Source organism: Lathyrus oleraceus, chromosome 6 (assembly GCF_024323335.1).
Source record: "Lathyrus oleraceus cultivar Zhongwan6 chromosome 6, CAAS_Psat_ZW6_1.0, whole genome shotgun sequence".
NCBI classification, from domain to species: Eukaryota; Viridiplantae; Streptophyta; class Magnoliopsida; order Fabales; family Fabaceae; genus Lathyrus; species Lathyrus oleraceus.
The window spans coordinates 155,711,614-155,855,792 of NC_066584.1; the positions used below are offsets into that span (position 1 = coordinate 155,711,614).

Sequence of the window (144,179 nt, forward strand, 5' to 3'; positions counted from 1 at the left end):
GAGATGGTACATGGGTTTGGATAGTGCGAGTGTACGCACGTTCAATGATTTGGGTGAGGCTTTCGGGAAGCAGTACAAGTATAATGTGGATATGGCGTTGGATAGGGACCAATTGAGGTCATTGTCTCAGAAGGATAAGGAAACTTTCAAAGAATACGCTCATCGATGGAGAGAGCTTGCCGCTCAGATTACCCCTCCTTTGGAAGAAAAGGAGATGACCAAGATTTTTCTCAAGACCTTGAGCTCGTTTTACTATGAGCGCATGATTTCCAGTTCCCCTAGTGATTTTACCGAAATGGTAAACATGGGGATGAGGTGAGAAGAAGGTGTCTGAGAGGGACGATTGTCTAAAGAGGAGGTTTCATCTAGAAAGAAGTATGGCAGTGGGTTTTCCAGAAAGAAAGAAGGCGAAACTAATGCAGTATCGGTTGGGAGGCAGAGGAGGTTGTAAGAACAACGTTGGTTCTACAATGTATCTCTAAGAATTTGATGATAACAAAGGATGAAACAAAAATGTACTCTAATGAAAATTTTCTTAAGTGTGCAGGACTCTGATCAAACAATCAGATAGATCACAACTTCAGATACATAATTCAACTATCAGATGCTACTCAGAGAAAGCGCGTCCAGAAGGTTCTGACTCTGATCAACACAGTTATCAGCACAACAGAAAGAAGTCAGAAACTCTGGTAAAGAAGACCGAATTCAGACTCTGAATCTGAAGAAGTCAAGAGCATAGAGAAACTCTGACGTGGTCAGATATTATCAACCTCTAACGTTAAACTCTAATTTACGAAGACTCTGATACAGATTCACCAGTTCAGAACATGTAACCGAAAAGAAATCTGGTTTTGGAAAGAAATTATTTCTAGAAGGAAATAATGAGGGGCACAAAACTGTTTTAGAAAGAAACAAGGAGAGTAGTGATAATAAACATTCTTCAATGACCAAGATCCTGTCATCATTCCAACGGTCCTTCTCAACGCCTATATAAGGGATTGAATACTGCACAAGAAGAGACACCTGAGACACACAAGAATACGAACACTCTCAATCATTCTTTCTTATCTTTCACGAGTTGTTGCTCTTAAGTGAAAAGCTATTATTCTTATAATTTTGTAATTATTGCTTGTTTGTTAGAAGCACATTACATTACAATTCATACTTTTTCTTAAAATACTTCCTCAAGTGACTCTGTGTAGTCTGTATACTTGAGAGGGCTAAGGGATTATTCTCTTAGACGATTGGTTGTGTAATCTTTCAAGATTAGTGAATTAAGTCCTTTTTGAAGGCGAAATCACCTTGGCCGGGTGGACTGGAGTAACTTTGAATTTCAAGGGAACCAGTATAAAATTTTGTATCATTTCCCTTTTTATTCTGTGTGTGTCTGTTTTCTTAAAAAGTTTTTATTTCTAAAACAATTCAAACGCCCTTTCTTGTTTTTCTCTACCTTCAATTGGTATCAGAGCTTCGGCTTTGTTATTGATTTTCTAATCAAACACTTAACAATATAGAGAGATCCAACGTGAGAAAAACTATGGCCAACACCAATGAAAGAGATAGTTAAAATGCTAAACCTCCAATCTTTGATGGAGAAAAATTTGATTATTGGAAAGACAAAATTGAAAGTTTCTTTCTGGGCTACGATGCTGATCTATGGGATATTGTCACAATTGGCTACACACCACCTGTGACAGACGCTGGCGTTGCTATTCCGAGAAGCAGAATGACAGATGATCAAAAGCGTGAATTCAAAAACCATCACAAAGCCAGAACGATACTGCTCAATGCCATTTCCTATAATGAATATGAAAAGATCACCAACAGGGAAACATCTAAAGAAATACTTGACTCCCTGAGGATGGCTCACGAAGGAAATTCTCAAGTCAAAGAAACAAAGGCTTTGGATCTAATTCATAAATATGAAGCCTTTAAAATGGAGGACGATGAAGATGTAGAGGTAATCTTTTCTAGATTTCAAACTTTAATTGCAGGACTCAAAGTGTTGGACAAGGGCTATACAATCACGGATCATGTCAAAAAGATTGTTAGAAGCTTGCCAAAGAAATGGAGACCCATGGTCACAACTTTAAAGTTATCAAAAGATCTGAACAATATCAGCCTTGAGGAACTCGTCAGTTCACTCAGAAGCCACGAGATAGAACTGGATGAAGATGAGCCTCAAAAGAAGATCAAGTATGTAGCACTAAATTCCATATCTGAAAGACGCAAACCAGATAGAAACAAGGCCTTCCAGGCTGAAGAGGAAGACAATGATGACTCTGAGAAGGAATACTCTGACGACAAAGAAGAATTATCCCTTTTAACCAGAAGACAAAAACAACTTTGGAGAAAAAGGAATAATAACTTCAGAAGACCAAGACCCAGGGGGGATCGCTCATAATCAACTTCCAGAGGTAAGTCAAACAAAGATATAACATGTTATGAATGTAAGGAAACAGGTCATTACAAAAATGAATGTCCCAAGTTGAAGAAAGAAAGCTCTAGTAGAGAGAATTTCAAGAAAATTTCATTCAGAACTAAAAAGGGATTGATGGCCATCTGGGACGACAATGGATCTGACTCATCTGAATCAGACTCTGAAGAACAGGAAAATGTTGCACTCATGGCTATCACCTCCAGAAATACATCAGATGAAGAATCTGACTCTGAAGAGGTATTTTCTGATCTTTCTCGCTCTGACCTTGAATCATGCCTTTCTGAAACTCTAACCTCATATCAGAAACTTAAACAAAAATTTAAGGCCTTAAAAGGAGTTCTTGAAAGAACAATCAAAGAATAGCTTGAGATAACTGCTTCAGAACTAAAAGATGAAAATCAAAATTTGATAAAAGAAAGAGACTCCACAAATAAACAATGTTTAAAACTTGAAGAAGCACTATCTCAAGCCCCACAAACTTCTAACATAATGATATATGAATATGAAAAATCTTTTCAAAAGTTTTTGAAAAATAGGATAGAAAGGAGCAGAATGGCATCCATGATTTACGGAGTAAGTCAGAATAATAAAAGAGGAATAGGGTATGTCCCCAGTGAAGATAAATCTTCCACAGATGACAAACCTAAATCTCCTTTTTCTTATCACTACACACATACACAAGCACAACGTATTGGTAATGCTAGAAAACCCAAAGTTCTAAGAAAGTCTGGGGACATATCCGAAAGACGCAAACCAGATAGAAACAAGGCCTTCCAGGCTGAAGAGGAAGACAATGACGACTCTAAGAAGGAATACTCTGACGACGAAGAAGAATTATCCCTTTTAACCCGAAGACTAAAATAAATTTGGAGAAAAAGGAATAATAACTTCAGAAGACCAAGACCCAAGGAGGATCACTCAGAATCAACTTCCAGAGGTAAGTCAAACAAAGATATAACATGCTATGAATGTAAGGAAACAGGTCATTACAGAAATGAATGTCCCAAGTTGAAGAAAGAAAACTCTAGAAGAGAGAATTTCAAGAAAAGTTCATTCAGAACTAAAAAGGGACTGATGGCCACCTGGGACGATAGTGGATCTGACTCATCCGAATCAGACTCTGAAGAATAGGCAAATGTTGCACTCATGGCTATCAGCTCCAGAAATACATCAGATGGAGAATCTGACTCTAAAGAGGTATTTTCTGATCTTTCTCGCTCCGACCTTGAATCATGCCTTTCTGAAACTCTAACTTCATATCAGAAACTTAAACAAAAATTTAAGGCCTTAAAAGGAGTTCTTGAAAGAACAATCAAAGAATGTGATAAGCTTGAGATAACTGCTTCAGAACTAAAAGATGAAAATCAAAATTTGATAAAAGAAAGAGACTCCACAAATAAATAATGTTTAAAACTTGAAGAAGCACTATCTCAAGCCCCATAAACTTCTAACACAATGATAAATGAATATGAAAAATCTTTTCAAAAGTTTCTGAAAAATGGGATAGAAAGGAGCAGAATGGCATCCATGATTTATGGAGTAAGTCAGAATAATAAAAGAGGAATAGGGTATGTCCCCAGTGAAGATAAATTTTCCACAGATGACAAACCTAAATCTCCTTTTTTTTATCACTACACACATACACAAGCACAACGTTTTGATAATTCTAGAAAACCCAAAGTTCTAAGAAACTCTGGGGACATATCCGAAAGACGCAAACCAGATAGAAACAAGGCCTTCCAGGCTGAAGAGGAAGACAATGACGACTCTGAGAAGGAATACTCTGACGACGAAGAAGAATTATCCCTTTTAACTACAAGACTAAAACAACTTTGGAGAAAAAGGAATAATAACTTTAGAAGACCAAGACCCAAGGAGGATCACTCAGAATCAACTTCCAGAGGTAAGTCAAACAAAGATATAACATGCTATGAATGTAAGGAAACAGGTCATTACAAAAATGAATGTCCCAAGTTGAAGAAAGAAAGCTCTAGAAGAGAGAATTTCAAGAAAAGTTCATTCAGAATTAAAAAGGGACTGATGTCCACCTGGGACGACAGTGGATCTGACTCATCCGAATCGGACTCTGAAGAACAGGCAAATGTTGCACTCATGGCTATCACCTCCAGAAATACATTAGATGAAGAATCTGACTCTAAAGAGGTATTTTTTGATCTTTCTCGCTCTGACCTTGAATCATGCCTTTCTGAAACTCTAACCTCATATCAGAAACTTAAACAAAAATTTAAGGCCTTAAAAGGAGTTCTTGAAAGAACAATAAAAGAATGTGATAAGCTTGAGATAACTGCTTCAGAACTAAAAGATGAAAATCAAAATTTGATAAAAGAAAGAGACTCCACAAATAAACAATGTTTAAAACTTGAAGAAGCACTATCTCAATCCCCACAAACTTCTAACACAATGATATATGAATATGAAAAATCTTTTCAAAAGTTTCTGAAAAATGGGATAGAAAGGAGCAGAATGGCATCCATGATTTATGGAGTAAGTCAGAATAATAAAAGAGGAATATGGTATATCCCTAGTGAAGATAAATCTTCCATAGATGACAAACCTAAATCTCCTTTTTCTGATCACTACACACATACACAAGCATAACTTTTTGATAATGCTAGAAAACCCAAAGTTCTAAGAAACTCTGGGAAAACTAATCATAAAGGACCCAAAAGATTCTGGGTACCAAAGGATAAGATTGTTTATGTTACAAATATCTTATGCAGCAGAGTTAAGACACCAATCATGGTACCTGGACTCTGGATGCTCGCGACACATGACGGGAAGAAAGCATATGTTCAAAAGCCTGGAACTTAAAGATGCTAGCTTTGTAGGTTTCGGAGGAAATCAGAAAGGAAGGATCAGAGGCTCCAGAACTATTGGTAATGAAACTCTTCCCTCTATATCTGATGTTCTCCATGTAGAAGGATTAATGCATAAACTATTATCAATAAGTCAATTAAGTGATAATGGTTATGACGTAATCTTCAATCAAAAACATGTAAAGCAATTAATCAGAATAATGGAACAATCCTATTCACTGGCAAGAGGAAAAATAATATTTACAAGAAAAATCTTTCAGACCTAAAAGAACAAAATGTAAAATGCCTGATGTCTCTTTATGAAGAGCAATGGGTATGACATAGATGCTTGGGCCACATTAGCATGAGAAAACTCTCTCAGCTAAATAAACTCGAGTTAGTCAGAGGCCTACCTAAACTGAAGTACTCTTCATAAGCTCTATGTGAGGCATGTCAGAAAGGTAAACTTTAAAACACATCTTTCAAAAAGAAAAATATTGTTTCTACCTCTAAGCCTCTGGAACTTCTTCACATTGACCTGTTCGGGCCTGTTAAGACAACATTAGTCAATGGAAAGAAATATGGACTAGTTATTGTTGATGACTTTAGTCGCTGGACATGGGTAAAATTCCTAAAGCACAAGAGTGAGTGTCACTATGTATTCACTAGCCTCTGTTCCAAAGTGCAAAACGAATTTGACTCTAAAATCATCAGAGTCAGAAGTGATCATGGTGGAGAATTTGAAAATAAATTTTTTGAGGAACTATTTAATTCTAATGGAATATCCCATGATTTCTCCTATCCTAGAACTCCACAACAAAACAGAGTTGTAGAAAGGAAGAATAGGACACTCTAAGAGATGGCCAGGACCATGATCAATGAAACAAATGTGGCTAAGCACTTTTGGGATGAAGCAATAAGTACAGCGTGTTATATTCAAAATAGAATCTCTATAAGACCTATTCTGGAGAAGACTCCCTATGAACCGTGTAAAAGAAGAAAACCCAACATTTCTTCTTTTTATCTTTTTGGATGCTCTTGCTTTATTCTCAATACTAAAGAACATCTAAACAAGTTTGATTCAAAAGCACAAAAAGGTCTTATGTTAGGATACTCAGAACGCTCTAAAGGATACAGAGTATACAACACAAAAACCAAAATTGTGGAAGAGTCAATCCATTTTATATTTAATGATAAGCTTGACCCTGAAAAGTCAAAGCTAGTTGAGAAACTTGCAGATCCGGAGATTACTTTTGCAGGCTCTGACGAAAAGACTAAAGCACCAGAAGTATCTGATAAACAAAGTTCAGATGTAACTGAAGCCTCAACTATCCAGAAGAAATCAAGAAGTCGCCCCAACATCTCTGAAGATTTGATTCTGGGAAACAAGGATGAACCTGTCAAAACTAGGTCAACATTCAAAGTATCTGAAGAAATTCCTCTAGGACTAGTATCTCTAATCGAACCTACTTCCTGTGATGAGGCACTTCAAGACAGCGACTGGGTTCAAGCTATGAAAGAAGAGCTAGATCAATTCTCAAAGAATGACGTCTGGGATCTTGTTTCAAAGCCTAAAGGAACTCATATTATTGGAACCAGATGGGTGTTCAGAAACAAACTAAACGAAAAAGGAGAAGTAGTCATAAACAAAGCACGACTGGTGGCACAAGGGTACAGTCAACAAGAAGGTATTGACTACAACGAAACCTTTGCTCCAGTCGCCAGGTTAGAATCTATTCGCTTACTTGTTTCATTTGCTGTAAATCATTCTATCAAACTATATCAAATGGATGTCAAGAGTGCATTTCTTAATGGTTATATATCAGAAGAAGTTTATGTCAATCAACCTCCAGGTTTTGAAAAATTTAAATGTCCAGAACACGTTTTTAAACTCAAGAAATCACTGTACGGTTTAAAATAAGCTCCTAGAGCTTGGTATGATAGATTAAGTAACTTCCTTCTGGAACATGACTTTATTAGAGGAAAGGTTGACTCTACACTCTTCTGTAAAAACATTAGAAATGATCTCATGATATGCCAGATATATGTTGATGACATTATTTTTGGTTCAGCTAACCCTTCTGTATGTCAATAATTCTCTGAGCTAATGCAGGTAGAATTTGAAATGAGCTTAATGCAAGAACTAAAGTTATTTCTAGGGATTAAAATCAATCAAGCTTCAGAAGCTACCTACGTTTATCAAAGTAAATACATAAAAGACATTCTGAAGAAATTTGAAGTGGCTGAATGCAAACCTGCTAAGACACCTATGCATCCAACCTGCATTCTGGAAAAAGGAGAAATTAGCCAGAAGGTTTGTCAAAAGCTTTATCGTGGTATGATATGCTCTCTTCTTTATCTGACTGCTACACGTCCTGATATTCTGTTTAGTGTATGTCTTTGTGCCAAATTCCAATTAGATCCTAGAGAATCTCATTTAAAAATTGTTAAAAGAATACTCAGGTATCTGAAAGGAACCCATAACCTGGGCCTGATGTATGAGAAAACATCAGAGTATAGACTTTCTAGTTATTGTGATGCAGATTACGCAGGGGATAGAATAGAACGTAAAACTACATCTGGAAACTGTCAGTTCTTAGGAAAGAATCTGATATCATGGGCCAGCAAAAGGCAATCAACCATAGCTCTGTCCACTGCAGAAGCAAAATATATATTAGCATCACTATGCACTACTCAGATGCTCTGGATGAAGAATCAACTTGAAGACCTTCTGATTTTTTAGAGTAAGTTCCTATTTTCTGTGACAATACTGCTGCCATCTATTTAAGTAAGAATCCTATTTTGCATTCCAGAGCTTAGCACATAGAAATAAAACATCATTTCATTAGAGGCTATGTTCAGAAAGGGGTAATCACTTTAAAATTTATTGATACAAACCATCAATGGGCTGACATTTTTACCAAACCCCTGGCTGAAGATAGATTCCTTTTTATCTTGAAAATTTTAAATATTCAAAATTGTCCAGAATAAAATGTGCCTCTGAAATAGCAAAATAAGACTCTGGAGTAAACACCTGGAACCTGTATCTGACTCTAATGCTACTATCGGTTAGAAGTCATCTGAGTCATAAATCCTCAGGATCCAGCCCTTTGGTATTCCTGAAGATCAGATAAAGTAACACGTGGTACATCTTGCGTCTGACCTTGGAACTTCTAGATAGCTGTCTAGTAGAAATCAAGAGATAAACTCTTGATATCTCCTCGAGTAGTATGCTGATTTGGGGATTAGACCTCCATCATGGGCTATAATCATTCTCCTCCAAACGTGCTTACTTGGTTAACGTGCTGCATTAAATTTCTTAACAGTTAAACTCTCATCTTGTTGTCGTTTTGCATGCATCCTATTGTGTATAAATTCATTTCACATACTCCACTAGCACACTTTACACTCTCGACCTCACAAAACCATCCTTCTCCCAGTTCTTCATCTCCTTCAAAGATTTCTGCAGTTTTCTTCAAGCTCTTCAATCCTTTAACATCATCTTCAACTGTTCTTCATGGATTCTCAGTAATAATCCGTTTATAACTTCTCCTAACAAATGAACTCAACGGAGCAAACACCTATTTCAAGTCAACAAACTACAACAACCACCAGCGTCGTCTCAACCCCAATCTACAGGGAACCCCATATCCTCGATTGTGAGCCCCACATCCATCTAGCAGCTCCCTTTGAGAAGCTTGAAGTTCTCTGTGAATCGTTAGTTGATTTCAAAAACATGAAGAGAAATGGCGTAGACCTTACTGAAGAATTGAGAATGCAAGGGCGGGAAACCTACTTTCAACGCCTTTATGGTCCTGTGTACACAAATCTGGTGAAGGAGTTCTGGCGTTTCGCAGACTCGGATGATCACTACATTGTCTCCTACGTTCTGGGAGTCAAGATAGTCATCACTGAGAAATCCATTTCCTCCCTTCTGAACATGGAGAAGACAGGAGGTAGACACATCTATAACATAAACCCTAGGGAAAAATACTTGTCCCAGGAAATCAACCCTACCATCTTCCAACAGAATGTTGAAGACAAGTATTCCAAGAATAATGAGCTACATCAGAACCTCCGGGTCTGGTTGAAGATCATCTTAGGCACCATTCATCATCGCCCTGCTTCAAACTCTTCTGACTACATCAACACAGATCAGAAGTGTATCTTGTACTGCATTCACAAGGGTCTGAAACTGTGTCTACCCGCACTTCTCTTCAAGTACCTCAGAGACTCAATCAAAGACACCAGAAACAATATGAAGACAAGGAACTACATCCCTCTGGGGAGACTCATATCAGATGTATTGATTGAGAGTGGCTTAGTGGATCACCTGATTCAGCTCAGACTCATGGATGATGTCACCATTGACACTGGAAGACCGCTGAATGCTCGGAATCTAAAGAGCATGGGAATCATTGATCAAGTCAGAGCCAAACCAACACTTGATACCTCCTGGGAAACACTTAGGGATCAGAGGGAGGTTCCCAACGGACTCTACCTATTCTCCAAAATTGACCCTCCAGAGGTAGTGGCCTACTATCTACAGGACCTTTCCAATCAAGGGGTGGAAGAGCCCTCTGAGAAGTCCAAGAAGGCGAAGTAAACAAGGTTGGGATAATCCTCTAGGTCAAGAGCTCAAGTTCCTCTGGATGTCTCTCCAAGTAAGTCTGTACCTCTCTCTTGCTCTGTTAAAATAAAACCTCTTGCTTCTTCTCTTACCCAAACCACCCCTATATACATCACCTCTGACACTCCTCCCTCAACCACTAGAACGTCTCACCCACCCTCACTAAAATTTAACCTTGCTACCACCACACTACCCGTTTCAGAAGCAGAAATGCTGAATGAAACCACTTCCCCATCATCATCACCATATCCACAATCCCCACCATACTACGAACTCTCCTCCGACACCGAACCATCTGACCCCCAATCCCCCACTCTGGCTCAGTTATAAGCCTATGCTCTGGCCTATCCACAACTATCACACTCTGAACCTGAACCATAAATCACTTCCCCACCTCCTGAACATCCAAATCCCATGACACCTGAACAAACACCACCACCTGCATAACAACCAATCCACTATGAACCACAACCAACCCACCCATCATCTGAACCACACCCAGAACCTGAACAAACAACACAGTCACCCTCTGACATTCCACCACCCATCACTTCCGTTGCCTCCATCACTCCCACACTCAATCTCAGTGCCTCAAACTCACCCTCTCCACCCTCCCCAGCCTCTGCGACTGAACCAGAAACTACCATTCCTACCCTTGAAGAAGCAATACAAGTTTTTGCAGAGTCTTCAATCGAGAAGGTCAAGTCTCTGGCCATTAATTCTGGCATCAGTGATGATCCCTCTGCTGTAAGGATCCACTGGAACATAGTAATTAGTTGGATGACCTCTGAAGCCTTCGAACTGAAAGGCCTCTCTAAACAAGTCAGCAATGACTTCATCAGAGGCGCTAGTATTAGACTTCAAGAGCGCTTAGCCAGAGAAGCTGAGGAACGAGCAAGGAAGGAAGCCGAAGAGAAAGCATGCCAAGAAGAACTACAGAGAATCAGAGAACCTGAAGCCAAGGTTGTCGCTGATGCTGTTGTTGCTGCGGCTACTGCTGAGGCTGAGGCAAAAGCTAAAGCCGATGCTGAAGAAGGAACTCGTATTACTAAAGAAGCAGCTGCCAAAGCCAACGCTGATGCACTGACTCAGGGGGAGCACTCCAACTCTGGGTTCGTCCCTCTAGTCTTGAAAACTCTAGAGGAACTACAGAAAGAACAACAGGTAGTTCAGGCAAGGCTGGATCAACAGGATTCTGTCAACATCAACATTCAGAACATGTTGTCCCAGCTGCTCCAACGGATGCCTCCGCCTCTAAACCTTTAGGAACCTAGGCTATTTGCTTGTTGCTTTCTCTGTTTTGATGTTTTCTTTTTGCTTTCTGCTATCTGCTCTATATGCTGCTTATCTGTAACTGCTCTCTTTATTAATATCATATTTTTGCTATGTCTTTTTGATTCTGACAAAAAGGGGGAGAACTAAAACAGCTCTGATGGAAACATAACTAAATCCTCTCAAAGCACTGCAAACATTACTTAAAATTATTACTAAATTAATGACTTAAGATATGCAAGAAAGTAGCTAAAGCACTAAACCAAGGAAGGTCCGGTAAGAACTTCTGATTAATCCAAGGCTCTAACTCAAGGGGAGTTCCCCTTCTATCTAATATGAAATATTTCTGTAGTGTTCCACCTCTTCTCTGTATTATTTTGTCATCATCAAAAAGGGGGAGATTGTCAGAACAAAGTTGGTTATACAATGTATCTCTAAGATTTTGATGATAACAAAGGATGAAACAAAAATGGTACTCTAACGAAATTTTTCTTAAGTGTGCATGACTCTGATCAAACAATCAGATAGATCAACATATCAGATACAAAATTCAACTATCAGATGCTACTTAGAGAAAACGCGTCCAGAAGGTTTTGACTCTGATCAACGCAGTTACCAGCGCAACATAAAGAAGTCAGAAACTCTGGTAAAGAAGACTGAATCCAGACTCTAAATCTGAAGAAGTCAAGAGCATAGAGAAACTATGATGTGGTTAGATATTATCAACCTTTAACGTTAAACTCTGATTTACGAAGACTCTAATACAGATTCACCAGTTCAGAACACGTAACCGAAAAGAAATATGGTTTTGGAAAGAAATTATTTCTAGAAGGAAATAATGAGGCGCATAAAATTGTTTTAGAAAGAAGCAAGGAGAGTAATGACAATAAACATTCTTCAATAACCAAAATCTTGTCATCACTCCGACAGTCCTTCTCAACGCCTATATAAAGGATTGAATACTTCACAAGAAGAGACACCTAAGACATACAAGAATACGAAAACTCTCAATCATTCTTTCTTATCTTTCACGAGTTGCTGCTCTTACGTGAAAAGCTACTGTTCTTAGAATTCTGTAATTCTTGCTTGTTTGTTAGAAGCACATTACATTACAATTCACACTTTTGCTTAAAGTACTTCCTCAAGTGACTCTGTGTAGTTTGTATACTTGAGAGGGCTAAGGGATTATTCTCTTAGACGATTGGTTGTGTAATCTTTCAAGATTAGTGGATTAAGTCCTTTTTGAAGGTGAAATCACCTTGGCCGGGTGGACTGGAGTAGCTTTGAATTTCAAGCGAACCAGTATAAAATTCTGTATCATTTCCCTTTTTATTCTGTGTGTGTTTGTTTTCTTAAAAAGTTTTTATTTCCAAAACAATTCAAACCCCATTTCTTGTTTTTCTCTACCTTCAGAGGCCTCATGTTAGAAGAAGTCCACAACCCCATCAACAACATCATCAAGTATCATCTGTTATTCTTGTACTTTCAAACAATCAATCAATGCCCATTCAACAACAACAACAACAACCATCGCAAAGAACAAACAACTACAACACCAACAATCATCAACAACAACAAAATTTCGAGAGGAAGAAGGTCTCTTTTGACCCAATTCCTATGACTTATGCCGAGTTGTATCCGTCTTTGGTTCTCAAGAAGCTTTTACAACCAAGAAATCCTCCACAGATTCCAGAACCACTTCCATGGTGGTACAAGCCAAAGCTTCACTATGCCTTTCACCAAGGGGCACCTGGCTATGATATCGAGAACTGTTACCCCCTGAAGTACAAAGTCCAGAAGTTGGTTACAAGTGGGATGGTGTCCTTTGAAGACTGTGCGCCTAATGTCAAAGCTAACCCACTACCTGCTCATGGTAACCCTTTTGTTAATATGGTAGATGGTTTTCCTGGAGAGTTCAAAGTATATGATGTACGTTTCATTAGAAGATCCTTGGTGACGATGCACAAAGATATCTATATGGTAAGTGATTGTGAGCATGACCATGATGGTTGTGCAATCTGCAGTGTTAATCCCCGAGGTTGTGTGGTTGTGAAGAGAGACATCCAGAGGTTTATGGATGAGGGTATGATCCAGATTCTTCAGTCCCGTCACTTGGGTGACGATGTGAATGTTATAATTGTTGTGTTCAAGACACCAGAGAGAGTGGTGATTCAATTTGACAGCAACAACAGTAACAGTGTCAAAAATAAATCAGTATCGCCGTTGGTAATATGGTTAACGGGTCCAGTCCCGTATGCATCCGATAAGGTTGTTCTGTACCAGTATAATGCAACTATGTTGGATAATGGTCAAGATGTTCCTTTTCCTACAACCAGTTTTATTGTGAGCATTGCTGATGTTACGAAGGTGACCCGTAGCGGTCGAGTTTTTGGGTCGGTGTTCCCAAAGAGTGTAGAAGACGTATCTGCCAGTAAGAAGGTTGAAGTGCCTGTAGTTGATCTGGTTAGCGCTCCAAAATGTCAGTCTGGTGAATCCAACGACCTAAAGCCTAATGATGATGATGAGGTACTCCGGTTGATTAAGAAGAGTGAGTTCAATATGATGGAGCAGTTGCTCCAAACTTCTTCCAAGATTTCAATGTTGTCTCTGCTTATGAACTCTGAAGCACACAGAGAAGCATTGCAAAAAGTATTGGAGCAAGCTTACGTTGAGCATGATATTACGGTGGATCAATTTGATCATATTGTGGCTAACATCACCTCCTGTAACAATTTGAGCTTCTGTGATGAGGAACTTCCTAAGAAGGGTAGAAATCACAATTTAGCATTGCACATTTCAATGAATTGCAAGGAGGATGCTCTGTCAAACATATTGGTTGATACCAGTTCTTCATTGAATGTTCTACCCAAATTAACTCTTTCTAGATTTTCGTATCAAGAAGCTCCGATGAGATATAGTGGCGTGATCGTCAAGAACCAGAGCAGAGCCGGTTTGGGATTCCAACAAGGTTCATCTGAGATTCGAGCTGAAGATGTGCAACCCAGTTTCCGTAGCGGAGGGTTCATTCATGGTAATGAACAACACTTAGCTGCCGTGATCGAGGGTGATGAAGATGAAGGCTGCACCAATTTTGTGATGCATGGAAAAGCTTGCAACAATTGGACCGTTGTTGATGTTCCTGTTATTATGCATCATTCTAAGTAATTGCTTTTATTATTTTTGAAAATCCTTCTCCTATGCCTAAGGGAGAAGTGAACATTGTTAGGCATTTTCAAATTTGATCATTAATAAAATTCAATTCTATTCATCCACATCTATGATGTTTTATTTTTACTTTTTGCTTTTTCTGGAAAATGGTAAAACAAAAAAATATGAATAAATAAATATAATTGTCCATCTGCATAATATTTGGTCACCAAATCACTTCTCTAAAATCAAAATATCAAATCATTATGCAGGTCGGTTGCTAAATCCATTGAATACAATGATCCTACTCCTTCGCCAAACTTTGAATTCCCTATGTTTGAGGCTGAGGAAGGAAGTGATGAAGAAGTATCTGATGAATTGTCTCGTCTACTTGAGCATGAGGGAAAATCCATTCAGTTGTTCGAATATCATATTGAGTTAGTCAACTTAGGTTCCGAGGATGATATGAAGGAAGTCAAGGTTGGGTCTCGACTGTGTCCAGAGGTTAAGAAAGGGTTGATTGATCTTCTCCGAGAGTATTCAAATGTGTGTTCCTGGTCCTATCAAGACATGCCTAGTTTGGATTCTGAGATTGTGGAGCATAGATTGCCATTGAAGCCAGAATGCCCTCCAGTCAAGCAGAAGTTGAGGAGGACTCATCCTGATATGGCAGTGAAGATCAAAGAAGAAGTGCAAAAGCATATTGATGACGGTTTCCTTGTTACCATTGAGTATCCACAGTGGATGGCCAACATTGTGCCTGTTCCTAAGAAGGATGGAAAAGTCCGTATGTGTGTTGATTATAGAGATTTGAATAAAGCTAGTCCGAAAGATGATTTCCCTCTGCAACACATTGATATGTTGGTAGACAACACAATTAAATTCAAATACTTTTCATTTATGGACGGATTTTCCGGATATAATCAGATCAAGATGGCACCCGGGGATATGGAGAAGACCATATTCATTACACCCTGGGGAACATTCTGTTATAGAGTGATGCCTTTCGGTTTAAAGAATGTTGGTGCAACTTACCAGAGAGCAATGACTACTATTTTTTATGATATGATGCATAAAGAGATTGAAGTCTATGTTGATGATATGATTGCTAAATCCATTGATGAAGAGGGACATGTTGAGCATTTGTGGAAGCTATTCCAACGTCTAAGGAAGTACAAACTCCGCTTGAATTCCAATAAGTGTACATTTGGTGTTCGTTCTCGTAAGTTGTTGGGCTTTATTGTCAGCGAGAAGGGTATTGAAGTTGATCCTGCCAAGGTCAAAGAAATACAAGAGATGCTCGCACCCAAAACTGAGAAGCAAGTCAGAGGTTTTCTCGGCCTCTTGAATTATATCTCAAGATTCATTTCACATATGAGTGCCACATGTGCGCCTATATTCAAGCTTCTTCGGAAAGATCAGTCTTGTGATTGGGCCGAAGACTGCCAAAAAGCTTTTGATAGTATCAAAGAGTATCTGCTTGAGCCTCCATTTCTGTCTCCGCCTGTGGAAGGAAGACCTTTGATCATGTATTTGATTGTGCTTGAAGAGAGTATGGGTTGTGTTTTAGGTTAGCAAGATGAGACTGGAAAGAAGGAATATGTTGTTTACTACCTCAGTAAGAAGTTCACCGATTGTGAGACTCGGTATTCTATACTTGAGAAGACTTGTTGCATATTGGCTTAGGCTGCTAAGCGTCTGCGTCAATATATGCTAAATCATACTACTTGGTTGATATCCAAATTGGATCCAATCAAGTATATTTTTGAGAAGCCTGCTTTAACTGGAAGGATTGCATGTTGGCAGATGTTGTTATCAGAGTATGATATTGAATACCGATCTCAGAAGGCAACCAAAGGTAGTGTCTTGGCTGACCATTTGGCTCACCAACCGATTGAAGATTATCAGTCAGTGCAGTATGATTTTCTTGATGAAGAGATTTTGTACTTGAAAATGAAAGATTGTGATGAACCATTGCTGGAAGAAGGGCCAAAACTTGGTTCCCATTGGGGCATGGTATTTGATAGAGCTGTTAATCAATATGGTAATCGCATTGGGGAAGTAATCATTACTCCTCAAGGCACTCATTTTCCGTTTACAGCTAGATTGACTTTCAAGTGTACAAATAATATGGCTGAGTATGAAGCTTGAATTATGGGGCTAGAAGAGGCCATTGATCTCAGAATCAAGTATTTAGATGTCTATGGAGATTCATCTTTGGTTGTGAATCAAATCAAAGGTGAATGGGAGACGAATCAACCCGGTTTGATACCATATAGAGGCTATGCGAGGAGGATTTCAACTTTCTTTACTAAGGTTAAGTTTCATCGTATCCCTCGAGATGAATTCCGGATGGCAGATGCTCTTGCAACGTTGGCTTCGATGATTGTGGTAAAGTATTGGAATGACCAATCTGACTGTGATGCGTCTTGATAGGCCAGCTCATGTGTTTGTTGTTGAAGACGTCAAAGATGAGAAGTCGTGGTATTATGATGTCAAATGTTTCCTCCAAAGTCAGATTTACCCACCCGGGGCATCCTTGAAAGATAAGAAGACTTTGAGAAGATTAGCCGACAATTTCTACCTGAATGGTAACGTACTGTACAAGAGAAACTTCGATATGGTTCTGCTCAGATGTGTGGATAGACACGAGGCAGACCTATTGATGACTGAAGTACATGAAGGTTCCTTTGGTACTCATTCCAGTGGATATGCTATGGAAAAGAAGATGTTGAGAGCAAGTTACTATTGGCTGACAATGGAATCTAACTGTTGCAAGTTTGTGAAGAAATGCCACAAGTGTCAAATTTATGCAAATAAGATTCATGTTCCTCCGACACAGTTGAATATTATTTCCTCTCCATGGCCTTTCTCCATGTGGGGAATTGATATGATTGGCATGATTGAGCCTAAAGCTTCGAATGGACATCGTTTCATTCTGGTGGCAATTGACTACTTCACAAAGTGAGTTGAAGCGGTATCGAATGCAAATGCAACCAAGCAAGTTGTTGTGAGGTTTATCAAGAATCAGATTATATGCCGATATGGTGTGCCAAGTAAGATCGTTACTGATAATGGATCTAACTTGAATAATAATATGGTGGAAGCTCTTTGCAAAGATTTCAAGATTGCACATTATAATTCTTCTCCCTACAAACCTAAGATGAATGGGGCTTTTGAAGTTGCAAATAAGAACATCAAGAAGATTATCCAGAAGATGGTTGTGACATACAAGGATTGGCATGAGATTCTCCCATTTGCCTTGCATGGGTATCATACATCCATCCGCACTTCAACAAGCGCAACCCCTTTCTCACTTGTTTATGGCATGGAAGTTGTGCTCCCAGTAGAGGTGAAGATCCCATCATTGCGTGTCTTGATGGAAGCCAAGTTGACTGAAGCTGAATGGTGTCGAACCAGGTATGACCTACTGAATTTGATTGAAGAGAAGAGGTTGACTGCCATGTGCCATGGACAGTTATATCAGCGAAGGATGAAGAAAGCTTTTGATAAGAAGGTCAGGCCTCGTGTATTCAGAGAAGGTGACTTTGTGCTCAAGAAGATTCTATCTTTCAAGCCAGATTCTAGGGGCAAATGGATTCCTAATTATGAAGGCCCATATGTTGTTAAGAGAGACTTTTCAGGGTGTGCTTTGATTCTTACAAATATGGATGGTGAAGAGTTCACTCGTCCTGTGAATGCTGATGCAGTCAAGAAATACTTTGCCTAAAAAGAAAATAACAACTCGCTAAGTTGAAAACCTGAAAGGGCGACTTAGGAAAAAATCAGCATCTCGGTGGGTTGAAACCCGAAAGGACGATCCAGGCAAAAATTAGAGACATAAAAATAGAAAAATTATCCCGATAAATTGAGTACCCCACCTTGGGGCAATTTATGTAAAAATTGGGGATTATGGCAAGTAACTGCAGGCTGCTGATCTTCAGTTTTGAAGACTTTCTTGAGTAAATCGGTCAATTCTGATTCATCATCTCCTGCCGACACCAAGAGCACAGTGGACATCACAAGTTGATAGAAGGATTAGTGATAATTGTATTCAATGTAGCCCTTTTCCATGTAAATTACCATTTTTCAACTTTTGTAAAGATCTATGGAGTCTTGTCATTTACAGACCACCATTCCATTAAATAAAGTTGAGCTTTTTATCCAATTGTTTCTACTCTTGTTTAATTCAGCCAAAATTTAAATTTTATTATGATCATTTTTGAAATTAAAGTTTTAAAATTAAAATCATGTTTTCTTAAATATATAAAAGCAGTTATTTTTAAGCAATCAATATCATTTAAAAGAATATCAACAGCAGTTTGAAAAGTTGTAAGCCCTAAATATGGAGCATTATTGGTTCTCCCCAAGCAGTGGGCGTAATCCCTGTTTCACTCTCGACAGTGTTTTAGTAGCCGAGTTCTGTTGGTTTCCTCAGCCGAGTTTGTTGGCCTCCCTTGAGTTGTAGGCGTGTTGTTTCGGCAGTTTGCATGGTTTCGACAAATTTCATTTCCCTGTAAGTCGTCAGAGTTACTCCTGATTTTGAGCAGCTATTGTGTTAATCCCATGCAGGGTTGTCTCCCATTTGATATAGAATTGACCTAAAATTCCTCGAAAATGTTGTAGCAGTTTCCTCAGTAGATCCTCTCCTTGTGCTTTGCCCAGCCAGGATTGAGCCTTTGAGGCGTTCGTTTGTTTTCTCTCCAGCAATTGTTTCCCTTTTGTGAGGATTGGCTAGGGGTTGTGTCGATGATTCAAACCAGTGGCATTTGTATCCTTTGTGATCGTTTTGTCAGCATAATCATCATATATACATATACATTAATGTAATTTCATTATTGTATTGTTGCACTTTGTGATTCATTGTTCATGTTGATCCTCTACTATGGTGGTATATTTTTCCCCATACAGATTTGGCTTGTCTGTCCTCTTTCAATTATAGAGTGTCAGCTCATTAAGTAGAAAGACTTTAACCTTTCTCTTTCCCCACTGAGTTATTTCCTCGTGGATGATTGTTATTTCAGTTCCCTCCCCAGTTGAGTATCTGGACGGAACCACTCCCCTTGAGTTATGCCCTTATTGGGTTGAGTCTTTGATTGACCGTTTCTTTCTAGATCTTGCCTTGATAAATGCTTTTTGGTCCCCTGAGAGTATATTACCCAGTAACTGGTAATATTCTTCTCATGTTTTCACTTTTGCCCAATACCCAGCAAGAGTAACGTTTTCTCCCCAGCAGATTTGTTTTCACGTTTCCCCAAGAAGTATATCCATGATATGTTCATCCTAACCGATGACAAATATTTTCTTCCCTTGCTTTGAGTTTATCCTTGATATGTTCATCTTAATCGATGACGGATATTCTCTTTTTGGTATTCTACCCCAGTAACCGGTAGTTGTAATCCCTATTTTATTCCCCAGAGAGTTAATCCTTGATATGTTCATCCTAACTGGTGACAGATTTCCTCCTCTTTGCGGTCTTCTTCCTAATAACCGGTAGTTGTAAATCCTGATTTTCTTCCCCTCGCAGAGTTTATCCTTGATATGTTCATCCTAACCGATGACGGATATTCTCCTTTTGGTATTCTATCCAGTAACTGATAGATGTAATTCCTATTTTCCCCTCTGAGTCTATCCTTGATATGTTCATCCTAACAGGTGACGAATATTCTCTTGTTGGTATTCTATCCAGTATTTCGATAGATATAATTCCTACTTTTTTCAGGAAGTTTATCCTTGATATGTTCATCTTAACCGATGACGGATATCCTCCCTAGAATCCCCAGGCAAGTCTATCCTTGATATGTCAATCCTAACCGATGACAGATTTTTCTTTCGTTTGAGTCTATCCTTAATATGTTCATCTCAACCGGTGATGAATATTCTCTTGTTGGTATTCTATCCAGTATTTCGATAGATATAATTCCTACTTTTTTCAGGCAGTTTATCCTTGATATGTTCATCTTAACCGATGACGGATATCCTCCATAGAATCCCCAGGCAAGTCTATCCTTGATATGTTCATCCTAACCGATGACATGTTTTTCTTTCCTTTGAGTCTATCCTTGATATGTTCACTTTAACCAATGACGGATATTCTCTCTCTTTGGTCTTCTGCATAGTGACTGGTAGTTGTAAATCCTATTTTGGATTTTTCCAGCAGTTTATTCTTACCCAGTAACCGGTAATGAATACACCTCCTGGTTTCCTTCAGCGAGTCATCCTTGATATGTTTACCCTAACCGGTAACGGATGTCCTCTTTTCAGATTTTGTTATCCCCTTACCCAGTAACCGGTAACGGATAATATATTTCTGCTCCTCTAGTGTTAAAGATCGTTTCTTCCCCAATTGAGTTGAGTGTGCATTTCCATAGTGAAATCGTTGTTTCCTGTTTGGTTCGAGTATTTCAGCTTTGCTCTGATCTACCCGTTTCCCCTGCAGATGTTCCCCTTATTCCCCGACTGAGTCTTTCCATTGATTTATTTTCGTGGAATCACTCGAGCCCCCTAGTTATTTTAAGTTGTAGCCTGGCCTATGCACAAACATTTTTCCCCAGAGTCTCTGTCTCCCCAGTAAGTTTTCCTTATGGAATGCATTATACTGCTGTGGAATTTCAGTCTCTCCGTACTCTTTTCCTTTGTGGCAATATTTCCCCACAGGGATTTATTTCAACATTCATATCATATGCATCATGAGGTCTCTTAGGGACCATAATTTGTTTCTATATGTTGTTATTTAAGCCCATCTCCTCATCTCCTCAGTTAGAACGTCCTTAAATAGGGGCACCTGTAAGACACCAATTTTGATCCTAAGATCCCTCATGCTATCTCATCATATGCATTGGCACTGGGATCACACCTTATCACCCTCCTTGCCCCTCATTCATTGGGTTTGCATGGGAGAGACCATCAAGCACATTTGGTTGTATCATACTTTGTATTTTATCATTTTTTTTACTAACCAAATTACCAAATATGTCTTTGTATAAACTAACTCTTTTGTAGGTAGAGCACATGCTCACCTTTGATCTGGCAAGCTCACACCTAGGGTTTAAGATCCTAATTACAAGGAGATCAATTAAGAATTGGTTTACTATGGCTCTAAGAATCATATATTAATCCCCATGGTCTTTAGATGTTATTTTGATCAAGAAATCATCAAGAGTTTGGAGGTGGTTTGCCTTGGAAACCCTAATTCATCTGGGTATCTTGTGTAATTTCTTCAACAAGCTTCTTCAACAATTGATCAAATATTTAAAGGGATACTTAAAACTTAATCATCTTATGCATATATGATCCTCCATGAGTCCCAAAAGTCAATATAATATCAAGCTAGCAAGTTGGTTCATGGTGGTTGATCAGAGGAATTCATCTGATCAAAACTGGGGTTCCCTAGACCCTATCTCCTACAATTTTTGTCATATTAAAATGATTACAAGATAAAATTTACTCTAAATGACATTCCAAACAACTTTCATGTTGAGGTCTAGAGCTAGTTTTGCTTGGAAAGTCATTTTTTATGGTGAAAGATTATAGGTCATTTTGTCTAAATCCTAATTTGGAGGTCAACTTCCCAAGGCCATAACTGGCTCAATTTTTGTGAGATGAAAGATTTTCAAGTTATACAATAAAATTCAAGATGTATAATTCAACTTTTATGTTTGTAGGAAGATAAAATTCAACTTTTAAATGCATGTGATATGAGGATACGTTATAGGTCATTTTGGACCAATGCCATTGAACAAGTGATTTTCCTCAACTTCAAAAAAGCATAACTCCTTCATGCTAAATCCAAATGAGGTCAAATTTATGACCATTTTGAAGGACTTTGAGAGAGATACAACTTTGATGAAGGAACCTTTCTGATTTGAAGCTCACATAAAACATTAGGCAAGGTGGAATAAGTGAACATATGGCTTGACACTTAGAATTTTTTTTTTTGATATGTTTGATTTTCCCAACATCCACCTTAAAATTCATCATGATCCAAGCTTCAAATAAAATATTGTTCAAAATGAAAGTTGTCCCTCTTGGTCTAACCTTTCCAAAAAGTCCAATTGTATCCCATTTGGACAAGGTACGAGTGACTTGCGCATGGCTTAAACATGGATGACCATTTGGCATAATTGAACTTGCATTTCTCATACACAATTGCATGGCTTACCAATGTGACTTCATCAATGTTTGTACTCATTTTTGGACCTGAAGAGATGATTACATCGGCCTATCACACGCCCATGCATCCATGCAATGTACTTTGCTACTTTTGGAACTTTAATTCAAGTGTGCAATTGGCAATCATATGGCTATAAATAGAGACCCTTGCACCTTGAATTGAGGACCCTACGCGCCAACTTTGAATCCCAATCTCCAAAACCTTCTCATTCAAAGGATAACCTTGAGAATTTCCATTGGAAATTGAGTTTGAATCTCCACTATTTTGAGATTCAAATCTCCAAGAGTCTTGTGCCTTTTGTTGATTCAATTCCATTCCATAAAGTGTCCAGAGCAAGATCAAGAGAAAGTGGAAGCAAGATCGTGTTCATACAAACCTGCATTGAAGGTATTTTTCAGAATTTTTCATCTCTTCGATTCTCACTCATTTCCCCATAATTCTTCTTGATCTTTGGTTGTCTGAAGTCCTACCAATGTAGGCAACAAGATTGAGTTGCTTTGAGGTCAAATTGAAGCAACTCAGATAATGATCCTGAAATTTCAACTCCCTGTATCTTTCAATATACTTGGAGTTAGGATAAACTGAGGCCAGATTCGATCTCCTGAGCATTTCTACTTTAAATTCATGTCCTCCTTTTTTATTTTGGTGATGGTGGTGAGTGAACCAGTCCAGTGAGGCTCACCGGAGAAGGAGACCGGAGCTTTGGCTCCGGTGGTGTGCTGGCGCTCACCTGAACCACATGATCCTTACAAAACATTTTAATCTCGTGCGTTGGTTTTGAATACCATCCTTGCAGCGCTTTAACTCGTGTCCATGATGGAACGCGCGCTAAGGACCACTCGATGATGCCACCACAATTAATGAGGGAGATCAAGTGGTCCACGTTTTTTGCCATTTTCTGATTTTTATTTTATTTGGTTTATTTTCATTAATTCATATTAATTTTAATATTAATCCCAAAAATATGCGAGTTTCACCAATTTTTTAAAAATAAATTCCACTTTCATTTTCTGAATTAAAATTATTTTTTGGATCATTATTAATATCTTTCATTATTTAATTGTTTTTGTGAATATTTTTAATTGTTTAAAAATAGTTTTAAGTTTCAAAAATTAATGAAATTTTTTCTCCAAGGTCCTTTGACCTTGTTTGACCTATGATAAATCTCATGGCCATTTATTTGATGTTTTGATGAGGTTTTAGGATTTGAACCAACCATAATTTAATTTAATGCATTATTTAATTGATTTTAATTGTTTAATTGCAAAATAAATTGTGTTGAGCTTTTGATATTGACTTGTTGAGTTTGATTTGTGTTGTTGGGTCTTGGTCAAGGTTGATTTGACTTTGTTGAGTTAAAATCATTGGATTTAGGGGATTGGTGAAATGTACATTTCATCTCCCAAAATGAGTGAATGATTTTAATCTGATAAAAGTCCTCCTTTGACCAATTGGTGTTGATTCCATTCCCCCTCCCTCTTCATCTTAATCCTATTCTCTTCTCATTCATTTCATAGACTTATGATATCTCTATATCCTAAGGCTAGTTGATTGCAAAATCAACCTAAGTATGGATGAGATTAGGTCCACCCCTTTTGCATTCTTTTAAGTGTGGTATGTTTTAGGAGTATGGTTCATAATACCATAGCTCTAACATACATTAAAACTAAAATTTCTATTGCCCGACCTTAAATAGTTGTGATTTCTACATAAGTCCAATTACGAATGCTTAACATAGCGCTAAATTGTTGATACAAAAGGCATAGCATTCTAGTAAGTGAGATTGTAAGTCTCCCCTCTTTCATGGTATTGTATGGGAACTTGGCCTTTTTTCCTTTCTTTGAAAGATGTCTTGGTTCAAGGATCCATGCTTGTGAATAGTGGGTTGAGTGTTCTCCAAAGAATGACTTAAACAAAACAAAGAGAAAGCAATACTAACTTCTAATCAACTAACAACTAACATTTAATTTCAAGCCATTTACTTTTATGCACTTTAATTTAAAAGTCTTTATTCTATTGCCATTATTCATATCATTTAACTTGTTTACCTTAATTCCATTTTCACTTTGCTCATTTGATCTTTATCTTGTGATTATATTGTGATTGTATATACTTGTTTGTGTTTGTGGTCTTTTGACCTTAATGTATGTAATAACAACAAAAACCCTAAAAGACTAAAAGACATTTGTGTGGACTGTTGGATTTGATCTGAGACATTGGACTTAGAATTAGGCAACACTCCCTATGTAAAAGGACTTGGCCAATGCCAACTTTCATGAAACCAAGTGCTTGTGAATTAAAACTTCATTTGATGCAAGTATTGTGATTCCATTTGAGTTCATCTACTATATGGTCTTATTGAAGTTGTTACTTTGAACTTGTGTCTAATGCCTATCTCTGAGCCATTCAAGGAGTATGTCATCTGATACATGGGAGATTATGAAGAAGATCATGGAGTAGCTAAGCTTGGATGTGGCTATCTTTATTTGATGTCTTGTTTTTCATCTTGCTATTTGTGTATTGATATTGCTCGATTATAAAGCCCAAGGGAAATTTGGGTTTCTATATGACATTCTTGTCTATTGGATTGCAGCCCATTGGTCAGATCTTTTCAACTATTAACTTTTAAATTTTTGCTTAGGATTAGTCTCTTCATCTCCTCTCCATTTCTTTAATTTCAAATCTCTCCCTCCTTTTAAAATCTTTTTTGTTTGTGATTTCTAAACTTAGACCATATTGCAAATTAGAAACTTTGGCCTTATGTCATTGCATTTTTTAAACTCTTTTCTTAATCAAACATGTAAATGAACCTAACTATACTTGACTTAAAATTTCAAAATACAAAAAGAACTAACACTCATTCAAACCTTTTTAGGCCTTTTGTGCCTTTGTTAAAACTTAAATTTTGTTAAAAGCAATGCATTCACTTTGAATATGTTACCACGAACCACGAGGTTTTGATCCCTCATTTTACGTTGGTACGTAGACACAAGTCCAAAGGTCTTGTCAAACGTAAAATTATAATTAATGAATTATTTTCTCATCCCTCCACTCTATTTATTGCAAACATCATTTTGTACAAAAACAAATATGCACACAAGAAACGACTCCCTAGTAGTATCTAGGACACTTTCGGTGTTAACACCTTCCCTCTGTGTAACCAACCCCCTTACCTATAATCTATGGCATTTTATTAGTTTTGATTTGAAAGCTTTTTATCTTTGGGTTTTGTTCATACTTTTCCCTTTTCCCTTGGAAACAATAAAAGCGTAGTGGCAACTCTGGTTTAATTGACGTTAAGCTTATCCATAACTTAATGGTCATGAATTTACCGCTACAAAACCGTCAATTTAGGGAACAAATCCAAACCATAGATGGGCATCACAAAGATAGCTTCAAAGGCATCCATACTACCGGCCTGAGCAAAAGCAGTAGCTTTCCCAATAAGAAACTCAGAAGTCAACCCATACATTCCTCCTTTCTTCCCCCAATGAGCCTCAATCTCATACTTCTTTAAATGAAGAGCTTCATCTATAAGATCATATCTGGGAATCTCTTCCAATCCATCAAAAGGCACCTTGTCAGAAACAGGTATTCCCAAGAGATGGGCATACTCCTCTAACGTAGGCACAAGCTGATAATCGGGAAAAGTGAAGCAATGGTAGAGAGGATCATAAAACTGAACCAACACACTCAAGAGTCCTTCAACTACATCAGCAGACAATGCAGATAGGAGCTTCCCATGACGTTGCTTAAAGTCCAAGAGATCTAATACAAAAGATGATAGCTTCCTTAGCTCTTTCAAATAAGGACATCTAAAATTGTACTTCTTAGTGTTCCTTCGTCCACAATCCATGGTCTGGAAATATTTGCAAATAAAACCTCAGTTCCTTGAAGTTATTTTTCGTGTGATGAATGTTATGATGTGTATGAATGCATGAATGCAAGAATCACAAATAAGGGATCACACATAAGGCAAACAAACAAAGGTCAAGGGATGAATCAAGTCATTGTCAAGATTAATCATCCATTTTGGTGGATTATGGTTTTCACCTTATCAACACCCAAGTTCCATTGATATTGACAAGACTTGATTGGATCAACCAAGAATGAAGGGTTTGTTGTGAGTCACGAGCATGAAGTCAAGTTAAGAACCATCCCAAAGGGCTGTACTAAGGATAAAAACCTGTAGATCATGTTCTAAAAAGTTCCCAGTGTCTTAGTTCCATCTATCAGATATTACAAGTTAGGATGAATGACTAATCAACCCATAATATTCTCAAGAGAAACTCGTCTGAGTGTAGTATCACGTAACAACTGTTATCAAGTCTACACCTGAACAGTCTCCGCACTACATCCTAAATAGGCCAAGTTGGGTTAAATGTTCTACGACCCTCAGCTTCTCGGACGCTAAATCAGAGAAAGTAATGCCTAACCACAGCTAACTTGTGTGACATCAATATCTCCAAAAGGGTCTCCATTGAGTAGATGGGTCTCAATCCAACTTGTTAAGGACTACTCCACACAAGTCGAACATGACTATACCATCCTCCTATCTTAATTGCACTCAAGTTCGGGTTAGAACTTATCTCACCACTCAGATATCACCAAGCACAACAAGCAGATTATATCACACAAAAAATATACAAACATCAAAGATAGAATTATATACACATAAAAAAAGTAGGCTAAACCCACTGAGGACTACTCCCCAGCAGAGTCGCCACTTAATTTTTGTAGCGGTAAATTCATGACCATTAAGCTATGGATAAACTTAACGTCAATAAAATCAGAGTCGTCACCGCGCTTTTATTGTTTCCAAAGAAAAAAGGGAAAAGTACGAACAAAACCCAGAGATAAGAAGTTTTCAAATCAAAGCTAATAAAATGCCAGAGATTACAGGTAAGGGGGTTTGTTACACATAGGGAAGGTGTCAGCACCCAAAGTGTCCTAGGTACTCCTAGGGAACCCTTTTTTATGTGTGTATATGTTTTAGTATAAAACATGTTTGCAATAAATAAAGTGTGGGGATGAGAAAAGAATTCATTAATTATATTTTTGTGTTTGACAAGACCTTCAGACTTGTGCCTACGCACCAACATAAAAATGAGGGACCAAAACCTCGTAGTTCGTGGTATCAATTTCAAAGTGAGTGAATTACTTTTAACAAAAATTTAGGTTTAAAAGAGGCACAAAAGGCCTAAAAGAGTTTGAATGAGTGTTAGTTCTTTTTGCCTTTTTAAATTTTAAGTCAATATGGTTAAGTTCATTTACAAGTTTGATTAAGAAAAGAGTGTAAAAATGCAATGGCATAAGGCAAGGTTTCTAATTTTCAATAAAGAGTCTAAGTTTGAAATCACAAGCAAAGAATGTTTTTGAAAAGAGGGAGAGATTTGAAATTTAAGAAGTGGGAGGAGATGAAGAGACTAATCCTAAGCAAAAATTTAAAATTTAAAAGTTGAAAAGATCTGCCCAATGGGATGCAATCCAATAGACAAGAATGTCATATAGAAACCCACTTTTCCTTTGGACTTTAAATCAAGCAATATCAATAAGAAAGTAGCACAATGAAGAGCAAGGCATCAAATAAATATAGCCACATCCAAGCTAGCAACTTCATAGTCTTCTTCATAGTCTTCCCATGTATCAGATGACATACTCCTTTAATGACTCAGAATAAGGCATTAGACACAGGTTCAAAGTAACATTTGCGTTAAAACCATGTAGCAGATAAACTCAAGTGGATCTCAATACTTGCATCAGATGAAAATTCAAATCACAAGAACTTGGTTTCAGAAATGTTGGCATTGGCCAAGTCCTTTTGCATAGGGAATGTTGCCTAATTCTAAGTTCAAAGCTCAGATCAAATCCAACAGTCCACATAAACATTTTTTAGGGGTTTTTATTATTTATTAGGTATTTTAAGGTCCTAAGACGACAAACACAAACAAGATACACAATCAAATATATACAATCACAATATATGGCTCAAGTGAGCAAAGTGAAAATGGTATAAATATAAACAAGTTAAATGATATGTAAATGGCAAATGAAATGGTAAATGACTTGAATTTAAATGACATAAAGTAAATAACTTGAAATTAAAAGTAACAAGAATAAAAGTTATTCAAATGTTAGTTGATTAGATGTTAGTGGAGTTTTGCTTTTCAATTGTTTAAGTCATTCTTTGGAGAACACTCGACCCTCTCTTCACAAGCATGGATCCTTGAACCAAGACATCTTCCAAAGGAAGGAAAAAAGGCCAAGTTTCCACATAATACCATGAAAGGGGGGAGACTTACAATCTCACTTACTAGAATGCTATGCCTTTGGGTCAAAATTTAGCGCTATGTTAAGCAATCGTAATTGGACTTATGTATAAGTCACAACTATTTGAGGTCGGGCAATAGAAATTTTGGTGTTAATGCATTTTAGAGATAGGGTATAATGAACCATACTCCTAAAACATACCACACATAAAAAAAATGATCAAAGGATGGACCTAATCTTATCCATACATGTATTGGTTCATCTAACATAAGTTATTGATGAACCAATTAGCCTTAGGATATTAAGACTTCATTAGTCAATGAAAGGGATGGGATAAAATGGGATTGAAAATGAAGAGGGAGGGGAAATGAGACAAACACAAATTGGTCATGGGAGGAATTTTATCAAATTAAAATCATTCATTCATTTTGGGAGATGAAATATACATTTCATCAATCCCCTAAATCCAATGATTTTAATCCAACAAAAGTCAAATCAACCTTGACCAAGGCCCAAACACATAGTCAAACTTCACAAGTCAATAAAAATGGCTTAACATAATTTATTCATAATTAATCAATTTAAAAAATCAAATTTAAAATGCATTAAATTAAATTATGTTTTATCAAAAACCTAAAACCTCTTTAAAACACCAAATAAATGACTAAGAGATTTATCATAGGTCAAACAAGGTCAAAGGACCTTGGAGAAAAAATTTCATTATTTTTGAAAAGTCAGAAGTGTTTTTAAACAATTAAAAATATGCACAAAAACAATTAAATCATGAAAACTATCAATATTAATCCAAAAAATAATTTTAATTCAGAAAATGAAAGAGGAAAATATTTGATTTTTTTTTGGTGAAAGTCCCATATTTGTTGGATAAAAAATGAAATTAATATGAATTAATTAAAAATAAGCAATAAAATAAAATAATCAGAAATTCAAAAAAATGAGAGCCATTTGATCACCCTCATTAATTGAGGTGGCAGATCAGATGGTGACAAGCGCGCATTCTACATGTTCCCTGGTCAACTAAACCACACGCATGGTAATCAAAAGCAACACACGAGATTAAAACATTTTAGAAGGATCCTATGGTTGAGATGCAAGACAACTCATCACCGGAGCCAAAGCTCCGGTCTTCTTCTCTGGTGGACCTCACCGGACTGGTCCACCATCAAACATCACCAAAATGAAAAAGCAAGACATAAATTTAAAGAAAAAATGCTCAAGAGCTCGAATTTGGCCTCAATTTTGTCCAATTCCAAGTATATAAAAAGATACAGGGATTTGAATTTTAAGGATCATGAACTGAGTTGCTTCGATTTGACCTCAAAGCAATTCAATCTTCTTGCCTACATTGATAGGACTTCAGACAACCAAAAATCACAAAGAATGGTGAAGAATTAAGAGAGAATTGAAGAGAAGAAGTTTCTGAAAAATCACCTTCGAGTTGATCTAATTCCACTTGATCTTGATCTGGATTTGATTGCTTTCTCCTTCTCTTGCTTGCAGAAGCCAAATGACATGAAAAGGGAAGTGAATTTCTGGAGTTTGAACTTCCAAACAAAAGATGAATTTCACGCTCGATTTCAAAAGAAACCTTCAGAAATTTTCTAAGTCCCAAGTCAAATGTTCACTTCTTCCATCTTGAATAACTTTTTATATGGACTTCAAATGAGAAAAGGCCCTTCATCAAAGTTGTAGCTCTTTCAAACCTATTAAATTTGGTTAGAAATTTGACCTCATTTGGATATGGCATGAAGGAGTTATTCATTTTAGAAGTTGAGGAAAATCACTTGTTCAATGGTATTGGTCCAAAATGACCTATAATATTTCCTCTTGGAACATGCATTTGCAAGTTGAATTTGCACTTCCTCCAAACATCAAAGTTGAATTATACATCTTGAATTTGATCATGCAATTTTAATGGCTTCATATCATAAAAATTGAGCAAGTTATGGCCTTGGGAATTTGACCTCCAAACTAGGGTTTAGACAAAATGACCTATAATCGTTCACCATAAAAAATGACTTTCCAGGCAAAACTAGCTCTTGAGTTCAACATGAAAGTTGTTTGGAATGTCATTTTTAGTAACGTTTCTCTTAGAATTATTTTCATATGACAAAATTTGTAGGATATAGGGTCTAGGGAACCCCAGTTTTGACTAGTTGACTTTCTCTAGTCAACAACCATGAACCAACTTGCTAGCTTGACATTTTCTTGACTTTTAGGACTCACGAAGGATCATATATGCATAATATGATGTGATGTGAAGTATCCCTTGAAATATTTGATCAATTGTTGAAGAAACTTGTTGAAGAAGTCACACAAGATACATAGATGAATTAGGGTTTCCCAGGCAAACCAACTCCAAACTCTTGATGATTTCTTGACCAAAATAACATGTGAAGAACATGGGGATCCATATATGATGCTTAGATCCAATGTAAACCAATTTTTGATTGAGCTCCTTGCATTGAGGGTCTTAAACCCTAGATATGAACTTGATAAAGCATAGGTGAGCATGTACACTACCTACAAAAGCATCAAACTATACATTGACATATTTTTGGTATTTTGGTTAGTAAACAAAGAAAAATGAAGTATGATACAATCAAATGTGCTTGATGATCTCTCCCAATGCACACCCAATGGATGAGGGATAAGGAGGATGCCAAGGTGTGATCCCAATGCCAATGCATATGATGAGATAGCATGAAGGATCTTAGGGTCAAAATTGGGGTCTTACAACAGCGTTAGATATGATCGCCCCCCTGAAGATACTTTATCAAGAGCAGGCAAGGCATGAAAGGTTTGAAGTTTCAAAAACCCCTTTTCAAGGCAAGTTAGATGAGGGAGCCCATGTATGTCCCCATGTGCTCAAGATAATTGGGTATATGGAGAACCTTGAGAGGTTGGGTTTTCCCCTCAGAAAGGAACTTGCGACTGATTTGATCTTGCAATCATTGCCAGAGAGCTTCAATAAATTTTTCCTTAACTTCAACATGAATGTAATATACAAAACTATTCCTGAACTGCTAGGCATGTTAAGAACTGCTGAGCAGAATCTGAAGTCAAAAGGGAAGTCCATTATGATGATCGGAAATGGAAAAAAGCGGAACAAAAGGCCCACCAAGCAGGATGGTAAAGGGAAAGGCAAGGAAGTTGCCAAACCCAAACCCATTGCTCCTGCTTTGAAGCCTAGTGGGGGCATATCAAAGGATGACACTTGCTTCCATTCGGTAAGACCGGACACTGGAAGAGAAACTGCCCAAAGTACCTGAAAGATAAGAAAAATGGAGTAGAAACTTCAACTTCAAGCATTTTTGTTATTGAAATTAATCTATCTACTTCTGCATCATGGATATTAGATACTGGATGTGGTTCTCACATTGTACCAATGTGTAGGGGCTAAAAAGGAGTAGAGATCTGGAAAAAGGTGAAGTTGACCTACGAGTTGGCAATGGAGCAAAGGATGCTACTTTAGCCGTAGGAACTTATGTATTGACTTTACCTAGTGGTTTAATAATTCAGTTAGAGAACTGTTATTATGTACCTGCAATTAGCAGGAATATTATTTTCGTTTCTTGTTTGGACAAGTTTGGTTTTTCATTCATAATAAAGAACAATTGTTGGTCCTTTTATTTGAATGATATATTCTATGCTACTGCACAAATGAACAATGGATTATATGTCCTTGATCTTGAAATGCCTATTTATAACATTAATACTAAAAGGATGAAACCTAATAATTTAAATCCAACTTACCTTTGGCATTTTCGATTAGGCCACATAAATGAGAAACACATTTCCAAACTCCATAAAGATGGACTCTTGGACTCTTTTGATTATGAATCATATGAGACATACATATCTTGTTTAATTGGAAAGATGACAACGTCTCCATTAACAGGAAAAGGTGAAAGAGCTAATGATCTTTTGGCCCTCATACATACTAATGTATGTGGACCACTGGACATACTAGCTAGAGGAGGTTTTCAGTACTTCATCACATTTATTGATGATTTCAGTAGATATAGTTATATGTGTTTAATGAAACATAATTCATAGTCCTTTGAAAAGTTCAAGGAATTCAATAATGGAGTACAAAACCAATTAGGTAAGAATATTAAACTCTTCGATCAGATCGAGGTGGTGAATATTTAAGCCTAGAGTTTGATGACCATCTGAAAGAGTGTGGGATTCTATCCCAACTTACTCCTCTTGGAACACCCCAATGGAACAGTGTATTTGAGAGAAGAAATCAAACCTTATTAGACATGGTCCAATCCATGATGAGTCACGCCAATCTTCTAAACTCCTTTTGGGGACATGCACTATTGACATCATCTTACACACTTAACTGTGTTCCATCTAAAAAAGGTTGAGAAGACACCATATGAGATATGGAGTGGTAAGAAACCACATATGTCTTACATGAAGATTTGGGGTTGTGAAGTTTATGTGAAACGACAAATTTCAACTAAGCTTGAGCCCAAATCTGACAAATGCTTATTTGTGGGGCATCCTAAAGAAACAAGAGGGTATTACTTCTACCATCCTTCTGAGGGAAGAGTGTTTGTCGCTCGAACTAGAGTTTTCCTATAAACATATTTTATTTCCAAAGGAATAAGTGGGAGGAAAGTAGAGCTTGAAGAAATTCAAGAATCACAAAGCATTGGTAAATCTATGGAGGAATTAGAGCTGGAAACACAAGTAGTTATGGAAGAACAACTTGCTCAAGTAGAACAAGACCAACGTAGGTCAAGCAGGATATGTCACCTACCCGAGAGATATGGATATCTTATAACTGATCAAGGTAATATATTAATCATGGATCAAGATGCGCTTGTGACCTACCAAAAGGTCATAACTGGTCCTGAGTATGAGAAGTGGCTAGAAGCCATGAAATCTGAAATGGATTCCATGTACACAAACCAGGGTTGGACCTTGGTAGAGCCTCCTGTTGGAGTTAACCCTATTGGATTCAAGTGGGTCTTTAAAAAGAAGATTTACATGGATGGTAAGGTACATACCTATAAGGTAAGACTGGTTACAAAAGGATATAAACAAATTCATGGAGTTGACTATGATGAAACCTTTTCACCAGTTGCAATGCTTAAATCTGTTTGAATTTTACTTGCTATCGCTGCATATCATGATTATGAAATATGGCAGATGGATGTCAAAATTGCTTTCCTTAATGGGGATCTTCTTGAGGATGTGTACATGACACAACCTGAAGGATTTGGCATACCAAAAGAATCCCAAAAGATATGCAAGTTATAGAGATTAATCTATGGATTGAAGCAAGCTTCCAGAAGCTGGAATCTTCATTTTGATGAAACAGTAAAACAATATGGATTCATCAAGAATGAAGATGAGCCTTGTGTCTATAAGAAGGTTAGTGGGAGCATGATCGTCTTCCTGGTATTATATGTAGATGACATATTACTCATTAGAAACGATGTCCCTACCCTGTAACAAGAAAAGACTTGGTTGGGGAAATGATTTTCTATGAAGGACCTAGGTGAAACAGCCTATATATTAGGAATCATGATCTATAGAGATAGATCACAAAAGTTGTTTGGCCTAAGTTAGAGTACAAACATAGACAAAGTGCTCAGACGCTTTAATATGCATGATTCCAAGAAAGGATTCATACCTATGCAACATGGCTTGTGTCTACCAAAAACATAATCACATTCATCTAAGGAAGAAAGGGATCGCATGAATAGGATTCCATATGCATCTGCAATATGATATATCATGTATGTCATGTTATGTACTCAACCAGATAGATGTCTTGTATGCTTTAAGTGCAACGAGTAGGTACCAATCTGATCCTGGTAATGCTCATTGGGTAGCTGTCAAGAATATCCTTAAGTATTTGAGAAGGACTAAGGACTCATTCTTGATATATGAAGGTCAAGAAGAGCTTGCTGTAATTGGATACACCGATTCTAGCTTCCAGACAGATAAGGATGACTTTAGATCGCAATCTAGTTATGTGTTCTGCTTAAACGGTGGTGTTGTGAGCTGGAAAAGTTCAAAGAAAGATACAGTTGTTGATTCTACAACCGAGGCCGAGTATATTGCTACCTCAAGTGCAACAAAGGAAGCTGTTTGGATCAAAAAGTTCATTAGTGAACTTGGCATAGTTCCTAGCATTGTGGATCCTATTAATCTCTATTGTGATAACAATGGTGCTATCGCACAAGCTAAGGAGCCTAGATCTCACCAACGATCCAAACACATACTTTGGCGTTATCACCTTATTCAATAGATAATAGATAGAGGAGATGCAAAAATATGCAAAGTACCTACACTTGACAATATTGCTGACCCACTGATAAAACCTCTTGCGCAGCAGAGACATGATGGCCATACTATATCTATGGGTATTCGGGGTATTCCTGATTGGCTTTAGTGCTAGTGGAAGATTGTTGGAGTAAGCCCTAGAGGCCAATACTTTTTCTACTTTTATTGAATTATTTATTAATAATAAAAGGCTTTTTATTTATTATGTTTGTTTAATAAAGTCCATAGAATAGCTAGTCCGTTTAATGTATCAAGTGTGACTTAATCATGAGATCCCATTAAACATAAGGACATTATTCTTAAAGTACTTATAGTCGAGCTTTGTTGTGAAGTAGGATAACATTAAACCATTAAGACTATTATGTATATAGACCGATGATCACATCTCATGGATCATGAATAAGGATTTATGAAGTCTTAAACATATGTATGAATATTAGGAGTAATATCTATGCTGGATTGATCCGCTATGAGAATACTACATAGAATGGTATGCAAAGTGTCATAAGTTATTCTCATGGTGATAATGGTGTATACCACCCTTCGACCTAAAACCACTATGGACCCTAGATGTATAGTTGAGTGCTTTATTGCTAATTAAATATTGTTCGTAATAGGATGACCATAAAGACAGTTGATGGGTACTCCACGAAGCATGCTGAGGGACATGAGTGACCTAGATGGAATTTGCCCATCCTGCGTAATAGGATAAATGTCTAAGGGCCCAATATTGAAATGGACAAGGATAACACGATCTATGCCTTGTGTTCAATATAGACATAAGGCCAAAGGGGTAATTACACATACAAGTATTATCACATGACATTTTTGTGTCTTAGGTAGCAATGATGTGTTGCTAGATACCGCTCACTGTTTATTATGTTAAATACGTGATTTAATATAATTGCCAATATCGTGAAAACCTACAGAGTCACATACAAAAGGACAGATTGATGAGAGATGGAGTAAATAAGGAGCACCGTAAGGTACGGTGCACTTAAGTGAATTGTAGAACATCGTAAGGTACGATGCACTTAAGTAGAATATGAAATGTGGTAAGGTACGGTATACCATAAGATATGGGCCACATACACTTAAGTGGGATTTTTAGCTTGCAGCCCACACAAGTGGTTTTATAAATAGAACCCTTGTGCAAAAGCATTTCACTTGATGAAATTTCATTTCTCTCTCTCTCTCTCTCTCACTCACTCACTCACTCACTCACTCACTCACTCTCTCAAAGCCTTCATTGGTAGCATTTAGCACTGAGATTGAAGGAATCTGTTCGTGTGGACTGAGTAGAGGCGTTGTCACCATTCAACGCTCGCGATCACTCCTTATATTTGCATCAAAGGTTTCAATCGCCACAAGAGGTAACTGCTTCTATCACTGATCATGCTCATTCATAAGTATCACTAAAGGAAAAATTTTAATTTCTGCTACGTTTTGAATCATAATTTTCCTTCCGTATGGTGGTTGCCGCGAATTTGAGGGAGGAAGACGATGGGTGTTGAAGAGGATAGGTCGGACGTAGTGGCAGTGAAAATGGAAGGGGATTTTGATGGGGCGATCAAAGTTACAGAATAAGAGTGAGGTTGTTTAAGGTTGGGGGAGTATTGGAGGAGGAAGGTTGAGTAGAACTAAGAGGAAGGAAGAAGAACCACGACAACAGAAGGCTATGGTTTAGGCCATGTGTGGTTTTGCCAGTGTTTAGAGGTAAAGAGGGAGGCTCGCATTGCAGAATAGTTGTAGTTCACATGATAGAAGTATGGTAAGGAATCACATATGAAGGTTTAAGGGATATGTTGTGTTTTCGTGTGAGTTGGAGAGTAAGAAGTCCGAATACATTGTAGCATATTTATGATGAATGTGGTCGTGATGGTTGTTCACGATGGTGGAAGTTTGAAGTGGTGAAGGTTATTGCATGTAGAGGTTTTTTGTTGTTGGGTAGAAGGAGATAACATGAAGAGGATGAACAAATGATGTTGTGTACGGTGCGATGAGTTATGGTTCTGTGAGGGTGAGTTCGTCGGAGAGTGGGGGTTGTAGTTGTTCATGGTTGAGTGTTCAATGTTTGATGGTGGTTAAGTGTGAAGAGAGGAAGGTGAGGCGCTGAGGTTTATGTAATGGTGTGATGTGCAATGGATTATGTAGGGGATGATTGCAGAGAGAAGATGAAGGGTAAAAAAATCCATATGAGGGAGGTTCAAGTTCAGTCAGAAGATTGGTCATTTTAAAGATGATCCGTGAGTATCTTAGGGCGTGTTTGGCTATGAGACCCTTAGAAAAAACCTTTTCCAATTTTTTAAATTCTTTCAATTGAATCCCTTCAGGAATGGGAATGCACTATTGGGAAAAGATAGATTTTCTAATTGGGGTACGTTGATCCCCTCATCCATTTTTCACTCTTACCAATTTTATTCCTCTTTCTTTTTTTTTCTTTTTTTATTTCCTGATTTTGATTGGTGGAGAAAGAGATAAATGGACGGTGGTTGTGAGCCCTTGATTATTTTCAATCTAATGGCCAAAAACTAAAACTTAGTAACAATTAAGGTTTGCTAATTGAATGCATTCCTCAAATTATCCTTGGATATTTTGGGAGATCAAAGTGAGTTTTAAACAAATAAATGAAATAAAATTTGAATCTCTTTTAATAAAGGAATTAAAATGAATAAAAATCGGGCTAAAAAATGTGCAAAAAAGTAAAATGAATGCATTAAAATAATCTATGTGAAATATACTTTCGTAAAACAGACAGATAAATATCAAATTTTGCAGTAAAAAGTACTCGGTTGAAAAGGCTCAGGCTAATCAAAATGTGAATGAAAGTGGGACCGAAAAAATAAAACGAGCACACCAGGTTGAACTACTTGAACCGTACATCAATAAAACTAACATCTACAATCCCAATCTTTAGTTTTTTCGCCCGCTAAGTTTATTGACATTTGAGAATCGATTCAACTGGTCTGTCTGTAAAACCAAAATTTTATTCTAAGAAAAGTAAAGTAAAGTTGGATGCATGAAAGTTTAAAATGCCTAGACAAAATTGGGGTATGGCACTCATACCATTTTTGGTCACAGGGATAACGAGAGTGTTAACATGAAAGAGTTGTTTTTCATTGATTGTGTACTTAAGCCCTCTCAGATCCGCACAACAGAGTTCATGCTCGCACGTGTGCAGACGGTTGCCAAAGCCACAAAGGGGAACACCGTCATTAGAGGTTTTCTTACTTCCATTGCCCACGCTTTAGTCCTACTATTTACTGGTGAATTTGGTAAGCAAAACAAGTTTCTATTTATGTGAATTATGGTTTTTAAAACACAATGTTGTCAAGATCGAAAAGTATTGTTTGAAAGACAATGACCCAAACTTAAACAAAATCAGAATATAAAAGCTTTATGAATAAAATGGTTATAATCGAAATGCAAAGATTTAAATGATATAACTTGAATGCAGTAATAACTTGAACGTAAAATACTTTGAATTCATAAATGTGAAACACATACGTACATATTTTCTTGCTCGTTTCTCAATACGCAAATACTTTGAGGTTACATGAATTTTAGTACAATTGTGGACCCCTACCACATAAGAAATTGTTTACTTATATAATAGTCTAAAATAACTGCTCGCAACGGTCGACTAGACACATTGCACCACGTCTCATCTCCATGCAGTCGTTATCTTCGACGGACTTCCACATGTTTCTGAATAATCGTTTGGTCTTATCCATATCTAATTTATTCGACTGACCAAATAACCAAATCAAATCTTGGAAATTTTACTAAGTCCAAATTTCATGCATCCCCTGATCTTTGGCTAGCGTTCGATTGGGACTTGTTAAGATACACTTCGACCAACCAAAAATCATCAGTTCAAGTTATGGCCTCAACTGACCATGTTCGATCTCACACTTCACCATGGCATGCCTTCGTGTCTTGCTTACCATTAATATCCATGTCTAAAATCCAAGGTATCAAATTGCCCCCAAAAATTCCATGTTTCAATTTAGATCAGAAAAGAGAAAAGTGACATTTTTGAGTGTATTTTCGACATTGTTTTATCTTCACTACTGACGTCATCGTCATCATTACCACTTTACTATGCTATATCATTCTCCAAAATATTTCCTTAGAATCTCATCATTACTCTTGGTTTATAGGAGAACATGAATGTGCATATATTCACTAACTCCTCCATTCACATTAATGTTGTCACTTTGATCCACTTCCTCCATGCGTATGCCATGTGTCCGATTCTGATCAGCAATTTGAGATTATAAATACTCAACCTCTTTAATCCTTTCATTTTTTTTCGTTCACGCATTCCTTCCACTTACTTGCGCATAAAAAAGCCTTTACTTGTTCTTTGAAAAAAACCACAAATGTCAACAATGACAGCAAAAACTCCAACTCCAAAGCTTGATATTGGAAAGAGTCCCTTGGCCTTTAAGATTTTACCAGAAGAAAACACTAAAGGGAGAGATTTCGTACCTGAACCACCATTGTTGAAAGAGAAAACCTCCAACTGGGCGAACTAGGTACTCATTCATTTATCTCTATCTGGTAAACTCCTCACATTCTTGGGTCCTTATCTAACTGCAAAGTCGCATTCTGGGAAAGTCAAGAACTTCTTCCCAGGTTACCTAGTTACAATGCCTTCAACATTAAAAGAGCGTGCCTTCGATCTATCTTTCATGGACAGTCATGCACGTGTTTTTCGATCTTCCCCTCTGGCACAAAGCAAAAAGTACATTGCCTGGCTCGACAAAGTTCAATCCCACAGGAAAAAACAATGGTAGGAATTAGGGGTCTATGACATGATTAAAATTTCTTGATCTGGACATAGATATAATCCAACAATGTTGTTAGTATCGATCTTTTTCTGGGAAGGTTTGACCAACACTTTTCAATTCCCTTGTGGCATGTTAACACCGACTTTGTTCAATATAACAGTTATCACAAGCCTAAGCCCCTTAGGTGAAATTTTTACTCTGACCTTGGAGACAACCAATGAATTCACCATTGAACGCTTTAGTTTTAAGAATTTCATCATTGACAATCATGACAAGAAAAATGTTGAAGTCTCCGACCATGAGCATATTGCCTTTTTAACCATTTGGTTTTCCTACTTTGTTTTCTACTCCGGCTCCTTGCAAGTAGCCAAGAAATTCGTACCCTTAACAATTCAACTTCATGAGGATCGAAAGATCTCATTAAGCAAACTAGTCCTAGAAAACCTTTATCAATCACTTGGAGAAGCTTCCTACAAGCTAAAACACCTCCATGAAACCAATAAATTGTTCTTGCTTTCTGGTCCCTTTTGGCTTCTCCAACTCTGGTTGAATGCCACATTTGAGCCAAAACTTCAAATAAATGAGTCCACAACTTTGATAAAATAGAATAATCGAAGGGCTATAGAAGGTACAAGGATCTCTTTGACCACTCCCTACGACATCCCTTCACGAATCAGCTTCATGAAGTACATGGAACTATTTATTGAATCAACCACTTTTGTCTCGACTGTGGCCTCTTTTATGGACCGATGTGTTGGCTCTCATTAGTATGGAAACAAGTTTCCTGGTGTGTTTCCCTCATCCGCTGTTATGTTGAATTATGTCTGTGCATCCTTTTTAACTCTCACGCTTCTATCGACGAGAATCAAAACTGGGACTCTTGGCTATGACTTTGTTGGATGCCAACCCAACTTAATGGCCAGACAATTTGGCTTCAGTAAGCTACTACCGCACTCCCTCTACACTCGAGACATTGATATTTTCTAGTATGAGAGAAATTTAAGTATCGAAGACCATAAAGCCTGCATGCCATTTTCCCATAACCAAGTTCTCGAACTTCCTACTTTCCAATTTCAACAATCTTTCTACCTAACGGCCGAATACCATAATTAGTGGACACAATACTTCAAAGTCCATTTTCCAGAAGAGAATTTTCGCAAAAGACTGACAACCGCCCTTTCCACCATTCCAGATCCTCCAGAAAAAAATGTAAAAATTTTCTTTTACTATCAATTTCAAACTCTCCTATATTTTCAATTTCTCACATTTCAATTTCAGGTGAACCAAAAACACAAAATGATACCAATGTCGAAGGACCTTCCGACGCTGGAGAAGTTAAGAAAAATGAATATCCTAAGAAAAAGGTAAGTCCTTTCTCATCAAACCATCTTAGTCATTGCAAGAATTCTAATAGTTTTGCTTTTCCAGAATCAAAAGTGTGACCCCAACTCTCCAACAACTTCTAAACCTCAAAAGAAGAAAAAATCAAAGACCATTTCAACACATGTATACTTATTGACTTTGAATCCCCTTTATTGTCTTTGATAATTCCTCTATCTAATTTGGATTAAACTTCCTAGACCACTACTCCTCCAAAACCACAGGAAATCTCGGTTTACAATGAAAGTTCAGAGGATACGGAGGAACACCTCATTATTTCAAGAAATAGACCTAGAGCTTCTCCTAAGCCAAGTGTGAATCATAAGAATAAAGGAACTCCCCAAAAACCCAAACCCAAAAACGACACTGCTGCCATGATTGCTGGTCCTTCCCAACAAGAAACATACAAAGAAGAAGAACATTAAAAAGAAAACGAAGAAGAAAGACAAGAAACGAATCAAGAACTCCCTCCTCCTGATAACCAAGAATCAGATGAACCTTAGGAAGAAACAGTCGAAGAAGACAACAATGAACCTAAAGTAGCCCTAAACTCAACTTGTAATTCTTTATGTACTCTTTAATATAGACTTCAACTCACTATATTTTCTTTTCCCAGGAAACAAAAGAAACGAACAACGAATAAACCTAAAAATTATCAGGTATCCCTTGTTAGATTCCTTATGAAACCTTTTCTCATATACTTTTGTCGGACTTTTTTGATTCCAGCATTTCGTCTGTCAGTCCAGCCGCCAAGCCCGTCAACAAAACAATAGACGCATCTCCTTAATCGCAAACTGAAGCCAAATTTGATGTTGAACAGTTTTCTCTACAACACAATAAAGATCTAGATGATACCACTTCCTCGTCCATGACAATATAATTTTATAAAATCCAAAGTCCAACAGTCCAACAAAGGTTGACGAAGATAAAACTATCCCTGATGCGAAAGACAACCCGACCATAGAAAAAAAAACTTCCACCAATGACAAAGAGCAAACTCAAGCCACTATCCATAATTCAACATCGAATACTTACTTGAGTCAATACGAAATTCTGGCTCTTAAAAGAAAGAACCCAACTGAAACTTTGAAGCGCTTTCAGAAACTGCGCAAAATTTCGACAAGTTCCAAGTTTATCCATTCTTTTGACGCTTCTTCGGTCGATACATGCAATGATCCATTGAACCTCCTGATTCAACAATTAAAAGCCAATATTTTTTAGTCTGATCTCCTGAATGCCATCAAAGGGGATGCTTGACTTGACATTGATATTCGATGATTGCTGATTGAGCTCAACAAACAACGGGTGTCTGACCCCATGGTTCAATTCCTTTTGAGTTTGAAGCCTATTTCGATCAAGAATGCATAGACATTGATCTTAAACAAACTAATAATACTCGACTTCGACAAGTGAAGGATGCCATGATGGTGGCCTGGTACTTAAGCAATGCGTCTGAGCAGGAAGTTGATAAGCTCAAAACTAATCTCCAAGAGTACACCAACAAAAAAGAGGTATTGGATGAACAAATTGCACAACATAGATCAAAGATTGCGAAATTGAAAAAAGATATCGACAACCTGGAGAAAGAGAAAGTTGAGCTCGCTTGGGAAAAATCACTACCTGCTAAAGAGATGATTGGCGAAGAAGCCACCAAAGGTGTAGAACACGCTGAGGCTGCCCTTAAACTGGGGCGCAAAATCAACTCTCTAGAGGAAATTTGTGACCGGATGACTTCCATACTCGACTTCTCTAAGACTAAGCTTGAATACTTCAAATAGAAATTCCCTGCTTAAATTGCATTTTCATTCCCTTTGCTTTTCATGTTTGTAATGACAATTCCATTTTAGCACTTTAATACCATTTTTGCGCTTGTTATTTGACGCATATTATTCTTTATCAATTAAAATTTCACATAGCATATGCTTATATCTTTTTATATATTTACCGTTTACTCTTAGAATTCGTTTATCAACTGATAACTCTTCAATTTCATAACCATTATTCAAAAATGTATGGATAATCCGAAATGGGCCTTCCTAATTTGGAGACCATTTACCTAGAGTCTTATCTCTTTTATCCATAGGTAATATTACTTTCCAAACAAAATCTTCAATCGAGAATGATTTTGCTTTAACCTTCTTATTATAGGATTTGGCAACTCGTTCTTTTTGTCTTATTAAGACATCTAGCATTGTTAGTCTTTCCTCGTCCAAATCGACCATTTCATCTAACATCATATTCCAATAATGGTCGGGTAAAATCTCATCTTGCCTTTAAACTCTGACCGATTGCAGATAAATTTTGATAGACAATACAACCTCATGTCCATAAGTTAACCGAAATGGAGTAGTATTTGTTGCCTCTTTAGGGGACGTATGACATGCCCATAAGACTTGGTATAAAGTCTTGTGTCAATTCTTTGTTTTTTTCCTAACATGTTTCTTGATTAAACCAATGATAATCTTATTGTCTGCTTTGACTTAGCCATTAGCCTGGGCATAATAAGGCGTCGAAGTTAGTAGCTTAATCCCCGTTTCAGATGCGAATTCTTGCATCTTTCGACTAGTGAATACCGACCCTTGATCAGTCGTGATGGTTTTAGAAATCCCAAACCTATACACAATGTTTTTTTTAATAAACTCTACTATCACGTCTTGGTCAATATTTACTAAAGGAACAACTTATATCCATTTTTTAAAGTAATCTATACCAATTAGAATATATTTATGACTCTTGGAAGATGTTGGTCAAATCTAAAACCCATCCTCTAAATGGCCATGGCTTCACAATTGTATGTAGCTCACTTGCAGGGACATGTTGGATGCTTGAATGTACTTGGCACTCCTGACAACCCTTGGCAAACTCAATAAAGTCTTTCAACATTGTAGGCCAATAGACACCTTGGCGACAAAGCAACCATTTCATCTTGTGCCCCACTTGACAGACACCACATGCCCTACTATGGACATTCGATGTAGCCAAGTATGCCTTCACCAAGGCATTTAATAAATACTCAGGCGTTTTTAAAAATAATTGATTTCCTATAATCACATAATTAAGGGACCTATATTTTACCTTCCGATCAGTTGTCCCATTCAGATTGTCCAAATATTCAACAATTGGTTTTCTCCAATTAGCATCAGTCATATTTTCTAAAGTAATAACCTCAAAATTTTCCGGATCTGCTGATCCTAACTTAGTCATTTCTAGATCTGGCGGAAATAATCTTGTTGACTTTAATCTTCCCCAAACTTAAATCAAACCTTATAGCTTGTCTTTGGACGCCTTATATCCTAAAGCAATTTGCGCCAACACATTCACTTCTTGATTCTTAAGTCGAGGAACATGTTGAATGTTAAAAAATTCAAAACACCTGATGAGTCGATTAACTATAACGAAGTACATGATCAAGTTCTCCCTAATACATCTACACTCCTTTGTCACGTGCTTCACCACTAATTGGAAGTCTCCTCTTACTTCAATTTGTCTTACCCCCAAATCTAATAAGATTTCAAGGCCAACTATCAAAGCTTCATTCGACTTTGTTATTCGAAAAAGTGTCGTTAACACTATATTTGACTTTGGTTGGAATTTTGTTTGAAGAAATGATTAAGATTCCAACACTCATCCCATTCTTATGACTGGAACCATCAAAGTACAACTTCCATGGTTCTGGCTCTAAATAATTTAAAGGTGTCTCGACTATCGAATGATCCACAATAAAGTTTGCAACCACTTGCTCCTTCATGGATTTTAAATGTACATAGATTAAGGAGTTTTCTATTAAGGACATATCCTATTTCCCAATCCTACTATGCAAGATTGGTTTAGACAACATATGCTTTATAACTTCAAAATGAGAAAACACAAATACATCGACCCGTTTTATATAATGCATCAACTTCATACATAAAAAGTATAAACAAAGGCATATATTTTCTATAAGACTATACCTAGTTTCTGCGTCATTCAAGACTCGACTGAGGTAATATATGGCCCTTTCGACGCCATTATCATCCTCTTGAGCTAACATACTTCTTATAGTCAAGTATGAGGTAGCAATATACAACCTCATGAACCTATTTCTAACTAGAGGGGACAAAATTAGAGGCTTCATCAAGTACTCCTTTATTTCATCAAAACCCTTTGATGCTCTGACTGCCAAATGAATTCTTCCTTCTTCAGGTGGAGGAGCAGCGAGAACACTCAAATCTTGCCACTTAGATTTGAGATGAACCTCCTTAAAAATTTAATCTTCCCCAAAAGGGATTGAAACTCTTTCTTGGTTGAAGGCAGCTTAGTTTCACTGGTGGCCTTAGTTTTGTTCTGGTTAACCTCAAGGCCCTTATTATGAACAAAGAACCCAAGAAAGTCTCTAGCCTGCACACAAAAAGCACACTTAAGAGGATTCATTTTCAGTCTGTATTTTCTCATCCTTTTGAATGAGTTTCGAAGGTGGCCAAGATGACCGGTTCCCGACACAAACTTAATGACTATATCATTGATATACACATGTATAAATGTTTCGATATAATCATAAAAGATAGAATTCATCACCACTGATAAGTTGCCTCGACATTCTTCAAGGCAAATGACATCACTACCCACTCGTAGGTGCCTAAAGCCACAGTCTGCGGAATATCTTCATCTGTAACGAAAATTTGGTTATATCCATAATAACCATCAAGCATACTAAGGTACTTAAAACTCGCTACTGAATCAACCAACATCTTGGCGACATGCATTAGGTATTCGTCTTTTGGGGTTGCAGTGTTCAGGTCTCTGAATTCGACGCACACCCTTAACGTCCCATTTTTCTTAATTACTGGAACAATATTTGCAATCTATTCAACATACCTTTCCGTTCTTATGAATTTCCTTCTCAGGAGTCTTTCGATATCCTCCTTTATCTTGAACATGACCTCTGGCGCAAAGCTCCTAGGCATCTGCTTGACCGACTTTCTCTCCGATTTTATTGGTAGTTTTAAGTCCACCAATTCCTTGCTCAAACCTGGCATTTCATTATAATCCCAAGCAAAGTAATCTTTGAACTCATGAAGTACATCAATTACCTCTAACCTTAATTTTGGATCGAAGTTGGCACTGATGTAAGTCAACATTTTTGTTGTTCCATCGTCCAAATCAATTTCTTTAGTGGGTCCTAAGGATGCATCTTTGTGGTAGACACGACAATATATCTTCCAAAACCCAAGTGGGTCCTGAGGCTGCCTTTGAAACCACTAATGTTTTCGACTATTTTTGCTAATCTGAAAATGTTAAACATACATTTTCCAACTTAAAGGAGACTATTAGGGATTAATTGTTATTATTTTATTCTCGTTATAGTTGTTGCAAGTACAATAATGTTAAGCTTGCTTATGATATTCTAAACAAGAGATCTTAAAGGTTGTGATATGCAAAAACTGATGGATATGATGTATCATGTGAAATATATATATATATATATATATATATATATATATATATATATATATATATATATATATATATATATATATATATATATATATATAGCCATAACCTAGCTAAATTTGCAGAGTCTCAAATAATCTTAAGCACGACTCACACGATCACACTCTATTAGAGAGTGTGGTGGATAACCCATCATCGAAGATACATCAAGACTCAGTCAATGACACATGTCAAACCTCGCATCTATAATCTCGTATGTCACTCACACGAGTCCACTCCACTAGGAAGCATGGTGGGTGAATCATTATCGAGGACGTAGTGAGTTTGCTTTTACGTCTGACACATGTGTTACCTTTCCTAAATTCATATGTCATCTCTCTGCATCTCACTTAGTCAAAGGCGAATGAGTCAGAGTTATTATGTGAGCTTAGATCATAATATATCATAAAAGTCTACAATCCCCAAACACGAGGCTTATAAGAGCGAAGTGCTTAAGAAAAGACAAAACAATCAACTTCAATTATTTAAAAGATTAGTTAAGATTTTTAATATTAAATGTTATGCACATATTTTTATTAAACAAGATTTTTCAAATAAAATTCTAAAATAACCTATTTTTCAAAAAATTTACGGTAATAACCATGTTTAAGGAAGCATGCGCCAGTTGGACTGACGCATATGCTTTTCATTGAACAAAGGCACCAATTGCTTGGGCGCATGCATTGAAGCATGCATGTGAAGGCTCCACATGCAATGGCGCATGCATGTGTAGCCATGTGTGTGTGCCACAAGCAATGACTCATGCTCCACCATTCATCTATTATAAATACAACATCTCTCCCATAATTTTTCACACAACTTCTTATACTCCTTCCATTTTTATTCAATCTCCTTCAATTTTCTTTAAAATGTCTGCATATTTATACTTGTGTCCATATGCTCATAAGAGAAATGACGATTTAATCTTTTCGGTAGTGCAGCCCCTGATGAAGACCCAACTTAGGAATCTAGATACATTCAAACATCTTAACAGGACCTTGAACCGTTGGTTAGATGGAAACTTTGCAGATGGTGAAAGGATCAGAAAATTTCAACGGCTTGATATGATGTTCAACTAAAATGGAGAAGTTCATTTCTGGATGGATATTAGAACTGACAGAGACGTTTACAGGATGATGTATACTCCTCAGAAAATTATTTTGATAGTTGTAATCACATAGTTATGTTGTTTATGTGTTGTATTTGTTTGTGATGGTATTTTATTTGTTGTGGTTTCTTGTGTTGTTGTTTATATGTTGTTTATGTGTTATATTTGTTTGTGATGATATTTCCTCACAAAATAAGGCATGTGCCCTAACAAGATTCCTCTGCCCTAACAAGACAAGGCATGCGCCCTCTCCAATGGCGCATACTCACCTGCATGCAAAAATACAAGGCATACACCCTTACCATTGGCACACACTTATTCTTATTCTTATTTTTATTACTTATTTCTTAATTATATTTTATTAGGACCCAAAGAGATTTCGATGTCGTGTACATGAATATGTATCACACGGTCCTTTGATAGAACCATATATTTGAGGATGAGGTTTTGGTAATCAACTTAACATAGTCTTATAATCAGTTGACTACAAATTTATTCTTGCTTTATTAGAAAGATGGAGACCCGAGACCCACACATTCTACTTTTCCTTTGTGTGAAGATACAACTACGAGACAGACTTCGGGCCAACCTAGGGGTTAAGGTATTAATTTAAAATATCTTAAAGAATATTATTCAAGTATAACATTAAATGAAGAATCTACCGAGTATGAAAAGATAATTAAAGCTCGACGTTATATTAGATTCTATTTGGTAATTTTTTATTTTCTGAAAGTACGGGTAATACCGTAAATATTATGCATTTGTCGTTGTTACGAAACATAAATAAAGTAGGCACATATAGTTGGGATTCAACTGTTTTATCCCATCTATGTAGTTCGTTGTGTAAAAATGTAAAAAAAAAATACTTGTACGTTTTATTCTTGCGCCTATTTGCTACAAGCATGAGGTTGGTCAAGACTGTCGTCACTCACCCCGGTCAACGAGAAGCCATTCACATTCCCCTATGCAACAAAGTAAATTTATATTAAATCTTCTAATTTATTATACTTTATAGTATAACTAACTTTAACTAATATATTTTCAATCTTTTTGATCTAGCTGGTCAGTTAAAGGGATGAAGTACAATAGGTGTCCCAAACCCGCTGTAGTAGTCTGTCACAATCTTTTAAACCACATTGGACCAGACGATATATTACTACTAAACAACTCTACATTTGATTTAAAAAAATTATCCATTACATATCCTCTAATCATGTCAAATTCTTATACAATTTATTTGGAGGCCGTATCTGGGTCTTGATCATCAGGTTAACCATGATGATGCTGTAGTTTGGACATCAAAAACACGAATTATTCGATTCACTACTACGGAGATGCACCCAAGCGGGCGTGTAAAATTGCAGTTAGACATGCAATAACAAATTCCAGAACCTCCGACGTGTTTGGGAGATTGGCATCAACAAAGAGTCGATGACCAATGATATTATTTTGATTGGAGAGACTTCACAAAAGAGATGTGTCGTCGTTGGAGGAATCGAGGATAACACATCTTAAGCGAACCAGTCGTACATGGTGCTAGACCAACTCAACATTATATGACATGATTTAGGTCGACTACAATACCACAGTTTGTGTTTGAGCCAAAGTATTTGATTGATCCACGCCAACGAGCTTCGTCATCAAACGCCCAATAACAAATCCCCACCCAAGAACAATGTCAACCCACCCAAACCCAACGACCAACCTCACACCATCACCCTTCCATATACACCTAACCACCAAACATCCAACCTCGCAACCAATTTATGTCATACACCCAAACTCAAAACCATGAATCAAACCCTAACCACGAATAACCATACGCAACCACCACAACAATCTATAGCCCAGATGATTCATACGATTCAACGTCATGCCATCGCAGCCCCTCATTAATGAACACCCAAACATCCCATCCCCACAACACCCAACCATTATTTGACTTTAGTACACCATAAGAACCATTACTTTATTTCCAGGATGATTAAATGCTCCAATTCGGGCAACCATACCTTCTATAAACTACCCAACTACAACAACCCAACTACGACAACATGGGCACCAAACTCAATTACGGAAGCACCGTTGGCGACAACCCCCCAACTATTAGGGAGAAATGATGTCAAATCTATCAAATACATCTGGACCTTCCACCAGACCTTCACACCAGCCACCATTGCATCATGTCCGCATTCAAAGATCCCAAACACCTCAGGGAAATCGTGGGAGATCTCGAAGACAAGCTAACGCACCTGTGTAGCGGTAAATTCATGACCATCAAGCTATGGATAAGCTAGACGTCAATAAAACCAGAGTCACCATAATGCTTTTATTATTTCCGAGGGAAAAGTACGAACAAAACCCAAAAATGAGAAGTTTTCAAATTAAAACTAATAAAATGCCAGAGATTACAGGTAAGGGGGTTGGTTACACAGAGGGAAGGTGTTAGCACCCAAAGTGTCCTAGGTACTCCTAGGGAGCCCTTTCTTGTGTACATATGTGTTTTTGTACAAAATGATGTTTGTAATAAATAGAGTAAAAGGGATGAGAAAAGAATTCATTAATTATACTTTTGTGTTTAACAAGAGCTTCGAACTTGTGCCTACGTACCAACATAAAAATGAGGGATCAAAACCTCGTAGTTCGTGGTATCAATTTCAAAGTGAGCGGATTACTTTTAACAAAATTTAAGTTTAACAAAAAGCACAAGAGGCCTAAAATGGTTTGAATGAGTGTTAGTTTTTTTTGGCTTTTGAAATTTTAAGTCAAGTATAGTTAAGTTCATTTACAAGTTTGATAAGAAAAGAGTTTTTAAAATGCAATGGCATAAGGCCAAAGTTTCTAATTTTCAATATGGTCTAAGTTTAGAAAACAAACACAAGCAAAGAAGATTTTTAAAAGGAGGGAGAGATTTGAAATTAATGAAATGGGGGAGAGATGAAAATACTAATCCTAAGCACAAATTTAAAAGTTAAGAGTTGAAAAAATCTGACCTATGGGCCGCAATCCAATAGACAAGAATGTCATATAGAAACCCAAATTTCCCTTGGACTTTAGAATCAAGCAATATTAATACACAAATAGCAAGATGAAAGCAAGGCATCAAATAAAGATATCCATGTCCAAGCTTAGCAACTGCATGATCTTATTCAAAATTTCCCATGCATCAAATGACTTCCAAAAGTAGGCATTAGACACATGTTCAAAATAATAGCTTTAATATGATCATGTTGCAGATGAACTCAAATGGATCTTCAACATTGTATCAGATGAATGTTCACTTGACAAGCACTTGGTTTCATGAAAGTTGGCATTGACCAAGTCCTTTTGCATAGGAAGTGTTTCCTAATTCTAAGTCCATTGTCTCAGATCAAACCCAACAGTCCACACAATTTTTTTTTTAGGGTTTTTGTTCTTATTATGTACATTATGGTCAAGAGACCACAAAAACAAACAAGTATATACAAACACAATATATCACAAATTATGGCCCAAATGGGCAAAGTGAAAATGGCATTAAAGTAAACAAATTGAATGGTATGAATAATGGCAAATGAATAAAGCTTGAAATTAAAGTACATAAAAGTAAATGGCTTGAAATTAAATGTTAGTTGTTAGTTGATTAGAAGTTAGTATTGCTTTTACTTTGTATTGTTCAAGTCATTCTTTGGAGAACACTCAACCCACTATTCATAAGCATGGATCCTTGAACCAAGATATCTTCCAAAGGAAGGAAAAAAGACCAAGTTTCCACACAATATCATGAAAGAGGGGAGACTTACAATCTCACTTACTAGAATGTTATGCCTTTTGTGTCACAAATTTAGCGCTATGTTAAGCAATCATAATTGGACTTATGTAGAAGTCACAACTATTTGAGGTCGGGCAATAAAATTTTGGTGTTAATGCATGTTAGAGACATAGTATAATGGACTATGCTCATGAAACATACCACACACAAAAAGAATATGCAAAAGTGTGATGGACCTAATCTCATCCATACTCATGTTGATTTTGCAATCAACTAGCCTTAGGATATAGAGATATCATAGGTCCATGACATAAATGAATAAATAAGGGAAATGAGATGAAGAGGGAGGGGGAATGGAATCAACACAAATTGGTCAAAGGGGACCTTTACCAAATTAAGATCATTCATTCATTTTAGGAGATGAAATGTACATTTCATCAATCCCCTAAATCCAATGATCTTAACTTAACAAAGTCAAATCAACCTTGACCAAGGCCCAACAGCACAAGTCAAACTCAACAAGTCATAATAGAAGCTCAACACAATTTATTTGGCATTTAATAAATTAAAATCAACTAAAATATGCATTAAATTAAATTATGGTTGGTCAATTTCCTAAAACCTCATCAAAACACCAAAGAAATGACCATGAGATTTATCATAGGTCAAACTAGGTCAAAGGACCTTGGAGAAAATTTTTCATAATTTTTGGAAACTTAAAACTATTTTTAAACAATTAAAAATATTCACAAAATTAATTAAATCATGAAAAATATTCATAATGATCCAAAAAATAACTTTAATTCAGAAAATGAAAGATGAATTTATTTAAATTTTTTAGTGAAACTCTCATATTTTTTGGATCAATATAAAAATTAATATGAATTAATGAAAATAACACAAATAAAATGAAAATCAAATAATCATAAAAAACGTGGACCACTTGATCTCCCTCATTAATTTAGGTGGCAGATCAAGTGGCCACAAGCGCGCAATCCATTGTGGAATCTAGTCAGCGTGCCACAAACTTGGTAATTCAAACCAACGCTCGTGACTAAAACAAATCAAACAGATCATGTGGCTTTGGACCTTTCCAACTCACCAACGGAGTAAATCTCCGGTCTCCTTCTCAGGAGAGCCTCGTCGGACTGGTCCAATCATAACTGTTACTAAAATAAAAAAGGAGGACATGATTTTAAAGTAAAAATAGCATTGAGCATGAATCTGACCTCAATTTATCCTAACTCCAAGTATATTGAGAGATACAAGGAGTTGAAATTTGAGGTGCATGATCTGAGTTGCTTCGATTTGACCTCAAAGCAACTCAATCTTGTTGCCTACATTGGTAGGACTTCAGACAACCAAGGATCCAAGAGAATTATGGAGAATTGAGTGAGAATCGAAGAGATGAAATTTATGGAAAATACCTTCAATGCAGGTCTGGATTCACTTGTTCTTGCTTTGGTTCATGCTTGATCTTGCTCAAAATGCTTGCAGAAGTAGATTAGAATGCACAAAAGGTCTTGGATCCTTGGAGTTTTGGATCTCAAAACAGTGAGATTCAAACTCAACTTCCAAAGGAAATTCTCAGGATTATCCTCTCAAACGGAAAGGTTTGGTGTTTGGGATCAAAGATGGCACGAAGGAGTCCCTAATTCTGAGCATATGGGTCTCTATTTATAGCTGAATCACATGATATTTGCACCTTACAATTGAGTTCCCAAAATTGGCAATGAGTGATGCATGTGTGCATGGGCGTGTACAGGTCCATGAGATATTCCATTTGATCCATAATTGAGTGTGAACAAGTATGAAATCAAATTGGAGTGCTAGGCAATTGTATATGGAAGTTTGATGTTTGATTTTTGCCAAACGATGATGCAATATTCAATCCATGCACAACCCATTCAAATCTTGTCCAAAATAGATGAAATTGGACTTTTTTGAAAGGTTAGATCCAGAGGAACAACTTTCATGTTCAACACTTTTCCATTTGAAGCTTGTATCATGATGAATTTTGAGGTGTAAGTTTGGAAATTTTAACATATCAAAAAAAATTCTAAGTGTCAAGCCATATGTTCACTTATTCCACCTTGGCTAACTTTTTGTGTGAGCTTCAAATGAGAAAAGTTCCTTCATCAAAGTTGTATCTATTTCAAAGTCCTTCAAAATGGTCACAAATTTGACCTATTTTGGATTTGATATGAAGGATTTATTCATTTTTGAAGTTGAGGAAAATCACTTGTTCAATGGTATTGGTCCAAAATGACCTATAATGTATCCTCATATCACATGCTCATAAAAGTTGAATTAACTCTTTCTCCAAACATCAAAGTTTAAGTAGACACCTTGAATTTGATTGCTCAACTTGGAAATATTTCATATCATAAAAATTGAGCAAGTTATGACCTTGGGAAGTTGACCTCAAAATTAGGGTTTAGCCAAAATGACCTTTAATCTTTCATCATAAAAAATGACTTTCCAAGCAAAAATATCTCTAGACCTAAACATGAAAGTTGTTTGGAATGTCATTCAGAGTAACTTTTCTCTTGGAATCATTTTCATATCACACAAATTATAGGAGATAGGGTCTAGGGGATCTAGTTTTGATCAAATGAATTCCTCTGGTCAACCACCATCAACCAACTTGCTAACTTGCAATTCTCTTGACTTTTGGGACTCATAGGAGATCATATATGCATAAGATGATGAAGTTTTAAGTATCCCTTGAAATATTTGATCAATTGTTGAAGAAGCTTGATGAAGAAGTTACACAAGATACCCATATGAACTAGGGTTTCCGAGGCAAACCAATTCCAAACTTTTGATGATTTCTTGACCAAAATAACATGTGATGCTCATGGGGATCCATATATGATGCCTAGAGCCATAATAAACCAATTCTTGATTGAATTCCTTGCACTGAGGGTCTTAAACCCTAGATATGAACTTGATAGATCATAGGTGATCATGTGCCCTACCTACAAAAGAGTTAGACAAATGCAAAGACCTATTTTTTTTTTTTGGTATTTTGGTCAGTAAAGATGATAAAATACAAAGTATGATACAATCAAAAGGTGTTTGGTGATCTCTCCCAATGCAAACCCAATGAATGAGGGGGAAGGAGGATGTCAAGGTGTGATCCCAATGCCAATGCATATGATGGTATAGCATGAGGGATCTTAGGGTCAAAATTGGGGTCTTACAACCTAGATGTGGAACAAGGGGCGTTTCAATCGGACAGGTCATTGATTTTCTTATCAATTGTTATGTATTTTAACTTTATATTATAATATTAATCATTATTTTCCATTTACGTATTTAATTTAATTATTTATAAATCTAAAATCTAAAATTAAAAAAAAATTGCATAGTGCATGTGTCAGATGCAATTGACTTCAAGGCATGCATGCGCCTATCCTAATGGCGTTGATGTGCAATGGGAAATTATATGCGTCAGTTCAATTGACGCATACTAAATAAAATGTGGTTATTTCCGTAATTAATTTGAAAAATAAATTTTATTTAAAAAATGTGATTATTTAAAAAAAAATCTTCCTTTTTAGTTTAATAAAAAGATATTTTTTTTTTCATTTATTCTACTAATTTTAATTCTTTAATATTAAATGTGGCAAATAGTCGAAAACAAATTATCAATTTTCACATATTAAGATATGTAGACAACAATAACAATATAAAAGTTTTATACCGTGTGGAATAAAATCATCAAAAAAAAGGGCATTCTCTCAGGCAAACAACAATTTTCTTCTCTACCGCAACTTTTCAATTTTTCTATTACCTTTTCCATTATCCATGAAATTACCTTTGAGGCTGTTTCCCTTTAATTTCCCTCTTGATAGGAAATTTCCCACGAAGCCATTTGTACACGCCTCATTCCCCCAACCCCCTTTGACCTGTTACCCTCTTTTGCCTGTCTGCTACTACCAATCATCTAGATTAATTTAATCTTCTTATCATAATCAACCCTCCATTTGTTCTCAACAAATCTTTTCTCACTATAATAATAATCAACTTTACTTCACATCTTGCACCTTAATTATTATTGCAATTTGAACCAGTCTCCCCCACTTCCACCTTATTTTTATTATTCAATCAAAGAAATATTCAAACTCTATATCATTCAAAAAAAACAACCATTATATAAATCTCCTCATTACATTACATAAAACATAACATATAAATATAAATATAAATACTTCATCTTCTAATAAAAGTATCCAAAACTTTCCTCTTCTGAATTCTGATTTTTTCCAGCACAACCAAAATTCAAAGAACAAGATGAATGACCTATTCTCTGGCTCTTTCTCCCGGTTCCGCAGCACGGATCAAGTCTCGCCGGACAACCACCACCATGTCATCGAAATATCATCCCCAACAACCGCTCAAAGCGGCGTACACCTCGACAAATTCTTCGAAGAAGTCGAAGCCGTTAAAGAGGAACTCAAGGAACTCGACCGTCTATACGAAAACCTTCGAACCTCCAACGAGAGAAGCAAAACGCTTCACACTGCAAAATCCGTAAAAGACATTCGCTCCAGCATGGATAATGACGTATCTGTTGCTTTGAAGAAAGCTAAACTCGTTAAGGCCCGGCTCGAGGCGCTTGACCGCTCCAACGAGGCTAGTAGGAGTTTGCCTGGCGCTGGACCAGGTTCCTCCTCGGACCGGACTAGAACATCTGTGGTGAGTGGTTTGAGAAAGAAACTGAAGGACTCTATGGATAGTTTTAACAACCTTAGACAGCAAATATCATCCGAATACAGAGAAACCGTGCAACGTAGATACTATACTGTCACCGGAGAGAATCCAGATGACAAAACCGTTGACCTCCTCATTTCCACGGGTATGTACATCATGCATATATACATACATACATATGTCTGTTTGATTAAACCAGTCGGTAGCTGTGCAGAGATATCAAATCAAATGAAAAAATATATATATATACATACATATTCATTTTATTCTATATTATCATTTTGGTTTATAATATTCTTGTTAAATTTTGATTGAAAAATGTTATGGAATAGGTGAAAGTGAAACGTTTTTACAAAAAGCGATTCAGCAGCAAGGTAGAGCAAACATCATGGACACAATCCAAGAAATTCAAGAGAGACATGACACAGTGAAAGAGATAGAGAGAAATCTACTGGCACTGCACCAAGTGTTCATGGACATGTCTGTTCTGGTTCAGTCACAAGGTGAACAGTTGGATAATATTGAGAGCCACGTGGCACGTGCTAATTCGTACGTTAGAGGTGGGGTCCAGCAGTTGCATGTTGCTAGGAAGCACCAGAAGAATACCAGAAAGTGGACTTGTATTGCTATCTTGATACTTCTTATTATTATCTTGATCATAGTTTTGCCTATTGTTCTTAAAAAATAATTTTGAGACTTTTCAAAATGGGATATTGTTATATTATAATGTACAATCTTGGTGGCTATGACTAGTTCAAAGGTTATATGTTAGTCAAGTCAACTCATGCTGCCTTGACAACTTTTGCATTATATAAAGAAAACTTCGATTGGTTGGTTTGGTACATGTTTGAATATTGAGAGTAGGTGTTTTCTAGAACCTTATGATGGTCATTGTCTTTTGGGGAAAATTAGGCCATGAATTTTCTCTCATTTTGGCATGTGGATTGAAGGAGAAGGTTAGTTGGATGTTCATGGTTGTATTATTATTTTTTATTATGTTGATTAAATTTATATGTATGGGTGAATTACCTAGTTTATGTGTGGTAGGAGTTCGAGTGTTGTGTGCGTTTATGCCATTGTACAAAAGAGTTGCACTTTTATTTTGTTGCATTTTTGTATTTTACAAATAAACAATTGAATTGCTTAGGTTTTATTTAGACTCCTTTATCATTATATTTTTCACTGTTGGTATAATACAAAACAAAGTAATGTAACATAAGTTAAAATTTGTTATAAAATTACCCAAAATGATATGAAAAAGTAGAGATAAAAGAGAGAAAAAGAAGAAACGACTATTCAAGTGTATCTTTTACATATGATAATATAAACTTTATTTATACATGTAAGTTGTTAGCACATGAATAATATTAAATATCAATAATAATTATATTATTTAATCATAAAATTAAAGTTTATAAAGTTTGTAGGAAAAATGAACATTCATATTCAATATTATTTATATATTATTCATGACATTTTTATTTGGATATCTATATAAAAGATATGTTTCGCTAAAACTTTATTAAAAAAAATTTAACGAAGAAAAACAATACAATATTTTTTTAGAGACAACAACCTTAAATTTTTTACTAAGAAACCCAATAAGACAAAATTACGGTGAAGGAAAAACAAGTATAAAACATATTTATTTCTCCCCCTTATGCATATATAAACAATATTCTTTTTCATAGTTGTACTATTATGAAATAACTTTTACATCAATTGAGAAATGACTCTTACCTTTGTTGGGGCCCGAGGTAACTAAGAGTGTTTATGAAAAGTGTGTCACATTTCACCTCAGACCATTGGCGAAAAACTGAAAAGAGTGTGTCATTTTTTCATCGTTTGGGGTGTGATCCGATGTGAAATCCCCCAATTTTCCAATATGTTTTACAACAACCACCATAAATCAGCGTGTAGACTCATAAAACTCAAGAAAGCAAGTTGTCTAACGTGAGCGCATGTTGTAACACCCTTCTAAATACCCCAAAATATTTCAATTAAAATAACAACATATTAATCAGAGTAATTATGCCCCGAAGGGTGTCACACAATCATTTCACTGCATTCATCAATTCTATCCTGTCATGCTCATTTATTTGATCAAAATAAGATTTATTTGCATAATTCGCAGCGGATACAAAATATCGACATTCAAATCATGTATTACATCACATGTAAAGTTGATCAACAACTAAAAGAAAACATAGTCAAACATCCCCTCCCGATGTTACATCTATCAGAGCATGACCCTCTAGGAGACTACACTAGACTCCAAGCACTAGCTCCTACTCAACTCACTGCTCGTTACCTGAAAAACAGTTGTAAGGGTGAGTTCCTCAATCAATATAATAAGCATTATAGAACAACATGTAATGCTAAGTAAATAACACATTTCATCACCCCAGTCAGATTAATACATTCAGTAACGGCATATCAACCCAATCATCATACTCAACATCAATACCACTCATAATCATACTTAATAGCAACACGACACACGCATAATATTGGAATACATCCATTCATATTATACGCCATACATGACTCATGCAATGAGACTCCACACATGCGGTACCGACTATCCTTGAACATATAGTTCAAGCTCACCGATCCCTCCGGATACGGCTACTAAGCTCACTAGTCCCACTCATTGAGATCTAATGACTCACTCACTAATTCCTCACCATGGGAATTAGCTACAGCCCCAAAGGCTAGACTATGCAAGCTAATCATCTAGCATGCAAACATCAACAACAATTCACAACGATTCACTCACCAATTCCTCACAATGGGAATTAGCTACAGCCCCACAGGCTATGCCATGCACACTAATCATCTAGCAATGCAGCATCAACAACAACTCACAATGGACATATGCTCACACTCTAAGCCATACAACAGTCCATTCACAAATACATGCAATATATATACATTCACAACATTTTGCATATCATCATACATCATCAATACATGTATCAACACATCATCAACACATGTATAAAACACTTCCTCAACACATGTATGAAACACCTCAGCAACACATGTATAAACACTCCTTCTGCCTTGCTCGCTAGGCGAGGCAGTGGCGAAACTCTAGTTCGCTAGGCGAGCTCAAGGCGAACAGCTCCAGGAAATTGGTAAATTAATTCGCTAGGCGAGCTCAAGGCGAAGGTAATAGCGAACTCATTCTGTTTTGGTGAAAAACACAGCTAGCACTCACTCGCTAGGCGAAGCTCCAGCGAGTCCACAGCGAACATTACAGTAGCAAAACCTCTCAATCTCGCTGGGGCGAGGTTGAGGCGCGTTCCTTCGCTAGGCGAAGGTTATGTTCGCTAGGCGAACATGACAGTTCACCAGACGCGTTTTCTTTGGGCAGGGATCTCATGTGCCCATCCCAGACCCTTCCCACTCAAACTTACTCGTCGCCATTCATCACCAATTTATCGGTTTGATTACACACACAATTATCAATTTGATTACGGTTTTCACTCAACCTATTCATCACAAATTTTCAGCATTTCAAATCCCAATTAGGGTCGATTCAACGGTTTCTCACTACCCATTACATATTATCATATAATACCCTTTAACCGATGATAAACCCCCCTTACCTTAACAATCCGGCGAATCTTTGAGCTTCAAGCCTTTCCGTTCTTCAACCTTTGCTCTTCAGCTCCTTTCTCCTCTTCTCTGCCCTTTTCCCTTTTCACGATTTTCTCTGTTTTTCACGTAGAAACCTTTTACTCCCAATGGGACTTTTTCCTTAATTCCAACTTATATATTTTCCAATTTATTTTATTCCAATAATAAAATAATCCAATTATTAAATTAAATTAATAATATACTATTAACTTAAATTTAAATAATTATTTTATTTTATTGGGGTGTTACACATGTCATATAAATATTCTTTTGTGAATGGTGCCTGTTCATTAAATACCATAGTCAAGATATCAGTATGAGTTCATGGAGTTCAAACACATATACATGGCGACATCAAGTTTTAAAGTTTGGTAACAAAATAATTTTGCGTAATTTAACATTAGAATGTGACATAATTCCATTTGGGATCCATTTCATTTTATAATTTTTCTGTTTGTTCTTTCATTGATTTCATATAGAAGTATTACGTGATGCACTCAGAGGTTCTAATTTGTGCTTTCAGAGGTTCTTCTATTTGAGTTCTAGCTTAGTCCTGTTTGGTTGGTAATTTACTGTGTGGTTGGTGAGGAGTTCCCATCTTTGTTTATTCTTTCTGCTTATTGTTTCAGTTGTGAATTTTAATGGTGTACTTTGGTTAATTTTTTGTTCAATGTTGGTTGTTTTTATTTCTTTAGACTTATGCTTTGACACTTCTTGTGCCCGTGTTTTCTTGTATTTTTATGTGGGCTTTAGCCTTTTATTTATATATTATTTCACCATTACCAAAAATAGAAGAATTATGGCCATTTTGAACACAATAAAAATATTTAGAGAACTTGTTTATTGAAATCTTATTTGGACAAAAGAATATTTTATAATATTTTGTGTGTGTGTGCGCGCGTGCGTGTGTGTGAGAGAGAGAGAGAAATTATGATATTAATTTTTTAAAATTTTAAAAAGAAAAACATTTTTAAGGTTGATTTTAACAAGAACTGCAATAGATGAAGAAAGACACAAAAAAATATAGACAAAAAAGTAAATATATAAGAGATCATAAAAGAACACACAAAATTTTATCCATGTTCAATCCAAAAGCATGAGGCATACATTTAATCCCCAAAGAGTGGCCCTTGAGATTTCCATCATCATAGATCTTTTACAACAGGATCAAACCTCAATCTTATTACACCAAGCTTTATTTTTGGTTTAACTTTCAACTTTTATATCAAAATATTAAAGTCAAGAGAAACAACCTTATATTTATTATAGTTACACATCAACAACAATTTACATAAAATAACTCTACTTAAGTATTTACTTTCTCGACACTAAAAAATTAATTAAGTGAATATGAAATTTAGAAGAGAAAATGAGATAGCAACTTTAGTCACTTAATCAAATTTGATGTTTCCACAATATGGTTACTAGTCAACAAAGTTGAGATAAATTGGGCAAGTTTAGTGATTCAACAACTTTTAGGGAGCAAAAGGAAAGGAATAGGTCTGCCATATGGTGACTTGATAGCGAAAATCCTGGAAAATGTTGGGTTCAATTTTAAGGAGAATAAATAATGCAAGAGTATTCGTATTCCTTTAAAAAATCCATCGAACACGTTTCAAACATTTTTGCAATAAAATCGATTAAAAAGGACTAGTTGGGTGTAATATCCAGTCCTAGTCTCGAATACTTGGTTACAAGTTATAATAGCTTACCCGCTCGAGTATTTTTCTCCCGCTTAAAATCCAGCATAAATATGTCAAACATTTTCATAATCAAATGGATTAAAAAAGGATTAGTTGGATGTAATATCACTTCTGGTCCTCGAGTATTTGGATACAAGTTGTAATAACTTGCCTATCTGAATACTTGTCTTCCACCTAAAAATAAACTCAACCAATTAAATATCTTTTCCACCTTAGCGCAATGTCAAAACCATTTACAAACGAAAGATGTTTCGTTCATTCTGAGATGATGCAAATAAAGCTTTGTTCCTACCATGTGCAAGAAGTTAGAACTTCCAAGTTATATTGTCCATTCTGACACGATGTCAATATTCACTTCTCCATATTTTGGGTAGCAAGCATGTTTTCTGCTCGAATGCGAACTAAGCATCCTTTGCTAAAATCAACCAACATTCACACATTTTCTACCCAAAACTACATAGCGTTTAGTTCCCCATCACATCTGGAGATTCGTAGAAGCAAGATTCAAAGACTCGTTAGGAACCTTAATAAAAACCTACATTTTAGTCCTTTCAAACTTTTAGGGAACACAAACATTTTAAAGCTAACACTTAACGCAAAACTCACTAGATGGTTCCCGAACCCGAATTTGATTGCGACGACCATTTTCTTTTTCTTCTAAGGGTTTTATCGATATTTCCCATTTCCTTCTAGAATAAATAAAGTTTGGTTGTGACTCTGTTATCATCTCGGGCATGCGAACGCTCGTTGTATTTTTTGTACCGCGACAGTTGACAACTCTGTCGGGGAATCTTTTCCAAGTGAGTCAAGCCTAGTTTAGTTTGTTTTGTGGTATGTGTTTTCTTTATTTGTTTGGCTTTCCTTTATCATATGCTTATGTTTTTTCTTTTTTGTTATATTTATTGTTATCCTATATGGTTTCCATGTGCTATTGGTATGGTTATTCTGATTACTTCAACACATTGTGGGAAAGGCTTTACACCCGAGTCTTAAGCAAAAACATAATATAGGATGACAATTGCGTAATGTTGGCCTGCGAGATGTATATATCATGGGGGTTAACATGAAAACCTCATTTAGAGTAGATCCTATTGAGGATATTGTTGTACGACAAGTAATTTTCCTTAGGTGATACTATTTTCTTGAGGATCTGTGACTTTAAGAACCTTTTAGAACATTAAACCTATGGCCTACTAAGAATGATGGTTGCGTAGTATTCACCTACAAGATGTATAATTTTTAAGGTTAATACGAGAACCTCACTCATAATAGATTCCCTTGGAGGTATTGTTGTTCGGTAAGTAGTTTTCCGTAAGTAACAATATTTTCATGTCGAATCCATGACTCTGGGAACCGTGTCTAGAACCCTGTACTTGATGGTTGTGTAGTGTTGGCCGCGAGAAGTATATCTCATGTGGTTGGCATGAAATTCTCACCTAGAAGAGATTCTCGTATTGTTGTCCGACAAGTAATTTCACTACAACAAACAAGACCTTAGACAGCGCTTTTTTTAGCCTTAGACAGCGCTTTAAAGCGCTGTCTAAACCTCCGCTGCTAAAGGTTTAGACAGCACTTTTTTAAATCTTAAAAGCGCTGTCTAAGCCCCCCCCCCCCCCCTTAGACAGCGCTTTTGAAAAGCGCTGTCTAAGCCCCACCCCCTTAGACAGCGTTTTGGCCAAAAGCGCTTTCTAAGACCCTCCTATTTTAATTTTTTTAGGTATACCTTAGACAGCGCTTTTCAAAAAGCGCTGTCTAAGCCCCCCCCCCCCCCTTAGACAGCGCTTTTTACAAAAGCGCTGTCTAAGGTATACGAAAATTTTTGAAGCTTTTGTTTTAAACCACATTTTTTCCAGGTTTATAAACCAGAATTTCTGTTTTCAACCAGATTTTGACAGACAATTATCACATTTTATATATGCCATTTTGGCCTTTTTTCTACCAATTTTTGGCTAACAAATATATATATACCAATTCAAAGCAATTGAAAACAAAAATATAACGAAATCATGCATTATCAGATATAACTTATAATCAAAGCAATTGAAAACAAAAAAAATAAAGAAATCATGCATTATCAGATATAACTTATAATCAAAGCAATTGAAAACAATTAATCCAGACAAAAATACATAACTAAGGTAGTATCTTTGAATATCCTAACAATTATAAAGTTCAATTCATTTTAAACTTCAAAAACCTATACATAACCAATGTTAATATAAACTTCAATAACGTATCCAATAGATCAAAAAATGAATTCCATTGACTAAAAACAATACTTTTTTCATCAGAATATTTCTGAATATGTTCTAAGAAATCAAACAGCCTTGAAACTTTTGAAGACTCCGTCAAATTGTTCTCAGTATCAACCTTGAATGGGCTTTCTGATGGAAGTACAATAAGATCATTTTTCTTGAGTGATTGACGACAGATTGGACACTTGCCACCCATTGAGGTACCCCAGCAATTGAATAGGCATTCTCTACAAAACTGATGTGCACATGGTGTAAAAACAGGATCTTCAGGTGATTCCAAACATATAGAGCATTCTACAGTTTCACCCTTTTGAATATGACCCAAAACCTCATCAATGTATCCATGAGATTGGATAGAATGGGAAGAAGAAATAGAATTCTGTAGGAATCTACTAGCAAGTTTGTTCAACGCGCAGGAAAGACAGGAGACTGAATAGATCCTCCAAACTATTCTGAAACAGAGAACATCACAATTTCAGAAAGAGATTCTTGACAATACACTCTTTTGCTTAATAACTATGAGCTCATTATATGGGAGGAGTACTTTTCTACTAGCAATTCTATAAATTACACAAAATGTTTCTCAATAATTAACCTGAAGCGGTGTTCTAGTTAGACACCAGCGGCAGTGTGAGGACAGGGCAATAGTAGCCTGGGCAACCTGACTTTTATGGGCTTTAATATGGTGAGCTTCGTCTAGTACCACTCTGAACCATTGGACCCTGTGGTAGATGCTATTCTCTCCATCCTGGTTTCAAAGAATCAGGGAATCCAAAATGAGGAGGTTCACTATTTAAATTTATGAAAATAAAATACAAATAAACATTTCCTTACACTTTTATATGAAGCTGATAGGACACCATATGTTGTCAAGACAACGTCGTACTCTAACAACAAATCAACATTATCAGTTCTACCCCCACCATAATGAACAAATATGGATATGCTGCCTGATTTTGAATGTGTTTCAAGCTCGTCCTGGATATTATAAACCATTGTAAATTGCCTTTCACATAAATATTGAGATATATATAAAAGAACAACCATGCTTTTTTAATTGGCTTAAATATAAAAGAACAACCATGCTTTTTTAATTGGCTTAATTAGAGAGGAATCTCACCTTCCACTGACCCAATAATGCCATGGGACAAACAATCAGAGTGCCACCCTCTACATTGTTAATATTCCTCCTCTTAGTTGAGAAAATATTGTCATATAGGCTCTCTGCGTTACTGTCTTCTGACTTCACCCTGCCTGGATTACTTAGAATCAAAGCAATTGTCATAACAGTCTTTCCAAGTCCCATTGCATCCGCCAGAATCTACAATAAACAAACACAACTGCAATAAGACAAACAGTTCAAAGTGCAGATCCACCGCTGCCCATGTAACTGCTACCGCCGCCGGCACCTCTGCCAGAATACATTGACGAATATGAGCTGCCGCCAACCTACATTGCATGGACAATACATAAGAATGTAACAAAACATACACAGAACACTAATTCCTATTGACATTGGGAAAGGACGGGAAAATTACATCACTTCCACGAGAAACGTAATCACCACCATAACTTGACGAGTACATGCCTCCAACATCACTGCCACCATAAGATCCTGATAGACAAAAAATAATAGAATTGTAAGTAAAGAAAACTTCAATGTTGAAAAGAAGAGACCAGACTATTTGCAACGAAATTCACCTCCACCATAACCTGTTCCCTGCCGACTGCTATACATCCCGTGTGATTCTTGACCAGAAATAGAACTTCGGCTGCCACTGCCATATCCAAGATTTGATCTTCCAACTCTACTAGGCATAACAATTGACTCCAATCTTAGAGAACCAAATCAGAAACCATATAATGAAATGCACAGAAGAAGAACAAACAGAAAAAGTCTAACTAACAAATAAACCAAAAAACCAAACATAGCAATCTCTCAAGCTGCAAATTCCATCTACCAATAACTAAGCATAAACCATGAAGGGAGCAGTAAACATAGCACAAATGAAAATCAACGTAAAAGTTGCAATGAGGGAGTTGAAGAATCCAGTAGATGGACTCTTGATACACAAGTAGCATAACATACATGTTAGTATTTAAAAGCAAGGTGATATCAAACTCTCATGGTAGACTTCTGATTCCATCCATTTGTCTATGATTTGAATACCGGGATCCTTAAAAGTACCATCTCTAGAATTGTAAACAACCAACTCTTCTCGCTCAATATCAAATAGCACTTGATCATCGTTAGAAACATAAAGTGCATAAACAAGAGGCCAAGAACCAAGATTTCTGGTGTGAGGAAGACGGAACAATTTAGTCCAAGAATCTTTATTTCCATACTCTTTCATAAGCCAAACATCTGAAAACGTATCAGCATTAGAAAATATGCATAAGCAATCCCTCAACACCCCTATGTTTAAACTAAGCACATTTATCCCTCCATAATCAGGCTGTGGTATCTCTCTGTGAAATTCTTTCTCCAAATCAAGAGACATAATGACCCAACATGAAGAATGCCTCTGTCTATATGCTAACCAATTAATAGCTCCCCTAAGGAATTTTCCTGATTCATTCAAAATGAGAGTATTAGGAGGGAAGTCCTGAATTGTTCTCCAAGAAGTGGTTCCCAGAGTATGAACTTTTACTAGATTTCTGCAATTGCTAACAGGACCCTGAACAAGAGTATGTGGATAACAAACGACAGCAACCTTGTAACAGTGACTCAAATCATCATAGCCAAAGGAAAAACATAATGTTGTAGGACATCTCTCTTCCAAAGAGGGCAGTTTCGTAAATTTTCTAATGGAAGGATTCCACAAAAAAGCGACACCTTCATTGGTTGTGAACAGAAGCTGAGGCAGAGGATGCCGTGACAAGAGCCAACAATGGCAGCGGAATCGTCTTTATCTTTTACAGGGTAGTCTACCTGTATGGTTGTGGTGGTCGCTTCTGTGAAAACGGAGGAGAGCGGGTTAGCTATGACGACGAAATCGAGTTCCCCGACGGTTAAGACGAGGCTCTGACTCGCGTGGCGAAGGTGCTTCTTGGCGAATTTGGGATCAGAGATTAGAGATTTCCAGGATTTGCAGACGCATTGTAGTTGCATGAGGATCTTCACAGGAAGCCTAGAGAGAATTTCTACCACAACATCGAATGGAAGAGTGGGAAGTGGCATCGTGTCGGAGGAAGATGGTGACGGTGATGGTGAAGTTAGGGTTTTGGTGGCGCGGTTGTTTCTTCTATCATTCCCTCATTTGCTAATTTTATTTTTAATTTATAAACAATTTAGGATAGTAAGAGAAGCACTTACTTGGATCGATTTAAATATTTGTGAAAAATCAGATGAATTTTTTTTTTAATTGAAAGACTTTAAACAGCGCTTTCTCAAAAGCGCTGACTAAGGTCTATATATAAAAGTGCTTTCTAAAAGCGTTGTCTAAGGGGGGGTCTTAGACAGCGCTTTCTAAAAGCGCTGTCTAAGACCCCCCCTTAGACAGCGCTTTCATTATTTTTTTAGAACATTTTCCGTGTTCTATTTTTATTTTAACCTTAGACAGCGCTTTCTTTTAAAAGCGCTGTCTAAGATGCGCTGTTAAAAAACCTTTTTGGCGTAGTGTTTGCCGTAGGTGACATGATTTTTCGTATTTGATCCATGACTCTAGGAACCTTTATTACAACCCTAGATCTGGCCTAGTGAGAACCTTATGTGAAAAGAAATTAGAATTGTTCACCATTTGTACCTTGTATCTTTGAAACCGTATTACATAAAACCAAAATGCACGACATCTCATTGCATCCATTTACATTCCATTGCATCTGCATAAATAAGAAAATGACAAAGCTCTTAGTATCTGACATTTATTTCAAGGATTTGACTTATCTGCAAGCATTTGAGAATGAGTTCAGAAAGAAGGAACACCTTTCTATTCAAGTTCAAAGAGCCTAAAACAAAAAGCTTGAAGATATTGAACTCCAAACTGACTACTATCAACCGCAACAATTTCAGAGGTGACTATGGGGAGATCTTAGACCTCTTAATTTAGAAGATGGACCTGATGGATGTTATTACTTTAGCCCAATTCTATGACATGCCACTCCTCTGCTTCACGTTCTCTGATTAGCAGTTGACTCCAACCTTGGAAGAATTTAAGAGGATTTTAGGCCAAACGTTGAAAGGGCATAATCTGTTTGCCAAGCTAGGTGAAGTTCCTACTCCATAAAGGATAACTTTAGCCTTGGGTCTCGATATCAAGGTCGTGATACCTAACTTGGGAACCAAAGGGAGTTTGAAGGCTTTCTCAAAGAAGTTCCTAGAAGATCAAGACATAACATTGGAGAAGGCCAAAAATTGGAAGGTGTTTAGTGTCGTCCCAGCCCTCCTAATATATTGAATTATACTATTCCCCAACATTGACAACTTTGGGGCCTACTTGGCCATTAAAGTATTCCTCGCAGGTAACCATATGCCTTCTCTTCCAGATGACATATACCGTTGTTTACTGTGGAAATTGGTAAACAACCGCTAGTCCTCCCTAGGCTTTAAAACGAAGGGTTACTTGCAGGATCGACCAGTTGATCCTGGGACATGTGCTAGTGCAAGTGAGGCTTGTCCAAACTTCGACATAATGACTTTGTGAGGAACGACTCCTAACAAAGTGTCGAACAAGCGTAGGCTTTTTCCACACGAACAGTTTTAGACAATGTTATCTCCTGTAGGTAACTCGTGACCGACAGCGCTACAACATTCAAAAGAGATATACAACGAACACGCTTTTGGTGAACTCTATTATCGTAATAGAGTCAGTGTCGACAACGTAAACGACAATGTAAAATGATAACTCCAAAGTAAAAGAAATTAAGATAAAATGTTTAACGGGAACAATTGAAAAGTAGGGAAGTTGCATTGAAATAAATGTGGTGATTCACGTACATAGCACTCTCAGAAAAAACTCTTGCTTCCTCGCGCTGGGAATGAGAAGTTTTCTTACGATTGATTTCGTAGTACAAAGTGAACACACCGAGCCCCTTGTGGGATACTCCTATTTATACTAAACTAGAGGAAACTACTCATAAGCTAAACTCCTAGAAACTAGCAGATATTATGTCACGCGATCTGCACAACCGCTGCACCCATGTCTTGCTAACTGCTTCACATTATGGCGCTCTTATTCCTTTTGAAACTGCTTGTTTATTTTAAATTTCAAATTTCTCCCGCCCAGACGTTAGAGCGATGTTGTCTCCTTCTCATATGACTATAATTCTTTAAGTCCCAAACCTTGCGTCGGTCGACAGAATGGCCTGTCGACGAGGCCAACTTTCCCCGTCGGCTTCGTCCTTTGGTTTATTTTTTTCCTTCTTGCTTGCTTCCAACATCTCTTTATCTTTTGGTAGGGTATGACCCCCACATTCACAGGCCTCTTTCATTAATTGTGCTTTCAGCATGCCTTAGAAATATTTCGTGGTAACAAAATGCCCCCCAGAGATGCCATTTTTGACTGTCGACGTTGATGAGATGATGGCATCTCTAAAACTGTCAATTTACCCATTACTGTTTCCGCTTCTACTTAGTGGGACCTCTGTTTACCCCATGTGGGTGACGTCATACAATCATGACGAATGTTTCTTTTTCTCCTCGAGCCGCACAAAATCAAGTCTACGTCATTTCACATCTTCATGACTGAACGTGTTTGCCTTTCAGCTTCCTTCTCCCCTCCACGTGTCCGTAGGCGTGGGAACATGGGTATACGTGTCGGCCATGGAGGTTTAACCGCTCCCTCTTCTTTGCTCAGGGTTTAAGGGCTATAAAACCCTCATTCTTTCTTCTTCTTCTTCTCTTTTTTGCTCTTCTTGATTCAGCATTCACTTGTCTTCTGCCTTTTTTGTGAAAATTCTTCTACTCCACAACGAAGAAACCTTCTGTTCTTTCCATGGCCAGCTCTAACAAACCTTCTGCTGCTAAACTCACGCTCCCCATCAACATTGATGGCAGGGAGTATGTTCCTGAGCCTCCATTGGTAGAAGAAAAGGAGAAGATCTGGCGTTCTCAGGTATTGATTCCTTTCTCTCTGGCTAATGAACCCTTAGCGTTCCTAGGTCCTCTCCCTGAAAACCGACACCCAGAGGTTACCAAAAACGACTCTTCCCTTTTTCCCGCCAGTCACATTTCTGAACCTGTGATTTTCGCTCAACAACCCTTCTCCCTTCGATACATCGATAGGAACTTCAGGACCGCTCCTCCCAGGAATTGTCCTAAGTTTTGTGCTTGGATGGACCGGTTGGAAACGGAGAAAATTGACCACTGGAAAAGAACATGCATCTATACCCTTTTACAAATTACCCGCTGTGGCCCTCCCCAGTCTTGTGGCATGTTATTAGCTGCCCTTCAATTCTGGGAGAGTTCGACCAACTCCTTCTATACTAAGTGTGGCATGATCACGCCGACACTTCTAGACATCGCTGCCATCACTGGCTTGAGACCGACAGGCGAAGTCTTCGACTGCGAAGCTGTAGCGCCAGTCTCCTTGAGGTTCGACGTTGGTGACTCTCACAAACCAACATACAACAACTTCATTGATCATCACGCCACTTCTGCAGGCCCTGTGACTAACGAGGAGCATGTGGCTTTCTTGACCCTTTGGATGTCCCGCTTTGTTTTTTGCTCAAGGTCTATGCAGGTAGCCAAGCATTTTGCTCCTGGCAACCCAATTGCACCAGGAGCGTGACGTTGCCTTGGGCCAACTGATATTAGCCTCTCTCTACGAGTCTCTATCTGAGGTTGTCTGCCAGATTAGACTCTTCGACCCTGAGAACTCCAGAAAGAAAAACGTATTGGTCCATGGCCCTTTCTGGTTCCTGCAATTGTGGCTCAATGCCACTTTCTCCAAAGACATAGCCCCCTATGGAATGAGGAGGGTTGCGTGTCCCCCAGAGGAACGACATCTTATCTGGAAACGGTTGATCCCCTTGACACCCATCGACAAGAATTTCCCAGACCTTCAATTTTTTCGACTCATCTTCAACATCATGTTGACTCGTGTCGATTTCCTACCCTCTATGGCCCCTTTTAGCCGTCGAACTGAGGGTCCTGAATGGCTCACCAGACCTTTCCCTCCGGCTGATGGGGAACATATGAATGAATCCTTCCTCATTTGGAGGCGTTTTTTGGTCCCTCGCTTCTTGTCGGCGGAGACTGCCAGCAACAATCCTGGCCTAGTGGCTTACTAGCCTAACCTTGTGGCTAGGCAATTTGGCCTTTGCCAGTTCGTTCCCAAGTCTCTGTTCTCCTCTCAGGAACTACTTGCCAATAGCCTCTGCGGTCAACCTTGGAGTGAGGTTGAAGAGGAACTTGAAAACATTTGGACATACTGACCAAGTTTCCCTTCTCTTCCTTTTCGACCAGCCTACTACTGTACCAAAGAATTCCATGATTGGTGGCAGTCATATTTTACCCTTTATGTTGGCGATCCTGATGCCAAACTATCTGAATTAACCGAGGCTTTTGTTTGTTTGCAGGCGAAGTCGACCAAATGTAAGGCTCTTCATGTCAAACAAATTCGTGCTTTCCAGAATTACTTCCAAGTTGTGTATCGACTAGATAATCTTCGTGGGACCATCTGGGAGGCTGCGGTCGAACTAAAAGCGAAAGTAACCGACCAACTTTCAAAACTCAAATTCCCTGGTTACGTGAAAGACAAATATCTTTACGCCCTTCACTTCGGAAAACTCAAATTCCCTCCTCTGCCATCTAGTCCATTGGCTTTGGCCTTTGGTCATTTGGTTCCGGTGTGGTTCTATTGTCCCATTTCGTACATACAGAATGCCTCTAAAAAGAGGAAAGCCGACAGAGTGGTCCCAACGAAGTATTATCTGCCTGAATACTCAGGGCCGCTTCATATTGATCCTCAATATCTTAGCGTGTTTGAAACCACACAACTTGGTAACGCTTTTCTGGAAATTTTAACACTCCCTTCTAACTGGACTTCGTCGCTCACTTGCGTTTCTTTTATTTATTTGCAGCGCTCCCTCTAAATCCTGCAGGTTCTGTGTAACACCCTTCTAAAATACCCCAAAAATAAATTAAAACATCAAAACATAAATCAGAGTAAATATGCAATTCAAGGGTGTCACACTCGACATTTCACACCATTTTCCAAAATATCCTGTCATGCTCATTTATTTAACCAAAATAAAACATTTGCATAATACGCAGCGGATAAAAACTAACAACATTCTAACCATGTAACACATTACATGTAAAGTTGTTCAACAACCAAATGAAAAAATAGCCAAAACATCCCATCCCGATGTTACATCTACCAGAGCATGACCCACTAAGGAACTACACTAGACTCCAATCACTGCTCGTTACCTGAAAAATAGTTGTAAGGGTGAGTTCCTCAATCGATATAATAAGCATTATAAATTATCATGTAATGCTAAGTAATTTAACACATATCATCACCCTAATCAGATCACACATATTCAGCAACGGCAATATCAACTCATAATCATCATCATCATCATACTCAACTCAACACAACCATAAAACACACGTGTAATATATGAATACATCCATTCATATTATACACCATACATACATACATTATGCAATGAGACTCCATGCATGCGGTACCGACTATTCGTGAACATATAGTTCAACCTCACCGATCAAATCCAGATACGGCTACCAAGCTCACTAGTCCCACTCATTTGAGACCTAGTGACTCACTCACTAATTCCTCACCATGGGAATTAGCTACCACCCCAAGGGCTATGATATGCACGCTAATCACCTAGCATGCAAACATCTACAACAATCCACAATACTAACTCACTAATTCCTCACCATGGGAATTAGCTACCACCATAAAGGCCACAATATGCAAGCTAAATCACTTAGTCATGCAAACATCAACAATCATCCACCATGGACATATGCTCACACTCTAAGCCATAACAGTCCATTCATAATTTCATACATGATAGATACATTCACAACATTATGCATACCATCATACATCATCAACATATTCACCACATACTCATATCATGTCATACTACATAATCAATCACAGCATTAGCACACTCTACTAATACCTATACTACTCAAAACAACGGGAAATGATTCCTACTCTATCATACATCAGCTAAATTACATTACTCAGCTGAACAACCAAAAACTGCACAACAACAGCACAGAAAAAATCACAATCCTGCCCATATGTAACACCCTTCTAAAATACCCCAAATATTTAATTAAAATAGCAAGATATCAATCAGAGAAATTATGCAGTCAAGGGTGTCACACAATTATTTCACACCATTTTCCAAAATATCCTGTCATGCTCATTCATTTAATCAAAATAAAACATTTGCATAATACGCAGCGGATAAAACTAACAACATTCTAACCATGTAACATATTACATGTGAAATTATTCAACAACCAATAATGAAAATAAGGTAAAACATCCCGTCCCGATGTTACATCTACCAGAGCATGACCCACTAAGGAACTACACTAGACTCCAAGGACTAGCTTCTACTCAATCACTGCTCGTTACCTGAAAAATAGTTGTAAGGGTGAGTTCCTCAATCGATATAATAAGCATTATAAAATATCATGTTATGTTAAGTAATTTAACACATTAATCACCCTAATCACGTCACACATTCGGTAACGGCACATCAATTCAATTATCATACTCAATACAAATACAACTCATGCTCATACTCAATATCAACACGAACACACGTATAATATTGGAATACATCCATTCATATTATACACCATACACATATTATGCAATGAGACTCCATGCATGCGGTACCGACTAATTGTGAACATATAGTTCACCTCACCGTCCAAATCCAGGCACGGCTACCAAGCCCACTAGTCCCACTCATTTGAGACCTAGTGACTCACTCACTAATTCCTCACCATGGGAATTAGCTACCACCCCAAGGGCCATGCTATGCACGCTAATTCACCTAGCATGCAAACATCAACAACAGTCCATAATGACTAACTCACTAATTCCTTACCATGGGAATTAGCTACCACCATAAAGGCCACAATATGCATGCTAATCACCTAGCAATGCTAACTCATCAACCATAATTCAAGAATAGACATATGCTCACACTCTAAGCCATAAAACAATCTATTCACCAAGGCACACATAACTGATACATTCACAGGATCATGCATATCATCACACATCATCAGTATTTTATCACATAAGCATATCAGATCATGCCAAAGAACAACCACAGTATTAGCACACTCTACTAATACCTATACTACCCAAAACAACGGGAAATGATCCCTAATATATCATACATCAGCTGAATTACGTGACTCAGCTGAACAGCTAAAAACTGCACAACAACAGCTCAGGAAAATCACAATCCTGCCCATACGCGTATTGCCTAGTCCCATACGCGTATGACCCATTTCTCAGCCAAAACCCATACGCGTAACACCATCCCATACGCATATGCTACGCATACCACATCCCCATACGCGTACCAACAGAGACCAAAACACGTTCAAAACATCATCTTCCTCATCCATACGCGTATTGCCTAGTGCCATACGCGTACCAGACCATCTCATACGCGTATTGCCTAGTGCCATACGCGTACGACCAGAAACCAGAATTTCCAGATCTGCAATGGTTTTCTCTACCACGAGATTCCTCAGATCCAACCTCTTACAATCCAATTTTACACAGTAATCGTTCATATCATCTAACACGAATCATATCTTATTCAATCTCACAAATCCTAACATTATTGCATCTAATTCCTACGAATTTCCTTCAATTTTAAATCCAGATTCGTTCATCCCAAAAGTTCACAATTTTCAGCATAATTATTCCAATCAGAGGTAAATCAATGGTTTATCACTACCCATTACATATTATCCCATAATACCCATTAAACGATGATAAACCCCCCTTACCTGAGTTAATCCGGCAAATCTCTGAGCTTCAGGCTTTCCTTCCTCTCTTCAATCCTTGTTCTCTGGCTCTCTTTGCCCCTTTTCCACTTTTCTGTCCCTTTTTCCCTTTTCACGTGAAAAATAAACCTTTTACCAAATGGGACCTTTTCTAAATTCCAACTTATATATTTTCCAATAATTATTATTCCAATAATAATAATAATAATAATAATCCAATAATTCCAATTATTTAATTAAATTAATAAATATATTATTAACTTAAATTAAATAATTATCTTATTTTATCGGGGTGTTACACCATACGCGTATTGCCTAATCCCATACGCGTATGGCCCATTTCTACGCCAATCCCATACGCGTATCACCTGTCTCATATGCGTATGCTACGCGTACCACTTCCTCATACGCGTACCAACAGAGACCAAACCACGTTCAAAACATCATCTTCCTCATCCGTACGCGTATTGCCTAGTGCCATACGCGTACCAGACCATCTCATACGCGTATTGCCTAGTGCCATACGCGTATGACCAGAAACCAATTTCCAGATCTGCTATGGTTTTCTCTGCTACGAGATCTCCCAAATCCAACCTCCCACAGTCCAATTCTACACCGAATTCATTCATATCATCTAACACGCATCATACCCTATTCAATTTCACAAATTCTAACATTATTCCATCTAATTCTTACGGATTTCTCCAATTATAACCCTTATTTCGTTCATCCCATATTTCACAAATTTCAGCATACATCATTCGAATCAGAGTCAAAATCAATGGTTTATCACTACCCACTACATGTTATCCCATAATACCCATTAAACGACGATAAACCCCCCTTACCTGAGTTAATCCGACAATCCTTCAGCTTCAAGCTCTTCCTCTCTGCAACCCATGTTCTCTTGCTCTTCTCTTTTTGCCCTTTTTCCACTTTTCTGTCTCTTTTTCCTTTTCACGTGAAAATAACCCTTTTTTACCAAATGAGACCTTTTCTAAATTCCAACTTTTATTCCAATAAAAATAATAATCCAATAATAATATTCCAATTATTTAATTAAATTATAAATTATATTATTAACTTAAATTAAATAATTATCTTATTTTATCGGGGTGTTACAACTCTCCCCCACTAAAAGAGTTTTCGTCCTCGAAAACATACCTCAAGCGAATAACTCCGGATAAGACTCCTTCATCTGGCTCTCAAGTTCCCACGTCACGTTGCCACCTGCTGGTCCTCCCCAAGATACCTTCACCAAAGCAATCTCTTTACCCCACAACTGCTTCAACTCTCGATCCTCAATCCTCATAGGTGATGTTTCAACAGTCAGGTTATCTCTCACCTGGACATCATCTACTTGGACCACATGCGACGGATCATGAATGTACCTCCTCAACTGAGACACATGAAAAACCTCATGCAAATTCGCAAGTGACGGCGGTAAAGCGATACAATAGGCTACCTCCCCTATCCTCTCCAAAATCTGATAAGGACCAATAAATCGAGGTGTCAACTTCTTCGACTTCAAAGCTCGACCAACCCCAGTTATCGGAGTAACACGAAGGAACACATGATCTCCCTCTTGAAACTCAAGTGACTTCTTCCTCTTGTCATGATAACTCTTCTGACGACTCTGAGCAATCCTCATCTTTTCCTGAATCATCTTAATCTTTTCCGTAGTTTGTTGAACAATCTCCGGTCCAATCACAACACTCTCACCGGACTCATACCAACATAAAGGTGTCCGACATCTCCTACCATACAAAGCTTCAAACGGTGCCATACCAATGCTCGAATGAAAACTATTGTTGTAGGTAAACTCAATCAAAGGTAAATAACAATCCCAAGCACCTCCTTTTTCCAAAACACAAGCCCTCAAAAGATCCTCTAGTGACTGAATCGTCCTCTCAGTCTGACCATCAGTTTGCGGATGATATGCAGAACTCAATCTCAGCTTAGTTCCCAAAGCCTTCTGTAAACCTTCCCAGAACTTCGATGTAAATCTAGGATCTCTGTCCGAAACAATACTCGACGGAATACCATGCAAACTTACAATTTTCTCAATATACAACTCAGCTAATCTCTCTAACGGATAATCCATTCTGATCGGAATGAAATGAGCCGATTTTGTCAATCTGTCAACAATCACCCAAATAGCTTCAAAATTCTTAATTGTCCTCGGTAAACCAGAAACAAAATCCATACTGATACTGTCCCACTTCAACTCTGGAATAGCCAACGGTTGCATTAGCCCAGACGGCTTCTGATGCTCAATCTTTGACTTCTGACAAGTCAAACAAGAATAAACAAAACTCGCAATTTCTCTTTTCATTCCCGGCCACCAAAATAACTTTTTCAAATCATGATACATCTTCGTAGCTCCAGGATGAATACTCAGGCCACTACGATGTCCCTCTTCAAGAATACTCTTCTTAAGTTCGGTAACCTCCGGAATACACACCCGATTACCAAATTTCAGAACACCATTCTCATCAACTCTGAATTCACCACCTTGACCTTGATTCACTAGAGTCAACTTATCAACCAAAAGCACATCGGATTTCTGACCCTCTCTAATCTCATCCAGAATACTACTTGTTAACTTCAACATTCCCAATTTAACACTATTGTGAGTACTCTCACACACCAACTCAAGTCTCTAAACTGCTCAATTAAATCCAGTTCTTTAACCATTAACATAGACATATGCAATGATTTCCGACTCAATGCATCAGCCACTACGTTTGCTTTACCCGGATGGTAATTCAAACCAAAGTCATAATCCTTCAGGAACTCTAACCATCTCCTCTGTCTCATATTCAGCTCTTTCTGATCAAACAAATACTTTAAACTTTTATGGTCACTGAAAACCTCAAATCTTGACCCGTACAAGTAATGCCTCCATAACTTCAGAACAAATACCACAGCTGCCAACTCTAAATCGTGTGTCGGATAGTTCCTCTCATGAACCTTCAGTTGTCTCGAAGCATAAGCTACAACCTGCTTATTCTGCATCAAAACACCACCCAAACCCAACAATGAAGCATCACAGTAAACCTCAAATAATTCCGACGGACTTGGTAATATCAGAATAGGAGCAGTAGTTAACCTTCTCTTTAACTCTTGGAAACCTTCTTCACATTTTGAGTCCCAAACAAACGCTTGCCCCTTTCTAGTCAACATCGTCAACGGTAACGCCAACTTAGAAAATCCCTCAATGAACTTCTTATAATAACCTGCAAGTCCAAGAAAACTCCTTATCTCAGAAACTGACTTCGGAGCTTCCCACTTAGATACCGCTTCTATCTTAGAAGGATCAACAGCAATACCACCTCTTGAAATCACATGACCAAGAAAACTAACCTTTGCTAACCAAAATTCACACTTGGATAGTTTAGCAAATAACTTCTTTTCTCGTAGAACTCCTAAAACCACTCTCAACTACTCATCATGCTCTTCTTCAGATTTCGAATACACCAAAATATCGTCTATAAACACCACAACAAATTGGTCTAGATACGGATGGAAAATCCTATTCATATACTCCATAAATACTCCAGGTGCATTTGTCACCCCAAAAGGCATTACAGAATACTCATAATGTCCATACCTTGTTCTGAAAGCAGTCTTCTGAATATCCTCAGTTTTCACACGTATCTGATGATACCCAGATCTCAAATCTATTTTGCTGAACACACTCGCACCAACCAACTGATCCATCAAATCATCAATCCTCGGCAAAGGATACCGATTCTTGATCGTCACTTTATTCAGTTGCCTGTAGTCCACACACAACCTCATAGTACCTTCTTTCTTCTTAACCAATAACACTGGTGCACCCCACGGTGACACACTCGGACGAATAAATTTCTTATCCAACAGGTCTTCCAGCTGACTCTTCAATTCAGCTAACTCAACAGCAGACATACGGTACGGAGCCATCGATATCGGCCTAGTACCAGGTACTAAATCAATCGAGAACTCAACTTCACGCTCTGGCGGTAATTCATTCACTTCTTCAGGAAACACATCAGGAAAATCACACACCACGGCTAAATCGCAAATCGCCAGTTTATCTTTAGCCTCCAAAGTCGCTAACAGCATAAACAACTCTGCTCCATCTGCTACTGCCTCATTCACTTGCCTTGCAGATAGAAACAAACTCTTCTCTTTTTCAATCTCAGGAAAGATCACAGTCTTATCAAAACAGTTGATATAAACTCGGTTACACACCAACCAGTTCATACCCAAAATAACATTAATCTGCACTAGTGGAAGACACACTAGGTCCATCCCAAAGTCTCTACCAAAAATACTCAAAGGACAATTTAAACAAACTGAAGTAGTAGTCACTGAACCCTTCGCAGGAGTATCAATCACCATACTTCCATGCATCACAGATATCTCTAACTTAAGTTTCACAGCACAATCCAAAGATATAAAGGAATGAGTCGCACCTGTGTCAATAATAGCTACAAGAGGAAAGCCATTAATATAACACGTACCTCGGATCAAACGATCATCTGCAAAAGTCTCAGAGCCCGATAAAGCAAAGACCTTGCCTCCCGACTGGTTCTCTCTCTTCGGCTTAGGACACTGTGGGATAATATGACCCACCTCTCCACAGTTGAAACAAGTCATAGTCTTCAACCGGCACTCTGCAGCCAAGTGACCACCTTTTCCACACTTGAAACACTTCTTCTCATTACTGGTACACTCATGGATACGATGTCCAGCCTGACCACATCTGAAACACTTAGCAGGGGCACTGGAGTCTCCCCCACTAGGTCTCCTCATCCCACTCTGCCTCTGGAAACCTTTTCCAGCTGCATACGGTTTCCCACGATCATTCTGATTCTTGCCTTTCCTATCAACCCTTTGCTGATAGCTCTCTGCTCTAGCCTTGGTATCCTGTTCAAAAATCCTGCAACAGTCAACCAAATCAGAAAACACTCTAATCCGCTGATACCCAATAGCCTGCTTGATCTCGGGACGTAACCCGTTCTCAAACTTCACACACTTTGAAAATTCCCCAGTAGCCTCATCATAGGGAGTGTAATACTTCGACAGCTCTGTGAACTTAGCAGCATACTCAGTAACAGACCGGCTGCCCTGCTTCAATTCTAAGAACTCTATCTCTTTCTTTCCTCTGACATCCTCTGGAAAGTACTTCCTCAGGAATCTCTCTCTGAACACCGCCCAAGTGATCTCAGCATTCCCAGCAGTTTCCAACTCAGTGCGGGTAGCAACCCACCAATCATCTGCTTCCTCTGACAGCATATGCGTACCGAACCTGACCTTCTGGTTATCGGCACACTCAGTCACTCGGAAGATCCTCTCAATCTCCTTCAACCACTTCTGAGCACCCTCTGGATCGTATGCTCCCTTGAACATTGGAGGATTGTTCTTCTGGAACTCACTCAGTTGACGAGCAGCTCGCATTCCCACAACATTCGGATTCCCTCCAAGTACTCCAGCTAGCATACCCAGAGCCTCAGCAATCGCAGCATCGTCTCTACCTCTTCCAGCCATCTCTATTCTGAAAACCCAACAAGCTAAACAATAAGTACTGATAGGGTTACACAACACCTATCCCGTACAGGGGAACAGAATAATTACGACTCGACTCGACCGACTATGCTCTGATACCACTAATGTAACACCCTTCTAAAATACCCCAAAAATAAATTAAAACATCAAAACATAAATCAGAGTAAATATGCAATTCAAGGGTGTCACACTCGACACTTCACACCATTTTCCAAAATATCCTGTCATGCTCATTTATTTAACCAAAATAAAACATTTGCATAATACGCAGCGGATAAAAACTAACAACATTCTAACCATGTAACACATTACATGTAAAGTTGTTCAACAACCAAATGAAAAAATAGCCAAAACATCCCATCCCGATGTTACATCTACCAGAGCATGACCCACTAAGGAACTACACTAGACTCCAAGGACTAGCTCTACTCAATCACTGCTCGTTACCTGAAAAATAGTTGTAAGGGTGAGTTCCTCAATCGATATAATAAGCATTATAAATTATCATGTAATGCTAAGTAATTTAACACATATCATCACCCTAATCAGATCACACATATTCAGCAACGGCAATATCAACTCATAATCATCATCATCATCATACTCAACTCAACACAACCATAAAACACACGTGTAATATTGGAATACATCCATTCATATTATACACCATACATACATACATTATGCAATGAGACTCCATGCATGCGGTACCGACTATTCGTGAACATATAGTTCAACCTCACCGATCAAATCCAGATACGGCTACCAAGCTCACTAGTCCCACTCATTTGAGACCTAGTGACTCACTCACTAATTCCTCACCATGGGAATTAGCTACCACCCCAAGGGCTATGATATGCACGCTAATCACCTAGCATGCAAACATCTACAACAATCCACAATACTAACTCACTAATTCCTCACCATGGGAATTAGCTACCACCATAAAGGCCACAATATGCAAGCTAAATCACTTAGTCATGCAAACATCAACAATCATCCACCATGGACATATGCTCACACTCTAAGCCATAACAGTCCATTCATAATTTCATACATGATAGATACATTCACAACATTATGCATACCATCATACATCATCAACATATTCACCACATACTCATATCATGTCATACTACATAATCAATCACAGCATTAGCACACTCTACTAATACCTATACTACTCAAAACAACGGGAAATGATCCCTACTCTATCATACATCAGCTAAATTACATTACTCAGCTGAACAACCAAAAACTGCACAACAACAGCACAGAAAAAATCACAATCCTGCCCATACGCGTATTGCCTAATCCCATACGCGTATGGCCCATTTCTACGCCAATCCCATACGCGTATCACCTGTCTCATATGCGTATGCTACGCGTACCACTTCCTCATACGCGTACCAACAGAGACCAAACCACGTTCAAAACATCATCTTCCTCATCCGTACGCGTATTGCCTAGTGCCATACGCGTACCAGACCATCTCATACGCGTATTGCCTAGTGCCATACGCGTATGACCAGAAACCAATTTTCAGATCTGCTATGGTTTTCTCTGCTACGAGATCTCCCAAATTCAACCTCCCACAGTCCAATTCTACACCGAATTCATTCATATCATCTAACACGCATCATACCCTATTCAATTTCACAAATTCTAACATTATTCCATCTAATTCTTACGGATTTCTCCAATTATAACCCATATTTCGTTCATCCCATATTTCACAAATTTCAGCATACATCATTTGAATCAGAGTCAAAATCAATGGTTTATCACTACCCACTACATGTTATCCCATAATACCCATTAAACGACGATAAACCCCCCTTACCTGAGTTAATCCGGCAATCCTTCAGCTTCAAGCTCTTCCTCTCTGCAACCCTTGTTCTCTTGCTCTTCTCTTTTTGCCCTTTTTCCACTTTTCTGTCTCTTTTTCCTTTTCACGTGAAAATAACCCTTTTTTACCAAATGAGACCTTTTCTAAATTCCAACTTTTATTCCAATAAAAATAATAATCCAATAATAATATTCCAATTATTTAATTAAATTAGTAATTATATTATTAACTTAAATTAAATAATTATCTTATTTTATCGGGGTGTTACATTCTGTATCTGCTGACCAACCTACTCCTTCGACACAAAAGGCTCAGGTTCGACTCTGGCTGAATTATTATTTCCTTTGACCCTTACTTTTATTCTTAGCCATCTTTTCTCTTCTTGTAGGTTGTTCCTGAGCAATCTTCTGACGATGATGGGCACCCTATTTCTCAAGTCTTGAGGAAGCCCAAATCTTCTGTATGCCCCTCTCTGAAGCGTTTCTATTCGCTCTTGTCTTCTAAAGGGGAACATTACGTGGTTGCTAATGTTTCACTTATGTGCAGGGTCAACCACGTTCGACAGAACCTACTGTCTCTTCTGCCTCCAAAAAATCCAAAAAACACAAGTGCTTTGCTCCCGCGGGCTCTAAGGTATTTCTTGTCGGCCTGTCTGCTCTTTTGGCTAGACTATTTGCTTATAACCTATCTTCGTATCTCCAGCACACCTCCCAACATAAATCCAAAAGCCATCATGGCCACAAGAGGAAGAAACATGACTCTCCTTCCAAAAGTGGCGAAAACAAAAAGAAGAGGTACCATACGATGCCTCCTTCAAAGGTTCCTGTCGAAGATGCCGACACCCCTGTGGTCGACACTTCCACCCTTGGTACGGTCCCTGCTCCAGCCGTGGGAGCTTCACCGTCGATTGGTCTCTCCCCCGCTTATGCCTTGGGGAACACAAATCAGGATGCAGTCTCCCCTGCATCGACACAGGTATTTACCCATTTTCCTATTTATTTCTTTGGATTTTTGTTGCGCTTCTCTTACACATTTTTCTTTCTACAGGCTGATGCTTCTACTGAGCCGACTCAACCTGTCGCTGACTACACTTCCGCGTCGCCGGTTTCTTCTCCAGCTTGCCCCTTTCATTCTGTCGACACCGCTGGTGAGTCCATTGAATTTCCTCTCCAGATTAGTGACAGTGACTCTGACTCGGTCACTAGTCCTACGACGCATCTGGACTCCAGTTCGACTAGTTCTGACTCGAGTCTCTCTTCAGCTTCCTTGCAGGATCCACGGGAGCCAGTCGGTGTCGACACCAACAAACAACAATCCTTCCAGGCTACTCATTTGTCGACTGCTTCTCCCCCTCCTCAAATGACTTCTCCGTCAGCGGCTTCTCCTTCGACCTTAGAAGCAATTGCCAGGCTTCTGCTTTAGAAGCAATTGCCAGGCTTCGCAATCTGGTGAAATCGCGTGATGTCTCCTCAGACTCTGATCAACTCCATTTTGGCAAAGTGGGCCCTGAGGCGATGAAGGCTAAAGCTCTCATGGACAAAATCCGCGTTCACGCCTTAAATTCTGACCTTCCTTTCGTGCTCATGCATGAACCTGCTGTCGGTCCAGAGATTCTGAGCGCACTTTCCCAGCTAAATGATCTCCAACTCTCTGATTATGTCAAACATGCAATGGTGGCTCTAGAACAAATCTTGGGGCCTATGTTGCGCCATATTGATAACGTTCGGAACACTGAGCGCCAGATTGCGGATATTGAGGCCTCTGTGAAGGAGAAATGGGAGTTGGTGATGCATGCCGACGCGGAAGTTACCAGTATGTTGGGGGCTATAGAGGAGCGGCAGAAGGAATTGACTTCCAAACAAGCAAGGCCCATTGAACTACGTCAACAAATCGATGCCCTTCGGCGTCAAATTGCCACTTTGGATATTGAGTTGGAATCAATTGTTAAAGAGGAGTCCCGTTTTGTCGACGAAGTGTTAAAACCTTCTCAGGCCACTATGGAACAAACTACTAGTGATGCCTTAGCGGTCGGTGAAGAACTCATGGCCGTCGAAGGGAAGCTTGAGGAGCTTAAAGCCTACGCCGACACCTTGGAGCCTGCTTCTTTGCACTATAATTTTGAACTTAAATCCTTCCAATCCAAGTTCGGCCAGATTTGACCGATTTTATTGATTGTACCAATTTTTGTAATGTTTAAACAATGGCTTCTTGCCACATTAATGTTATCTTTCTTACCTTTAGCACTGTATACTTATTTTCTGTGCCTTTGCAGCTGGTATCTAACATAATTATCTCCAACCTTATTCTTTCGACAGTTATTTTAGTCTTCCAAAATTTTGACCTCTTGAAGGAGAGGTCTATATTTTTTCAAATACTTTCCGTTCACTCTTAAAATCCGGCTGTCTGGTGCCAACTCTTCGACCTCATAGGCGTTGTTAGAAAAGACCTGCAAAACCTTAAATGGTCCTTCCCAATTTGGGGACCACTTACCCAAAACTCTATCATTTATGTCCATAGGCAGGATTACCCTCCAGACCAGATCGTCGACAACAAACACTTTCCCTTTCACCCTTTTATTGTAGGCTCGAGCGACTTTCTCTTTCTGTCTTTGTAGAGAGTCCAATGCTAACATTCTTTCTTCATTTACGTCGACTAATTCGTCTATCATCATACTTCAATAATCTTCAGAAGGTATTTCATACTGCCTTTGGGTTCTGACCGCCTGGACCTGAATTTCTACTGGCAGCACTGCGTCATGACCATACGCCAGTCGAAATGGGGTTGTTCCAGTTGCTTCTTTTGGTGACGTTCGACGTGCCCACAAAGCTTGGTCTAATGTCTTATGCCAATTTCTTGGCCTCTTTCCTATGTGTTTCTTTATTAGGCTGATGATCACCTTATTAGCAGCTTCGACTTGGCCATTCGCCTGTGCGTAATAGGGGGTAGATGTCAGCAACTTGATTCCCATTTCTTTTGCAAATTCTTGCACTTTTCGACCAGTGAAAACTGACCCTTGGTCAGTTGTGATAGTTTCTGGGATGCCAAATCTGCAAATGATGTAACTCTGGACAAAGTCTATCACAGCTTCTTGGTCCATATTTGTTAATGTTACGGCTTCGACCCATTTTGTGAAATAGTCGATACCGACTAACACATACCTTTGTTGTTTTTACGAGGCTGGCTTTATTTCTCCTATAACATCCAAAGCCCATCCTCGAAATGGCCAGGGTTTCACAATTGTGTGTAGCTCGCTTGCAGGCACATGCTGTATGCCCCCATGCAATTGGCATTCTTGACAGCCTTTAGCAAATTCAATGCAATCTTTCAGCATTGAAGGCCAATAAACTCCTGAACGCATCAAGAGCCACTTCATCTTCATACCTGCTTGATGTGCCCCACACGCCCCGCTATGTATGCTCGACACAGCCACGTATACCTCACTTTCCCCTAGGCATTTTAATAACACTCCTTCGACCGTCTTTTTAAATAATTCATCATTTACCAAGACGTAGCTAAGGGCCCTATACTTTATCTTTCGATCTGTCGACCCCACGGGATTACGTAAGTAATCGACTAGCGGTTTACGCCAATCACTCCCTCTCTCGTCGTCGACAGCCAGAATTTCGAAATGATTTTTATCTACTGCCCCCAACTTCATGATCGCCAAATCTGACGGTGACAACACTGTCGCTCGTACTTTCTCTCTCACTTGGATCTCTTCGTCTTGGCCTTTCGAAGTTTTATACCCTGAAGCCTCCTGCGCCAAATCGTTTGCTCTTTGGTTTTCTTTCCATAGTATGTGTTGGAGATTGACTTGCTCAAACCTCTTGAGTAGTCTGATGGTGACCACGAAGTACATGATCAGATTTTCTTTAACACACCTATACTCTTTCGATGCTTGTTTAATCACTAACTCCGAGTCTCCCATAATTTTGACATTCCTTGCCCCCAATTCTAGCAGTAGTTCAAGTCCGGTGATCAGTGACTCATACTCTGCTTCATTATTGGTGCATATCCCTTTGATTTTGTATTTGAACTCTGCTGGAATTCCATCTGGAGAAATTATGACTCCTCTTATCCCAGATCCATGCTTATGTCTTGACCCATCGAAGTATAACCTCCATGGTGCCAAATCTACGTAATTCTGCGCCATTTCGACCATTGAATGGTCGACAAGAAAGTCTGCTACCACCTGCCCTTTCATCGCTTTCAAGGGTATGTATGTCAGGGAGTATTCTGTTAATGCTAAAGCCCATTTTCCAATTCGACTATGCAAAATTGGTTTAGATAACATGTGTTTAATAATATCAAAGTGGGAAGATACATACACATCAACAGGCTTGATATATTGCTTTAATTTCGTACAAGAGAAATACAGGCATAGACATAGTTTTTCTATATCACTATACCTAGTTTCAGGATCATTAAGCACTCGACTAAGGTAATACACAGGTCTTTCGACACATTTTTCATCCTCTTGGACTAACATACTTCCTATAGTCGAATCTAAGGCTGCAATATACAGCCTCATTGGCTTGTGCCTAACATGAGGGGCCAATACTGGAGGCCTAGTCAAATACTCTTTGATTTTGTCGAAAGCCTCTTGGTGTGCATCCTGCCATTTGAAACTTTCGTTCTTCAATCAAAGTAGTGGGGAGAACGCTTTTGTTTTGCCACTTAGATTTGATATGAATCTTCTAAGAAAAATTATTTTTCCCAAAAAAGATTGCAGCTCCTTTTTGGTCGACGGCGGCTTGACGTCCATAATGGCTTTTGTTTTGCTTTGGTTTACTTCAATACCCTTTTTATGCACCACAAAACCAAGGAAGTCGCATGCCTGCACACAAAAAGCGCATTTTAATGGATTCATTTTCAATCCATATTTCCTCATCCTCAGAAAGGATTTTCGAAGATGTTCGACGTGAGTATGTTGACCATTGGATTTTATCACAATGTCATCAATGTAGACTTGCATGAAATCTTCAATGAAATCATGGAACATTGAGTTCCTTACCCTCTGGTATGTTGCTCCGGCATTTTTCAGACCGAACGACATGACAACACACTCATATGTCCCTAAGGCTCCTGGACATCGAAACACCATCTTCGACACGTCTTCTTTTGCAATAAAGATTTGGTTATATCCAGCATAACCATCTAACATGCTTAAATATTCAAAACCAGCGGCCGAATCGACCAGCATCTCAGCCACGGGCATGGCATATTCATCTTTTGGGTTGGCAGCATTTAAATCTCTAAAATCAATGCATACTCTTAAAGACCCACTTTTCTTTATGACTGGCACAATATTGGCCAACCATTCGACATACCTTGCATTTTGAATAAACTTGCTTTTCAGGAGTCTTTCTACTTCTGTTTTTATTTTTGCCATGATCTCTGGGGTGAAACGCCTGGGCGTCTGCTTCACTGGCTTTCTTCCAGCTTTTATGGGCAGCTTTAACTCGACCAAATCTCTACTTAAACCAGGCATTTCATTATAATCCCAAGCAAAACAATCTTTAAATTCTTTAAGTATGGATATTACCTCAGACTTTAGTTCGTCGTCGATGTTGGCGCTTATATATGTTGGCCTTTTCTCGCCATTTTCGCCAAGGTCGACTTCTTCCAAGGGGTATTTTGGTCGGATTTTCTCTGGTGCCCTTGGGTCTTTTTCGAACCCTAGAGGTTCACTATCGTAAATGCAGTCCAGACGCTGCATGTCGACGTTTCTTTTGGCCAAAGTTGGTTTGCCTAGGGGCTTTGGCCCAATAGCCATATGCCCCCCTTTATTCAACACACAGGCTTCAACAGCTATGTTTTCTTTCAGCCTCTAAGGCCGGCTTTATTTTGTTCTCGGCAACGCATGCTGAAATCTTTCTTAGAGCTTCTAACTCAGACATCATCATTGACGTCCCTCCAGCCTATCGGCCGGATACTTGTGTATGGTGGATCATCTAGGCGTTCCACATCCCAAATGAAGCCGTGAGTCTCATGTAGAGTTAGAGAGACGAAAGCTTCACTTAGATTAGCATATACATCCTCAGCTGGGAAGCAAGGAGAGATGTTGGTCAGCTTTCTTTCAAACTCCTTCTTGCCGACATTATTCACATCAGCCATAAAATATCCTTGGTCGGCCTCGATATTTTCGGCCACCCCATCCTCTCTCCAAATCACCAGCCTTTGGTGTGCTGAAGATGGTACAGCTCCGACGCCATGTAGCCACTCTCTGCCAAGTAGCAAGTTGTAACTTGGCTTAGCGTCTATCACCATGAATAGTGTCGGTCTGGTCACTGAACCCACTGTGATATTCACCATAATCACTCCCATGGTGCTTTTCGTCTTTCCTCATAGTCCGACAAGACCACGTTATTAGACCTGATATCGGTATCATATTTGCCAATCTTCCTTAGAATATGGTGTGGCATGATATTGACCGTGGCACCACAATCGACCAAAATTTTGTTGACAATTACGCCTCCCACTTTTGCCCTGATCAGCAGTGGTTTCAAATAGTTTTTCATGTTCATCGTTGGTCTTTCAAACACTGCCTCTTGGCTTTCAACAGAGCCGTCGTTCAACACAAAAGAGCACCTTAGTTGGTGCAAAGCCATTTCTTCAGTGTCAGCATTGTCCACCGACCCTTCGACTTCAGTCACACACTTGTATTCTTGTGGTAGGATTGACACCATGTTGACCAGGATGTCGAGGCTTGCTTCAGATTCTGAATTGAAGTCGTCAGTCACTTCATCAGAACATTTTTCAAATGGTCGACGGACGTACTCTCTTATCCGTTCCTTTTCCGTTGTGTCGACTTTCACAACAATTTTCTTCCCAGTATTCGCCTTGCTGGTCATGCCTCTTGCAGCGTCTCTTTCGGCCTGTTTACGCCTCTAGAAATGTCTCCATTGAGTCCTCGACATGGGGTTCTTTCCCAAATAGTTTTCAGAGATATGAGTCCTCTTTTCGGACTTAAATTCACGCTTGTAGTTCACTGCTAGACCTCCTCTAGCATCAGCAGCAACCCCTTGTGGGGTGTCTTGTCTTTCTTGAGGCTTGATCCAAGTACCTCTAAGAGCACTTGCCGACGACACGAAGCTTTTAGGCCTTGTTGGGTTATTTACCCAGCCCTTTTTGATCCTCTTTCATTCTGGTAACCCCTGGTTGGCACATTCCTTTTGCTTTTACCCAGTTGCAGCTTCTAGAAATTCTCTGCTGCTATTTTGTCGGTGACAGCACCACACCTTGGGCACAGGCACACCTGTGAACCCTTGTTCTTGCAGTGATACAGAAAATCCACCAAGTCCTCATTAGCCCTTGGGTAAACTTCAGTTATATCGACATCTGGGCTTTCCCCAGTTTGCTCCAACATGTTGGCCTCATCATATTCGCTGATCTCGACCATGTTGATCTCGACTGGCTCCACGAACAGGGCTTCCTCCTGGTGAAGAGGATCAGCGTCGATCTTCATTCTGCGACCAACAAATTTCAGCCTGCCTTCCTGAATCGCTTTCTGAACCAAATCCTTGAAAAGGTAACAATTATAGGTGTTATGACCAAGATAGTTATGATATTTACAAAACCCTATTTTCTGTCTTTGTTCCAATGGTGGTATTTTAGTACCAGGAGGTACCACCATCTGCCCATCTTTGACCAATAAGTCAAAAATTTCCTCACATTTCGACACGTCGAAAGTATAAGTTTTCGAAGGGAATTTTGGGTTGTGTTCGACAGGATTCTTTCCTTGCGCAGGCAGCAATGATCGACACTCATAGGCGGACCCTGGCTTTAGTTCAGCCACGTCGATTTCTAATTCGGTCGATGAAGCATAATCGGCCTCACGTATTGGGTTTGTCGCTTCGTATTCGACAAACGCTACCTTTTCTTTCTTAGATTTATTGTGCCTAACTTTTTCTAGCCTTAGTCGTTCTAGATGTCGGACTCTGTCAGCCAATTGTGACATACTTTTCACAAAAGTTGGATCTATCTTCTTCCTAATGGAATAATCTAAACCTCCTACAACCATTTGAACTAGTTCATGTTCTGGCACTTGCGTAAAGCACCTAGCTTTTAAGGACCTAAAACGATTCAGATAATCATCTATACTTTCAACAAACCTTCTCTTAATACTGGACAATTCTGCCAAACTAATTTTGAAGTGTCCTTCGTAAAACTGTTCATGGAACTTCTTTTCTAATTTAGCCCATGAGTCGATTGAACTTTGGGCCAATGAAGTAAACCATGTGAAGGAAGCCTTGGTCAGAGAGGAGGGGAAGCTTTTTACTCTTAAACATTCATTATGAGCTAAATTCCCTGACTCTGTTAAATATCTGGCGACGTGCTCTATTGTCGATTCACCAGAATCTTCCCCAAATTTAGTGTACTTAGGCACTTTCATCCCCCTAGGCGCCTCAGCTTGGAGAATAAATTCAGCTAATGGGGAAGCATATAATGGCCTTTATAATGTAGCACCCATGCCATTTCTAGCCATAATCCTTTCGACAATAGTTGTCAAATTATTTTCCACTGCCAGGTCTTCTTGTCGATGTTGGTCGACAATTTGATCAGCGTCTTGGTGTCGGTTAACCATTACCATCTGGTTACGTCCCGCAACTCCTGATTCGACGCCTTGGTGTTGAAGGGGTCTAATGATTTGTCCTTCGTGGATTGTCTCCTCCTCCACTGCCCCTATCTCTATCTGCACAGGAATAGTCGGTCTAATCGTTGGCGTCATCTGTCGGGCCGGTGCCCCCGGAAAATTGCACAAGCGTGTCAATTGGTTCGTCACCTGCATATTCGTTTCAGCAGATTCTTGGATTAGTGGATTAAAGATTGTGCCCATCTGGTTGGTCAACATGTTAACCAATTCATGGTTACTATCGTCCATTTGTTGTCTCAATACCGCTACTGAAGTGTTCGACAATGGCATGGTTCTGTTCTGAGTAGTGTTCCTTATGTTGCCCCCTTGTACTGATCCTTGTAAGGGAGGATTTGAATCTGAAAACAGTGTTGCACTGGATGTCGACTGATATCCTGGCACTAAGGAATACGACATTCCATAAAGCGGATCTGTGGTGCCAAAGCGAAGCACATAAGGTCTGAACGTCGTTATCGTTGATCCTGAACCCCCTGGTGGAGGCTGAGGCATTGATGTTCCAACCACACTCGTAGTCGACATGGTTAGGGTTGCACTTGTCATCGGTGGAAAAATGGCAATCTATGAGACTACTGTTTCCGTGTTGGATAAAGTTCCTCGTGGAACTTCATCAGTGTTAGTTTCTGACATTTTCACACTACTTCGTGGCTTACTATACAGCTTGCCACTTCTAAGTTTCATGCAATTTCGCAACTGCTCTAGCACCGTCCCACTGGGCGTGCCATTTTGTTTACTGTGGAAATTGGTAAACAACCGATGGTCCTCCCTAGGCTTTAAAATGAAGGGTTACTTGCAGGATCGACCAGTTGATCCTGGGACATGTGCTAGTGCAAGTGAGGCTTGTCCAAACTTCGACAGAATGACTTTGTGAGGAACGGCTCCTAACAAAGTTTCGAACAAGCGTAGGGTTTTTCCACACGAACGGTTTTAGACAATGTTATCGCCTGTAGGTAACTCGTGACCGACATCGCTACAACATTCAAAAGAGATATACGATGAACACGCTTTTAGTGAACTCTATTATCGTAATAGAGTCAGTGTCAACAGCGTAAACGACAACGTAAAATGATAACTCCAAAGTAAAAGAAATTAAGATATAATGTTCAACGGGAACAATTGAAAAGTAGGGAAGTTGCACTGAAATAAATGTGGTGATTCACGTACATAGCACTCTCAGAAAAAACTCTTGCTTCCTCGCGCTGGGAATGGGAAGTTTTCTTACAAGTGATTTCGTAGTACAAAGTGAACACACCGAGCCCCTTGTGGGATACTCCTATTTATACTAAACTAGAGGAGACTACTCATAAGCTAAACTCCTAGAAACTAGCAGATATTATGTCACACGATCTGCACAACCGCTGCACCCATGTCTTGCTAACTGCTCCATATTATGGCGCCGCTGCACCCATGTCTTGCTAACTGCTCCATATTATGGCGCTCTTATTCCTTTTGAAACTGCTTGTTTATTTTAAATTTCAAATTTCTCCCGCCCAGACGTTAGAGCGATGTTGTCTCCTGCTCATTTGACTATAATTCTTTAAGTCTCAAACCTTGCGTCGGTCGACAGAATGGCCTGTCGACGAGACCAACTTTCCCCGTCGGCTTCGTCCTTTGGTTTGTTTTTTTCCTTCTTGCTTGCTTCCAACATCTCTTTATCTTTTGGTAGGGTATGACCCCCACATTCACAGGCCTCTTTCATTAATTGTGCTTTCAGCATGCCTTAGAAATATTTCGTGGTAACAACTGTTCCCTTCACACTTGACATGAGAAGAGAGGTCAAACTCTCTTATGCTGTGCTCCACTCCTCCATGTCATACCCCCAAATTTTCCCTACTTTTTTCCTTTTTTTATCTGGTTCATGATCCTCACTTCATATGCATATCCATAATCATTTAGGGCATTCATTTACAGTTGTATTTTTCAATAACCATCATTGATTCAAGGGTTATGCTATTTATGATACAAAGATGTGGATCAAGCTTGTGAATCTCATTATGCTATTATGGTTGGTTCATTCTTTATGGATCAATGCTTATGGAATCCTAATTCTTGGAATATGGTCTTTGGTTACTATGGATTGCATCATAGCATTGAGATTTGGAAGTCAATCTCATGTTTGATTTTGGACAGCAAAAGTCAACTTTAAGGTTAACTTTCTGTTGAGTTTTCTTTATGAATGTCCTACATGGCTTGTTTGTCTGTTTTCTTATTTAGATTCAAGGCATTGTAGTTTAAAGCTCATTCAGAACTCAAGATTCATGATCAAATTCAATCAAGGTTCAAATTCAATTCCAATGTTCAAGAATTCAGTTTTGGAGAGAAAGGCATGTTACTTGAAATGCAAGTTTCATTACATCATTTAAAAAATCCTTTTTTTTCATTTCAAGAACTTCCAAGTTCATCATACAAAGTCTAGAATCAGATTACATACAAATTACACTTTTTGATCTACAATTGACTTTTGGTCAACTATTGACTTTTTGGTCATACAGTTGACCAAAGTCAACCACCTAAACCTAAGCAATAATTATACTTTTTCTTCATTCACAAGAAGCCTCAAAAGCATCCAAGTCTTGTGTGCCATGCCATTTTGATCAATGCCAACTCTTATTCTAATACCTATCAGCCCTGCAAAATCATACATATACATACAATCAACTTAACATAAGCATTGTAACAATTAACATTCATTCACACATAGCACAAGTTATCAGCAACTTTTAAACCTTTTCAATTGATCCAACATTCCCATTAATGCAAGCCAATTCAACCAAGTTCCATAACCATTTTATATTGCTAACTCATTGAGATGTCCTAACACAAGCAGTTAAAAAAAGACTTCAAAACAAAAATTCACCACTAACTTGTCACTAATTCAATTTTTATTCAAGTAATGCCATCATAGTTCAATTCGGCATTAACATATCTTTTTTTTCCATAACAGTTCAATCACTATCATGGTAGCTAAAGGAGAAATTTAATCAAATTCACATCTTACATTCATCAAATAATCCAACCTTCCTAACTAAGTTTACAATAGTCTCCTAATAATCTCTTATTCTCTAAACAACATAACCAATTAACCGTCATAACTTCTAACCATCCTAACACATTTCAAGAAATTCAACAATTACTCAAGTAACTGACACAATTACTAACCTTCCTAACACTCTAATCATTAATAATCACCAATTAACATCCTAACCAATTAAGCCAACCAATGTTCTTTTAGTAGCATAGAAGTTCATCAACATTCAATCTCTAATCGCAAGTAATATCCTAACTGTTAGGTCATTAATAACTCATGCATTAACTTTAACCTAACTGTCACATGTAGCAAGTTAACTAGTTATAACATTTCCAAAAGGAGAAAATAACATTTCCACATTCCATTAACCTAGATTTTCACTTAAATAAAATTGCATAATAGTTCATAATTTCTACACAAACTCAGTCAACAATCAAGCTAACTTATCAATATTTCACAACAGTCCGTCAACTCTTCCCATACCAGTTCAAACCGCAAACAAAATTTCAAAGGCGATGCACAACCATGCTAACACTAGTTCAAACTAAGTCTCATAATAATTTCAGTAACATCACGGTTCAAACAAACTACTAATAGTAGAAAACATCAAGTTCAATACATTGCTTTAACACAAGTCAATCATCAACCAATTATATAAACCACACAATCAGTTCCAAACCAGTACAAGCAAATCACAACCTCACAAATTATAATTCAATCTAACTCATTCCAAAACCACATTTTAAAGCATAGCATCCACTATTTCATAGTAGGTACAATATACTTAGCATTCAATTCAAAACTCATGAACTAACTCTAACTTCCAAGCAATCAAATCAATTACCAATTCAAGTCCATAATTAATTCAAACAATATCACTTAACAAGCTCATTAACTTCTAAGTTCAAAACTAACTACACAATTTTAAACTTAACCAACCCTCTAACTTCTACTAATAATTCAAACTAACTAGCCTATCTAAATTCACAATTCACCAACTAATTGCATATTCAACAACATACTAACATAACATCGTTAACTTTTTTTAACAGTTTCTCCCTAATCTAATTCAATCCAATTTCAACTAACTTTCTAATGTACTAATTGTTTTCCTCAAGCTAGTTAACCTCAACAACAAATTCTAACTGCGGATCCCAACCAACTTCAAGTAACTAACAATTTAAATCCAATTCAAACTCAACTAACTCACTAACCTAACAAACTACTATAACATCATCATTCCAACTAACTTCCATCTAACTGCATTTAACATAAACATTTAACAGTGTTAGACTCAATAACTAACTTTCTTCATTGAGATAGCCAAATCTAACCTTGCCCTTACCTTAAAAAACCTACCCAAGCCTTTCCTGATTCAGTTGCAAACCTCACTATATAACTCTTCATCATCACCTTTAATGAAAAAAATCAATCACCATTCCATAAACTCACTAAAAAATTTCATCCTCTCCAATCTCTCTCCCTCACACTAAAGCTCGGTTACTCCATTATTGAAGCAAGCTTCACCTTGAAGCTTGCCACAACAAGAGCTATACACTACACTCTATACTCCTACACACTAATAAACAACATCAACATAAATAATTTTCAATCCTACATACTACCTTGGTAGAAGAAGAAGAAGAAGAAGAAGAAGAAAAAGAAACCATAAACAGAAGAAATAAGATTGGAGCTTACCTAAATGACCTTTGGATTTCTCTACATCTTCATCTTCAAGCCTCTCAACATTTATCAGAGCAAGTCACCAATCTGAAGGTAGGCTATTCTCCTTAAATTCCTCTTGATTTCCTTCAAAATTTGTTACCAGCTTATGGTATTAGTGTTAAGGAATCATAACCCTAAAATCTTGAATCCAGATTATGCATAATCACCACTTAATTTCAAATTTGGGGATCTAGGGTTCTTAGTTTTATTAGCTTAATTTCGAAAATTGGCGGGGGTTAGGAAGAAACTAATGCCATATTTAGAGAGAGGGGGATTTAGAGGCTCCATTTGGTGGTGGTTTGAGGTTCATTTGGAATGCTCTGCCGCCACCGGCGCGGAAGAGGGATTTCCAGTATGGACGTTTTTTAGAGAGGAAGAGGGATACCAATAAGCTGAAAAATGAAATGAAATGTTTTGAGTACTGCCCTCATGGCGTTGGCTTCATATTGGGCCTTACCCAATCAAGGTCCATAGATTTTCACTATCCACACCCTCTAAATTGCTACATACGCTCACTCGTCTGAAAACTCAAACAAAAAACACCTTGGGCCTTTAGTTTGGGCCTCTGTGCCACTCTTTCTTGGCCACACACCCCTGGGTCAGATACACCCCCACTGCATATTTCACTTATTTCTTTTAATTTGTTTTTCTTGTTTCTTTTAATTCTTTTCTTGTAACACACCTTTTAATTCATGAAAATACATATCAAAATACATTTTTAAACACATAAAAAAATTAATACATGTTAATACTTATATTTTGATTATGATTAATTAGAATTTAGCTCTAGATTAGTTCATTAATTTTCAATTTAAATTCTTCAAAATTAGGATATTCATGATTTTTCTTCTCCTTTAAATAAAATCCATATGCTTGAAATGTATTTAGCAGGATCTTTTCCCCTTGTGTAGCGGTAAAAAAGTTGAGATTAAACTATTGATTAACTTAACTCATAAAGCAAGAGTCGCTATCGCGCTTTTATTATTTCCAAAGGAAAGGGAAAAAGAACGAATAAAACCCAAAGAAGTTTTAAAACAAAACTAATAAAAAGAGATAAGGGTCTGGGGGTTGGTTATGCAAAAGGAAGGTACTAGCACCCTAAACATCTATAGTACTCTATAGGAACCTCTTTCAAAATTTGTATATTTTGGCTTAAAATTTGTGTTGTTTACAAAAGATTGGGGAGATGAGAAGAGAAGTGTTTTTTTTAAAAATAATTTTGTGTTTGCCAAGACTTCCTGAGCCTCACGCCTACGTACCAAAAAAGTGCAATAGAGGATCAAAACCACGTAGTTTATGGTAAAAATAACAGAGATGTTTGTTTTGATTCATTTTAATGAAAATATATTTTGTCATTTTAAAGAGAATACCTAACTAGCCACCCACAAGTATGAGATATTTTCATCACCATAGAGAAGGGCTCCAACTTGGATAAAGATCAACAATTATGCCACTAGCTCTCTTAGGTGGAAAAAATTATCATCAGTACTGTATTGGTAAATTCATGACCATCAAGCTATGGACAAACTTGACGTCAATAAAACCAGAGTTGACACCGTGTTTTTATTGTTTCTAAAGGAAAAGGGAAAAGTACGAACAAAACCCAAAGATAAGAAGTTTTCAAATAAAAACTAATAAAATTCCAGAGATTACAGGTAAGGGGGTTGGTTACACAGAGGGAAGGTGTTAGCACCCAAAGTGTCCTAGGTACTCCTAGGGAGCTCTTTTTTATATGTGTATGTGTGTTTGGTATAAAATGATGTTTGAGAAAAAAAGAGTGTGGGGATGAGAAAAGAACTCATTGATTATATTTTTGTGTTTGACAAGACCTTCGGACTTGTGCCTACGTACCAACATAAAAATGAGGGATCAAAACCTCGTAGTTTGAGGTATCAATTTCAAAATGAGTGAATTGCTTTTAATCAAAATTTAAGTTAAAAGAGGCACCAGGGGCCCAAAAGTTTGAATGGGTGTTAATTCTTTTTGTCTTTTAAAATTTTAAGTCAATATGATTAGATTTATTTACAAGTTTGATTTAAGAAAAGAGTTTAAAAATTCAATGACATAAGGCCAAAGTTTCTATTTTGAAATAAGGTCTAAGTTTGAAATCACAAGAAAAGAAGGTTTTTGAGAAGGGGAAGAGATTTTGAAATTTAAGAAGTGGGAGAAGATGAAGAGACTATCCTAAGCATAAAATTAAAAGTTAAGAGTTGAAAAGACCTGACCGGTGGGATGCAATCCAACAAACAAAAATGTCATATAGAAAACCCACTTTCCCTTTGGACTTTGAATCAAGCAATAATCAGCAAGCAATTAGCAATATCAGACATCATGAAGATCAAGGCATCAAATAAAGGTGGCCACATCCAAGCAAGCAAATCCCATAGCTAGAGTCTTTGTCTTCTCATGTATCAGATGCAACACTCCTTGATTAACTCAGAATAATGCATTAGACATAAGATCAAAATAACAGTTGCATCAAGGTCATGTATCAGATAAGTTCAAATAGATCCCAATACTTACATCAGATGAAGGCTCAAACCACAATAACTTGGTCTCAAAATGTTTGCATTGGCCAAGTCTTTTTGCATAAGGAATGTTGCATAATCTTAAGTCCAAAAGTTCAGATCAAGCTCAACAGTCCACCAAACATTTTTTAGGGTTTTTGTTGTTTATTAGGTATTTTAAGGTCCTAAGACCATAAACACAAACAAAATACACAAACAAATATATACAATCACAATATGTGGCTCAAGTGAGCAAAGTGAAAATGGCATAAACATAAATAAGTTAAATGATATGTAAATGGCAATGAATGGTAAATGACTAAAAATTAAATTTCATAAAGTAAATGACTTGAAAGTAAAAGCAATATTAAGAAAAGTTAGTCACATGTTAGTCAAGGTTAATTATATGTTAGTGATGCTTTGCTTTTCAATTGATTAAGTCATTCTTTGGAGAACACTCAACCATCTATTCACAAGCATGAATCCTTGAACCAAGTCATCCTCCAAAGGAAGGAAAAAAGGCCAAGTGTCCACACAATACCATGAAAGATGGGAGACTTACAATCTCACTTACTAGAATGTTATGCCTTTAGGGTCAAATTTAGCTCTATGTTAAGCAATCGGAATTGGACTTATGTAGAAGTCACAACTATCTGAGGCCAGGTAATAAATTTTTTGGTGCTAATGCATGTAAGATATTTGGTATAATGAACCAAACTCCTAAAACATACCACACACTAAAATAAAAGATCACAAGGGATGAACCTATCTCATCCATACTTGTATTGGTTCATCTGACTCAAGGTCATTGATGAACCAATTCACCTTAGGATATTGAGAGTTCGTTGGTCAATAAAAAGGATGGGAAGGAATGGGGATGAAGATGAAGAGGGAGGGGAGATGAGAGAAACACAAATTGATCATGGGAGGAATTTTACCAAATTAAAATCATTCATTCATTTTGGGAGATGAAATGTGCATTTCATCAATCCCCTAAATCCAATAATTTTAATCCAATAAAAGTCAAATCGACCTTGACCAAGGCCCAAGCAAATAGTCAAACATCACAAGACCATAAAGATGGCTCAACATAATTTTTACACAATTAATCAATTCAAAATCAAATTAAAAATGCATAAAAATACAAATTAGTTTGGTCAAAAGCTAAAACCTCTTCAAAACACCAAAAAAATGGCCAAGAGATTTATTCTAGGTCAAACAAGGTCAAATGACCTTAGACAAAAAAAATCATAATTTTTAAAAAGTCAAAAGTATTTTTAAACAATTAAAAATATGATCAAAAACATTTAATTCATGAAAAATATCAGAATTAATCCAAAAAATATTTTTAATTCAGAAAATGAAAGAGAAAAATATTTACAGGTTTTTGGTGAAAGTCTCATATTTTTTGGATTAAAAATGAAATTAATAAGAATTAAACAAAATAAAGGGTTTAAATGAAAAATCAGAAAATAAAAAGAAATTAAAAAAACAAGGGCCATCAGATCTCCCTCATTAATTGAGGTGGCAGATCTGATGGCCAAGTGCGCGCTTTTATAATATTTTACAGACAACGCGTGTACACGCATGATAATTAGGAAGAATGGCTCATATTAAAACGTTGAACCAAGATCAGATGGTTCATGTCATGCCAACACACCACCGGAGCCCTAGCTCCGGTCTTCTTCTTCGGTGAGGACCACCGGACTGGTCCAACCAAAACTTCATGAAAAAATGAAAAATGAATACACTAATTTGAAGAAAAAATGCTCAGGAGCACGAATCTGACCTCCATTTCTTCCAATTCCAAGTATATTGAAAGATACATGGATTTGAAATTTGAGGTTCATGATTTGAGTTGTTTCGATTTGACCTCAAAGCAACTCAATCTTGTTGCCTACATTGGTAGGACTTTAGCAAACCAAAAATCACAAAGAATAATGAAGAATTAAGAGAGAATCGGAGAGATGAAGTTTATGAATTTTCACCTTCGAGTTGCTTCAAATTTGCTTGATCTTGATCTGGATTTGCTTGATCCTTCTTCCTCTTGCATGCAGTGATCAATTGAGATGGAAATGGCAATGAATTTTTGGAGTTTAAATTTCAAAATAGAAGGTGAAATTCAAACTCGACTTTAATGAAATCTTCAAGAATTTCTATGGAGTGAAGGGTTTGAATCGTCTTGGCAAAGCTTGGGTAAGGTATTGATGAAGTTCTGAGCTCATAGCACTTGTATTTATAGGCAATTCAAATGCTTTCCAGACACTTTCCTTTGAAATCCAAAAATAACAATTGCATCATGAGCTTGCATGGGCGTGTACAAAGCCCAAAGAATGATTGGAAAAGGTCCAAAATCGTGCGCATGTGATGCTGGAAGCAATGCATTAAGCCATGTAATGTTGAAATAAAATTGAACATGAGAAACTTCCAAATGGTACCATGCATTACACCCATGCACAAGTACTTCAATATTGATCCAAATGAGATGATCTTGGACTTTTTGGAAAGGTGAGATCAAGGGGAATTTTGAGGTGGAAGTTTGGAAAATCAAACACAAATGAAATTTTTCTAAGTACCAAGTCAAATGTTTACTTCTTCTACCTTGAATAACTTTTGTTATAGACTTCAAATGGAAAACGTTCCTTCATAAAAGTTGTATCTATTTCAAACCTATTCAATTTGGTCACAAATTTGACCTCATTTGGATTTAAAATGAAGGAGTTATACATTTTAGAAGTTGAGGAAAATCACTTGTTCAATGGTAATGGCCCAAAATGACCTATAATGTTTCCTTTTTGCACATGTATTTGCAAGTTGAATTTGAACTGACTCTAAACATAAAAGTTAAATAGGACATCTTAAATTTGATCATGGAATTTGAATGGCTTTTATATCATAAATATTAAGCAAGTTATGGTCTTGGGGAGTTGACCTCCTAACTAGGGTTCAGACAAAATGACCTATAATCTTTCACCATAAAAAACGACTTTCCAAGAAAAACTAGCTCTAGACTTCAACATGAAAGTTGTTTTGAATGTCATTATAAGTAACTTTTATCTTGGAATCATTTTCATATGACAAAAATTGTAGGAGATAGGGTCTAGGGAACCCCAGTTTTGACTAGTTGACTTTCTCTGGTCAACCATTATGAACCATCTTGCTAGCTTGACATTCTCTTGATTTTTGGGACTCATGGAGGATAATATATGTTAAATATAATGTAATATGAAGTATACCTTGAAATATTTGATTAAATGATGAAGAAAAATGCTGAGGAAGTCACACAAGATACTCAGATGAATTAGGGCTTCCAAGGCAAACAAGCTTCAAACTCTTGATGATTTGTTGATAAAATGATATGTGAAGATCATGGGGACCCATATATGATGTCGAAAGCCAATGTGAACCATATCTTGATTAGTCTCCTTGCATTGAGGGTCCCAACCCCTAGATATGAGGGTGATGGAACATAGGTGAGCACACACACTACCTACAAAAGAGTTAAACTATACATTGACATATTTTTGGTATTTTGGTTAGTAAATAATGAAAAACAAAGTACGATACAATCAAATATGCTTGGTGATCTCTCCCAATGCAAACCCAATGAATGAGGGGTAAGGAGGATGCCAAGGTGTGATCCCAAAGCCAATGCATATGATGAGATAACATGAGGGATCTTAGGGTCAAAATTGGGGTCTTACAGCTGCCCCTATTTAAGGACATTCTAACTGAGGATGTGAATGTTAAAATCTTCATATCAACTCAGTATAATGGACTTAAATAAAAACATATAGAAACAAATTTTGGTCCCTAAGAGACCTCATGATGCATATGATATGAATGTTAAAACAATCTTTGTGGGAATAAATTGCCACAAAGAAAAAGAATTCGGAGAGACTGAAAGTCCACAGGAACATAATGCATTCCATAAGGAAAAGATCACTGGGGAAACAGAGACTCTGGGGATAAGAGGTTATGCGTAGGCCAGGCTACGACTTAAAAACTGCTGGAGACATGAGAGGAGTCCCATGAAATAAAATTAATGGAAGGACTCGGTCTAGGGATAAGGGAAAATCTGCAGGGGAAACGGGAAAATATGAACAAACTAAAATACTCGAACCAAGCAGGGAATGACGACTTCGCTGAGAAATACGCACTCAAACTCAGCTGGGGAAGAATGAACTTCAACACAGGAGTACCAGAAGTACATTATCTATTACCGGTTACTGGGTAGGAAGTTAATATACTCTGACAGAGAGACATCCGTTACCGATTAGGGTCAACATATCAAGGATGACCCGCTGAGGAAAAACGAGGTGTATTCATTACCAGTTACTGGGCAAGAATATCCTACTGGGGAAAATATCAAATAGGATTTACAACTATCGGTTACTAGGCAGAAGACTAAAGAGAGATAATATTCGTCACCGGTTAAAGTGAACATATCAAGGATAGACTCAGGGAAAGAATATCTGCCATCGGTTAGGATGAACATATCAAGGATAAAGCACCTAGGGAAAAATAGGAATTATATCTATCGGTTACTAGATAGAATACCAAAAAGAGAATATTCGTCACCGGTTAAGATGAACATATCAAGGATAGACTCAGCAGGGGGAAACAGGATCTACAACTACCGGTTACTAGGCAGAGAACTGCAAAGAGGAGAAAATGCGTCATCAGTTAAGACGAACATATCAAGGATTAACTCGCTGGGGAATGAAATAGGGATTACAACTATCTTTTTACTGGGTAGAAAACCACAAGGGGAGAATATCCGTCATCGGTTAGGATGAACATACCAATGATAGACTTCCTAGGGAAACGTGAAAACAAATCCGCTGGGGAAAATAAAGGAAGTAAATTACTTTTACTAGGTATTAGGAAAAAATGAAGTACTCACAAATCGAGAAGAATATTACCAATTACTGGACAATAGACTCTCGGGGGACCCAAAAGTGTCTATCTATGTAAGAGCTAGAAAGAAATGGTCAAACAAATACTCACCCCAATGAGGATATAACCCAGAAGAAGTGGTTCCATCCAGATAATTAACTGGGGAGGAAATTGAAATAATAATCATCCACGAGGAAATAACTCAATGGGGAATGAGAAAGGTTAAATTCTTTCTGCCTAAGGGACTGACATTATACAATTGAAAGAGGATAGACGCACCAAGCCTGTATGGGGAAATAATATCACCATAGTAGGGAAATAGAATAATGAAATTAAATGCACTAAAAATGCATAATGAAATGTCCGATGTATGAATATGTATGTACATGATTGATGATTATGCTGACAAAACTATCGCAAAGGATACAAATGTCACCGATTTGAATAATCACTACAACACACGGCTAATCTCGACAAGATGGAGACACCAACTGGAGAAACATGTTAGGGATGGATGAAAATCATTTGGCTCTGAATATCTCAGCCCTGGCTAAAGAGAAAAGATCTGTCGAGGATCCAAATTGTCAATACTGCGGGGAATTTTAGGTCAACGTCATATCAAATGGAAGACAAACTCGCAGGGGACCAAATGAAACACTGCTCAGAATCAACACTGTCGGAAATCAGGAATGAACTCCGCACGGGACTGAAGGAGATGAAACTTTGTACGGGATCTGAGCCAAACTATTGAAGATGTGAGCCTACAAATCAACTGTGGCGGTGACCCACAAACTCAGCTGGGGATGCCTGACTACTGTTAGGGAGGAATAGGTTATCAAACCAAATGCTTGGGGAAGACCAACAATGCTTCCCACTTTAGGACTTACCTGTTCTCAGATTGCTGTTGATATTCCTTACTGAAATTGATTGCTTTTTAAAGTAATTGCTTTCATATTTTAAGAAAAAATGATTTTTATTTATTTATTTATTTCAAAATTATCATCATAAAATTCAATTTTATTTAGCTGAAAAATAAAGAAGAGTAGAAACAATTGGACAAAAGCTCAACTTTATTTAATAGAATGGTAGTCTGTAAATGACAAGAATCTATAGATCTTTACAAAAGTTGAAAACGGTTATTTACATGGAAAAGGGCTACATTGAACACAATGATCACTAATCCTTCTACCAACTTCAATATTCGTTGTGCTCTTGGCTTCGGTTGAAAATGATGAATCAGAACCGAATGACTTGCTCAAAATTTCTCCCATGACTAGGGATCAACCGAATGCAGTTACTTGCCATAATCCCTAAATTTTGCATAGATTTCCCCAAGGTGAGGTACCCAATCTATCAGGATGAATTTTTTGTTTTATGTCTCTAATTTTTTTCCTGGATCGCCCTTTCAGGTTTTCAATCCACCGAGACACTCATTTTTGCCTAAGTCGCCCTTCAGGGTTTTCATAGCGAGTTGTTCTTTTCTTTTTTAGGCGAAGTATTTCTTGACTGCATCGACATTCACGGGACGAGTGAACTCTTCACCATCCATAGTTGTGAGAATCAAAGCACCGCCTGAAAAGGCTCTCTTCACAACATATGGGCCTTCATAATTAGGAGTCCATTTGCACATAGCATCTAGTTTGAAAGATAGAATCATCTTGAGCATAAGGTCACCTTCTCTAAACACACGAGGCTTGACCTTCTTATCAAATGCCTTCTTCATTCTCTGTTGGTATAACTGACCATGGCACATGGCAGTCAATCTCTTATCTTCAATCAAATTCAGCTGCTCATACTTGGTCTGACACCATTCAGCTTCTGACAACTTGGCTTCCATCAAGACACATAGTGACGGGATCTCAACCTCTACGGGGAGCACAACTTCCATACCATAAACAAGAGAGAAATGGGTTGCCCCTGTTGAAGTGCGGACGGATGTACGGTACCCATGCAAAGCAAATGGGAGTATTTCATGCCAATATTTATATGTCACAACCATCTTCTTAATGATCTTCTTGATGTTCTTGTTCGCAGCTTCAACAACCCCACTCATCTTAGGTCTGTAGGGAGAAGAATTATGATGTGAAATCTTGAAGTCTTTGCAAAGAGATTCCACCATATTATTGTTCAAGTTTGATAAATTTTCAGTAATGATCTTACTTAGCACATCATAACGACATATAATCTGATTCTTGACAAACCTTACAACAACTTGCTTGGTTACATTTGCGTACGATGCCTCTTCAACCCACTTTGTGAAGTAATCAATAGCCACCAAAATAAAACGATGTATGTTCGAAGCTTTAGGCTCAATCATGACAATCATATCAATTCCCCACATGGAGAAGGGCCATGAAGAGGAGATGACAGTCAACAGTGTTGGAGGAACATGAATCCTATCTGCATAAATTTGACACTTATGGCATTTCTTCACAAACTTGCAACAGTCAGATTCCATTGTCAGCCAATAGTAATCCACTCTCAACATCTTCTTATCCATAGCATGTCCATTGGAATGAGTACCAAAGAAACCGTCATGGACTTCAGTCATCAATAAGTCTGCTTCGTGTCTCTCCATGCATCTGAGCAGAACCATATCAAAGTTTCTCTTGTAAAGCACATCACCATTCAGGTAGAAGTTGCCAACTAATCTCCTTAAAGTCTTCTTATCTTTCAAAGATGCCCCAGGTGGGTAAAACTGACTTTGGAGAAAGCTCTTGATATCAAAATACCACGGCTTTTCATATTTGACCTCTTCAACAGCAAACACATGACCATTGAAGCAAACATTGCAAGAGCATCTGCCATCCGGTTTTCCACTCGAGGGATATGATGAAACTCAACCTTTGCAAAGAAAGTTGAAATCCTCCTCGCGTAATATCTATATGGTATCAAACCGGGTTGATTCGTCTCCCATTCACCTTTAATCTGATTTACAACCAAAACTGAATCTCCATAAATGTCAAGATATTTGATTCTAAGATCAATGGCCTCTTCAAGCCCCATAATGCAAGCTTCATACTCAGCCATATTGTTCACACATTTGAAAGTTAATCTAGATGTAAATGGAAAATGAGTGCCTTGAGGAGTAATAATCACTGCCCCAATGCCATTACCATACTGATTAACAACTCCATCAAATACCATGCCCCAACGTGAACCAGGTTTTGGCCCTTCTTCAAGCAATGGTTCATCACAATCTTTCATCTTCAGGTACAAGATCTCTTCGTCAGGAAAATCATACTGCACTGACTGGTAATCTTCAATTGGTTGGTGAGCCAAGTGGTCAGCCAAGACACTACCTTTAATCGCTTTTTGAGATCGGTATTCTTTATCATACTTGGGTAACAACATCTGCCAACGAGAAATCCTCCCAGTTAAAGCAGACTTCTCAAAAATATACTTGATTGGATCCATTTTAGATACCAGCCAAGTAGTATGATTCAACATATACTGGCGCAGACGCTTAGTAGCCCAAGCCAATGCACAACAAGTTTTTTCAAGCATAGAATATCGAGTCTCACAGTCGATGAATTTCTTACTGAGGTAGTAAATTGCACATTCTTTCTTTCCATATTCATCTTTCCGACCAAGAACACAACCTATACTTTCTTCAAGCACAATCAAATACATGATCAAAGGTCTTCCTTCAACAGGCGAAGACAGAATCAACGGCTCAAGCAGATACTCTTTGATACTGTCAAAGGCTTTATGGCAATCCTCAGTCCAATCACAAGACCGATCTTTTCGAAGAAGCTTGAATATAGGCGCACACGTGGCAGTCATATGCGATATGAATCTTGAGAATAATTCAAGCGGCAGAGAAAACCTCTGACTTGCTTTTAAGTTTTGGGCGCATGCATCTCTTGTATTGCTTTGACCTTGGCGGGATCAACTTTAATAACTTTCTCACTAACAATAAAACCCAACAACTTACCAGAACAAACACCAAAAGTACATTTATTGGGATTCAAGCGGAGTTTGTACTTCCTCAAACGCTGGAGTAACTTCAAAAAATGTTTAACATGTTCTTCTTTATCACTTGATTTGGCAATCATATCATCAACACAGACTTTAATCTCTTTATGCAACATATCATGAAAAAGAATGGTCATAGCTCTCTGGTACGTTGCACAAACATTCTTTAAACAGAAAGGCATCACTCTATAATAAAATGTTCCCCAGGGTGTAATGAATGTGGTCTTCTCGATATCTTCAGGTGTGATCTTGATTTGATTATAACCGAAAAATTCGTCCATAAATGAAAAGACTTTGAAGTTAGATGTATTGTCTACCAACATATAAATGTGTGCCAAAGGAAAATCATCCTTCGGGATAGCTTTGTTCAAATCTCTATAATCAAAACACATGAGGACTTTCCCATCTTTCTTCGGAACAGGCACAATGTTGGGCACCCATTGCGGATACTCGGAGGTTACAAGAAAACCAACATCAATCTACTTCTGCACTTCCTCTTTGATCTTAACCGCCATATCAGGATGAGTCCTTCTCAATTTCTGCTTGACTGGAAGGCATTCTGGCTTTAACGGCAATCTATGCTCCACAATCTCAGAATTCAAACCAGGCATGTCTTGATAGGACCAAGCAAAGACATCTGAATATTCTCGAAGAAGATCAATCAACCCCTTCTTATCCCCTGGACACAGTTGAGACCCAATCTTGACTTCCTTCACATCATCTTCGGAACCCAAGTTGACTAGTTCAATCTGCTCTTCAAACGGATGAATGGCTTTTTCCTCGTGCTCAAGTAAACGAGATAATTCATCGGATACTTCTTCATAATCAGTCTCTTCCTCGACTTCAAACACAGGGAAACCAAAGTTTAGAGAGGGAGTAGGATCATTGTATTCAATGGGTTTGAGAACCAACCTGCATAATGATTTGATATTTTAATTTTAGAGAAGTGAATTGTGAGCAAATATTATACAGATGGAAGGTTATTATTTAATTATGTTTTTTGTGATTACAATTTTCAGAAAAGCAAAAAGTAAAAATAAAACATCATAGTTGTGGATGAATAAAATTGCATTTTATTGATGATAATAGAAATGCCTAACAATGTTCACTTCTCCCTTAGGCATAGGAGAAGGATTTTTCTAAAAAAATGAAAAAACAAATTACTTAGAGCGATGAATAATAGTAGGGACATCAACAGCAACCCAATTGTTGCAAGTTTGACCATGCGTCATAAAGTTGGCGCAAGCTTCGTCTTCATTATCACCATCCTCTATCACAACAGATGAGTGTTGATCATTATCATGAATGAACCCTCCACTGAGGAAACTCGGTTGAACATCTTCAGCTTTGACGTTGAACGACCCTAGTTGAAATCCCAATCCGGCCCTATTCTTGTTTTCAGCAATCTCTATCACACGACCCCACTGACCAGTGTTGCCGGTCTCAATAGCTTTCCGAGCATCCTTCAAAGAAGACATGGGTTCCCCATTTTTTTTCACTTCAGCAATAGACAAGGCTTAGAACGGAGTTTCAACCTCCTCCTCATCTTCAACATAAGAAAAGGATGACAGATGGCTCACTAGAAGCGCTTTCTCTCCACCCACAACGACAAGCTTGCTATTCTTCACAAATTTAAGCTTCTGATGTAGAGTAGATGTCACGACTCCTGCTTCATGAATCCATGGCCTTCCCAATAAACAACTATAGGCCGGGTGGATATCCATTACTTGGAAAGTAATATGAGAATCACTCAGACCTATCTTAACCGGAAGGTCCACTTCACCAATGACGGTTTTCTAGGATTTTTTGGATGAAAGATGAATTTTCTTGGAATTTTAAAATAAAATTAAAAAGGAAAAAGAAATAAAATCAGAAAAAACACAAAACGTTTGATCTGGTCTCATTAATTGACATGACAGATCCAACAACTATCAAGCTGGGGGCGCACGATGGAAATTAGCCAAAATAAAACACGTGATCAAATTCAAAATGAACCAATCAGAACATTTAAATTTTCCAACGTGTACGGACAAACTCAGATGACCTGAAACACTTTGGTCATCTTCCCTGATGATCTCTCATTGGAGTTTCATCATTTGACAAATTCAGAACACGAGACTACCACCAATGTGATCGTTTCCTCATCACGAATTCGACCTCATGCTCAAAGTTCATTTATCCAAACCAGGCATAAAGAATTTCATAGAAGTTTCAGAACCAAGCAAGCCACAAAAAATTAAATTAAATGATGAACACGATCAATCAACACCCGATAAGTTAGGGGAAAACATCAGAGAGTGAAAGACTACATTATGGTAACTTGTTTGAGTTAAAATGATCCTCAAAACTTCCTTGTCCAAATGATGATCAGAATTTGATGAAGCTTCATCTTGTCATGGCACTTCAGAAGGTCTTAGAGCCTAGGAATTGTTGCAAAAGCTTCAGAGAAGATAAAAGGTGCTAAATGAATCAAGAAATTCGATTGAAAAAGCTAAAATTTGAAACACGATAACTCAATTTTCTGGAAAAATTTCAGAGTGAAATAGGGGTTTCTTGGCTCTCAAAAGCTTGGGAATGAAGCAAGCATGTTTATCTAATTATAGGGAAGTGGTTAGTGATCTCATACGTGTCAAATGATGTTGAATTCATCCAAAACAAATTTGATCATCAAGTGAGAAAAGTGTGACTTGCAAACCATCAAAACTCAGCCAAATCATGTGTTTTAGGAGTCAATTAACTTATGGAGACTTGACTAAACATATTTAGGTTCAAAACTCGTGGTAAATTGGCTTGTAATTGAGATTAGTGAAGTTTAAAATTTGGATCATGGTGATTTCTTCAGTTCCAAGTCACCATGTTCAACTCAATGGGGCATCTTGCTCAGGAGGATTGTTGATCCCATTCTTCTTGCAATTTGTAGACATCATATCAAAGATCACAATGTGCCAAGAAAGGTTTCATTTTGATGCTTGAGCACAAATTTATCACATGTTGAAGTTGGCACAAAAATCTGGTAATGTACCTTGGAAAATTCTAAGTCCAAAATGGCTGAAAATGACCTATAATGTCTCAAAGAATTCCACGGCCTTCCAAGCATAATTTAACTTTGATACTTGAACTAAACTTATAGAGTGCATCACAACTGATATTGTGCAAAAAGAATCAGCGTCAAATGTTGAAAATTGAAGAATTTATAATCCTTGAAAGTTGAGAAAAAATCACTTAAAAATAGATCAAATTTCACTAAGTCCATAAATGACCTATAATTTCTTAAAACATTTGATGATCCTCCAAACATAATTGGATCTTGTCATGTAAATAGAAGTTGTGGAGGATATTAATAAGAGTTAGATGCAAAAATAAGAACTAAAAAATGTTGATAATTGAAGGAGTTGTGATCCTTTGAACTTTGACTATTTAAGTGTTGACTTTTTGGTCAAACCTCTTGGAATAAACTGGTGCACTTGGACTTTTCTTGCATTTCAAGGTACATGGATGATAAAATGAACTCAAAATAAGGTGTCCTTGAATGTATCTTTATTAAATTGGTCAAAGTTTGAGACAACTTGTTGAAGAAAACATGGAAATAAACACATGAACCTTTGAATTTTCTTGAAAAATAGGCCACAAAAATTTGAGATGCTCTTGATCAAAATGAGATTGAAAGATGCTTGAGAACCTTAGAGGTCATGCTTTGAGAGATGACACCTTTGAGAATCAATGGTTGAACAGACTTTGACTTGAGGGATCAACAAAAACCCTAGTTGAGGAACCATGCTTGATGCTTTTGATGAAAAGTCTTACCTGGCACAATAAACTTAAAGAAAACAAGACATATTTTTGCTATTTTTATTAGTGGTTAGATAAGTAATGAACATATAAACACAAAGGTAAAACACCAACAAAGAGGTGCTTGATGATCTATACAAAAGACAAACCCAAAGATAAGAGGGAAAGGACAAAGATGTGGCCTTGTTGGTATGCAAGGATGCTAATGATATATGGGATCTTGGGGTGAAAAGTTAGGGTATGGAAGATGTCCTTATTTAAGTTTCTTCAATTCAGAGATATGAAGATTGAAATCTACGTCTCGACGAGATTGAAGAGACTTAAATACAAAAGAACCAATTTTTGGCCCTAAGATACCGCAAAATGCTTATGATATGATATGAATGCAGACAATAATCTATCTGGGGAATATAGCGCCATGAGAGACAAAGAACTACTTAAGAAACGAGGAGACTGAAATTCTGCAGGGGAATAACAGATTCTAAAGGGGGTACCTAGCTGGGGACAAACAAAGTTCCACAGGGGAAAACACGCAGACAAAACTACATCACGAAACTGCTGGAGACAAAGGGATGTCCTCCAGGAAAACAAAGTATCGGGAAAAAACTCGACTCGGGAATAACTATTGTGTTGGAAAGAAACCAATGCATAATTAGAAAAAAAAACAAACCAAAGATACAACGGGGAAGACTTATCAAAGCAAGACTCCGTCGGGGAAAAGATCAATCAAAGGGGATGTCTAACTCCACTAGGGGAGAAATTACCTAACTATCTTCCAAGTGATAACTTAACAAAGGTAATAAGCTCGAAAGGAAAGATTACGAACTATAAGCCAAGTGATATCTTAACAAGGTAACCAATCACAAATAAAAAGAAATATTACCTAACTATTAGCCAAGTGATAGCTTAACAAAGGTGATAAGCTCAAAAAGAAAGGATACCAACTACCAGCCACGTGATAGCTTAACAAGGTAACCAACTAAAGGTAAAAGAAATATTACCTAACTATCAACCAAGTGATTGCTTAACAAAGGTAATAAGGCCAAAAGGAAAGGATACCATCTACCAGCCACGTGATGGCTTAACAAGGTAACCAACCAAAGGTAAGAGAAATTATTACCTAACTATCATCCAAGTGATAACTTAACAAAGGTAATAAGGCCAAAAGGAAAGGATGCCAACTACTAGCCACGTGATAGCTTAACGAGGTAACCAACTAAAGGTAAGAGAAATTATTGTTGGTGTAAGCCCTAGAGGGCAATACTTTTGGTACTTGTATTGAATTATTTATTAATAATAAAAGGCTTTTTCTTTATTATGTTTGTCTAATAAAGTCCCTAGAATAGATAGTCCGTTTAATGTATCAAGTGTGACTTAATCATGAGATCACATTAAACATTAGAACACTATTCTTAAAGTATCCATAGTCGAGCTTTATTGTGAAGTGGGATAACATTAAAGCATTAAGACTATTATGTATATAGACTGATGATCACATCTCATGGATCATAGATAAGGAGTTATCAAGTCTTAAACATAGGTAAGAATATTAAGAGTAATATTTATACTGGATTGACCCGCTATGAGAATACTATATAGAATCTTATGCAAAGTGTCATAAGTTATTCTCATGGTGATAATGGTGTATACCACCCTTTGACCTGAAACCACTATGGACCCTAGATGTAGAGTCGAGTGCCTTATTGTTGATCAAACATTGTTCGTAACTGGATGACCATAAAGACAGTTGATGGGTACTCCATGAAGCATGCTAAGGGACATGAGTGACCTAGATGAAATTTGCCCATCCTGCGTAACAGGATAAATGTCTATGGGCCCAATATTGAACTGGACAAGGATGACACGGTCTATGCCTTGTGTTAAATATAGACATAAGGGAAAAAGGGTAATTGTACACATAAGTATTATCACAAAAGGATTTGTCAGATCATATGACATTTTCGTGTCTTGGGTAGCAGTGATGTGTTGCTAGATACCGCTCACTGTTTATTATGTTAAATACATGATTTAATATAATTGCCAATGCCGCGAAAACCTACAAGGTCACACACAAAAGGATGGATTAATGAAAGATAGAGTAACTAAGGAATATCGTAATGTACGGTGCACTTAAGTGAATTGTAGAACATCGTAAGGTATGGTGTACTTAAGTAGAATACGAAATATGGTAAGGTACCACGCGCTTAAGTGATTTTGGCATATTATAAGATATGGGCCACATACACTTGAGTGGGCTTTTTTTTAGCTTGTAGCCCATACAAGTGGTTCTATAAATAGAACCCTTGTGTAGAAGCATTTGTGCAGTTGCAATTTCGTTTCTCTCTCTCTCTCCCTCTCTCTCTCTCTCTCTCTCTCACTCAAAGCCTTCATTCGTAGCAGCTAGCATTGAGATTGAAGGAATCTATTCGTGTGGACTGAGTAGAGGCGTTGTCATCGTTCAATGTTCGTGATCGCTCCGTAGATCTGCATCAAAGGTTACAATCGCCATAAGAGGTAACGATTCTATCACTGATCATACCCATTCATAAGGATCACTAAAGGAGAAATTTTAAATTCCGTTGCGTTTTGGATCGCTCTTCTCCTTCAATTATTACCTAACTATCAGCCAAGTGACATCTTAACAAAGGTAACGAGGTCAAAAGGAAAGGATACCAACTGCCAGCCACGTAATAGCTTAATAAGGTAACCAACCAAAGGTAAAAAGAAATATTACCTAATTATCAGCCAAATGATAGCTTAACAAAGGTAACAAGCTCTAGGGACCAAAGTTCAACCAAGGAATAAATTGGAGAGAAATGGTCAAAGAAGACTCAATCCAATGAGGAAATAAACTCCACTGGAATTAATTCCATCCAGATAATGAACTGGAAAGGGAAACTGAAACAAAACCTTCCACGAGGATCAAACTCCGTAGGGAATTAGAAAGGATAAGTGCTTTATGCTTAAGGTAGACACTCTATTGGAGAGAGGACACACACACTTCGCGGGGAGAAAAACACCAGAGAGCAGGGATTGCACCAAGAAATGCAAGATGCACAAATAAACACCATGATATTATGCATATGTGTATGAGTATGTGTATGAATATGCTAACAAAACAGGCATAAATGGTTAGACTGATAACACTGTACAACCAGCCACTCGGCTAATCTCAACAAGGTGTAGATGATATTGGAGATCTTGCTTGAAATTTAGTTGAACAAAATCCTGCAATGAATGATCATAAGCCATTAAAGGAGCTAAACCCTAATACAAGGCTTAAATACTTATGGAGAGAGGAAAACAAATACTGCTTGGAGGCCCAAAGTTAATCTTCTATAAGCGTGAACTACGTTCTGAGGGAGGGAAAGGTTTGTCGAGGTTAAGAAACATCTGAACAAACTCTGCTAAGAAGACCTGTTGGCGACTTCACTGGATTCTACCATTCCCGTAATCTCTGTTGTGGGAACCGATGAATCTGGATACATTCATAAGGAAAATCCTATCTTTAGGAGAACACTGAGCTTCGTTTTTCAAGATCTTACCATTCTTGAGATCACTGTTGACATTCCTCTTTTATATTCATAAATCGAGGAAAATATATTTTTGTAAATTTCAAAAACATGATTGTTTATATATCTTTTGTTTAAAAAATTATTATAAAAAATAAATGAAATTTTGTAAACTGAAATAAGATAAGAACAACAAACAAATGGGCAAAAAACTCAAATTTTATTGATAGAATGGTAGTCCACAAATGACGTGACTCCATGGATCATTACAAAGTTTGAAAAAAAAGGTAAGTACATGGAAAAGGATACATTGAAATACAATGACCAATATTCTTCCTAACAACTTTGAATTCCACTATGCTTAGAACTTCGGTCGAGGATGATTGAATGTGAATCTTTGATAGGCAATTACTTGCCATAATCCCTAACTTTTTCTAGATTTCCCTTTCAGGTATTCAATCTACCGGGATGGTTATTTTCTATTTGTGTCTCTAATTTCTTCCTGGACCACCCTTTCGGGTTTTCAATCCACTGAGACACTCACTTTTTCCTAATCCGTCCTTTCAGGTTTTCAACATAGAAAGTTGTTCTTTTATTTTTTTTCCTAGGCGAAGTATTTCTTGATTGCATTGGCATTCATAAGCCTAGGGAGCTCCTCACCATCCATAGTCATAAGATTCATTGCACCGCTAGAGAAGGCTCTCTTAACAACATATGGGCCTTCATAATTAGGAGTTAATTTCCCCTAGAATCAGTGTTGAAAGATAATATATTTTTGAGCACGAGGTCGCCTTCTCTAAATACGCGGGGTCGAACCCTCTTGTCAAATGATTTCTTCATTCTCTTTTGATATAATTAGCCATGACATAAAGTTATCATCCTCTTCTCTTCAATCAAATTCAATTGATCATATTTGCTTTGACACCATTCAACCTCAGTCAATTCGACTTCCATCAAGACTCACATTGATGGGATCTCAACTTCTACGGGGAGAACTACTTCCATGCCATACACAAGAGAGAAATGGGTTGCCCCTGTTGAAGTGCGGACATATGTAAGATACCCATGCAAAGCAAAAGTGAGCATCTCATGCCAATCCTTATATGTCACAACCATTTTTTGGATAATCTTCTTAATATTCTTATTTGCAGCTTCAACAGGCCCATTCATCTTAGGTTTGTAAGTAGAAGAGTTCTGATGTTCAATTTGAAGTCATCACAAAGCTCTTTCATCATTCTAATGATTTACTTTATACGTAGAATACAAACCAGCCAAAGCATTTGCCATATGATTTTCTTCACAGGGTATATGATGAAACTCAACTTTGTTGAAGAAAGTCAACAACCTCCTTGCATAATCTTTGTAAGGAATCAAGCCAGGATAACGAGTCTCCCATTCTCCTGTAATCTGATTAACCATCGGGGCTGAATGTCCATACACATCAAGGATTCTTAAATCAACGGCTTCTTCAAGACCCATGATACAAGCTTCATATTCTGCAATGTTGTCTGTACAATCAAACATAAATCTTGTAGTGAAAAGGACGTGAGAACCCCGAGGAGTAATGATGATTTCCCCAATTCCATTACCATAAGCATTAATAGCTTCATCAAACACTAAACCCCACCGAGATCCAGGCTCTGGTCCTTCTTCAGGCAATGGTTCATCACAATCTTTAGCTTTTAAGTACATAACATCTTCATCATGAAATTCAAACCTAACAGAATGATAATCATCAATTGGCTGGTGATCCAAAAGATCTGCAATAATACTTCCTTTAATCGCCTTCTGAGTACGGTGCTTAATATCATATTCAGATAATAGCATCTGCCAACGAGCAATCCTCCCATTCAAAGCAGGCTTTTCAAAAATATACTTGATTGGACCCATTTTGGATATCAACCAAGTGGTATGATTAATCATATACTGGAGTAGACGTTTGGTAGCTCAGGCTAAAGCACAATAAGGCTTCTCAAGCATGGAGTATCGAGACTCACAGTCTGTAAACGTCTTGCTCGGATAGTAGATGGCATGCTCCTTTCTACCAGTTTCATCTTGTTGTCCAAGTACACAACCCATGGACTCTTCTAACACAGTTAAGTACATGATCAAGGGTCTTCCGTCCATTGGAGGAGACAAGATAGGAGGTCTGAGTAGATACTCCTTGATGTTGTCAAAAGCTTTCTGGCAGTATTTTGTCCAAACACAACCTTGATCTTTATGAAGAAGCTTGAAGATTGGCCCACATGTGGCAGTCATGTGAGATATAAACCTGAAGATGTAATTTAGACGCTTGAGGAATCCTCTGACTTGATTTTAGATCTTTGGTTTAGGCATTTCTTGAATAGCTCCGACTTTATCATGATCTACCTCAATACCTTTCTGGCTGACAATGAAGTCCAAAAGCTTTACTGAACAGACACCAAAAGTACATTTATTAGGATTCAAGCGGAGTTTAAACTATCTCAAACGCTAAAACTGTAACACCCCGATGAAATAAGGATAATTATTTAATTTAAATTAATATAATATTTATTAATTTAATTAATTAATTGGATTATTATTATTATTATTATTATTGGAATAAAAGTTGGAATTAAAAAAGGTCCCATTTGGTAAAAAGGGTTATTTTTCACGTGAAAAGGAAAAGAGACAGAAAAGTGGAAAAGGGCTAAGAGCCAGAGAACAAGGGTTGAAGAGAGGAAGAGCTTGAAGCTGCAGGATTGCCGGATTAACTCAGGTAAGGGGGGTTTATCGTCGATTAATGGGTATTATGGGATAACATGTAGTGGGTAGTGATAAACCATGGATTTGACTCTGATTAGAATGATGTATGCTGAAAAATTGTGAAATATTGGATGAACGAAATACGGGTTTTAATTGGAGAAATTCATAGGAATTAGATGTAATAATGGTAGGAATCGTGAAATCGAATAGGGTATGATTCGTGTTAGATGATATGAACGATTACTGTGTAAAATTGGATTGTAGGAGGTTGGATCTGAGGAATCTCGTGGTAGAGAAAACCATAGCAGATCTGGAAATCTGGTTTCTGGTCATACGCGTATGGCACTAGGCAATACGCGTATGAGATGGCCTGGTACGCGTATGGCACTAGGCATTACGCGTATGGATGAGGAAGATGATGTTTTGAACGTGGTTTGGTCTCTGTTGGTACGCGTATGGGGAAGTGGTACGCGTAGCATACGCGTATGAGATAGGTGGTACGCGTATGGGATTGGCTGAGAATTGGGCTATACGCGTATGGGACTAGGCAATACGCGTATGGGCAGGATTGTGATTTTTCTGTGCTGTTGTTGTGCAGTTTTTGGTTGTTCAGCTGAGTAATGTAATTTAGCTGATGTATGATAGAGTAGGATCAATTCCCGTTGTTTTGAGCAGTATAGGTATTAGTAGAGTGTGCTAATGCTGTAATTGATTATGTGGTATGATACGATATGATTATGTGGTAAATATGTTGATGATGTACGATGGTATGCATAATGTTGTGAATGTATCTATCATGTATGAAATTATGAATGGACTGTTATGGCTTAGAGTGTGAGCATATGTCCATTGTGGATGATTGTTGATGTTTGCATGACTAAGTGATTTAGCTTGCATATTGTGGCCTTTATGGTGGTAGCTAATTCCCATGGTGAGGAATTAGTGAGTTAGTATTGTGGATTGTTGTTGATGTTTGCATGCTAGGTGATTAGCGTGCATATCATAGCCCTTGGGGTGGTAGCTAATTCCCATGGTGAGGAATTAGTGAGTGAGTCACTAGGTCTCAAATGAGTGGGACTAGTGAGCTTGGTAGCCGTACCTGGATTTGGTCGGTGAGGTTGAACTATATGTTCACGAATAGTCGGTACCGCATGCATGGAGTCTCATTGCATAATGTATGTATGACGTATAATATGAATGGATGTATTCCAATATTATACGTGTGTTTTGTGTTGGAGTTGAGTATGAATTGAGATTATACATGTGTTTTATGATGGTGTTGAGTATGATGTTTGAGTTGATGTGCCGTTACTGAATGTGTGTTATGATTAAGGTGATGAAATGTGTTAAATTACTTAACATTGCATGATATTTTTCAGGTAACGAGCAGTGATTGAGTAGAAGCTAGTGCTTGGAGTCTAGTGTAGTCTCCTTAGTGGGTCATGCTCTGATAGATGTAACATCGGGACGGGATGTTTTACCTTGTTGAATAATTTTACATGTAATGTGTTACATGTTTTGCATGATTGATTTGATTTCTATCCGCTGCGAATTATGCAAATGCTATTTTGATTAAATAAAGAGCATGACAGTTATTATGGTGTGAACTGATTGTGTGACACCCTTAATTGCATATCTACTCTGATTTATATTTGTTGTTTTAAATTAAATTTTGGGGTATTTTAGAAGGGTGTTACAGAAACAACTTCAACAAATACTCAACATGATCTTCTTCAGTCTTCGACTTAACAATCATATCATTGACATAGACCTTTATCTCTTTGTGCATCAGGTCATGGAAAAGAGTAGTCATGGCTCTCTGGTACGTCGCACCTGGATTCTTTAAACCGAAAGGCATCACTCCATAGCTTAATGTTCCTCAGGGTGTAATAAATGTTGTCTTTTCTATGTCCTCGGGTGTCATCTTGATCTGATTATAACCGGAGAAACCATACATAAAGGAGAATACATTGAACTTAGTTGTATTATCTACCAGCATGTCAATGTGTGGCAGAGGAAAATCATCCTTTGGGCTAGCTTTGTTCAAATCTCTATAATCAATACACATCTGAACTTTTCCATCCTTCTTTGGAACATGAACAATGTTAGCCACCTATTAAGGGTACTCAGAAGTAACAAGGAAACCAATATCAATCTGCTTCTGAACCTCTTATGTGATTTTAACATCCATATTAGGATGAATTCTTCTCAACTTCTGTTTAACTAACGGACATTTGGCTTCAATGGTAATCTATGCTCCACAATATTAATATCAAGACCTGGTATATCTTGATAAGACCAAGCAAACACATCCACATATTTTCTAAGAAGCTATATCATCCTCTTCTTAACGACTGGGAAAAGAAGTGCCCCAATCTTGACTTCTTTCTTGTTCTCTTCAGAATTCAAATTAATCACTTCCAATGGCTCTTTATAAGGTTGAATGGTCATTTCCTCATGCTCAAGCAAACGGGAAATTTCATCAGGAATATTTTCAACATCCTCTTCTTCCGTTTCAAACACAGGGAATTCAAAATTGGGAGAGGGCATAAAGTCATTATTTTCAATGGGTTTAACAATCAATTTGTTCAATGATTTTATGCTTGATTTTAGAATATGAACAAATGAACACATAATTACGATGCAAATATAAAAGGTGATTATTATCTTGGTTTTTCATGTTACCATTTTTCAAAAAAAGAAAAAAGAGAAAACATAATATGGATAAATAAAATAACATTTTATTAATGATGATAAAACTTGAAACAAAGTCCACATAGATTCACTTTCACCTTGGGCATAGTGAAAGGATTTTTTTTTTTGAAAATAACAAAAATGTATTACTTTGGAAAGTGAACAATAGAGGGAACGTCAACAATAGTCCAATTCTGACATATCAATCCATGCGTCATAAAGTTTGGCGCTTCTTGTTCTTGATCATCTTCTAGGATTGCAGCACCAGATTGATCTTTGGAGTGGATGAAGCCATCATTGTGAAAAACTTCTTGAATAAGCTTCAAATCTCTATGGGTTGAACTAGGCGAGAAGCCTAAACCAACTCTGTGTTTGTTTTCAGCAAGTTCAACAACTTGGACTCATCCAACAGGTTGTTCGTTCTCCACAACTTGTTCGAAATATTTCAAAGAAGTCATGGCTGCCCCATTCTTCTTAATAGTATTATCAACGATAGAAAGAGCTTGGAGCAGAGTTCCCACAACCTCATTAACATCAATGTATGAGAATGAAGAGAGATGGCTTACCAACATGTCCTACTCACCACCCACAATCACTAACTTTCCGTTTTTCACAAATTTCAACTTCTGATAGAGGGTTGACGTCACTGCCCCAACTTCATGAATCCATGGACGACCAGTAGACAACTATAGGGGAGATGAATATCCATCACTTGAAATGTAATCTGAAATAAGAACGAACCTATCTTTAATGGAAGATCACAATTTTCTTCGAGTCGTCAAAGGCTTTCACAACAACCCCACAAAACTTATCGAAGCACCTTGATAAGAGAGCTTGGACAGAGTATACTTTGGCATAACATTGGATAGATCATCTTCTTGACAATTCATGGAAATGTCCAAAGCCAAATTATGGTTCCTCCCTTGTTCAGGAAATTCTTCATCACTAAAGCTCAGGTTGTTACACGCAGTAATGTTGGCCACAATGCCATCAAATTGACCAATCGTTACATCATGATCCACATAGGATTTGTCCAGGACCTTCTGCAAAGCCTTTTTGTGAACTTCCAAATTCATTTGGAAAGATAAAACATATATTTTGGACGGGGTATGCAATAATTGATCGACCATATTAAATTCACTTCTCTTAATCAACTTCAGTACTTCATCATGATCAGATTTCTGGTTTACACCGTTGGACTGGCCAAACTGCACAAAAGGAGTTTCCACTTGAGCTTTCTTACCCACCGGAGTATCTTCAATTATTTTAGAGGCCACATAAGCAAATACTCGACCACTCCAGGTCACACCTGTTAGGTCTGTGCCTTTATGATTGGCTTAATTTTGTTAAAACATGTATACAACAAGATGTTGAGCAAGATGTCGTAACATGTTGATCAAACATCTTTGTGTGTTTTGTTTTACTTCTTGGAAGACTCGTTTTATTATGAGATATCTGAAGATTCTCTGAATATTTAGCTATCATATATGATTATTCAAGAAGGTTTATCTTAGGAACTCTTGTTTTGTTTTCAGCTGTGCACTTGTTTCATAAAAAGGGATGTTGAGACATTTTAAGGAAACATTATATCATATTTGATTTGATTTTGCAGAAGATTGTGCATACTGGATGTCAAAACATTTATGGAGACATCAAATTTTATTCTGCAGAAGATTATGCAGACTAGATACCAAAACATTTGATATATCCGATTTGATTCCATAGAAGATTGTGCATACTGGATGTCGAAACATTTAAGGAAACATCAGATGTGATTCTGCAGAATGGATGTTGAAACATTTAAGGATACATAAGATTTGATTTGATCAAATATTATGCAGAACAGATGTTAAAACATTTAAGGAGACATCATATTTAATTTGATCAAATATTATGCAAAACAAATGTTAAAACATTTAATGAGACATCAGATTTGATTTGATTTTGTTTGTTTTTGATCTGCTGTTTTTTTAGCCTGAAGCCCATGCTTACCAAAGGCTATTTAAAGAGGATGCTACTAAACCTAATTGAAAGAAGAAGAAGCATTGGAAATTGTCTTTGTTAGGGTTTAATTGTCATTGTTATTTGTGAGCCATTCTTGTATCTCTTTGATACTTGAATTGGACTGAGTTTATTGAGTTGTAATTATGAATCACTCATGAGCTTTGAAGAAAGAGTGCATTCTGTTTCATTGGAAGTGTGTCTTATGTTCTTTAATTGTTTTTCAATTGTTATCACTGTTGTGTGATTGAAGGGAAGTGAGAAGGGTCTCATATCTAGGAGAGTCTTAGATAGAAATTCCACAGGTAGTGATTAGGCGAGAAGTTTGTAAAACCAGAGGTTGTTTAGAACTTCAAACTAATATTGTTATAGTGGATTTCCTTTATGGATTGGATGCCTCCAGATGTAGGTGACGTTGCACCGAACTGGGTTAACAATTGACCCGTGTTATTTCCTGTCATACTGTTATTTAAATCATGTTGTTATTTGTGGTGTGATAATGTGTTGACCCTGAGGACGTGACATCGTGTACGACATCAGGGATCTACTTGCCATAATTTCAATTGGTATCAGAGTAAGCATCCTACTCTATTTCTGGGTGAGATCCGGGGAAGATACTTTCTAGTACCATGGGAGGAGTATTTGTTAACAGACCACCCATCTTAGATGACACCAACTCTGACTATTGAAAGGCATGTATGGTGGCATTACTAAAATCTATGTATAGCAAGACTTGGAAAGTTGTCATCAAGGGTTGGGAACAACCTATTGTTAAGTACAAAGATGGGAAGGCTACTACTGACTTGAAGCCTGAAGAGGACTGGTCTAAGGAAGAAGATGAATTGGCTCTTGGAAACTCCATTCACTTGAATGCTCTATTTAATGGAGTTGACAAAAACATATTCAGGTTAATAAACACCTGTACTGTGGCCAAAGATGCATGGGAAAGATGATGAGAGTATTCATGATTTTCAGAACCACCCACGAAGTCACATCTAAAGTGAAGATGTCTAGACTTCAACTTCTCACTACCAGATTTGAGAATCTAAAGATGAAAGATGATGAGAGTATTCATGTTTTTCACATGAATGTTCTTGAAATTGAAAATTCATCTAGTGCCTTGGAAGAGAAGATGTCACAAGAAAAACTGGTTAGAAAGATTCTCAAGTCCATACCTAAGAAATTTGACATGAAGGTCACAACCACTGAAGAAGCCCAAGATATCAACAACATGAGAGTAGATAAATTTGTTGGGTCACTCCAAACTTTTGAATTAGGTATTAGTGATAGATCTGAAAAGAAGAACAAGAGCATATTTTTTGTATCCAACACTGAAGATGAAGAGGACCAATGTGACTTGGATACTAATAAGGGAATGTATACTGCTATTGTACTGCTTAAGAGGCAATTCAACAAGGTGCTAGAGGGAATAAACAGGAAGTCAAGACTAAATGTCAAGAACATCTCATCTGACATCAGTAAGAATTGTGATTCCTGGAGAAAAGAAAGAACAAAAGAAAACCCCCAATCAAGGAAAAGGTATCAAGTGTCATGAATGTGAGGGTTTTGGTCACACTAGATCAGAATGTCCCACGTATCTCAAGAAACAATAGAAGGGTTTGTCTGTTTCTTCATATGATGATTCTAAAGGTGAAACTGATGATGAAACTGCTAAGCATGTTATAGCTTTCACTGGTAAATATGAATCTGATGAAGATTCTTGTGATAAGGAAGTCTCTTATGAAGAATTAACTGCTTCCTACAAAGAGCTTTGTGTTAGAAGTGAAGAGGGGTGTAAGATAGAAGAAGAGCAAAAGAGAACCATAACTCAACTATAGGCTAAAAAAGAGAAACTTTTATCTACTGTCACTGATCTTGAAAATAAGGTAACTCTATTGTCTTCTAAACTTAAAAACATGACCAAATCCTTAAGAATGTTGAACATTGGGTCTAATATGCTAGATGAAATTCTTCAAGTTGGAAAAGAGGCTGGAACTTAAAAGGTATTTTTTAATTACCAATATCAAAATAAACAAGGAAAACCCATGTGACAAAATTTATTCCTCCAAAAAGGAAGTATGAGCCCATAATGTCCGACCAAATGTTACAACATCCTACCAGACATCAGGAAACTCAAACTAAAGTCAAGTTTTTGCCTTGGAAATGTCATTACTATGGTAAATATGAACATATAAAGCCTTTCTGCTACAGATTGCATGGTAATCCAAAAAATATAACACATCCAAAGGCTAATCATGTAATGATTAAAATTAGAAATGAGTGGAAACCTAAGGTTGTTCCACATGAAACTACTTGTTCTTCCACCTGCCTAATGTCTAAGAAAGATGAAGTCAAGTTGTGGCACCATAAGCTTGGACATATGAACCTTAAATGGACATCTCTTGGTTACTCTACAAATAGTAGAGCTTACATGGTATTTAACTTCAAAACCAAGGGCATGATGGAATCCATTAAAGTTGTGGTTAATGATTCTATTATTGTAAAAGGGACTGATGTTGATGAAGTTGTTGGAACATCATCTCAGCAGACTGATGCTTCAGAAAATATGGAAGATATTAAGTCAAACATTAAGCCAACAAGGAATGAATCAAATGCTTCTGCTGACATCTGAGTTGTTTGTTTTTCTGTTTGATTTTGTATGTTTCTTGTGGGCCTTTGCACTGAATATTGCAACTGTATGTGCCATGGTGTGTATTTCTAAGTCACATGTTATGCTACTGCTTTGCTCTATTGTTTTGCTTACATTGATGAATGTCTGCTTGGTTTATCATATTCTGGATAAAAATGGGGAGTAGTTAGTGTAGAGTTGTGTTAGTTGTGCTCTTGATTTTTTTATCTAGTTGTGTTTCTTTGAGGGGGAGTATGTTTCCTGTGTGACAGGGGGAGTTATTTCTGTGTTGCTGATCATGACATTCAGGGGGAGTTTAATTTGTTATGTACTTGTTGTGATGTCAGAGAGAATGTCTTGACATTTTGTTTTAGAAAATTTTATTTGTGTGTAAGACCCCAATTTTGTCCCTAAGATCCGTCATGGCATCATAACATTGCATTTGCAAAGCCTCAAGGATCATAAGCATCTTGGTTCCCCTAGCCTTTGGGTGGGACCTCTTGTGAGTGGTTTGAGATCACCAAGCATGCTTGAATTGTATATTATTGCTTTTCTTATTTTGTTTACTAACCAAAAGCACAAAAATATGTCACTAACATCTTTTGTTTGTAGCTTGAGCAATCACAAGGTCAATAGCTTCAAGGAGATCCTTTGTGCAAGGATATGGCCAAGAGAAGATGAAAACAAGCATGGTAATGGTTCCCAAAGCTCTCATCCATCAAATATGCCTCCTAGCATCTCAATTCATCATTTTTGATCAAATCAAGTCAAAGAGTTTGAGGTTTGTTCCCCAAGGAAACCCTAATTCATCTGTGTACCACAATGCCTTGCTCTTGAAGCAACCTCAGCCCATGATCAAATACAATCAAGGGAAGTTCTCTCATTCATCATTTCATGCATATTTGAACTTATTTGAGTGTCCTCAATCATCAATTTATAAAGATATGAGTTGTAGATTTGAGAAGTTGATCAGTCAATTCATCTGACTATTTTGAAATGTACTAAGACCTAACTTTTTATGTGTTGGTCAAATGGAGATGATCCCAACAGGATAATATGAACAACTTTCATGTTCATCAAAAATTGATTTGAAGCTTGTAAGGTCATCTCCCATTCCAAGACATTATAGGTCATTTTGACTGAAACCCTAATTTGGGTTAACTTCCCAAGAACATAACTCATTCATTTTTTATTATTTTGAGGTGGGATCAAATGCATTGGAAAGCTTAAGATGTCTAATTCAAATGTTATGTTTAACAAAATTTCAAAATCTCAAAGGAAATACATGTGATAATGCAAAACATTATAGGTCACTTTGGACCAAATGCATTGAAAGGCAAAAAAGTCCAACTTCAAGTGCCCATAACTCTTTCATCAAAAATCCAAATTATGCAAAATTCAAGTCCATTTTTATTGCCTTGAAAAGATATACAACTTTGATGTTGAAGGTTTTTTCATTTGAATTTTGCATCATCAAAACAGAGGGGCTTGAACATTGGCCAAATTTGGAAACCTCACCTTTGCATGCTTTGCACCTTACACTTTAAACTCAAAATTCACTAATTTCCACACTTCAAATGGATTTTTTCCCAACATAACATTTGTTCCTTACATCAAGACCTTTCCAACCATTACTCACATGCTCATGTTTGGATTTGGAAAATGGCATTTTCGAAGAGGAGAAGTTTTAGGCATAATTATGCATAACATGTTGAAACTCATTGCACAAGCCTATGCATTGCCAACTACACGTCCATTTCAGCTTAATTATACTTCAGATTGCATTTGGCATTGGATTTGGGCCTTCTACATGATCATGCAAGCCCATGCAATGCATATCCTCTTGCCATGCACACGGATTTTCCACCTCCTTGCATCAGCTTCCACTATAAATACACTTGCTTGCTTCACTTGAAATGATCCATGAATCAACCTGAAATGCTGCTGAACTGAAAACCAAACCTCTCATCAAAGGCACTATTTCATTTTCACTCAAATTTCTCAGATCTAAAATTCAACTAAATCTGGTTGAATTTCTAGATCTAAAGTTCCTAGACCTCTCTCTCATAGTCCATTGTACTTCTGTTTGGCCAAAGGAAGCAAGGAAGCAAGCTCAGATCACCACAATTCAAAGGTTCTCTTCAACTGGTTTTTTCTTTGAAACTCACTCTTTATTGATCTATTTGCTTGGATATTGTGTTGTCTGAAGTCCTCTCCATAGAGGCATCATTGTTGTGCATTCAATTTTCAAAATCTAACAAGTTCATGATGAACACCATCAAGTTTCAACCTCTGATTTCTCTCACTATGGAGATCTAGAGTAGAAATGGATGGTACAGGGGTGATGTACATCACCCCAACTTTAATTTGGTACCTAGATTGTGGATTTTGGTTGAGTTTGGAGGACCTGCAACTCTGGCCGGAGCTTGAGTGCTCGCCGGAGAAGACGGTGGCGCTGGCCACCGTTCACCATGCCAAATTCAATCTGGATCGTTGGATGCATCTCCCACGTTTTAATCTCAGCCATGCATTTTGATTACTTTCAATAATGTCACATGTTTCGCATTGACTAAAGCCTACCATGGAAGCGCGCATGTGGAGCGTCTGATCAGCCACGTCAATTAATGAGGCTTGATCAGACGCTCCTGGTTTTTTTTATTTTATTAATTTCTGATTTAATTTCTTTTATTTCCTTTATTTTCAAAATTTCATATCTTCATTTTTAATCCAAAAAATATGGGACCAATCACATTCTTCTCCAAATAATTTCTAGTTTCTAATTTTGATTTTTTATTTTTTTTATTTTGTCATTTGGTATTTTTTGTGAATTTTTTCTTTTCTGGTTATTTTTAATTCATTTTAAATAGTTTTTGATATTCAAAAAATACAAAAATATTTTCCTAACCTATTTGAATGATGATGGATCTATGAAAAATATTCTCATCAATTTTTTAATTGATTTGAGATTTATTTCTGATTTTAGTTCAATTAGTTTATTTTTATTCATTTTTAATTGATTAAAAATAGTTTCTGACTCTTTAAAATGCTAAAAAATTTTGTCAAACCTTGTTTGAACTTGTTGAACTTGGGATAAATCACTTGGACCTTTCAAGGTTGATTTTAAGTAATTTTGAAGTTTGACCTTTCTTTTATTTTTAATTCAAGTTTATTTTGATATTAAAAATGCCAAAAATATTTTGCTTATTATTTGACCTCCAATCTTCATCCCATTTCTGGTTTCTCATGGTTTGACTTTGACTTCAAATGTCATTTGGTCAACACACATGGATTGGTACATTTTATTTCACCTTATGCACTTTATTCTTTCCATTTCCTTTTCCATTATTCATCACTTTCTTCTTCTTTTTCTTTTTCTTTTTGATCAATGAGTTGAAGGTTGATAAGTTAGCATTGATTAGGGAGACTTAATCTTCCTTGATTCAAATCTAATTCATCTTGATCAATTGATCAAGTGAATGGTTTTGCATTAAGGATAGGTTGTTTCCTAAATCATGCAAAAGACTTAAACCAATACAAGATCAATTCTCTTCTTCTTTTTGGCATGGTAAGTTGTTGGAACTTGGTTCACTAATCAAGACTTCTAACTTGTGTTGTTGCCTACATTATTATTGACCGGCCTCAGATAGTTGTGACTTCTACATAAGTCCAATTACGATTGCTTAACATAGCACTAAACTTGCCTTATGGCACACTAACTACTAGCACTAACTATTAACCATTAACATTTACTTTTGCTCTTTACTTTTATGCAATTTACTATTCTTGCACATATTATCCATTTGTTTTTTCCTTTGCTCACTTGAGCACATGTTTATGTTAATGCAATTTGCCTTTTGCTCACTTGAGCACATACTTGTATATATACTATTGTGTTTGTGTTTTGTTTGATTGTTGTGGACCAAAAATGCTAAAAAAGGGACAAAAGTACTTAGAATTTAGGACCTTCCCTATGCAAAATGGAGTCAAAGAGAAACTAGGCCTCATGCCTTTAGAGTGCTATAAATGTCAAAGAGCAACTAGGCCTCATGCCTTTAGAATGCTTAAAGCTTGAAGACGAACATTGAAAGGACCATATTCTAAGCTCCCTCTTGTCCATTCTTTGATTTGTAAATAGAACCTTTTGATGTGTGTGTTTCTTTGTGCTAGGGATTCCAACTTGATCCAAATTGGGGAACCATTGCCATGTGCTTCTAAGAGAGAGAGATTCAAGATACATTGAGGAACCTTCCAAGAGTTCATTTGATTGTTGATTGCTTGAGTTTATGCTTATGTGATTGCTTATTCCAAAGGATGGGAGCTACTTGGATCATCCATATGATCTCAAGAGAGGAACTCCTTTTGTGGTTTTGTTTCTTATCCCTCACCTTTTGCATTGCTTAGGATCTTAGCCATTCTTCTTCTTCCCTCCACTCTAACCCAAGCCAAAAAAAATTGTGCAAACATTTAACAATTATTTTCAAACATTAGAAACCTAAGCCTTATGCTTTTGATTTTCAAACTTTTTTTCATAACACTTATTTTAAATTGAACTTCTAAGTCAACTTTGACCATATTTTGTACATACTTTTCATTTGTAAATATAATCCATTCAAATGTCTTTTGTGGTTTCAATGGCCACTCTCTTAATCAAAACTTTTTCATAACCTTTAGCTATTAGGTTTGAGTTATCATTGTGGTAGATGTAATACTCACCTATATCCTTAGTGATGGACAATGAGTCTTCCATGCTTATTATAGGGTTAACCCCTCACTAGCATGTTGAAGCTATCCTCACATGGTGGATTTGTGGTTTTTAGGTTGAGTTTTCTCCCTTGGATAACAAAAGACCTTAAGGCTTTTGGACCAATCAATTCACCAACTCATTTTGAGATTTTTACCCCGAACTACGAGGTTTTGATCCTAATCTTTTTAAGATGGTACGTAGGCAATGGGTTTATCCATCCAAACACAAATGTAAATAAACTTATATATTCTCTTCTCATCTCTTCAATCATGTTTGCACAAATAAATTTTTCACAAAAAAACAACAACCTTACAACAAGTATGAAAAAGGCTCCCTAGGAGTACCTAGGATGTTTTGGGTGCCTAACACCTTCCCATTGCATAACCAACCCCCTTACCCAGATCTCTGACTCTCTTTTACTAGTTTTTGATTTGATAAAACTTTTAGGTTTTTGTTCACTTTCTAACCATTCCTTTGGATAAATAGAAGTGCAGTGGCGACTCGACTTGTATGATTTACCTTGGATTTAGTCAATATCTCTAATGGTATCGAATACCCCGCTACATTGTGCTTAGGTTGTTGTGTACTTGCTGTAATGTCAGACATAATGTCTTGAAATTTCGTTTTAGCGAATTATGTTTGTGCTTTGGCTGTTATGCGCTTGCTATGATGTCATACAAAATGTCATGACATTTTGTTTTTGAAGAAGGCTTGGAGTGTGAGAGTTTATTTATCTTTATGTCTTCTCTGTGAGGTTGGGTTTCTACTACTTATTTCTACTGCGTGTGCCTCTGATATATCTGGGTGTTATACCAAGTGTTTGGTTGTTTGGTTTTGTACTTGTGATTATTGCTGTTGTTTTATCTTTTCTCTAGCTATATGGTGCAAAGGTTGTTTTAGCCAAAATTTTCCAAAGGGGGAGATTGTTAGGTATGTGCTTTTATGATTGGCAGTAATTTTGTTAAAACATGTATCACAACAAGATGTTGAGCAAGATGTCGTGACATGTTAATCAAACATCTTTGCATGTTTTGTTTTACTTATTGGAAGACTCATTTTATTATGAGATATCTGAAGATTCTCTAAATATTTAGCTATCATATCTGACTGTCCAAGAAGGTTTATTTTAGGAACTCTTGTTTCGTTTCCAGTCGTGCACTTGTTTCATAAAAAGGGATGTTAAGACATTTTAAGAAAACATTAGATCATATTTGATTTGATTATGAAGAAGATTGTGCAGACTGGATGTCGAAACATTTATAGAGACATTGTAAGACCCTAATTTTGACCCTAAGATCCCTCATGGCATCATATCATTGCACATTGCATTTTCCTAAAGGATCATAACATCTTGGCTCCTTAACCCTTGGGTTGGGACTTGTGTGAGTTGGTTTGAGACCACCAAGAATGCTTGAATTGTATATTATTTCTTTTCTTATTTTGTTTACTAACCAAAAGCACAAAAACATGTCACTAACTTTGTTTGTTTTGAAGCTTGAGCAGTCATGTGATCCAAGGCTCCTAGGAGGCCCCTATGCTCAAAGAATGGCCAGATGAAAGTGAAAGCAAGCATGACAATGGTTACCAAAGCTCTCAATCATCATATATGCCTCCCAAGTATCCCAATTTGTTAATTTTATTAATATAAACCAAAGGGCATGAGGATTGTTTCCCAAGGAAACCCTAATTCAACTATGCATTGACTATGCCTTGCTCATGAAGCAACCTAAACTTATGATCAAATTAAATCAAGGGAAGTTCTTTCAATCATCATTTTATGCATACATGAGCCCATTTGAGTGTCCTCAATCATTAATTCATTAAGATTTGAAGTTTGGACTTGAGAAGTTGATCAGTCAATTCATCCGACTATTTTGAAATCCACTGAGACCTAACTTTTGATGTATTTGTCAAATGTAGATGACCTAAAGAGAAAAACTGTTCTTAAGAACCATATGAACAACTTTCATGTTCATAAAAAATTTATTTTAAACTTGTAAGGTCATCATTCATTTCAAAACATTATAAGTCATTTTGACTGAAACCCTAATTTTGGGTCAACTTCCCAAGGACCTAACTCCTTCATTTTTCATGATTTTGGGGTGGGACCAAATGAATTGGAAATTTTAAGATGTCTAATTCAATTGTTATGTTGGACAAAATTTCATAATCCTAAAATAAACACATTTGATAATACAAAACATTATAGGTCACTTTGGACCAAAGTCATTGAAATGTGAAAAAGTCCAACTTCAAGTGCCTATAACTTTCTCATCAAAAATCCAAATGATGCAAAATTTAATTCCAAATTGATTGTCTTGAAAATATCTACAACTTTTATGTTTAAGGTTTTGTCATTTGAGGCTTTCATAATTAAAACAGAAGGGCTTGAAGTTGGTCAATTTTGGCAAAATTTCCATATACATGTTTTGTACATTGAACTTCATGGCCTATTTCCATATACATGTTTTGTACATTGAACTCCAAATGAACTTTTGATCAACATAACATTTGTTCCTCATTTCAAGACCTTTCCAACCATTACCCACATGCCTATGTTTCAATTTTGCACATGGCATTTTCGAAGAGGAGAAGTTTTGGTTTCAATTATGCATAACATGATAAAACTCCATGCACAAGCTTACACATTACAATCTGCACGTCCAATTTCATTTGGCTGATGTTTAGCACTCAATTGTCATTTCTTTTGGGCCTCCCATGCGCCTGTACACGCCCATGCATGGAGGACCCAACTTCACATGCACACGAGTTTCTTCATGCATTGCATCATCCTTGCCTATAAATAGAAGGCTTCATTCACTTCATTTGGTAACCTAAAGGCGCCTGAAATTCTGCACATTTGAATCCCTAACCTTCACTCAAAGGAATTTTGATTTTTCTCTCAAATTTTCAAGCTCAGATTTCAACTTCATTGGTTGATCTCTGAACTTCAATTCCTTAGCCTTGCATCCTTGCTACCTCAAGAACAAGCTGCACTGAAGATTTGGATCAGATCGTGCCATTGAAAGCTGCACTTCAAAGGTTGTTATTCAAACTATTTTGATTTGAATCTCTCTTAATATTGAGCATTTCTTGCATTGGTTGGTACCTCTGAAGTCCTCATGTGAGAGACAATTGGTTTATGCTTTTAATTTTGTGAATTGAGTAAGTTTAGTTTGAACACCACAATTTTCCATCTCAGATTTCTCTCTCTATAGAGATCTTGAGTGGAAACCAAGGGTACAGGGGTGATGTACATCACCCCAGCTTTCTAATGATGTATAGATCGTGCATTTTTGTTGAGGTTTAAAAACCTGCAACTCTGGCCGGAACAGTGAGTCTCACCGGAGAAGATGGTGGTTTCCATCATTGTCCCCACGTGGATGAGTTCCTGGCCCTTGGATCTGGCTTCTGGGATCTAATCTTAGCCGTGCTTTGTTTTGACTTATTTTAATGCAGCGTGTTTCTCTATTGACCAAGGTCTACCATGCGCGCGCGTCTCCTAGCCTTGTGATCATCCACGTCAATTAATGAAGTGGGATCCAAGCGCTGTGGATTTTTCCAATTTTTAATTTCTGTTTTAATTTTATTTTATTCCAATTATTTTTAAAAATTCATAACTTCTTTATTTGGAATCACAAAAATATGGGACCAATTGCAAAAAATTTCTCTAAATTCTAGTTTCTAAAAATGATTTTTAATTATTTTTGTGATTCCATTTAATATTTTTTGTGAATTTTCTCTTTTCTGGTTATTTTTAATTCATTTAAAATACTTTTCAATATTCAAAAATGTCAAAAATATTTTCTTAACACCTTTGAATGATGATGAATCTATGAAAAATATTCTCATCAATTTCTTAATTGATTTGAGATTTATTTGAGATTTTAGTTCAATTATGTTATTTTTCTTCATTTCTTAATTGTTTAAAATTAGTTTCTGGTTTCAAAAAATGATGAAATTTTTTGTCAAACCTTGTTTGACCATGCTGAACTTTTGATGATCCAATTGGACTTTTCCAAGTTGTTTTGAATTGGATTTGAAGTTTGACCTTTATTTGTTTATTTTAATTCAAGTATTATATTAATTCCAAAAATTACCAAAAATATTTTTATTGTTTCTTGACTTCTAAGCTTCATCTCACTTCTGTTTACCATTGATTGATGTTGATTCCATTCATGTTTGATCAATGTGTGTTGGTTATGTCATTTGAATTTCAATTATGTACATTTCATTTCTTCTTCTTCTTCTTCTTCTTCTTCTTTTTCTTTTTTTGACCAATGAGTTAGTGATTGGTGGTTAGCCTTGACATATGAGGGGCTTAACCTTCTTTGATCCAAATCAAATTCATCTTGATCAAAGATCAAGTGAATTGCTTTACATTAGAGATAGGTTGTTTCTTGGTCAAGCAAAAAACCTAAATCCATACAAGGTCATTCTTCTTTTCTTTTGGCATGGCAAGTTGTAGGAGCTTGGCTTACTAGTCATGGTCTCTAACTTGTGTTTGTTTGCCTATAGTTTTATTGACCAGCCTCAGATAGGTGTGACTACTACATTAGTCCACTTACGATTGCTTAACATAGCGCTAAATTGCCTTATGGCACACTAACACTAACTACTAATTACTTACTTTTAATTCAAGCATTTAATTCTTGAAATTTACTTTAATACAATTTAATTTCTTGCTCATTAATTCATTTGTCTTTGCTCTTTGCTCACTTGAGCTCATGTTTATGTTTATGCAATTTGCCTTTTGCTCACTTGAGCACATTATTGTGTATATACTTTTGCCTTGTGCTTGTTTTGTTTTTGTTTGTGTGAACCCAATGCAAATGGAGAAAGGACTTAGATTTAGGACCTTACCTATGCTAAATGGAGTTTGAAGAGCAACTAGGCCTCATGCCTTTAGAATGCTAAAAAGAAAATTGTCAAAGAGCAACTAGGCCTCATGCTTTTAGAATGCTTAATCTTGAAGATGACATTGAAAGGACTCCTAATTCTAAACTCACTCTTGTCCATTCTTTCTATTGCATTGTGGAACTTTTTGATTTGTGTGTTCTTGTGATAGGGATCCCAAACTTGAGCTACTTAGAAGGACCATTGTCATGAGCATCCAAAATGAGAGAGACAAGTCCTATTGGAAGATTCCTAGGAGCTTGATTGATTATTTGCTTGATTGCTTGAGTTAATTGCTTATTGCTTGCTAAGTCCAAAGGAATGGGGCAACTTGGATCATCTTTATGATCTCAAGAAGGGAACTCCAAATGGTTTTATTTCTCTTCCCTCATCTTTGCATGTTTAGGACCTAGCCCTTCTCTTCTTCTCTCCACTCTAACCCAAGCCAAACTTTTGTGCAAATATTAACATTGCTTTCAAAATTAGAAACCTAAGTATTATGCCTTTGAATTTTCAAACTCTCTTCATAACACTTATTTTGAATTGAATCCTAAGTCAACTTTGACCTTATTTTGTGAATACTTTTCATTTGTAAATACAACTCACTCAATTGTTTTTGTGGCTCTAATGGCCACTTTTGCCAAAGCTTTTCATAAACATTAGCTATTAGGTTTGAGTTATCCTAGAGGTTGATATAATACTCACCTGTATCCTTAGTGTTGGACTATAAGTCTTCCATGCTTATTATAGGGTTAACCCCTCACTAGCATGTTGAAGCCCTCCTCACATGGTGGATTTGTGGTTTTGGGTTGAGTTTTCTCCCTTTGATAACAAAAGACCTTAAGGCTTTTTACCAATCAATTCACCAACTAATTTTTGAGATTTTTACCCCAAACTACGAGGTTTTGATCCTATCTTTTCAAGATGGTACGTAGGCAATGGATTTATCCATTCAAACACAAAATTGTAAATAACTTGTATATTCTCTTCTCATCTCCCCAATCATGTTTGCACAATTATTTTTCACAAATACCAACCTACCTTACAACATTTGTAAAAAGGGCTCCCTTAGAGTACTAAGGATGTTTTGGGTGCTTAAAACCTTCTCATTGCATAACCAACCCCCTTACCCAGATCTCTGACATTTTTATTAGTTTTTGATTTGATAAAACTTCTCGGTTTTTGTTCGCTTTCTAACCTTTCCTTTGGATAAATAGAAGTGTGGTGGCGACTCGAATTGTATGATTTACTTTTGATTTAGTCAATAAATCTAAAGGTAACGAACACCCCGCTACAGGCATCATATTTTATTCTGCAGAAGATTGTGCAAACTGGATGTCGAAACATTTATGGAGACATTAGATTTGATTATGCAGAAGATTGTGCAGACTAGATGTCGAAAAATTTAAGGAAACATTAGATGTGATTATGCAGAATGGATGTCGAAACATATAAGGCGATATCATATTTGATTTGATCAAATATTATGCAAAACATATGTTAAAACATTCTAGGAGACATCAAATTTGATTTGATTAAATATTATGCATAACAAATGTCAAAACATTTAATGAGACATCATATTTGATTTGATTTGGTTTGTTTTTGATCTGCTATTTTTTTTTATCCTGAAGCCCATGCATACCAAAGGATATTTAAAGAGGACGTTACTAAACCTAATTTAAAGAAGAAGCAACGCTAGAAATTATGTTTGTTAGGATTTAGTGAAGGTGTGAAAAACACAAGAAAATGGGGTTTGAATTGGGTTTTACAAGCAAAAGTTTTTTCCAAAACAAGAACACCACTAACAAGTTAATAATAAAGAGATAAGTATTTTTATCCTGGTTTGCTTGAAACCCAAAGCTAACCCAGTCCACCAACCAAGGTGGTTTTTCCTTATACACAAAGACTTAATCCACTAAAATCAACAGATTATAACAAACACAAAGAATAACCTTCTTTGTCTTCTCAAGGATCCAACTAAACCTTAGTCTCCTTAAGGACTCACAAAGAAAAACCTTCTTTGTCTTCTCAAGGATGACCTCCTTAAATCAAACAAATAGTTTGAAGAATATTTTGTGTGTTACAAGATACTTCTACACAAGCAGATTTTACACAAATGAATAATAAACACTTAAAGAAAAACTGTGTACAAAAGAATGATAACTTTTCACAAAGAAACTAACTTGTCAAAAATATTTGTGTAACTGGTGTTTTTCTTCAAGTCTCCAAGTCATACTTATATAGCATAAGCATACGGCCGTTGGAGGGAAAAATGGGGAAAACTCATTTGAGCGGTTGTCCAATGTTGGATGGGAAAGGAATGATATTGTGTACTGTCATTTCACCCACAAAATCAGTGACATGTGTGATGTATAGTACTGTCCTTGCCCAAGAAATCAGGTAGTGGAAAGGATGTTTGATTTGTACTATGTACTATTTGATCATATTCCCATTTTGATCTTATCTTCAAGTTCATTGGCTTCTGATGAAAGTTGATGAAGCATGAAATGAAGAAACATAAACCTGGATTCAGAAACTTCAGAATCTTTGGTCTAAACCTTGACAGCGTCAGTAGTCTGGCTTGAGATCTTTAGAATCTTTAGAATCTTTAGAGTCTTCAGAATCCTCAGTCAGAACCTTGATAACTCAATCGCCTGGCTTGAGATCTTCAGAATCTTCAGCTACATAACACAACTTTAGAAGCTTGCCATTCTTCAAAATTTTGGTGATCAGAGTCACGTCTAGAAGCATGAGCCGAGAGAACATTGCAGCAGCAACATAGTGTCTCCTCAGAAGCTTATGATGAGTGAAATAACATAGAAGTATAAATAACATTGCAACAACAATATTGACGTCTTTCAGAACTTCTAATAGCTGGCACAGAAAGCGGATTTAGAACACATAGTTCAGAAATTGATGACGTTGCACATCATATATTCAGAATCAGAACTGGCTGTTAAAGCTACACAATAACAAACCATTAGGGTACCAAAATTGTTCTCACACAAATACAATATTGTTATCATCAAAACTCAAGGTATAGATGCAGAACCAAATCTTGTTCTAATAATCTCCCCCTTTTTGATGATGGCAAAACATGTCTTTTGATGAACAATTTTGTACAAGGTAATAACAGAAGAATACATCTTACAGAATCATAAAGCTCCCCATGAGATGTATAATCTTATAAAGATAAAATAAGAATGAAAGAATACTTCCTTGATTAACCTTTTTGAAATACCAGAGTGAATATTCTGTCAGAATCTGGTTTATTTTCAGAAGCTAATTGATGTTGTCCAGAGCACTGGTTTGATAACATCATCATTCTGATAGGCTTGACTTCAAAAGCTTTGTTGAGTTCTTTAGAGCTAGTTATCTTCTTTAAAAGAGCGGGTTTTCTTATCGGAGCCTTGACTTTTCAAGTCTGATTACAATAGAAGAAAATCTCTCTTAGCTGGATTCCAAATCCATAATTTTCAAAAAGAACACATTTTGATCTTTGATACTTCAAGACATCTTCAGATTTTTTATTTTAACCATTCTTATTCTTGAGATGTAACCATGCAAAACACTTAACAAACTCTCTTTCGAATTAGTTGTTAGCATAAAACATTCATCAATGTTTGGGTATTTAATTTAGGAATAGAGATATCAAAATAAACGCTAATTCTTCACCTTTAGAATGTTATGTTTTCTCCCCCTTTTTCAACAATAAAAAAGACATAAGGCAAAAAATAAATGAAGAGAAACAAACATTTTTCATTGAAAAAATGCCAAAAGGCAGTGCAAGGTACAACTGATAAGAAAAAAAAGAAATTTTCAAGAAACTAAACAAAAACTAAGGGTTCTAAGGAGGAAGAGGAGGCGGAGGAAGTCTTAAGAGAATCAAATGAAACATGAGATCCTGTTTGTCCAGATGCTCATTGACCCTTGCATTGTCAGTCTTGATTTCCTCGATTGTCTTCAGAAGTGCAACAAGGATAGGCTGAGTGGCAAAAGCTTCGGAGATGACAATCTGAGTAGCAACTTCTTCCATAGCACAGTCTTGAGGTTCAGAAGCAGCATCATCTTCTGGAGCACACTCAATGTGCTGAAAAATATTTGTTTCAAGAGAAACTTCTTCTTCTATAACCTCAGGAGTAGCTTCCTTGATTTATGAAGCAGGAGGAGAGTTGAGAGTTTCTTAACTTCCAGAGTTCCATTAAGGTAACGAACCCAAAATGGAATTTTCTTTCAGCAAGAGTATACCCAAGATTCTTCAGCTTAGAAATCTTGGAATTCATCCAGCTTATGTAAGCTTCCCATGTTGAATCACTTGCAGCCGGATTTGCTGAAGAACGACTGACAGTTGAAGGTGAGAAAAACAAGAAAGGGGGGGTTTGAATTGTTTGAAAAATAAGCGCTTTTCCAAAATGAAAATCACACAATGATTTTATACTGGTTCGCTTATAACACAAAGCTACTCCAGTCCACCCGGCCAAGGTGATTTCGCCTTCAACAAGGACTTAATCCACTAATCTTGAAAGATTACAAACAACCCCTAAGAGAGAAGAAAATCTCTTAGTCCTCTCAAGTCTACAGACTACAAAGAGTCACTTGAGGAAATCAAACAAATAAAAGATACAAGATATGTAATCTAGAGTGCTTCTAGGAAAGCAAGTATTACAAACTTAAGAACAGATTTTTCACTTAATAAGCAAAAGCTTAGTGAAATTCTTTGAGAGCAAAGATGATTTTCTTGAGCGTGAAATAATTCAGTATAGTTTTGGCTAGTTGATTTCTTGCTTACTGAAAGTTGATTTCTTCTCTATTTATATAGGAGTTGAAGTAGTGTTGAAATAGAGTTGAAGTAGAGTTAAATCTGCTGGATAATGAGATGTAATTACGCCATTCCATAAATAGCTTCTGCAGGAGACTTTTTCTTTTAGAAGTGACTACTTACCACAAGTAGTATCTTCTCTCTTGGAAGAGGAGATTAACGTCTCTTTCTAATTGAGGAAATCCATTTGCAGAACTTTAACTTGGCTTAAACGTTACTTCATCATGATTAACAAATCTGATTAGAGTCTTCGTGTATCTGGAGAATCTTGGGATCTGGCTTCTGATGTTATTTCTTGAGAGTTCAGATAGCGCTGATAAATTTCAGAGTTTACAGAAGGCATTTGTTCAGAGTCAGAGCTTCTAGACTTTGCTTCATGTTCAGATGCTTCTGATACTTTGCAGTTTTGTCCAGAGTCAGAGCTTCTAGACTTTACTTCATGTTCAGATGCTTCTGATACTTTGCAGTTTTGTCCAGAGTCAGAGCTTCTTGAAACGAGATTCCACTTTAGATGCTTCTGATACTTGATAATTTGTATCTGATCTTGTTGTGCATCTGATGACATCATCAGATTTATTTCTTCTATCTTTAGAACCCTGCACACTTAGAAACTTTTCGTTAGGGTGCCATTTTTGGTTTCATCCTTTGTTATCATCAAAATCAAGGAATCTGTTGTAGAACAATTTTTGTTCTTACAATCTCCCCCTTTTTGATGATGACAAAACAACTTAAAATAGCAGATGAAACATGAATAAAATAAGATCAGATAGACAGAAGCTCCCCCTGAGTTAGTGCTAGGGAGTTCAGAAGTTCTTACCAGAGCTTTTCAAGTAATGAGATTTCTGAAACTTTCTGCAAATTCTTAAAATTAATGTTAGAGTTATTTAATCAGAGCTATTTTTATCAGAGCTATTTCTACAAATGTTGCAGAGTGCTTAAGGTTTTAGACAAATTTTCATCAGAGCTATTTAATGATTTCTCCCCCTTTTTGTCAGAATCAAAAAGGTAGATATAAAAAAAAAATAACAAGATAATAAAGAGAAAAACATTTCATTAATCAGAAGCACAAAAGGCACAAAGGCATTCAAAACATCAGATCCAAGAGAATATCAGAGCTAAAGAAGACAGAAGCAAAAACACTAGGCAAGCAAAAATAAATCCTAAGTGCCTAAGGGTTTGGAGGTTGAGGAAGTCTCTAAAGCAACATGGCAAACATGTTCTGGATGTTTTCATTCAAAGCATCTTGCTTGTCCATCCTGGCACGGAGCTCATTCTGATCTTGCTTGATTTCTTTCTGATCTTGCTTGATCTCTTTCAGAGCATGAAGAATCATAGGGATCGCAGAGGAAGACTCCCCCTGAGTCAGAGCCTGTTGAGCTTCAGCTTCAGCAGCAGCTTGGGCTTCTGCATCCGCCTGAGCCTTGGCTTCAGCTTCCTTAATCCTTAGAAGTTCTGCTTCCTTTGCCAGTCTTTCTTCTTCTAACCTTCTTGCTTCTTCTTCAGCTTCCCTAGCCAATCTTTCCTCCTCTAATCTTCTGGCCTCAGCTTCTCTGGCCAATCTCTCTTGGAGCCGTTCCTCAGCATCTCTGATGTAGCCATTTCTGACTTGTTCAGAGATACTCTTCAGCCTATAAGACTCAGAGGTCATCCAACTAATGACTCTGTTCCAGTGTGTCCTAACAGATTTAGGATCATCACTAACTTCAGAGTTTTTAGCCAGAGACTTGACCTTCTGGACTGAAGCTTCTGCAACCTGTATAATGGCTTCCTCAAGGGTAGGTATGGTAAGTTCAGGTTCAGGTTCAGGTGAGTGAGGTGGAGAGTTTGGAGGGCTAAGATTTAGAGTTTGAGGTTCAGATTCTGCTTCTGGTTGAAGTTCAGAATCTGCTTCTGGTTGAAGACTGGGGGATGAAGCATAAAGTGGATTTAGGTCTAATGGGTCAGAGTCTGGTCCAGGTACAGCGGGAATAATTGGTGGAGTGATATTAGAGGTGAAAGGATCAGATGGTTGAGTTTCAGAGGGGAGAGTTGTTGTTTGTTGTGGTGGAAATGAAGTTTGGAGTGGTGAGGTTACTTCAGATTGTGTTAGAGTTTGTTGTTGAGAGGCAAATCTGTTGGCATAGAGAGTGGCTATGGTTGGGGATTCAGGATCAGAAAAATCAGGGTCAGAAGAGAGGGAAACATGAGGAGGTGATTCAGGTTCAGAGGATGAAGAAGAAGAAGAAGGGCTTAGGTGAGTTTGTGCAGGTATAGAGGGAGGAATGAAGGTTCTGGCTATGTTTAGAACAGGTGTAGGTTGGGAGGTTCTGGTGATTGAGGGTGGGATTTCAGAGGTAGTATATAAGGGAGGTGTTGTGAGAGGATGAGAAGAAGCCATCATAGGTACAGAAGTAACAGGAGGAATAGACTTACTAGTTGAGATTTGCAGAGGAGCTGAGGATCCGCTTCCAGAAGCTCCTTCAGTTCTGGCTTTCTTTGCTTTCCTTGCCTCAGCAGCTATCTGTTTCTCAGAGACACCTCTCTTGTATCTGACTAGATCTTCTTTTGAATCCAGACAGTCATCGATGCTGAAATCAGAGACATCAACACCTTCTTCCAGCAGACGATGAAGATAGAGGGCAACAGCGTCTCTGGGCTCATTCTTGAAGAATCTAGCCAGGCCATGAGGCATCTTCCTCTGATCTTTTAGAGATTCCCAGGAAACATCCAGAGTGGGCTTGACTCTAATCTCTTTGATGATTCCCATGCTCTTGAGGTTTTTGGCATTCAGAGGCTTTCCCACATCAATTGCCAGATCATCCATACATCTGGTCTTTTCCAGAGCGTCTACCAGTCCATGCTCAATGAAGATGTCAGAGAGCAATCTACCCAGAGGAATGTAGGATCTGGGCTTCATGTTATTCCTGGTTTCTCTGACTGAATCCCTCAGATATCTGAACAGGAGAGTAGGGAGGTTGATCTTGATACCCTTCTGAATGCAGTACAGAATGCATTTCTGGTCTGCATTGATATAATCTGAAGAGTTAGAGGCTGGACGGTGATGGATTGTTCCCAGAATTATCTTCAGCCACACTCGGAGGTTCTGATGTAGCTCCTTGTTCTTAGAGGGGTTTCCTTCAACATTAGGTTTGAAGATAGTTGGGTTGATGACTTCAGTGATGCGCTTTGACCTTGGAGGAATGTTGTAAATCCTTTTTCCTCCACTTTCCTCCATATTCAGCAAGGAGGCAATTGATGCTTCAGTGATGACAATTTTTACCCCTAGAACAAAAGAGACAATGAATTGGTCATCTGCATCAGCATGTCTCCAGAATTCCTTGACCAGAAGAGGGTAGATTGGATCATAAAGCCTATCGAAGTAGGTTTCCCATCCTTGTTGACGAAGTTCCTTGGTAAGATCAACGCCATTTCTTCTTAGGTTGTCAAAATCAACCAAAGATTCATACAAGACATCCAAACCTTCAAAGGGAGTTGAAAGGTTTATGTGGCTTTCTCGGTCAAGAATGTGGGGTTCTTGATAAACAGGGGTTATGGTGACGCCTGTAACAGTTGGTGTTTGAGTGTTTGAGGTTTGGGGATTAGAAGCGGATTCCATCTGTTGGGAGAAGTTAAAAACTTCTTGCTGTTGAGCATCCATGAAGAAGATTGATGAAGAAGGTGAAGAACTTGCAGAGAACTTGCAGAGAAGGGTTTAGGGTTTAAGAGTGAGTGAGAGTGATAAGTGTGTGAAATGTGAGAAAAGTGTCTATATACCTTAAGTAAAACACATGCAAAACGACACCTCAGAGTGCGTTAAACACAATACTCAAAATAGCACGCTTGGGGGGAAAAATGATTACAGCTCATAAATGAATGTCTAATCCCACAGTTTGCACACTGCTCGAGGAAAACTCAAACGTCTGCCTTTTGAATTTCTTGACAGCTGTCTAGAAGTTCTAAGGTTTGACGCTCAGAGCTCCACGTGTTTAATGTATCTGATCTTCAGGAATACCAAGAGATTGGTTCTGAAGATTTCTAACTCAGATATCTTCTTAACAATGTAGAAGTATCAGAGTCAGAGGCAGAATCATATTTGTTTTTATCAGAATCTTATTTTATATTTTTCAGAGCCATACTTCATTCAGGACAATTTTTAATGTTCAGATTTTCTAAGATGAAAAGAAATCTATCTTCAGCTAGAGGTTTAGTAAAGATATCTGCCCATTGATGTTCTGTATCAATGAACTTCAGCGTTACTATCCCTTTCTGAACATAGTCTCTAATAAAATGATGTTTAATTTCTATGTGTTTGGCTCTGGAATGTAAAATAGGATTCTTACTCAAACAAATAGCAGCAGTATTATCACAAAGGATAGGAATGTTACTCTCAAATATCTGAAGATCTTCTAGCTGATGCTTCATCCAGAGCATCTGAGTTGTGCACAGGGATGCTGAGATATACTCTGCTTCTGCAGTTGATAGAGCGATAGTTGACTGTCTTTTGCTAGCCCAGGAGATCAAATTGTTTCCTAGAAGCTGGCAATTTCCAGATGTGCTTTTTCGTTCTATTCTATCTCCTGCATAGTCTGCATCACAGTAACCAGAAAGTCTATACTCTGATGTTTTCTCATACATCAGGCCCAGGTTAGGAGTTCCTTTCAGATACTTAAGAATTCTCTTAACAGCTGTTAAATGAGATTCTCTAGGATCTGATTGGAATCTGGCACACAGACAGACGCTAAAGAGAATATCAGGACGAGTAGCAGTCAGATAGAGAAGAGAGCCTATCATACCTCGATAGAGCTTCTGACAAACCTTGTTGCTTACCTCTTCCTTTTCCAGAATGCAAGTTGGGTGCATAGGAGTTTTTGCAGAGTTGCATTCAGACATATCAAACTTCTTCAGAACGTCTTTAATGTACTTGCTTTGATGAATGTATGTGACTTCTGGAGTTTGATTAATTTGAATTCCCAGAAAGAACTTTAATTCTTGCATTAAACTCATTTCAAATTCTGCCTGCATTAACTTGGAAAATTCTTGGCAAACAGAGATATTAGCAGAACCAAAAATAATGTCATCAACATAAATCTGACATATCATGAGATCATTTTTATGGTTTTTACAGAAGAGTGTAGAATCAACTTTCCCTCTGATAAAATTTTGTTCCAGAAGAAAATTGCTTAAGCGTTCATACCAAGCTCTGGGAGCTTGTTTAAGTCCATATAAGGATTTCTTAAGTTTAAAAACATGTTCTGGAAAGTTTGAATTTTCAAAACCTGGAGGTTGATTGACATACACTTCTTCTGAAATATACCCATTAA

At 37.4% G+C, this 144,179-nt stretch overlaps 4 protein-coding genes and 1 long non-coding RNA gene across 5 annotated transcripts; 2 read left to right on the forward strand and 3 right to left on the reverse strand.

The window, feature by feature from the left end:
* The first annotated feature begins 10,666 nt into the window (after positions 1-10,666).
* LOC127094512 (eukaryotic translation initiation factor 4 gamma-like) lies at positions 10,667-41,676 on the forward strand. The gene is made up of 5 exons (XM_051033336.1): positions 10,667-11,050; positions 11,392-11,434; positions 41,150-41,235; positions 41,300-41,377; positions 41,452-41,676. Exons 1-5 carry the CDS (start codon positions 10,667-10,669, stop codon positions 41,674-41,676), a joined length of 816 nt encoding a protein of 271 aa, XP_050889293.1.
* A 13,905-nt stretch (positions 41,677-55,581) lies between these two features.
* LOC127098144 (syntaxin-121) lies at positions 55,582-57,454 on the forward strand. The gene is made up of 2 exons (XM_051036649.1): positions 55,582-56,446; positions 56,634-57,454. The coding sequence occupies exons 1-2, from the start codon at positions 55,882-55,884 to the stop codon at positions 56,987-56,989; spliced, it is 921 nt and encodes a 306-aa protein (XP_050892606.1). The 5' UTR covers positions 55,582-55,881; the 3' UTR covers positions 56,990-57,454.
* Positions 57,455-64,296: 6,842 nt separating this feature from the next.
* Positions 64,297-65,723, reverse strand: LOC127094513 (DNA repair protein RAD5B). The gene is made up of 7 exons (XM_051033337.1): positions 65,606-65,723; positions 65,443-65,519; positions 65,273-65,353; positions 65,025-65,225; positions 64,739-64,882; positions 64,500-64,652; positions 64,297-64,356 (listed from the first exon to the last, which is right to left on the reverse strand). Exons 1-7 carry the CDS (start codon positions 65,721-65,723, stop codon positions 64,297-64,299), a joined length of 834 nt encoding a protein of 277 aa, XP_050889294.1.
* LOC127094514 (F-box/kelch-repeat protein At3g23880) lies at positions 65,269-67,085 on the reverse strand. The gene is made up of 4 exons (XM_051033339.1): positions 66,741-67,085; positions 65,606-66,618; positions 65,443-65,519; positions 65,269-65,353 (listed from the first exon to the last, which is right to left on the reverse strand). Exons 1-2 carry the CDS (start codon positions 67,083-67,085, stop codon positions 66,004-66,006), a joined length of 960 nt encoding a protein of 319 aa, XP_050889296.1. The 3' UTR covers positions 65,269-65,353; positions 65,443-65,519; positions 65,606-66,003.
* Positions 67,086-93,286: 26,201 nt separating this feature from the next.
* Positions 93,287-96,084, reverse strand: LOC127097473 (uncharacterized). Its single transcript, XR_007793046.1, has 2 exons — positions 95,655-96,084; positions 93,287-93,556 (listed from the first exon to the last, which is right to left on the reverse strand). It is a non-coding gene; the product is annotated as an uncharacterized LOC127097473 (long non-coding RNA).
* Between the last annotated feature and the right edge of the window lie 48,095 nt (positions 96,085-144,179).

Coding starts and splice junctions, on each gene's coding strand:
- LOC127094512 (XM_051033336.1), top strand. CDS start 10,667: ATGACCTCTGAAGCCTTCGAACTGAAAGGCCTCTCTAAACAAGTCAGC. Junction 41,236..41,299: donor ATGAATATCCTAAGAAAAAG/GTAAGTCCTTTC, acceptor TTGCTTTTCCAG/AATCAAAAGTGTGACCCCAA. Junction 41,378..41,451: donor CAAAGACCATTTCAACACAT/GTATACTTATTG, acceptor TAAACTTCCTAG/ACCACTACTCCTCCAAAACC.
- LOC127098144 (XM_051036649.1), top strand. CDS start 55,882: ATGAATGACCTATTCTCTGGCTCTTTCTCCCGGTTCCGCAGCACGGAT. Junction 56,447..56,633: donor TGACCTCCTCATTTCCACGG/GTATGTACATCA, acceptor GTTATGGAATAG/GTGAAAGTGAAACGTTTTTA.
- LOC127094513 (XM_051033337.1), bottom strand. CDS start 65,723: ATGCCTAGTAGAGTTGGAAGATCAAATCTTGGATATGGCAGTGGCAGC. Junction 64,883..65,024: donor CATTATTGGGTCAGTGGAAG/GTGAGATTCCTC, acceptor TATAATATCCAG/GACGAGCTTGAAACACATTC. Junction 64,653..64,738: donor TATCAGCTTCATATAAAAGT/GTAAGGAAATGT, acceptor CTTTGAAACCAG/GATGGAGAGAATAGCATCTA.
- LOC127094514 (XM_051033339.1), bottom strand. CDS start 67,085: ATGCCACTTCCCACTCTTCCATTCGATGTTGTGGTAGAAATTCTCTCT. Junction 66,619..66,740: donor TCTGTTCACAACCAATGAAG/GTGTCGCTTTTT, acceptor CACTGTTACAAG/GTTGCTGTCGTTTGTTATCC.